The sequence below is a fragment of the Oncorhynchus tshawytscha genome, linkage group LG07 (assembly GCF_018296145.1).
Source record: "Oncorhynchus tshawytscha isolate Ot180627B linkage group LG07, Otsh_v2.0, whole genome shotgun sequence".
Taxonomy (NCBI): domain Eukaryota; kingdom Metazoa; phylum Chordata; class Actinopteri; order Salmoniformes; family Salmonidae; genus Oncorhynchus; species Oncorhynchus tshawytscha.
In genome coordinates, this window is record NC_056435.1 from 49223471 (window position 1) to 49367649 (window position 144179).

A 144179-nucleotide genomic window follows, 5' to 3' on the forward strand; every position below is an offset into this window, starting at 1 on the left:
GGTCCAGAGTAACGCCGAGGTCCTTCACAGTTTTATTTGAGATGACTGTACAACCATTAAGATTAATTGTCAGATTCAACAGAAGATCTCTTTTGTTTCTTGGGACCTAGAACAAGCATCTCTGTTTTGTCCGAATTTAAAAGTAGAAAGTTTGCAGCCATCCACTTCCTTGTCTGAAACACATGCTTCTAGCGAGGGCAATTTTGGGGCTTCACCATGTTTCATTGAAATGTACAGCTGTGTGTCATCCGCATAGCAGTGAAAGTTAACATTATGTTTTCGAATGACATCCCCAAGAGGTAAAATATATAGTGAAAACAATAGTGGTCCTAAAACGGAACCTTGAGGAACACCGAAATTTACAGTTGATTTGTCAGAGGACAAACCATTCACAGAGACAAACTGTTATCTTTCCGACAGATAAGATCTAAACCAGGCCAGAACTTGTCCGTGTAGACCAATTTGGGTTTCCAATCTCTCCAAAAGAATGCGGTGATCGATTGTATCAAAAGCAGCACTAAGGTCTAGGAGCACGAGGACAGATGCAGAGCCTCGGTCCGATGCTATTAAAATGTCATTTACCACCTTCACAAGTGCAGTCTCAGTGCTATGATGGGGTCTAAAACCAGACTGAAGCATTTCGTATACATTGTTTGTCTTCGGGAAGACAGTGAGTTGCTGCGCAACAGCCTTTTCTAACATTTTTGAGAGGAATGGAAGATTCGATATAGGCCGATTAGTTTTTTAAAAATATTTTCTGGGTCAAGGTTTTGCTTTTTCAATAGAGGCTTTATTACTGCCAATTTTAGTGAGTTTGGGACACATCCGGTGGATAGAGAGCCGTTTATTATGTTCAACATAGGAGGGCCAAGCACAGGAAGCAGCTCTTTCAGTAGTTTAGTTGGAATAGGGTCCAGTATGCAGCTTGAAGGTTTAGAGGCCATGATTATTTTCATCATTGTATCAAGAGATATAGTACTAAAACACTTGAGCGTCTCTCTTGATCCTAGGTCCTGGCAGTTGTGCAGACTCAGGAAAACTGGGCTTTGAAGGAATACGCAGATTTAAAGAGGAGTCCGTAATTTGCTTTCTAATAATCATGATCTTTTCCTCAAAGAAGTTCATGAATTTATCACTGCTAAAGTGAAAGCCATCCTCTCTTGGGGAATGCTGCTTTTTAGTTAGCTTTGCGACAGTATCAAAAAGGAATTTCGGGTTGTTCTTATTTTCCTCAATTAAGTTAGAAAAATAGGATGATCGAGCAGCAGTAAGGGCTCTTCGGTACTGCACGGTACTGTCTTTCCAAGCTAGTCGGAAGACTTCTAGTTTGGTGTGGCGCCATTTCCGTTCCAATTTTCTGGGAGCTTGCTTCAGAGCTCGGGTATTTTCTGTGTACCAGGGAGCTAGTTTCTTATGAGAAATGTTTTTAGTTTTTAGGGGCGCAACTGCATCTAGGGTATTGCGCAAGGTTAAATTGAGTTCCTCAGTTAGGTGGTTAACTGATTTTTGTCCTCTGGCGTCCTTGGGTAGACAGAGGGAATCTGGAAGGACATCAAGGAATCTTTGTGTTGTCTGTGAATTTATAGCACGACTTTTGATGTTCCTTGGTTGGGGTCTGAGCAGATTATTTGTTGCAATTGCAAACGTAATAAAATGGTGGTCCGATAGTCCAGGACTATGAGGAAAAACATTAAGATCCACAACATTTATTCCATGGGACAAAACTAGGTCCAGAGTATGACTGTGACAGGGAGTGGGTCCAGAGACATGTTGGACAAAACCCACTGAGTCGATGATGGCTCCGAAAGCCTTTTGGAGTGGGTCTGTGGACTTTTCCATGTGAATATTAAAATCACCAAAGATTAGAATATTATCTGCTATGACTACAAGGTCCGATAGGAATTCAGGGAACTCAATGAGGAACGCTGTATATGGCCCAGGAGGCCTGTAAACAGTAGCTATAAAAAGTGATTGAGTAGGCTGCATAGATTTCATGACTAGAAGCTCAAAAGACGAAAACGTCTTTTTGTTGTTGTAAATTTAAATTTGCTATCGTAAATGTTAGCAACACCTCCGCCTTTGCGGGATGCACGGGGGATATGGTCACTAGTGTAGCCAGGAGGTGAGGCCTCATTTAACACAGTAAATTCATCAGGCTTAACCATGTTTCAGTCAGGCCAATCACATCAAGATTATGATCAGTGATTAGTTCATTGACTATAATTGCCTTTGAAGTAAGGGATCTAACATTAAGTAGCCCTATTTTGAGATGTGAGGTATCATGATCTCTTTCAATAATGACAGGAATGGAGGAGGTCTTTATCCTAGTGAGATTGCTAAGGCGAACACCACCATGTTTAGTTTTGCCCAACCTAGGTCGAGGCACAGACACGGTCTCAATGGTGATAGCTGAGCTGACTACACTGACTGTGCTAGTGGCAGACTCCACTATGCTGGCAGGCTGGCTAACAGCCTGCTGCCTGGCCTGCACCCTATTTCATTGTGGAGCTAGAGGAGTTAGAGCCCTGTCTATGTTGGTAGATTAGATGAGAGCACCCCTCCAGCTAGGATGGAGTCCGTCACTACTCAGCAGGTCAGACTTGGTCCTGTTTGTGGGCGAGTCCCAGAAAGAGGGCCAATTATCTACAAATTCTATCTTTTGGGAGGGGCAGAAAACAGTTTTCAACCAGCGATTGAGTTGTGAGACTCTGCTGTAGAGCTCATCACTCCCCCTAACTGGGAGGTGGCCAGAGACAATTACTCGATGCCGACACATCTTTCTAGCTGATATGCACGCAGAAGCTATGTTGCGCTTGGTGATCTCTGACTGTTTCATCCTAACATCGTTGGTGCCGACGTGGATCACAATATCTCTATACTCTCTACACTCGGCAGTTTTAGCTTTAGCCAGCACCATCTTCAGATTAGCCTTGACGTCGGTAGCCCTGCCCCCTGGGAAACAGTGTATGATCGCTGGATGATTCGTTTTATGTCTAATACTGCGGGTAATGGAGTCGCCAATGACTAGAGTTTTCAATTTGTCAGAGCTAATGGTGGGAAGCTTCGGCGTTTCAGACCCCGTAACGGGAGGAGTAGAGACCAGAGAAGACTCGTAGAGCTGTGGTGTGATGGGCCGGGTCCAGTAGAGCTGTGGTGTGATGGGCCGGGTGTGTGTGTCTCCCTTTCTCTCTGTGAGAGAGACAGACACACTGTGTGTGTAAAGATGTGCAAATGGTTAAAGTACAAAAGGGAAAATAAATAAGCATGAATATGGGTTGTATTTACAATGGTGTTTGTTCTTCACTGGTTGACCTTTTCTTGTGGCAACAGGTCACAAATCTTGCTGCTGTGATGGCACACTGTGGTATTTCACACAGTAGATATGGGAATTTATCAAAATGGGTTTTGTTTTTAAATTCTTTGTGGATCTGTGTAATCTAAGGGAAATATGTATCTCCTCTATGGTCATACATTTGGCAGGAAGTTAGGAAGTGCAGCTCAGTTTCCACCTCATTTTGTGGGCAGTGTGCACGTGGCCTGTCTTCTCTTGAGAGCCAGGTCTGCCTACGGCGGCTTTCCTCATTAGCCAGACTATGCTCACTGAGTCTGTACATAGTCAAAGCTTTCCTTAAGTTTGAGTCAGTAACCAGTTTTTTTTTTTGTGCTCTATGGCAATGGTGTCTAGATAGTATTTGTGATCTTGACGACTGGACCTTTTTTGAAACACCATTATTTTGGTCTTACTGAGATTTACTGTCAGGGCCCAGGTCTGCCAGAATCTGTGCAGAAGATCTAGGCCCTCCTTGGTTGGTGACAGAAGCACCAGATCATCAGCAACCAGTAGACATTTGACTTCAGATTCTAGTAAGGTGAGGCTGGGTGTTGCAGACTGTTCTAATGCCCTTGCCAATTCGTTGATATATATGTTGAGGGCGGGGCATAAGCGGCATCCCTGTCTCACCCCACGGCCCTTTGGGAAGAAATGTGTGTTTTTTGCCAATTTTTACTTGTTTGTGTACATGGATTTTATAATGTCGTATATTCCCCCCCCCCAACACCACTTTCCATCAATTTGTATAGCAGACCCTCATTCAAATTGAGTCGAAGGCTTTTTTTAAATCAACAAAGCATGAGAAGACTTTCCCTTCTTTTTGGTTTGTCAATAAGGGTGTGCAAGGTGAATACGTGGTCTGTCGTACAATAATTTGGTAAAAAGCCAATTTGACATTTGTTCAGTATATTGTTTACACTGAGGAAATGTACGAGTCTGCTGTTAATGATAATGCAGAGGATTTTCCCGAGGTTGCTGATGACGCATATCCCATGGTAGTTATTGGGGTCACATTTGTCTCCACTTTTGTGGATTGGGTTGATCAGTCCTTGGTTCCAAATATTGGGGAAGATGCCAGAACTAATGATGATGTTAAAGAGTTTAAGTATAGCCTATTGGAATTTGTTGTCTGTATCTTTGATCATTTCATTGAGGATACCATCAACACCACAGGCCTTTTTGGGTTGGAGGGTTTTTATTTTGTCCTGTAGTTCATTCAAGGTAATTGGATAATCCAGTGGGTTTTGGTAGTCTTTAATAGTTGATTCTAAGATTTGTATTTGATCATGTATATGTTTTTTCTGTTTGTTCTTTGTTATAGACCCAAAAAGATTGCAGAAGTGGTTTACCCATACATCTCCATTTTGGATAGATAATGTTTGTGTTGTTTGTTTAGTGTTTTCCCAAAAGTTGTTAGACTCTATGGATTCTTCAATTACATTGAGCTGATTTCAGACGTGCTGTTCCTTCTTTTTCCATAGTGTATTTCTCTTGTTTTCGCTCTGTTTTTGGTTGGACAGATTTCTCAATTTATTTCTTAGATTTTTGGATTCTTCATCAAACCATTTGTCATTGTTGTTCATTTTCTTAAGGTTTTCTATTTGAGTTTTTTAGATTTTACTAGGCAAGTCAGTTAAGAACAAATTCTTATTTTCAATGACGGCCTAGGAACAGTGGGTTAACTGCCTGTTCAGGGGCAGAATGACAGATTTGTACCTTGTCAGCTCGGGGGCTTGAACTTGCAACGTTCCGGTTACTAGTCCAACGCTCTAACCACTAGGCTACCCTGCTGCCCCAGGGAAGCGGAGAGGGAAGCGAAGCGGAAATATACTGTTACGGTTTTCTACTGCCAAGTTTACACCTTCGCTATTACAGTGGAACTTTTTACCCAGGAAGTTGTCTAAAAGGGATTGAATTTGTTGTTGACTAATTGTTTTTTGGTAGGTTTCCAAACTACATTCCTTCCATCTATAGCATTTCTTAATATTACTCAGTTCCTTTGGCGCCTCATGATTTGAGTATTGCTCTGTTCAAGTAGACTGTGATTTTGCTGTGGTCTGATAGGGGTGTCAGTGGGCTGATTGTGAACGCTCTGAGAGACTGTGGGTTGAGGTCAGTGATAAAGTAATCTACAGTACTACTGCCAAGAGATGACCTATAGGTGTACCTACCATACGAGTCCCCTCGAAGCTTCTCTCTGTCTGTGTGAAGCTGAGAGGGGCTTTTCCTTTTTTGGTACACACCTGCTATATTATTGCAGTTTATTTTGAAGTGACATATGGCATTCTGATAGCTTTCATACTGTGATCTAATGTAGTATGGTCTTTATCCCCTCATGGAAGATGATGGCATCTGTTAATTGATCTGTTAAAACCCTTTACAGTTGTGGGAATTGGCTTCAATGGATAGGGCTAGCCTAAATTGAAATGTGTCTTACAGAAGCAATATGAAAACAGTGTGCAATAACCATGGTAGCAATTGAAAGGAACCGTTTGGAGAGGATGGGGAAATTATTAGACCAAAGGGTATGAGTACACAACAGTTCACAGTACTTTTGCCACATTTTGTTGATAACGAAATTGGAAAATGTGGGGTAGGTGCAACAGAAGACATAAAAATGACAAGGGTTTGATTGAGGACTAACTGGTGTCTCAAAGTGGCTACACCTCTCCAAAGTGTACAGGGTTCCCTAAACAATTTCAGTGCTCTTTTATGACTCAAAGAAGAGTCTTCAACTACAAGGTACTTTTTTGAACTCGCCTAGCTGTGCCATTGAGGATTACACATTTTTAAAATTTAACTAGGCAAGTCAGTTAAAGAACAATTTGTCATTTGCAATGAAGGACAACGCTGGGCCAACTGTGCGCCGCCCTATGGCCGGATGTGAAACAGACTGGATTTGAACTAGGGACTGTAGGGACGCCTCTTGCACTGAGATGCAGTGTCTTAGACCGCTGTGCCACTCGGGAGCCCACCCGGGAGCTAGAGCAAGCACACTTGTAGTTGTTTCGTTTGGAACACTACACTGCATCCCCACCATCACAGTTACTGTTAAAGCAATTCAGAAACGGTCCATTATAAATCATGATCTTGGTCAGGTGGGCATGGTTTGAAAGCTTGTTCTATTGCCAAGATGACTTGCTAAGTTATATAAAAATAAAAAATCTTAGTGTTATGACTTCACAAGGCAATTCAGAGAAACAGATGGTACTTTTGGTGAGAATGGTGGAGTCATGAGTGCATTCAGGTACATGTGCCATGTTGGAACTGAAGCTAAGGCTGTTCGTAGTATGCAGTCATGTGTAGCGTGCTATTGAAAACATTGTCACCGTTTGGCAGTCAATTTGTTTATCATCTGTTTTGACCTTGACGAAAGGTAATCAATGAACCTGACTTAACCCTTACCTCACCCCTTTGACACATTTGAATCCTCCCTTTTGTGTTTTGTGTCGTCGTCCCTCCAGTTAAGAGGCCTATGCTGTGAGGGGAGGGGTTCATCAGATTTTTGTCAATACCCCCTCGCCCCCTGCTCGAACCCACCGTCCTGGTGGATTGTCCTTGAGAGGCTTTCTCTGGTCAGGGATAATGGCTAGTGACAGGACAGAGAAAGGCCCTGGCAGCCATGGTAATTGTTACAGAGAAGGGGACTGTCATTGTGGTCGGCCGGGCCACCCCTTCAAGGAGAAAATGGACCCCGGAGAGAAGAGCTTGCTCGTCCACCTCAAAGCTATTGTGCCGGAGAGGCAAGGCCAGGCTGGGGAGAGAAGGCCACAACAGTAGCACATGGGGAGCAGGCTCTAGGGGCAGCAGAACACCTCATTGTTCTGTCAGGGCTGAGGTTCAGTAGTTAGTAGAGCAGGGAGAATGAACTGCCTTGCCTTCAGGGCTCCCTCCGTGCTCTATTCTGTGGACTCTTTGTGCTTTATTGAAACAGCTTTGCTGCTACGCTCATCGTCACAGTGGAGAAACTTGTCCATTCTCATCTGCTCAGAATCGATTTTGATGCAATCACCCTATTGGTGTTATTTTCCCTCACGTTCAGTTCAACTTATTATTTTTGATTATTATTGCTGCCTTGTTCTGTCAACGGAACGCTACATTCCTTTCCTCTGAATATGTGCTGTCTCACTCCAATTTAGCTGGTTAAATGTAAAATCCAGTGAATGGAGAAACCTCAATAGGCAAAAATAAACAATTGCAGTGGTCCAGGAGTACAGCTGGGGAGAGCGGAGGGAGAAAAGCTCCCCCTAACATGGTAAGATTCCCATGGCGACTTACGCACTTAGGTCTCTCTCTGTTTAATGGATGATCTCGTAAAGTACTTCAGAAGTAGATTTCTCTCTTCTTTTAACACCGTTTTTATTTGAGGGGTGGGGTTGGAAGTAGGTTCACATACTCACTGACACACACAATTTGTTCCTCACTTGTCCAGCGCTAGCCCTCAGAAAAGCAGTCCATTGTTTGCAAGTGAAAGGGTCTTGTTTCAGCTGTGTAACTAAATCAAGAGCTCTTTCCACACAGAGGCTTGCACAGCCTCACTCCTCCAGATTGTGTCCGTTCGAGTGGCCAGGGTATTAACTGTGTTCCCCCATTGTTAGGAGAGCACCCCCACAACCCTAAACCACTTGCCCCCACGCCCAATTTCTCCTGTGGTCCAAGTTTATGCCCCCGCATCTCTAGGTTTCCAATTCAACCCTTTTAGAAAGAGAGCAGTGAAGAAGCTTGGTCAGTGATCCCATTAGAAAATGAGGCAATTTATGGTTTGAATTTAAAATAAATAAATTAAAATGAGCAATTCCAATCTCCTTTAATTAGATTTGTCAGTCTACTATTTATATAATCATAGAGCCATAGGCTATATCTTTTCTATGTATCAGTAAGCTTATATGAAGGCCTCCCACTCACATTTTTGTAATGTATTGAATTTTAGTTATTTTTTTATTGGTTAAGGCAAACAAGTCCTGGTGCCTTGTTGTAGAAAAGCCTGAGCCCTGTGAGAAGTGCACATGGGATTTACAAGGTTGGGAGGGAGTACCCATGGGTTCCTAACCCTAGGACCTGACCCTCAGGCTGGGTCAGTGGCTTTCACTCTGGCCTGCTGTGAGCAAAACCTTCTGGTGCTTACACAACACACACACACTCTGCTCTCTATCAAACCCTCCCTCTCATTCATTTCTATGTCTTTCCATGTATCCCTCTTCCCAGTACACCCTCTTTGTATGTCATTGTGGTGGTTCTCTGTCAGCTAACCCACTTTGCAGTTACGCAGGGACATGAGGAGCTTTTTCTAACAGGGTTTGTTTTTTATTCTTGTTTCAATTGGGTAACCCTTTTAAGTTTGGTACGGCCTTCATACACCATTACTCAATTGCATCTGCTGTTGGTATTGAATGATCTATTAAATGGTCTCTCTCAGCACCCTTATTGTTTTTACTGTTGTTTACTATGAAAAGGCCCCATCTCTGCCTTGTTACATTACGTTCACTGTTTTACGTCTGTATAACAATTTGTACCAATTTGAAAGTTGGTATTGTCTTTTTAAGCAAAGTAGAAGTCTAATGATAGCCTTCTGGTAATGATGTTCCTGTGATTTAGTATTAACGGATGGTGATTGTAGTGTTAGATCTGTTTGAGGAAACTCATTACTTCAGTAAATAATGAGCAAATCAAATACTTAGAAATGCAAATCCCTGCTCCTGAATGATGAACCAACCCATCACTGCCCTTCTTTCCCTCTCCCCCCGCACGCCACGGTACAGTAGGATGTTCTCCAGCATTATGTAATTGCTCAAAGAAGCCTAGCCACTGAGCTATGCATGGTTAGGGCCAGGGGAGCTTTAGTTACCAGTGATCCCTCACCCCCACTACCTTTTCATATCCAAATCTAATTTCCTTGCGGACTTGTTTACGACAAAAGCCTAAGCCTGGTGTGGAGAGAAGGGGAGCGGCTCTAATGAGGGTGCCCCCGGGGGCAGGGACCCGAGGGCTGGTGACCCTCCCGTGGACCTGGCAGTGTCTGGGGAGGCCTGCATGGACTAACGCAATTGTTTAAATGTCTAATTAGGAAAGCAGCTGGTGTTAGGGAGAGAAGTGAGAAGGTAGAGGTGGATTAGCTGGAGAGAGAAAAGGAACAATTGAAAAGGTAAAGATCTGTGAAGGAACAATGGTTTACTCTTCAATTAGAGGTTTTTATGTCATGGCTTGGCAACTGGAATACCAGTACTGGCAGAATGTTTTATCTGAGGGTGTTTTCATTAATTTGCTCTCTGAGGTTACAACAAATTGTATCAATTTAATTGTTTATGAATTCTTAGTGCTCCACTCTTGTTGCATTCAGACCAGCAGGGTTCGACACTGCTCCGAAAACACTCATTTGGACCTGGCAGTGCAACACACATTTTTAATTGGTTGCAAGGGTGACAGTGATTTAAAAAAATAAAATAAAAACATTTTAAAAATTATTTTAACCTGGTCACGTTAGTTTTGGTTCACAATTTGCATTTTTTAATCATGATTTATTCCAACTAATGTGCAATTGACCTAAAATAAACAAAGGCAACAATGGCAGGGGAGGTTTTGGAAACCCTCCGGGGCTGTCGATCATCCCTGTCAGTGGCCCAATTGGGCCATTGAGAAAATTTGTATAAAAAAAAAAAAATCTAGGCTTTATAATTGATTAAAAAAACCGGATGGATTCCTGAAGCTGTTTTTATGTTGATTAGTTAGCATATAGATAATCTCTCGGGCAGAGGGGAGCGCGCAGCTCTCAAACAACTGGTTGTTGCGTGGAAGAAAGCAGTAGGAAAGATGTAAGTTATATCTACCAGTAAATGCTAAGGAAAGAATGGGTATTCAAACCAGGTATTTAAAGCGTTCAACGTCTTGGTTGAATATTAGCGATGCGGAATACCGTCATCATGGAATAGCCTACCTTGAAAATCAGACATTTCCTCTAGGCTATTTGGTCCTTGACATGTCATTGGTTATGGTAGCCAATTTAGAACTTCTAGTACTCCAATTTAATTATTCTGTTATTTAATTTCGGATAAGTTTCTATGATGGATGTAGTTGCTTTCCCGACGTTTCTAATGAAGGGTGTTGCTATTGAAGGGTGTTGCGCTAGTCTGTTGCGGTAAAACCATGTGCGAGACAACATCGAATGTTGGCTTGAACTTGGTTTCGCATACACAGGGACACTATATTTGGTCGCTTTCTCGATTTTAAAACATAATACAGTAACCCCTCAATAATTCTTCATCTCAAATGGCAAGACTGACGAGCTACCACATGGACAATTCATTAGTGTTTGTTTTGGGAGCATGCTGTCTATTTAGTCAGACATTGCACACATTCTGACAGAGTATTTTAGAATGTAAAAATATTGTGACTGTCAATGCATAATAAATTGCATAATAAATTGGGTAGGCCTATTGCAAAATGCATTATTCTTAGTGGTGATGCATACATTTTGGGGGAAGTTTTCTTTTGATAGGTAATTACAACAATTAAATATAAAATGTAGGTCCATAAATTAGTTTAAGTGCTTGAATTAAGTCCCTGAATTTGACTTGCCAATGCCTGTATGAACCCTGTGTAGTAAACTTGCTCAACCCACAAATTAATGACATTTTGTACACATCATTCTCGTTCCTGTTAGATCTTAATGCGGGCCAGTATTTTCATTCTGGACAGTGGCTTTTAGTTGGTACTGGCCCAGTGTGACACTGGCAAATATACCTGAAGGTCGAGCCAAGCGATGCGCGTAGGGCCTTTGTGTAGCCGTCTCCGGGTAGATTAAAATGAAACTATACTGAACAAAAATATATGCGCAACAACATCAAAGATTTTACTGAGTTACAGTTCGTATAAGGAAATCGGTCAATTGAAATGAAAGAATTAGGCCCTCGTCTATGGATTCACATGACTGAGAATACAGACATGCATCTATTGGTCAAAGCTACCTTAAAAAAAAAATGGGCCTCAGGATCTCGTCACGGTATCCCTGTGTATTCAAATTGCCATCGATAAAATGCAATTGTGTTCGTTTTCCATAGCTTATGCTTGCCCATACCATAACCCCACCACCATGGAGTACACTGTTTACAATGTTGACATTAGCAAACCACTAGCCCACATGACACCATACATTTAGTCTGCGGTTGTGAGGCCGATCGGACGTACTGACAAATTCTCTAAAACAATGTTGGAGGTGGCTTATGGTAGACATGAACATTCCATTTTCTTCCGTCAGCATGCCAATTGCATGCTCCCTCAACTTGAGACATCTGTGGCATTGTGTTGTGTGACAACTGCACATTTTAGTGCAGTTGTCACAATAATAATTGTCCCTAGCACAAGGTGTACCGATCATGCATTTTAATCAGCTTCTTGATATGCCACACCTGTCAGGGGGATGGATTATCTGGGCAAATAAAAAATGCTCACAAACAGTGATGTAAATAAATTTGTGCATAGAACGAGAGAAATACGTTTTTTGTGCATATGGAACATTTCTGGGATCTTTTATTTAATCTCATGAAACATGGTACCAACACTTGACATGTTGCATTTATTTTTATTCGGTGTACAAAGTAGCCTATGCCTACTTGGCAGAATCATGACTATTTGCATCAATCCAGTGGCCATTGTTTTGAAAACTCCATCAGAAGTGCGCTACAGAAACACCACTAGCCAAACAACTGTCTGGCTGGTTGGTGCACAAAAAAATCGGGGATGCAAACTAGTCACCTTCTGGCAAAATTTGCAATTTTGAATCCAAAATCGGTGACCTACGTGATTCGTGTAGATCCGATAAGAGAAGTTTGGGCTGGGTGCTTTGGCTCGCTACTGGCTGTAAGCGAACGAGTGATGCGCGTTTGGAGCAATACTGGCTGTATCCAAGGCTCAGCCAATCGTCCACATAGCAAACAGAATGCAGCGCAGCTCGCGACTGAAGGAAGAAGAGACAATGTGCTAGTTACAGCATCAGCGCGCGCTCTGGAAAGGCAGCTTGCCAGTCAGAGCAGCGCGTCCCCTGAACGGTAAGAAAGAGGTAACGTTAGGTGAGAAGCCTGACCACGGAGACAGGGGTGAGAAGGTGATGAAGGGTACTTCATGACCTGTAACCTAAACGGGCATTTGGATAGTTTGAGGTGAGGGAGAAAGTGTGGTGGAACAAGCATTGTGAAGTATCTTGCTAGCTGGATCAAATTCTTAGCTAGCCAGAGAAAAGTTGAGCAACATTAGTCAACTTAACTGATCAAATAATTGAGTTTATGGTGTGAAAATTAGCTGGCTAATAACGTCAGACAGCTACAACATCAATGAGCTAACGTTAGTAACCTAACCATTCGCTATAGTATCAACTGGCATACGAATCCTTGGCGTTCCTAAAGTTATAACGCGTTAGTTGCTTACTGGACCCTGGCAATTTGTGTGAAATGTTAAGTTAACTAGAGTACCATCTGTGAACTAAGTTAACGAACTAATGTTTTCACTTTACAGTATGTGGTTCATTTTCAGAATGATAGAATTAGGTGAAAATGAGGCGTTGCTTGTTATTAAACAAGTGGATTCAGGGATCAAGTGTAGCTGGAGCTGGGCCTGGCTTAAACTGAATGCCACTATAGAGGTGAAAGGAACACCACACACTTTCCCTCTCTCAATACAGTGGTGGGAAAAGTGGTATGCCAGGTGTACTCTGCCTGAAAGAGAGAGATTATGCCAACAAAGGATATCATGCTTTGCTGGCACATTGTAGAATAGATGTCCACAGGCAGAAGTGTACGATGTAATGTGCAGTGTAGGACAAATATTGTTTTTGTTGTTGAAATTGAGAGTAACACATGAGTGAGGGGGGATTATTACATTTATTTTACTCGGTGAACGTTATTATTGCACACGTAGTATTGTTCTTTTGATCAACGTCTACTATAGTGACCACTATAATAGAGCAAAAATAGAATGCCTGTTTCATTCTATTTCAAGATGTTTTTTTTCACAAGTGCAATATTTAGATGTGTGTGTGGGGGGGGGTCACGAGTTCTATTATAAAGGCTTTCATGGCTAACTGCAATATCAGTGTATTTTTTTCTCTCAAGACTTGTCATTTACAGTAAAGTCTAGGCAACAAATAACATTGGATTGATTTCTTTACATTTTTTAGCTGTGAGTTAGGTTCACATTAACCACTTATTTTACACACAGACTGATCATGTTCTTTGTTGGGCACAAATAATAATAATAATAATAAATAATTTTGCTCTTTATTTAACCATGTTACGTATAAAACCTTGTTTGTTAATTGAAAATTGTGAATAACTCACTACAGGTTAATGAGAAGGGTGTGCTTGAACGGATGCACGTAACTCTGCAATGTTGGGTTGGATTGGAGAGAGAGTGTCTTAAATCATTTCCCACACACAGTCTGTGCCTATATTTAGTTTTCATGCTAGTGAGGGCCGAGAATCTACTCTCACATAGGTACGTGGTTGCAAAGGGCATCAGTGTCTTAACAGCACGATTTGCAGGATACTTTGAGCACAGCCCAATCCAGAAATCTGGCGGTGGCTTCTGATTAAATTACATTTTCACAGGACCACTTGTTGCAATTTCAATGAGGCTCTCTTGTTCAGATATCGGTAAGTGGACTGGAGGCAGGGCATGAAAGGGATAATGAATCCAGTTGTTTGTGTCATCCGTTTCGGGAAAGTACCTGCGTAATTGCGCACCCAACTCACTCCGGTGCTTCGCTATATCACATTTGACGTTGTCCGTAAGCTTGTTCATTTGCACACAAAAATCATACAATGGTGTAAAGACCTGTGTTGTCCTTGTTAATGCAGACTGAGAAGAGCTCCAACTTCTTAATCATAGCCTCAATTTTGTCCTGCACATTGAATATAGTTACGGAGAGTCCCTATATTCAGATTATTCAGGCGAGAAAGAACATCACCCAGATAGGCCAGTCATGTGAGAAACTCGTCATCATGCATGCGGTCAGACAAGTGAAAATTATGGTCAGTAAAGAAAACTTTAAGCTCGTCTCTCAATTAAAAAAACAAAACATGTCAATACTTTGCCTCTTGATAACCAGCGCACTTCTGTATGTTGTGAAAGCGTTACATGGTCGCTGCCCATATCATTGTATAGTGCAGAAAATACACGATAGTTCAGGGGCCTTGCTTTAACAAAGTTAACCATTTACACTGTGGTGTCCAAAACGTCTTTCAAGCTGTCAGACTTTCCCTTGACAGCAAGAGTCTCTCGGTGGATGCTGCAATGTACCCAAGTGACGTTGGGAGCAGCTGCTTGCCCACGCGTTACCACTCCACTATGTCTCCCTGTCATGGCTTTTGTGCCCTCAGTTCAGATACCAACACATCTTGACCACCAAAGTCCATTTGATGTCACAAAGCTGTCCAGTACTTTAGAAATATCCTCTCCTGTTGTCTGGTTTGCAGAAGAGGATATCTTCCTTATCAATTGACCCCCCCCCCCATAAACGTAACGGACATATACCAGAAGCTGTGCCAGGCCCGCCACGTCTGTTGACTCATCCAGCTGTAATGCATAGAATTATTTGGCTTGTATGCGAAGCAGTAATTATTTCAAAACATCTCCTGCCATGTCACTGATGTGTCATGAAACGGTGTTGTTTGATGAAGTCATTGTCTGTATAGTTTTTTTTGGCCTTTTCCCCCAGCATTGTCCCAGCCATATCTGTGGCAGCAGGAAGAATTAAGTCCTCCACAAAAGTATGTGGCTTGCCTGTCCTAGCCACTCGGTAGCTCACCATATAAGATGCTTCTAGCCCTTTCTTATTAATGGTATATGTTGCTTTTATACATGTCTTACTACTTGAAAGTCGTCTTAATTCTCGCAATAAAAACTCCTGTGGCATATTTTTCAAATTGCCATATTTTTGTTTCTAAATGTCTGTGCAAGAGTGAAGGTTTCATTGAGTCAAATAGCCACTTGTTGTTAGCGTGTTCAGCCGAGTAATCCATCTTCATGAGGCGCGAGCACTATGTCCAGACAACAACTCAATTTCCATTACAGGTTGTAGAAACAAGTCAAATGATGTATGGAATCAATCTTTAGGATGTTTTTAACATAAATCATCAATAAGGTTCCAACTGGAGAATTCCATTGTCTGAAGAAAAGCAATGGAACGAGAGCTAACTCTGTCGGGACCGCGCATCACTAGCCTGAGAGACTCTGCCAGACCCATGACTCATTTAGCTCCCATTCCCCCCTCCTTTATAGCAGAAGCCTGAAAAGAGTTTCTAACGACGGTTGACATCAAGTGGAAGCCGAAGGAAGTGCATCTTGACCACATAGACACTGTGTATTTGGTAGGCCAAGCTTTGAAAAACTACAAACCTCAGATTTCCCACTTCCTGGTTGGATTTTTCTCAGGTTTTCACCTGCCATATGAGTTCTGTTATACTCACAGACATAATTCAAACCGTTTTAGAAACTTCAGAGTGTTTTCTATCCAATACTAATAATAATATGCATATATTAGCATCTGGGACAGAGTAGGAGGCAGTTCACTCTGGGCACCCTATTCATCCAAAAGTGAAAATGCACTTTTTTTGCACTTTAATTTGAGTCTCTTTGCTGTTACGTTTAAAAAAAATCCAAATCAATGTACAAACACAAGGGCATGCTGATTTTAAAAGATGGCTAGTCATTATTAGCATGGTTCTGTATGGAATGCAGGCACATTATGGGACACTGGTCATGTCAATAGTAAAAATTAAAATATTGGTGCGACCAAATCGTGCTGGTGCAACCAACTGAAAAAGTTTGTGTATAACCCTGGGCCACTCTGTTGTCGTGAATAGTAATTTACAGACTGATGCTAATGCTAGTACAGGTCTCCAGCTAATGATGGCTAGCTCCCCTGTGGTCACTGCAGAGTACACTCACTAAGCTCATAGTTTAGCAGCAAGATGGTTGAATGCCAAATTGATTAGTTGGTTATTATGTATTTATTTTACCTTTTATTTAACCAGGCAAGTCAGTTAAGAACAAATTCTTATTTTCAATGACGGCCTAGGAACAGTTGAAAATGTGCAAAGAATGAATTTTAGTAAGATTATCTGCCAGGTCAAACATAACACTATTGCACCGTTTTACATTTTCAAAAATATTTCAGTACTCTATAAAAATATGAATATAATGAGATTGCGTATGGGTGACTAATAAGTACACTTTCATGGCCTTAGTTTTATAGAACATGGCAGCACATATTGCCTCAGCCTTTAGCCACCAGACTGTCCCACGCTACTTGAAGTGTTGTTTGACGTTGCTCTGTGGACCTACCCACATCCGGAGTGTTATAGGTCAGTGGGTCAGAGGCTAGGCCCCCTAACACCCGAGGGACACAGAGCACAGGTTAGGGGGAGTGCCATCAGAAAACAAATGTTTTCTCCCAGATTTAGAGATCCACTCCCCTGATAAGAGATGGGGCCTTTTTGGGGAGTGGTCAAGCTGGTTTGTGGCAGGTTTAAGTGTGCGCCTATGTTTTAGGCCGGAGGTGTAACCTAGCTTGGCACGGCATTTGTCTTTGTTGTTTTCCAAGATGGATGTGTGACTGGAGTGGTGTTGGAGGGAGGCGTGTTTGGGTGGGGGGCTGAGGTATGCTGGCGTTTTGATTGAGGTAATTTTGGTCTAACATGACCCAGGCTTTCCCACGAATCATAATGTGCTGCCCGTTATGGGACTGACACCCATGTGAGGGTCCGAGGCTGCTTGGGGTCAAGTGTTCTCTCATAACAATGTTGATTTAGTGAGGCCACAACGCAACAGACCTCTTCCGATGGGGTATTGGGAGCGTTGGGGTGGCGATGGGAGGGACATGAGGCACTGGACAGAGAATGGGGCCTACTGCTCTTCATCGGTAGGGTGATCAGCTGACAGCTTGCAAATCACACCTCCCACACAACCCTGCCCCATTGTTACATTTGCACCCTGTCCCTACCTTTTTTTTTTTATTAGAAATATGGGCAGTGGGGCAAAAATGTATTTAGTCAGCCACCAATTGTGTAAGTTCTCCCACTTAAAAAGGTGAGAGGCCTGTAATTTTCATCATAGCTACACTTCAACTATGACAGACAAAATGAGAAAAAAAATCCAGAAAATCACATTGTAGGATTTTTAATGAATTTATTTGCAAATTATGGTGGAAAATAAGTACTTGGTCAATAACAAAAGTTTCTCAATACTTTGTTATAGACCCTTTATTGGCAATGACAGAGGTCAAACGTTTTCTGTAACTCTTCATACACTGTTGCTGGTATTTTTGGCCCATTCCTCCATGCAGATCTCCTCTAGAGCAGTGATGTTTTGGGGCTGTTTGCTGGGCAACACGGACTTTCAACTCCCTCCAAAGATTTTCTATGGGGTTGAGATCTGGAGACTGGCTAGGCCACTTCAGGACCTTGATATGCTTCTTACGAAGCCACTCCTTCGTTGCCCGGGCGGTGTGTTTGGGATCATTGTCATGCTGCAAGACCCAGCCACGTTTCATCTTCAATGCCCTTGCTGATGGAAGGTTTACACTCAATCTCACGATACATGGCCCCATTCATTCTTTCCTTTACACGGATCAGTCGTCCTGGTCCCTTTGCAGAAAAACATCCCCAAAGCATGATGTTTCCACCCCCATGCTTCACAGTAGGTATGGTGTTCTTTGGATGCAACTCAGCATTCTTTGTCCTCCAAACACGACGAGTTGAGTTTTTACCAAAAGGTTATATTTTTGTTTCATCTGACCATATGACATTCTCCCAATCTTCTTCTGGATCATCCAAATGCTCTCTAGCAAACTTCAGACGGGCCTGGACATGTACTGGCTTAAGCAGGGGGACACGTCTGGCACTGCAGGATTTGAGTCCCTGGCGGCGTAGTGTGTTGCTGATGGTAGGCTTTGTTACTTTGGTCCCAGCTCTCTGCAGGTCATTCACTAGGTCCCCCCGTGTGGTTCTGGGATTTTTGCTCACCGTTCTTGTGATCATTTTGACCCCACAGGGTGAGATCTTGCGTGGAGCCCCAGATCGAGGGAGATTATCAGTGGTCTTGTCTTGTATGTCTTCCATTTCCTAATAATTGCTCCCACAGTTGATTTCTTCAAACCAAGCTGCTTACCTATTGCAGATTCAGTCTTCCCAGCCTGGTGCAGGTCTACAATTTTGTTTCTGGTGTCCTTTGACAGCTCTTTGGTCTTGGCCATAGTGGAGTTTGGAGTGTGACTGTTTGAGGTTGTGGACAGGTGTCTTTTATACTGATAACAAGTTCAAACAGGTGCCATTAATACAGGTAACGAGTGGAGGACAGAGGAGCCTCTTAAAGAAAAAGTTACAGGTCTGTGAGAGCCAGAAATCTTGCTTGTTTGTAGGTGACCAAATACTTATTTTCCACCATAATTTGCAAATAAATTCATTAAAAATCCTACAATGTGATTTTCTGGATTTTTTTTCTCTCTCATTTTGTCTGTCATAGTTGAAGTGTACCTATGATGAAAATTACAGGCCTCATCTTTTTAAGTGGTAGAAATTGCACAATTGGTGGCTGACTAAATACTTTTTTGCCCCACTGTATACTTTTAATATACAAGGTAGCTAGTTTCACAACTGTTTTCCATAATGTGTTATGTTTTGTAGTATTGTTTTTTGTGTGTGCTGGTCTGTTTTTCAGTGACCCCTCCCTCCCTGTCAGAATATCATTGAGCTTTCACCTTTGGTCTTTGGGGTAGGTCTTGTTCTCTGTACTGTCAAGATTAGCTTTGACAATCTGCAGTTGTGCTTTCAGGTCAAGTGAGAACTGTTCTTTGCGACGGAGCTTGTAGAGAGGCCCTGCAAGTTTTAGGAATGGGGGTGAAAAGGGCTGAGCATATTTTCATGTTTGTATGTCTTTGTTTTTTATAGCTCCTCCCCCTGAATGATTTGTGGGTAATGGTGTATCATTCCTATTTTCTCTGCCAAGTCCATCTTACATAGGACATGCTTTTTTTGGTGAACTTTCAGCTGTTAGTGCTTCTCACAATTGTAGGTTAATTAGACTGAACTAAATTGAATAGTTTTAGTTTTTCTTTAGATATCCATGATATTAGATTTACAGATACTCTATATTATACAGCCTTATCTACAGTGAGCTCAAAGTATTTGGACAGTGAGAATTTTTTGCTACTTTTTTTTGGCCCTATTAAATTATAAATGACGGAGGTTAAAGTGCAGACTGTCAAATTTTATTTGATGGTAATTAGAGGACTTTTTGTAAATCGTCCCCCCATTTTAGGGGACCAAATTATTGGGACAAATTCACTTGTGTATTGAAGTAGTAAAATGTAAATAAGAATAGAATGTTTCTAAACACCTACATTAATGTGGATAGTACCATGATTATGGGTAATCCTGAATGAATTGTGAATTATGATGCGTGAGAAAGGTACACTCTCAAATCATACCCCAAAATGCTAACCTCCACTGTTATTGTAATGGTGAGAAGTTAGCATGTCTTGGGGGTATGATGTGTATTTCTGTAACTTTCTCACTCAAATCATTATTCAGAATGATCTGTAATCATGGTAAAATCCATTTCCATCCAAAGTGCTGGAGTACAGTGCAAAAACAAAATGATTGTCACTGTCCCAACACCGAGCTTATGTTGATTAAAGGATAACAATATTGTTTTTATACAGAAGCTTAGAACATTTCCTTCTAAAGATAGCTATGTTCTAGGCATCTTTTCCATTTCTGGTTAACTTGTTCAAAGCATACCTAATTACCTAGGACTATTTAGTTCTCACAATTATCCTCATACTCCTGAATGTGGCTAGTTAAGTTATACAAACCATATCTACCCTTATTTAGAAGCAACTATATTTGTCTAATTCTGACATCATATACACGTTTCAAAATCTCTCTTCTTTGAACTTAAAATCATTAGTGAGCATAAAATCAGAAGTCTGAACTTGAGACTAAGTTTTTTTTATAAACCTCCTGCTTTGGGCTAGAAGTGACCATGTGTAGTTCCTATGCATAATCTATGAGCAGAATTACTGTCATGCCTCAATTAGCCACGAAATCCCTGGTCTGAAAGCAAATGTTTTTCTAGAAGCTGTCCCAATACAGTTTTCCCCGACGTGTGCCAGCCCCCTAGCAATTTGAGTTCTAGCCAATGAGCTTCAGCCCCTTGCCATTTGAGTGACAGCTAGCAAGATGCACGCACACAGCAGAGCAAGGGCAATGATGTGGTGCATGTATCTGCACTTACATTGCCTTCAGAAGGTATTCATACCCCTTGGCTTATTCTACATTTTGTTGTTTCAGCCTGAATTCAAAATGGATTAGAATATATTTATTTTCTCTCCCATCCAAACACAATTACCCAGGGTTCACACAAGGTGCTTGAAGTACTTGAATATGACACTCTGAAATTCAAGTTCTGGAATACCTTAAATCAGGCATTTTCATTTTAATACTTGAATTAAAATAAGGAAATTATTTATTATAACAATTTATTGGTCTTCAAATGAATTTCCAGGCAGACTACTGAGTTTTATTTCCTCTGGTTGCCAGGCGAGCTCGGTCATTCTACCCACACGGGCACTCAGCCAGGCAGCTACAGAACTGACTGATTAGGCGCCACCAAACCTCACATCGATGGCAAAAATGCAGGGAAAATTTAGATTTAATCCTGCCTGGCAGGATATTTATGTTTATGAATGGGTTTTGCCAGACCCAAACAGGGATGTAGTGGAGGGTAAACGCTGTTTACTCACCTTTTTTATTTAGTTAATTATCGTTTACCCACTTATTGCGTTCCCAGTGTTGATCAACGCTCAGAAGGCTTCTTGATCTGAGTTTTAATCGCGTCTACCTCAGCGAACGAGTGGAATCATGAGTGATTTAATGTATGCTCAATGTTCGCCCGCTCCCCAGGATTTGCCTTGTTAGCAGCACATTCATTCACCACTCTGTCCAACGGGAAAATCCGCCCACGACATAGGCCGAGAAGTGAAACAAACTACCTCAGCCCAGACCTACAGTGGCAAGTGGCAGAGACACCGCTGACAGTGGGAATATTGTAAACATCCCTTGACCCCTGCCGTGTCAACAGACCCCCCATAAAAAGTAGTCGCTGATATTTCAGGTGTCCAGCTAGTTGGTAGCTCAAGGGCTCTGGCTAACAGCCAGGTAGCTAGCTTCATCCTTAGCCAGCTAGTTATAGCTAACATTGAACTGAGCCTGACCTAAGCAGGAGCAGTTGACTGAAATTAAGTTAGCTATAATCAAAAGATGGGCATAATAAAATACCTTTTCTTTACAGGCAGTGGTGAGTCAGGCTGCAATAGACAGAGAGAGGAAGCATTGAAGCAAGCAGGGAGAGAGGTTAGTAATACAGTGGTTCCCAAACTTGGGGTCCGGGACCCATGTTGGGTCACCTCAAATGTAAAAAGAGTCCCCTGAGAGAATCTTTAATCGTATCAAACACATTAATAACTTGTTTATCTTCAAATGGGTATAGAATACAATATTTTAGAGTCAACTAAGGTGCTTTTACACTGTCAGAATTCACTTTCATGTTATGTGGGGCCTAACATTTTGTGAAATATAAAGACAATTTAAATATCAAGTACACCGAACAAAAATAAATATTTTACTGAGTTACAGTTCATATAAGGAAATAAGTCAACATCATCAGTACTGACTTACCACTCATGTATGTAGTAAATAAGTAGTGAAACACATATTATTGAGTAGAACTTGTAAGGTAGTGATAAATAGTAAGTTAGGATTTTTCATGCGGATGTGGCGGTATACTGCCTTCTGGTGGCGACTAGAAAGAATTGTGTAATAGGAGCTATTACAAATTGATGGTCCTTGAAAGTAAATATTAGTGCTTTAAAAAGTACTTAAGTCCTTGAATTTTACTTGCCACGATCTGTACGAACCCTGAATATCCCATAATGACGATGTGAAAACAGGTTGCACATTTTTTTAAATGAAATACATACGTCTAATTTACATAAGTATTCACACCCCTTTGCTATGACACTCCAAATTGAGCTAAAGTGCATCCAATTTCCTTTGATCATCCTTGAGATGTAACTACAACTTGATTGGAGTCCACTGGTGGCCAATTCAATTGTTTGGACATGATTTAGAAAATTAACACACCTGTCTATTTAAGGCCCCACAGTTGAGTGCATGTCAGAGCAAAAACCAAGGTATGAGGTTGAAGGAATTGTCCAATGAGTTTTGAGATGGGATTATGTCGAGGCACAAATCTGGGGAAGGGTAGCAAAACATTTCTGCAGCATTGAAGGTCCTCGAGAACACAGTGGCCTTCATCATTCTTAAATGGAAGAAGTTTGGAATCACCAAGATTGTTGCTAGAGCTGGCCTCCCAGCAAAACTGAGCAATCGGAGGAGAAGGGCCTTGGTCAGTGAGGTGACCAAGAACCTGATGGTCACGCTGCAGAGTTCCTCTGTGGAGATGGGTGCCAGATGAAAGCCACTCTTCAGTAAAAGGCACGACAGCCCGCTTGGAGTTTGCCAAAAGGCCCCTAAAGGACATGATTCTCATGGTCTGATGAAACCAAGATTGGCCTGATTGGCCTGAATGTCAAGCGTCACGTCTGGAGGAAACCTGGCACCATCATGGCACCATCTACAGTGAAGCATGGTGGTGGCAGCATCATACTGTAGGGATGCTTTTCAGTGGCAGGGACATTGGAGACTTGTCAGGATCAAGAAAAAGATGAACGCAACAAAGTACAGAGAGATCCTTGATGAAAACCTGCTCCAGAGTGCTAAAGACCTCAGGTTCACCTTCCAACAGGACAACGACCATAAGCGCACAGCCTAGACAACGCAGGAGTGTTTTCGGGACAAGTCTCAATGATCTTGAGTGGCCCAGCCAGAGCCCGGACTTGAACCAGATCTAACATCTCTGGAGAGATCCGAAAATAGCTGTGCAGCGACGCTCCCCATCCAACCTGACCGAGCTTGAGAGGATCTGCAGAGAAGAATGGAAGAAACTCCCCATATACAGGTGTGCCGAAGTTGTAGAGTTATACCCAAAAAGACTCAAGGCTGTAATCACTGCGAAAGGTGCTTCAACAAAGTACTGAGTAAAGGGTTTGAAAACTTATATGTAAATTCAGTTTCTTTTTATGCGTTTGCAAAAAATTCTAAACCTGTTTTTGCTTTGTCAGTATGGGTATTGTGTGTAGATTAAGGGGGGGAAAAAACAATTTAATAAATTTTCTAACAAGGCTATATTGTAATGCAATGTGGAAAAATTCAAGGGGTTTGAATACTTTCCGAATGCACTGTAGCTAGCAGTATGTTTGGAACATCAAATCGCGTTATCGAATCAATGCATATGCGGTGAACAAATATCAACGCAACATGCAACAATTTCAAAGATTTTACTGGGTTAGTTCATATAAGGAAATCAGTCAATTGAAATAAATTAATTCGGCCCTAATCTATGTATTTCACATGACTGGGAATACAGATATGCATGTGTTGGTCATAGATACATACGTTAAGGTAAGGGCGTGGATCAGAAAACCAGTCTGTATCTGGTGACCACCATTTGCATTATGCAGCGGGATCCTTCAGAGTGTTGATTAGGCTGTTGATTGTGGCCTGTGGAATGTTGTACTACTCTTGCTGGATATAGGCGCGAACTGGAACATGCTGTCGTACACATCAACCCAGAGCATCCCAAGCATGCTCAATAGGTGACATGTCTTGTGGGTAGGCAGGCCATGCAAGTACTAGGACCTTTTCATTGTGTACAGATCCTTGCGACATGGGGCCGTGCGTTACCATGCTGAAACATGAGGTGATGGCGGCGGATGAATGGCACGACAATGGGCCTCAGAATCTCATCACGTTATCTCTGTGCATTCAAATTGCCATCGATAAAATGCAATTGTGTTCGCTGTCCGTAGCGTATGCCTGCCCATACCATAACCCCATGGGGCACTATGCTCACTACGTTGACATCAGCAAACCGCTCGCCCACACGACGCCATACCGCTGTCTACCATCTGCCCAGTACAGTTGAAACGGGATCATCCTTGAAGAGCACACTACCCCAGCATGCCTGTGGCCATCGAAGATGAGCATTTGGTTGTACAAACCCAGTTTCATCAACTGTCCGGGTGGCTGGTCTCCGATCTCACAGGTGAAGAAGCCGGATGTGAAGGTCCTGGGCTGGCGTGGTTACACGTGGCCTACAGTTGTGAGGCCGGTTGGATATACTGCCACATTTTTTAAAACAATGCTTATGGTAGAGAAATGTACATTCAATTCTCTAGCAATAGCTTTGGTGGGCATTCCTGCAGTCAGCATGCCAGTTGCACGCTTCATCAACTTGAGACATCTGTGGCTTTGTTGTGTGACAAAACTGCACATTTTAGAGTTGCCGGTTATTGTCCCTAGCACAAGGTGCACCTGTATGATCATGCTGTTTCATCAGCTTCTTGATATGCCACACCTGTCAGGTTGATGAATTATCTTGGCAAAGGAGAAATGCTCACTAACAAGGATGTAAACGAATCATGTAATTTGCAGTATAAATGTTTATGATTGCTTTGTTTCAGCCACAGTTACAAGGATGACATGCTATACCCTGGGTTGACCTGAACAGAATTAAGAAAAATATTGTGAAGAAAACGAGCCGCGTAACACGCACTTGAATGCACCCATGACTCATTCTATGTGCACCAAAATTACAATGTTTGTCTGAAGGGCCTTTTGAAAGCCTAAGATCATATTTATAACTTAGCTTTATAGCCATGTTATCAATAGAATAAGCTGTAAAATTATGCCCACCTGACCCAGATTGTAATGTTTCTGGATTGCGTAAACAACAACAGTAATTGTGTGATGGTGGGGATGCAGGGCTGTGTTCCAAACAAACTGCAAGTGTGCTTGCCTCAAATTCCTCAATGGAAAATCTAGGAGAGCTAAAAAAACACCTCATAGTTGAAGGCTCTTTCCTTGAGTCATAAAAGTGCATTGAAATGACTTAGGAACTGTGCACAGTTTGGAGAGGTGTGGACACTTGGAGACACCAGTTAGACCTCACACAAACCTTTGTAATATTTTTTTCTTATCTTGCACCTACTCCAATGTAAATTAATATTCTTATGTTACTGAATGTATTCAGATTTCGTTATTGACAAATGCTGTGTAAGTACAGTCAATGTAAAATAGACAATCAGCAGTGCAATGTTTGGATTCAGTCTGGTGTCAGTTGAACTGTTGTCCTCACCTTTTGGTATGATCATTTCCCAGTAATCTCAAGTCTTTCATTTGCTACCATGGTCATGCATATGCTTTTTATAGTTCTGTTAGAAACATTTCAATTTTATAGGCTAATTTCCATGAGTGTAAGGGGTTATGGAACTGTTTTCTGCATTACCATATCGTGCATAATTTAATTTGAATTTAAGGTAAGCAAATGAATTTATCGTTCCTGAGAATACATTTGTGAAGAACTGAATCCCCGGCTTTGGCCAGCTCTAGGGAGAGTCTGGGTTGTTCCATTTCCCAATGATGGAAATCACTGTGCTCCTGGAAACTTTGAACTCTAGAAATTGTTTTATACCTTTCCTCAGATATATGCCTCATTACATTTCTATCCTGGAGGTCTATGGACAATTCCTTGGTATAATTTCTGCTCTGATGTGCATTGTCAACTGTGGAACCTTTTTATATAGACAAGTGTTTCTTTTTTAAGTCATGTCCAAACAATTGAATTGGCCAAAGGTGGACGCCAATCAATTTGTAGTGACATCTCAAGGATGATCAAAGGAAATTGGATGCACCTGAGCTCAATTTGTCATAGCAAAGGGGTGTGAATACTTGTGATTTCTGCATTTCTAAACATGTTTTGACTTTGTTGTTATGGGGTATTGTGTGTAGGTGGGTGAGAAAAAACAACTATTTAATCCATTTTGAATTCAGGCTAACACAAAATGTGGAATAAATCAAGGGGTATGAATTATTTCTGAAGGCAATGTAGACGAGGCATTTGTCTACTCATCTGAAGGACCATCATTTACATGGGATTTTTAAGGAGAAGTGGGCTTGGCCAGACTCAGCTCTATGTGCATTTGAATCTGGAATGATAATACCCTTTTCTCCCACATAGTGTATGGAACCACACACACTCAAATGTACGCACACACTTTTGTAAAGAAGTATAGAGGGCCATCTGTCCTCTCTGGCCATACAGATCTGGGAAAACAATCAAGGCTCCTTGACTTGTCACAATTTCATCTCTCTCAGAATTTCAGATGCTATCCCTGTCTTTCACAAAGGGAACTACAGAGATGATCGTCAACTCTGTCAGCCTCTATTAATCAGAAATAGTGATGTCTGAAAACTTTTGTATTTTAGTGTTTCTGTGGTAATGGTTGTTATTGGTGGATAAAGTGACTTTATACTAAAAGAGTATTATACCCGTCTTCTTGCCTCTGACCGATTCCTTTCCCCCCCCACTTCTTTGCATTTAGCTAAACTGTTGTAGCCTCTGAGTTTTTACTCATTAGTCTGAATAATAACTGTCACTAATTCAAGCTGTTCTAGAATGGCTTTGTGAATAGAGAGAGGGAGGATAGAGAGGCCTGGGGGGGGGCACAAAAAAATAACACTGCAGCCAGAGAAATGAACTTGATGATCTCAAGGGGGTGAAGGGGGGGGATCGCCGTTCCCTGCTCCTGACAATCAAAATTAGATTGGCCAGCACTATGTCAACACTGGCCTCTGCTTAAGGCATGACAGGGGCAGGGGGGACAACCCCCCCGCCCCTCACACAGTTTTTTGAGAGTTTGCCATGTGAACTATGGAGACCCCACAGAGCCTTTCACTGACTGCAGGCCTTAAAGAAATGCACAACCCTTTTCATAAGCCAACCCCTTCCCTCTACTCAATATTTTGACAAACTTATCCTCTCAGTCCATGATTGTGTTCTTTAGTAGTATTTTGTGAAAATGTTGTCAAGTAACTGGAAAGGAAAAGTCAATGTGCAAGCAAAGATTCGTTTTTTTATTCTCCAATCTATGGTAAAGACGAAATAAACTAATTTCTATGAATAATTGTGTGTGGCTGTACATCCACAATCCTGATTTTGAGAATTGCATGTGTAATCCCACTATTTTGGACATAACTTGAATGGTAAATCAAGTGGCAACTTAAATTGTCAGTATATTAGGCTCTGTAGAGAAATTTGGCATCTGGGTGCCATACTCTTTAGTCTGGGTTTCGGCACCAAAATGTAGCTTTTATATATTTCTGCTTCTAATCTTTGCCTTGTAATCTTCACTTGAAACCACAGTGCACAGAATTGTAATTGCAATGACATGCAGTTGAATTAAGCAAAGCAGTATATGCAGCCTAAATGTAAACTTCAGAAAATTATGGAACTTTGACCAACTTTTAATTTTCTTATTTCAACAATTCTGGTGGTAGAGCAACCTCCTTCGTATCCGTCTTCAAAAGCAATTATTCACCACCTTTGTTAGTCTTTTAAGCTACGCAGCAAATTCTCCAGTGTTAAATCAACACAGTGTTACATTTAAGGCTGTGGCTGAGGATCAAACTTTTTCCAAACTTTTTTTCTATATATGCGGATCACATTCTGCGCGTTTCTTTACCTCTACATTACGCACACATTTTTGTGGTCTCCTTTCACATTTCTCACTGTCGATTTGTGAATGATAATTCAAGTTTTACTGGTGAAACGTCCGTGCAGCATCTGCATATCAACCATTTGATCTCAATCCGTTTCATGGGGATATGCATTTAGATCTTGAGTTAAACAGTGTTTTGAACTAGTCTACAGTGTTGTTTTGAATGATGTACAGTGAGTGAATTTCAGAGCAGATGACGTTAACATGTATGTATGTATGTATGTATGTGTGTGTGTGTGTGTGTGTGTGTGTGTGTGTGTGTGTGTGTGTGTGTGTGTGTATGTATGTATCATAGCCCTTCTCAAACCCTGGTCCGTGGACCGGCACCAGTCCGTGGAGGAATGCTTGTCAGTGCCCGTAATATTTGTCTTGACTAAATTCTTTCCCTAGGCCTACTTAACTATGCATGCTGCAGTAAACAAATTGTGTTGCCACGACGAAGTATAGCACACCAAACACACACACAAGCTAGCCCTGCTGTGCAGCCTGCACGCTCTTGCTCTCCCTTTTAGTTAACCATGGCCTGCTCTAAACAAAAGCAACTAGATTAGTATTTTAATGTGAAAGAAAGGAGGTTCATTTTTTAGGTCCTCTGAGGCAAAAAAGTATCATCCATTCACTTGATAGTACTCTCCATGCTACATCAAGTTTGGATTTGTTTCAAATAACAGCTGCCTACCAAAACCAGTGTGTGATGTCAGACTTGCCTCCGCAACATGCTATGAAGCCATCAAATGTGCAGACATTTAGAAACAAAGCATCCACATCAAGGTTAAACGAACAAGGTGAGATGACCAACCAATCAAAAATGCTGTACAATATTTTCACAGACAACAAGAGTTTACTGAAGGCTTCATACGTACTCATAACATTTCCAAGTGCCAGGCTTCTTTCACTATAGTTGAAAAGTTGGTCATGCCCTCAGTCGTGGTTGCCTGCCGAGAGATTTTGGGCCCAATTGCTGCTACAAAGATCAGTGAAATACCACTTTTCAATGACGATGTCACGTGTAGAATCCAGGATATGGCAGATGATATTGAATCACAGGTTTTAGACCGAGCACACGCATCAAATTGCTTTGCAATCCGATTAGAATTAGATGAGACAGACATTTCAAATGCAGCCCAAAAAAATAAACGTCCTTTCACGGTAAACTGCGTTTATTTTCAGCAAACTTAATGTGTAAATATTTGTATGAACATAACAAGATTCAACATCTGAGAAATAAAGTTCCACAGACATGTGACTAACAAATGGAATAATGTGTCCCTGAAATGGGATAATGTGTCCCGGGGGGTCAAAATCAAAAGTAACAGTCAGTATCTGGTGTGGCCACCAGCTGTATTGAGTACTGCAGTCCATCTCCTCCTCATGGATTGCAACTCATGCCACCTTGCAGCATGCCTAAGGCACGTTCACGCAGATGAGCAAGGACCCTGAGTATCTTTCTTTTGGTGTTTTTCAGAGTCAGTAGAATGGACTCTTTAGTGTCCTAAGTTTTCATAACTGTGATCTTAGTTGCATACCGTCTGTAAGATGTTAGTGTCTTAACGACCGTTCCACAGGTGCATGTTCATTTAATTGTTTATGGTTCATTGAACAAGCATGGGACAAGCAACAGTGTTTAAACCCTTTACAATGAAGATCTGTGAAGTTATTTTGGATTTTTACGAATTATCTTTGAAAGACAGGGTCCTGAAAAGGGGACTTTTAGTTGCTACTTTCCAGAAAAAGCTGGGCGTCAGGAGAGACCAAGTGTGGATGGAGGCTTTTTCGATATGTTCCCCCCTATTCTCAACTCTGGCTGACGAGGGGGATGTGGACATTGATGGGGTCACATCTGAGCCAAACTCTGATCAAATTTGAGGATTTCTTCCCCTCACAATCTTATCCCCACTCGGGAAAGCGATGGATGAGTAATCCGTTCACCAACACTGAAGAGACTCAGCTTGTCACCGGTTCTTTAGGATAAACTATTGGAGCTGTCCTGTGACCAAGGCATACACGCTCGTTTTAATGAGATACGCCTTTCCACATTCTGGCTGTTCCGCAACTCAGCGAGATGGGAGTGAAGACGTTAATCCCTTTTCATTCCACATACTTATGTGAGACCAGCTTTTCCTCTCTTGCTGCAACAAAATTAAAATATCGCAGCAGACTGGCTGTTAAACACTTTGAGAGTATCCCTCAGGTTTGACAAGTGTCCAAGAGACAGGCACACCCATCTCAAATTGATTAGGTGAGTCAAACATGTTTAACTATTATCTTTTTTAAATAGTGTATATATTGAATGAATGCAAGATTATTTGTTTATAAAAATTGAATTGTGGTTACATTGTGTGTAATTACTAAACTTTTTTTATTTTTGTTTTGTCATTGAGACTGTCAGCCTCTGAAGACAGCCCATACAGAAGGACGGATACAGACAGCCCCTGAAGAAAGCACAGAGAGACTTCCCATGAGTACAAGACAGACCGACAAACCATGAAGGCAGCCAAGTATATACAATGTTCGTTAATTTAGTGTAAAGTAAAAATAAATGCAATAAAATTGGTGTTTATAAACATGCAATTGTCCATTTATTTTTTACCAAAGTGGTAAAAAAGGCCATGTCTTGCTGGTCCTTTGCACAAAAATAGTTTGAGAAAGGCTGACATAGCCTACCTGTGTACTTTGCTGAGTGGTGCATGTTGTTGAGTTTTGGCGAGACAAATGCAGTGGTGTTTTTGTCTTACAGTAATCTAATACTATGCCATTATATTAGATTCTGTTATGTAGAATAATTATGTGTTCTTACAGACATTGATTCAGTTTTGATCCAACTTCATTAAATGAGCAGCATTCGCTAGAGCAGAGTGTGCGTAAAGTACAGAATAAACACATATGCAGAAGGAAAAAAGGTTTGAGAAGTCGGATCTGCCGCCATTGCGTAAATTTAACACTGGTCAAGTGTCTACATTTCACTTTTAAGATAACACATTACTTAGTGTGAAGCCTTATTTGCATATTTCCTATATATATTAAAACATTTTTGTATTATTTAACGCGATACAACAAGTATTTAGGAAGGCCTTAAACTCATGGTTTTCAGGACTACAAGTCACATTATGATGGCTTGCAAGTGATATGTAATTCTTATTGGAATCCAGCCAGGGTGGGGATATCCAACATTTTGAATTTATATTCACCTGCAACCTGCATTCAGAATAACTGCCAGGTTGGGAAGACTAAGATATGAGACTACCTAAACCATCTAACCTGGAACAACCATTTCAATAACAGGTGCGATAAGTACAAGTAAGAGATTGAACTACAGTGCATTCGAAAAGTATTCAGACCCCTTGACTTTTTCCTCATTTTTCATTACAGGCTTATTTTAAAATGGATTCAATATGATTTTATTCATCAATCTATACACAAATACCCCATAAAAGCGAAGCAAAAACCGGTGTTTAGAAATGTTTGCAAATGTATACTTTTTTAACATCACATTTACATACGTATTCAGACCCTTTACTCAGTACTTTGTTGAAGCATCTTTGGCAGCAATTACAGCCTTGAGTCTTCTTGGGTATGCCTTTTGGCAAAGTCCAAGTGGGCTGTCATGTGCATTTTACTGAGGAGTGGCTTTCGTCTGGCTACTCTACCATAAAGGCTTGATTGGTGGAGTGCAGCAGAGATGGTTATCTTTCTGGAAGGTTCTTCCATCTCCACAGAGGCACTCTAGAGCTCTGTCAGAGTGACAATTGGGTTCTTGGTCACCTCCTTGAGCAAGGCCCTTCTCCCCCGATAGCTCAGTTTGGCCTGGGGCCAGCTCTAGGAAGAGTCTTGGTGGTTCCAAACTTCTTCCATTTAAGAATGATGTAGTCCACTGTGTTCTTGGGGACCTTCAATGCTGCAGAAATGTTTTGGTACCCTTCCCCAGATCTGTGCCTCGACACAATCCTGTCTCGGAGCTCTGCGGACAATTCCTTCGACCTCATGGCTTGGTTTTTGTTCTGACATGCACTGTCACCTGTGGGACCAGGTGTGTGTCTTTCCAAATCATGTCCAATCAATTGAGTTTACCACAGGTGGACTCCAATTAAGTTGTAGAAACATCTCAAGGATGATCAATGGAAACAAAATGCACCTGAGCTCAATTTCGAGTCTCAAAGCAAAGGGTCTGAATACTTGGGTAAATACATTTTTTATATATATACATTTGCAAACATTTCTAAAACCCTGTTTTCGCTTTGTCATTATGGAGTATTGTGTGTAGATTGATGGGAAAAAATATTTAATCAATTTTAGAATAAGGCTGTAATGTAACAAAATGTGGAAACAGTCAAGGGGTCTGAATACTTTCCAAATGAACTGTAGTTTAGAAAATGTATGTTTATTTGAGTAACATACAATTAATTAATCAAACAGTGTACATGCAAAAACAGATATTGAAACAAACAATTCAAAACAAAAAATCTACCTGCAATAGAGCATGAGGAAATATGATTTGGTGTGGTTTTAGTTTAATACTGGTTATTTTACACTGAGTGTTAATTTAACAACTGAATCAACACTAGAAATGTTACACTGAAAATCAACACAAGGTAACACTGGCCAATTTGCTGTGTAGTATTGTTGCAGAACAAAGATCATGAACTTCCTTAATTCCGTATATGCAAATTCTTAAATCCATGATAGTGAGTGTGCCAAGTGCACACTTTTGGAGAAGGGTGGAGAATATCTGGATGCAGCCTAAAGCTGGACCATCACTGTTGCAGCTGTATGGGGCATCCCACTCAGCCCCTCCTGCTCCTCACTTTGGTTTCCGGGATGGAGATTGGGATGGAGCCGACCTCGGGGGTTGTGTTTTTGGAGGTTTGACCAGTGACCTGGAATCTGTCAGTTTGTTCTAGTTGGCAATCACTTGCCAGAGCGCAGTGTGTGAGGAAAGCTTGCTGTGTCCTCGCATAACCTTTTAAAATTATTCACCAGTCCACCAGATTTTCAGCCTTTTAATCTTAGACACTGAGAATTTGGGGGTATTTTTCTCCACCCTTATTCAATGTAATGTCATTTGTTTGTTGCTTTTTCGAAACACCATTTGGAAGTCTCCTCATCCTTGACTGTTGTGTTGCAGGTTGAAGTTGACGAGAAACTGAAAAAGAGGAAGGAGAGGTTTGGGATTCTCACCGCTGCTGCTGCAGTTGGGGCTGAAGATAGTGAGGTACAAAAGGTTTTGTTTTCATGTTCCTGGGCTATGACCTGTTGTTGCCAAAAGAGAGCTGGTCGGACCGACTTTCAAGTGATCAAACACTGCTGTGAGAAGCATTCAAAATGAGTGAACGGAATGTTCACATTGTTGTGTGTTGGGGAGGGGGGTATTAGAATGTTTTGTAAGTCGCTATTAGAATGTTCTAGAATAGAAAGAACAAAGAATTACCTAGTTCTGAAGGAACTGTAATTGGGCAATACCTCAATATTTAGCCAGTGCTTCAAGGAGAATCAAAGTCAAACATTTAATAAATATTGTGAAGCTATTTTGAGTCAATAGATGTGAAAATCTGTTAGGTAAATGTATTGTGAGTCATCATTTACAAGCTAGAAACAAAGACTTTCTTCTGAAACTCGTCAGTCTATTCTTGTTCTGAGAAATTTAGGCTATTCCATACGATAAATTGCCAAGAAACTAAAGATCTTGTACAACGCTGTGTACTACGCCCTTCATAGAACAACGCAAGCGGTCTCTAACCAGAATAGAAAGAGTGGGAGGCCCCAGTGCACAACTGAGCAAGAGGACAAGTACATTAGAGTGTTTAGTTTGAGAAACAGACGCCTCACAAGTCCTCAACTGGCAGATTCATTAAATAGTACCCGCAAAACACCCGTCTCAACGTCAAGAGTGAAGAGGCAACTCCCGGATGCTGACCTTCTAGGCAGAGTTCCTCTGTCCAGTGTTTGTGTTATTTTGCCCATCTTAATCTTTTATTTTTATTGGCGAGTCTGAGAAATTGCTTTTTCTTTGCAACTCTGCCTAGAAGACCAGCATCCCGGAGTCGCCTCTTCACTATTGAATCTGCCAGTTGAGGACTTGTGAGGCATCTGTTTCTCAAACTAGACACTCTAATGTACTGGTCCTCTTGCTCAGTTGTGCACCTGGGCCTCCCACTCTTTCTATTCTGGTTAGAGACCGGTTGCGCTGTCCTGTAAAGGGAGTAGTACACAGCATTGTACGAGATCTTCAGTTTCTTGTCAATTTCTCGCATGGAATAGCCTTAATTTCTTAGAACAAGAATAGACTGACGCGTTTCAGAAGAAAGTTATTTGTTCCTAGCCATTTTGAGGCTGCAATCGAACCCAAAAATGCTGGTGCTCCAGATACTCAACTAGTCTAAAGGACAGTTTTATTGCTTCTTTAATCAGGACAACAGTTTTCAGCTGTGCTAACATAATTGCAAAATGGTTTCTAATGATCAATTAGCCTTTTAAAATTATAAACTTGGATTATCTAACACAACATGCCATTGGAACACAGGCGTGATGGTTGCTGATAATGGGCCTATGTAGATATTCCATTAAAAATCAGCCGTTTCCAGCTACACTAGTCATTTACAACATTAACAATGTCTACACTGTGTTTCTGATCAATTTTATGTTATTTTAATGGACAAAAAATATGCTTTTCTTATAAAAACAAGGACATTTGTTTTGACCCCAGACTTTTGAACGTTAGTGTATGTAAGGATGATGCTTGCAGTTCTAATGTTGCAGGTATCAGGCCTGGTAGTCTTCATACTGACTTGATACTCTGATGTAATGTTTGTTTCCTCATCACCACTCATCATTCAAATAATAATTCACCAATTTTAAGTAAGATCTATATATTATCGTTACACATGCATATACCACAAATAGAAGTCCTGATTCTGTGGAGTCACGATTTCTGTATATGCTCTTCTGTATACATTTGGCACACATGACAACATTTATGTAGAATGTTCCTTACCTGTTCGGTTTTTCCCTCCATTTCAGGCAAAGAAGAGGAAACGCGCAGAGCGATTTGGAAATAATTGATTTGACAATTTTTTACTTTTTTTAACATGTCATTGTATTTTTTTAAACTTGTAACTCTTGTTTTACAGTGGTAAAATACCAACCTATGCTGTTTAGTAAGAACAAATATTTACAGTATGTAAAAGTTTAGACATTAAAGATATTTTCCAATTTCCCACAAGTGTCCTAATAACCCTTGAGTAAACTTGTCCTATAGCTGTTGGGGAATAAGGTAATGTAGAGCCTGGATAGACTTTCCTATCAGGGCTTAATCCTTAAGAGTCGTTTGACGCATAATAAACAAACCCCTATCAAACTCAATCTGTTTTAAACTGGAGATATCAGAATTTTTGTTTGGGTTGCGTCTCAATCCACCACATCTGCCTATGTCATCCTTCAGCGTCTGCGGTAGAAAGTGGAAGATCTACAGCACTGTTTGTCAGACCAAGGAGACATCCCAAAAATCGGTCTTCTCGCAAAAATGTCTTAGGAACTCCACCAGGGGAGGGATGGTGTATGCTCTCTGCTCTAGGGGAGAAGCGGCTGACGTGCCCTGGTAGGGATTTGGGTGTGACTCAGCCCCGTTGGATAATGGCTAAGAAACCTTAGATAAACCTGGCAATAGTCCCCTGCGAACCGGGCTCCTGGTTTTTGACATTTCTCACTCAATGGACATGCTGTAACAAGTGTGGAGGCACTAATGTACTGTTCAGTTGGGAATTTTTATATCAAATATCTTCAATAGTTTGCCAGTTTAGATTCCTGGTTGCACACTTATTAAGCTAACTTCATAACAAGAAATACACAAATCATCTTGAATTAACTTAATTGTGCTACACACATTTCAGACACTTTTGGATGATTTAGACATGCATTTCAAACATGCTATTGGCATTGTTTTTTGGACAGAAATGCTAGTTGGCATTTGGTGGCGGGAGCCAGGTAAACAAAATCAAAGCATGGATTGGTCACTGCTTGTCCAAAGATGACTTACAGTATAAACAGTTCATAATTAGACTGTTTATTAATATGTTTTTGGGACTCATTGGACTTCTAACAAAATGTTCTTACTACATTTCACTGTATAATTTAAAATTGAACTCCAACTTAATTGTTTTATTTTTTATTTCATCTTTATTTAACCAGGTAGGCCAGTTAAGAACAAGTTCTCATTTACAACTGCGACCTGGCCAAGATAAAGTAAAGCTGTGCGATAAAAACAACAGAGTTACACATAAATAAACGTACAGTCAATAACACAATAGAAAAGAAAAATATCTATGTACAGTGTGTGCAAATAGGCCATAGAGGCGAAATAATTACAAGTTAGCATTAATACTGGAGTGATAGATGTGCAGATAATGTTCAAGTAGAGATATTGGGGTGCAAAAGAGCAAGAGAGTAAATAATAATATGGGGATGAGGTAGTGTGCTATTTACATATTGGCTGTGTACAGGCACAGTGATCGGTAAGCTGCTCTGACAGCGGATGCTTAAAGTTAGTGAGGGAGATATAAGACTCCAGCTAAAGAGATTTTTGCAATTCGTTCCAGTCATTGGCAGCAGAGAACTGGAAGGAAAGGCGGCCAAAGGAAGTGTTAGCTTTGGGGATGACCAGTGCACTATACATGCTGGAGCGCTTGTTACGGGTGGATGTTGCTATGGTGACCAGTGAGCTGAGATAAGGCAGGGCTTTACCTAGCAAAGACTTCTAGATTACCTGGAGCCAGTGGATTTGGCGACGGATATGTAGTGAGGGCCAGCCAACAAGAGCATACACGTCTCAAAGGTGGGTAGGATATGGAGCTTTGGTGACAAAACGGATGGCACTGTGATAGACAACATCCAGTTTTCTGAGTAGAGTGTTGGGGGCTATTTTACTAGCATTTAAAAGCAGTTGGAGGCCACGGAAGCAGGACTGTTGTATGGCATTGAAGCTCGTTTGGATGGTTGTTAGCACAGTGTCCAAAGAAGGGCCAGATGTATACAGAATGGTGTCGTCTGAGTAGAGGTGGATCAGAGAATCACCAGCAGCAAGAGCAACATCATTCATATATACAGAGAAAAGAGTCAGCCTTGAGAATTTAACCCTGTGGCACCCCCATAGACTGCCAGAGGTCTGGACAACAGGCCCTCAGATTTGACACACTGAACTCTGTCTGAGAAGTAGTTGGTGAAGCAGGCGAGGCAGTCATTTGAGAAGCCAAGGCTATTGAGTCTGCCGATTAAGAATGCGGTGATTGACAGAGTCGAAAGCCTTGGCCAGGTCGATGAAGACGGCTGCACAGTACTGTCTTTTAGCGATGGCGGTTATGATATTGTTTAGGACCTTGAGCGTGGCTGAGGTGCACCCATGACCAGCTTGGAAACCAGATTGCATAGTGGAGAAGGTACGGTGGGTTCGAATTGGTCGGTGATCTGTTTATTAACTTGGCTTTCGAAGATTTTAGAATGACAGGGCAGGATGGATATAGGTCTATAACAGTTTGGGTCTAGAGTGTCTCCCCCTTTGAAGCGGAGGATAACCGCGGCAGCTTTCCAATCTTTGGGGATCTCAGACGATACAAAAGAAAGGTTGAATAGGCTCGTAATAGGGGTTACAACAATTTTGGCAGATAATTGTAGAAAGACAGGGTCCAGATTGTCTAGCCCAGCTGATTTATAGGGATCCAGATTTTGCAGTTCTTTCAGAACATCAACTGTCTGGATTTGGGTGAAGGAGAAGTGGGGGTGGGGGGGGGGGGGGGCAAGTTGCTGCAGGGGGGGGGTTGGGCAAGTTGCTGCAGGGGGTGCTGAGATGTTGGCCAGGGTAGGGCTAGCCAGGTGGAAAACATGGCCAGCCGTCAAAAAATGCTTATTGAAATTATCGATTATCGTAGATTTATCGGTGGTGACAATGTTTTCTATCCTCAGTGCAGGAGGAGGTGCTCTTATTCTCCATGGACTTTACAGTGTTCCAAAGCTTTTTAGAATTAGTGCTACAGGAAGCAAATTTCTGTTTGATAAAGCTAGCCATAGCTTTTCTAACTGACTATACAGTGGGGCAAAAAAGTATTTAGTCAGCCACCAATTGTGCATGTTCTCCCACTTAAAAAGATGAGGCCTGTGATTTTCATCATAGGTACACTTCAACTATGACAGACAAAATGAGGGAAAAAAAATCCAGAAAATCACATTGTAAGATTTTTTATTAATTTATTTGCAAATTATGGTGGAGAATAAGTATTGGTCAATAACAAGTTTATCTCAATACTTTGTCATTGCCAACAAAGGGTATATAACAGAGGTCAAACGTTTTCTGTAAGTCTTCACAAGGTTTTCACACACTGTTGCTGGTATTTTGGCCCATTGCTCCATGCAAATCTATTCTAGAGCAGTGATGTTTTGGGGTTGTTGTTGGGCAACACAGACTTTCAACTCCCTCCAAAGATGTTCTATGGGGTTGAGATCTGGAGACTGGCTAGGCCACTCCAGGACCTTGAAATGCTTATTACGAAGCCACTCCTTCGTTGCCCGGGTGGTGTGTTTGGGATCATTGTCATGCTGAAAGACCCAGCCACGTTTCGTCTTCAATGCCCTTGCTGATGGAAGGAGGTTTTCACTCAAAATCTCACGATACATGGCCCCATTCATTCTTTCCTTTACACGGATCAGGCGTCCTGGTCCCTTTGCAGAAAAACAGCCCCAAAGCATGATGTTTCTACCCCCATTCTTCACAGTAGGTATGGTGTTCTTTGGATGCAACTCAGCATTCTTTGTCCTCCAAACACGACGAGTTGAGTTTTTACCAAAAAGTTATATTTTGGTTTCATCTGACCATATGACATTCTCCCAATCTTCTTCTGGATCATCCAAATGCTCTCTAGCAAACTTCAGACGGGCCTGGACATGTACTGGCTTAAGCAGGGGGACACGTCTGGCACTGCAGGATTTGAGTTCCTGGCGGCGTAGTGTGCTACTGATGGTAGGCTTTGTTACTTTGGTCCCAGCTCTCTGCAGGTCATTCACTAGGTCCCCCCGTGTGGTTCTGGGATTTTTGCTCACCGTTCTTGTGATCATTTTGACCCCACTGGGTGAGATCTTGCGTGGAGCCCCAGATCGAGGGAGATTATCAGTGGTCTTGTATGTCTTCCATTTCCTAATAATTGCTCCCACAGTTGATTTCTTCAAACCAAGCTGCTTACCTATTGCAGATTCAGTCTTCCCAGCCTGGTGCAGGTCTACAATTTTGTTTCTGGTGTCCTTTGACAGCTCTTTGGTCTTGGCCATAGTGGAGTTTGGAGTGTGACTGTGAGGTTGTGGACAGGTGTCTTTTATACTGATAACAAGTTCAAACAGGTGCCATTAATACAGGTAACGAGTGGAGGACAGAGCGGCCTCTTAAAGAAGAAGTTACAGGTCTGTGAGAGCCAGAAATCTTGCTTGTTTGTAGGTGACCAAATACTTATTTTCCACCATAATTTGCAAATAAATTCATTAAAAATCCTACAATTTTTTTTCTCATTTTGTCTGTCATAGTTGAAGTGTACCTATGAGGAAAATTACAGGCCTCATCTTTTTAAGTGGTAGAACTTGCACAATTGGTGGCTGACTAAATACTTTTTTGCCCCACTGTATATATTGGTTCCGGACTTCCCTGAAAAGTTGCATATCGCGGGGGCTATTTGATGCTAATGCAGAATGCCACAGGATGTTTTTGTGCTGGTCAAGGGTAGTCAAGTCTGGGGTGAACCAGGGGCTATATCTGTTCTTAGTTCTACATTTTTTGAATGGGGCATGCTTATTTAAGATGGACAGGAAAGCACTTTTGAAGAGCATCCAGGCATCCTCTACTGACAGGATGAGGTCAATATCCTTCCATGAAACCCGGGCCAGGTCGATTAGAAAGGCCTGCTCGCTGAAGTGTTTTAGGGAGAGTTTGATAGTGATGATGGGTGGTCGTTTGACCACGGACCCATTATGCACGCAGGCAATGAGGCAGTGATCGCTGAGATCTTGGTTGAAGACAGCAGAGGTGTATTTAGAGGGCAAGTTGGTCAGGATGATATCTAAGAGGGTGCCCATGGTTACGGATTTAGGGTTGTACCTGGTAGGTTCCTTGATAATTTATGTGAGATTGAGGGCATCTAGCTTAGATTGTAGGACGGCCAGGGTGTTAAGCATGTCCCAGTTTAGGTCACCTAACAGTACGAAGATAGATGGGGGTCGATCAATTCACATATGGTGTCCATAGCACAGCTGGGAGTTGAAGGGGATCTATAACAACCGGCAATGGTGAGAGACTTGTTTCTGGAAAGGTGGATTTTTAAAAGTAGAAGCTGAAATTGTTTTTGCACAGACCTGGATAGTATGACAGAACTCTGCAGGCTAACTCTGCAGTAGATTGCAACTCCGCCCCCTTCGGCAGTTCTATTTTGTCGGAAAATGTTATAGTTAGGGATGGAAATTTCAGGATTTTTGGTGGCCTTCCTAAGCCAGGATTTAGACACGGCTAGGACATCCGGGTTGGCGGAGTGTGCTAAAGTAGTGAATAAAACAAACTTAGGGAGGAGGCTTCTAATGTTAACATGCATGAAACCAATGCTTTTACGGTACAGAAGTCAACAAATGAGAGCGCCTGGGGAATGGGAATGATGCTGGGGGCTGCAGGGGTTAACCTCTATATCACCAGAGGAACAGAGGAGGAGTAGGATAAGACTACGCTAAACGGAACAGAGAGTAAAAGGAGCAGATTTCTGGGCGCGGAAGAATAGATTCAAGGCATAATGTACAGACAACGGTATGGTAGGATGTGAGTATAGTGGAGGAAGCCTAGGCATTGAGTGATGATGAGAGTTTTTTTCTCTAGAGGCACCATTTAAGCCAGGTGAGGTCACCACATGTGTGGGGGTTGGAACAAAAGGACTAGCTATGGCATATTGAGCAGGGCTGGAGGCTCTACAGTGAAATAAGACAAAAATCACTAACCAAAACGGCAATAGACAAGGCTTTTTGACATTAGGGAGAGGCATGTGTAGCCGAGTGATCATAGAGTCTAGTGAGTAGCTAGGCGAGCTGGAGGCACGGCGATTCAGACAGCTAGCAGGCCGGGGCTAGCAGGCTAGCTCATGGGCCTCGGGGGGACATCGCAACGGGAGAGCCTGTTGAAACCCCCTCGGATGGTTACGTTGGCAAACCAGTTGTAAAGGATCGTCGGGACTCAGCAAAGGGTCCAGCCCAGGTGGCAAAAGAGGTATTGAAGCCCAGGACTTGTCTGATGGATCTCTTCGGCTAGCCGGGAGATGGGCCTAGCTTGAGGCTAGCTGGTGCTTGCTTCGGGACAGAAACCCCCTCGGGCGGTTACGACGGCAGACTAGTCGTGATGGATCGGCGGGGCTCCCATGTCGGCAGCAAAGGTTCCAGGCCAATTGGCAAAAGAGGTAATTGAAGCCCATGAATTGTCTGATGGCTCTCTTGGGCTAGCCGGGAGATGGGCCTAGCTGGAAGCTAGCTCCAGGCTTACTGGTGCTTGCTTCGGGACAGAGACGTTAGCCAGGAGTATCCACTCGGATAGCAGCTAGCTAGCTGCGATGATCCGGAGTAAAGGTTCAGAGCTTGCAGTAGGAATCTGGAGATGTGGTAGAGAAAAAGCAGTCCGATATGCTCTGGGTTGATATCACGCTGTGCAGACTGGCAGGAATTGACGGGGCTGAGGCTGGCAGATGTCCGAGTTAACGGTGATGACTGCTAGCAGTGGCTAACTGGCTAGTAGCTAGTTAGCTGGCTAGCCTCTGGAGGGGGTTCCAGTTCTAAAGTATAAAAAGTAGCAGATCCATACCACATTGGGTGAGGTGGGTTGCAGGAGAGTATGTTCAGTATGGGACAAGACAAACATAACAGACATCCGACTGCTACGCCATCTTGGATTGCTTAACTTCAGCTGAAAGTCTTCTAAACCATATGGTATAACAACAGCATTACCTACTATCACCACTACTACTTATTTTTCATGTTTAAACAATTTAACCAAAACACTTGATTATTGCCTGAGACAGTCATTTGGGAGGGAGGCAATTATCACTTGAAGTTGAAGCTTTCCTGAAATGGGTGAACAAGTGTGATTTTTCCTAAACCAACCTCCCTCTCTGAACACTGGTCTATTATTGAGCTGTACACTAAAGTGTTACTAATTAATGTGTCCAACAATCAGTCCTATTGAATGCTTCCCCCAATTTACCTTCCCTGGACCTTTATTCACTTTATAGCTATTGCTGCAATCATACACTTCCCAAACCCTTTCTTGGGAGTTTTGTAACATTCATAAAAAAATGTATTTTCCCCTCTTACATTTCAACAGGTATTTTATAGTTCAAATCAAATTTTATGTCACATGCCTAGTTAAATAAAGGTAAAATAAAATTAAAAAATGCACTGAATACAACAGATGTAGACCTTACAGTGAAATGCTTACTTACAAGCCATTAACCAACAATGCATTTAAGAAAAATAAGTGTTAAATTATTTACTGAAATGAACTGAAGTAAAACATTTAAAGAAAATGGAAAAATAACATAATTAAAGAGCAACAATAAAATAACACTAACGAGGCTATATACAGGGGATGTGTGAGGGCACAGGTTAGTTGAGGTAATATGTACATAACCAGTGAAAAGCTATTCTACATTGCAGAATAACAGGGAAGACGTCAAAACTATGAAATAACACATATGGAATCATGTAGTAACCAAATGAAAGTGTTAAACAAATCAAAATATATTATAGATTTTAGATTCTTCAAAGTAGCCACCTGTGGCCTTGATGACAGCTTTGCACACTCTTGGCATTCTCTTAACCAGCTTCACCTGGAATTATTTTCCAACAGTCTTGAAAGAGTTCCCACATATGCTGAGCACTAGTTGGCTGCTTTTCCTTCACTCTGCGGTCCAACTCATCGCAAACCATCTCAATTGGGTTGAGGGCGGGTGATTGTGGAGGCCAGGTCATCGGATGCAGCACTGCATCACTCTGCTTCTTGGTCAACTAGCCCTTACGCAGTCTGGAGGTGTGTTGGGTCATTTTCCTGTTGAAAGACAAATGATAGTCCCACTAAGCGCAAACCAGATGGGATGGTGTATCGCTGCAGAATTCTGTGGTAACCATGTTGGTTAAGTATGCCTTGAATAATTAATAAATCCTGACAGTGTCACCAGCAAAGAACCCCCACACCATCAAACCTCATCCTCCATGCTTCACGGTGGAAATCACACATGCGGAGATCATCCATTCACCTATTCTGCGGTTGGAACCACAAATCTCAAATTTGGACTCATCAGACCAAATGACAGATTTCCACCAGTATAATGTCCATTGCTCATGCTTTTTGGCCCAAGCAAGTCTCTTCTTATTATTGGTGTCCTTTAGGAGTGGTTTCTTTGCAGCAATTCGACCATGAAGGCCTGATTCACGCAGTTTCCTCTGAACAGTTAATGTGGAGATGTATCTGTTACTTGAACTCTGAAGCATTTGTTTGGGCTGCAACTTCTGAGGCTGGTAACTAATGAACTTATCCTCTACAGCGGAGATAACTCTGGGTCTTCCTTTCATGTGGCGGTCCTCATGAGAGCCAGTTTCATCATAGGGCTTGATGGTTTTTGCAACTGCACTTGAATAAACTTTCAAAGTTCTTTAAATATTCTGCATTGACTGACCTTCATGTCTTAAAGTAATGGACTGTCGTTTCTCTTTGCTTATTTGAGTTGTTCTTGCCATAATATGGACTTGGTATTTTACCAAATAGGGCTGTCTTCTGTATACCACCCCTACCTTGTCACAACAAAACTGATTGGCTCCAACACATCAAGGAAAGAAATTCCACAAATTAACTTTTAACAAGGCACACCTGTTAATTGAAATGCATTCCAGGTGACTACCTCCATGAAGCTGGTTGAGAGAATGCCAAGAGTGTGCAAAGCTGTCATCAAGGCAAAGGGTGGCTACTTTGAAGAATCTCAAATATAAACTATATTTGGATTTGTTTAACACTCTTTTGGTTACTACATGATTCCATATATGTTATTTCATTGTTTGTCTTCACTATTATTCTACAATGTAGAAAATAGTAAAATAAAAGAGAACCCTTGAATGTGTAGGTGTGTCCAAACTTTTGACTGGTACTGTACATATAGGTAGAGGTAAAGTGACTATGCATGGTAGAAGTTGTTAAGAAGCCTTAATGCTATGACTAGGGTAGCTGGAGTCTTTGGCAATTTTTAGGGCCTTCCTCTGACACTGTCTTGGATGGCAGGTAGCTTGGCCCCAGTGATGTACTGGGCCATACACACTACCCTCTGTAGTGCCTTGCGGTCGGAGGCCGAGCAGTTGTCATACCAGGCGGTGATGCAACCTGTCTGGATGCTCTCGAGGGTGCAGCTGTAGAACTTTTTCAGGATCTGAGGACCCATACCAAATCTATTCAGTCTCCTGAGGGGGAATAGATGTTGGCGTGCCCTCTTCACAATTGTCTTGTTGTGTTTGGACCATGATAGTTCATTTGTGATGTGGACACGAAGGAACTTGAATCTCCCAACCTGCTCCAGTACAGCCCTGTCGATGAGAATAGGGGTGTGCTCGGCCCTCCTTTTCCTGTAGTTCACAATCATCTCCTTTGAAGCCATTATTGGTTTAATATTTTATGCAATAAAGTATAGTGACAAATTTAGCTGTAATGTTTGTGGTACCAATGAAAATGACTAATGATAATAAGGGGTAGATGTGCAAGTTGGACAAAGTGTTAGTGGCTAAACAATTGCCACTTTAACCAGTGCCTGTTACTTGTAGCTTACCTGACATGATCTGATTGTCCTTTAATAGCATGAAGTTGAGCGCTCTCCATCAAATTATCTTTGCACTGCTAGCTTGATGGTTTTTCATGGAACACATCACAGAAAACTGTGGCTTTTAGTGGTCCATCAGTGGAGGCTCCTCAGAGTTAGGGGAAAACCATCCTACTCGTTGAATATTAGGGGGGAAAAAGTGAAACATTTGTTATTTTTTTAGATCAAACTATTCTAAATATTCACGTCACCAAATAACTGATTTAAAAACAGTTTTGCATGGTCTACAGTAGCCTCAACAGCACCCTCTAGGGTAGCCAGAGGACAGCTGTTTTCCGTCCTCCTCTGGGCACATTGACTTCAATACAAAACCTTGGAGGCTCTTGGTTCTCACCACCTTCCATAGACTTACACAGGAATTATGACTTCTGGAAGACATCCTCCAACCTATCAGAGCTCTTGCAGTATGAACTAACATTTTGTCCATATAATAAAAGGATCAGAGAATGAATCTAGTACTGAAAGCATAAGCTACAGCTAGTAGCTAGCACTGCAGTACATAAAGTGTGGTGAGTAGACAATAGTTGAACAGTTTTGAGAAGCAGCAGAGCGAGAGCTAGCTATATTTAATTAATATATTTTTTATTAATTTACCTTTCACCTCCTCAGCTAATGCAACTAATTTAGCCTACTCCACAGCCTGACTCGAGCAGAGATTAATGCCGTTTATGTTAGCTAGCTGGCTAATGCTATCCAACACTGCAACTCTTTCAAGTCAAAGTAAGCTTTCAGTTTTATACATTTATTGGCACCGGGCCTGCCGGTGTAACTGCTAAACTGCTTGCTGTACACTGTACTTCGTGATTGTACACGTGGATTGGATTGTGGGTTTACTAGTTTGTTGACTATAACGTTAACATGGTATGAAGGTTTGGCTTGTAGAGGTTTTTGCGACTGGTCACAGACCGCTGTTGTCTTGTGCACTGAAGTCTACAAGCGAAGGGAAAAGGTGAGAGGAGAACGTGTAGGTGCGAGAAGGAATTATACAACTAGCAAAGTGATTATGCTGTATGTGTCTGCTATGAAAGTGAACTGTGTGTGCGGGTGATCAGGGGTTTATTCATTCCACCAATTCTGTTGCAAAACATTTCTTAAATGGAAGCAAACAGAATGAAACAGGGAGAGATGTACCTGAATTTGTCCAATAGAAACTCAAATTTTAGTTGCAACTGTGGACTACTGATTAGACCCTAGATTGGCTAGATTCAGGCAAGAGTGTGCAAGGCGATATTGAATGTCTGTCTCACCTTGATTATTCCAATTTGTCTCTCGACCTCTGCACCTACATTTTTAACTTTAAATTGTAGGTTAGGTTGTAGCAACCTCGTGATGGGTATTATATAGAGCAAATTCGAGTACCATGTAGTAACCTAAACCTATTGATGTTACATTTAGCTAAGTGAATGGAATATGAATGACAGTCATCTAATATGCTGCAATAGAAATAAGGCCATGCTTATATAAAAAAATACTTCCTCCCTAATCTTGAATGGCATGAGCCGCAGCTGTAGTCCAATAGGCCAGAAATGAGTCTTGAATATGTAGCTACAGTGTGTGTGTGCATAGGTGGACGTTTGTGATTATATCAGTGTGTGTGATTATGGGTAGAGGAGTGTGTGAATGTTTGTTTGGTAAGGTTTCTGTTTGAGCATGTAAGGTTTATGTCATTGGTGGTGTCAGTGTTCTCTTCTCTGTGGTGGGTGGTCTGTGCATTTGCATCAGTAAAGAGCTCAGTCTTCAGTCTTATTTGTCCCTCATTGCTGCCCTAAATTAGGCTGATGAGAGGCCCTCCTATCAGGTGACATATTAATTGGGTCATACTGCATCCCATACGAAATCCAAACAATGGCCTCCCAACACTAAACCTTTCTCTTCGGGCTGGTTGCGCTCCTCCTCTCTCTCTTCCACCAATTAGACTCAGAATTAATCTGTTTCCTGTCCCCCCACCCCACCCCAAGATTCAGGGCACCACCAGGCAGTCACTGACCTCCTAAGCTCATTTTATGTAAGCCAATACAGGCATGTGGATGAGTTAGGAGCTGGATAATGCTTTTTAATTAAGGTGTGGCAGTGGGCTAGGGTAGTGGTAGCCAGAGATAAGGAGAAATTACAACCAATCAGCTCTGAATTTCATAAGCTAAATAAATGATTTATTGTACAAAATAAGACAGAAAATAAAACAATAACAATGGAACAGTTATTCATATGCAAAACCATTAAACTACAACATTGGGTTGAATTTTATCTACATAACGTGAACAAATGAAAGAGAAATAAAAGTGGGCAAAAACATTAGAAGCGGAGAACCTGTCCAAAACATTATAAAATGTTAACATTTGGGTATTTATTTACATAGATTTTTTCCTCTCATATTTAAATATATGAAAACACTTTCTTATACAGAGCCTTCAGAAAGTATTCACACCCCTTGACTTTTTCCACTTTTTGTTACAGCCTGAATTTAAAATTGATCAAATTGAGTGTCATTGGCCTACACGCACTACCTGTTTTTTTTTTGTAGAAATTAATTAAAAATGAAAAGCTTAAATGTCTTCAGTCAATAAGTATTCAACCCCTTTCATGGTATGCCTAAATAAGTTCAGGAGTAAAAAAGTCATAAGTTGCATGGGTTTTACATGATTTTTGAACGACCACCTAATTTCTGTACCCCACATACAATTATCTGTGAAGTACCTCAGTCGAACAGTAAATGTCAGATTCAACCATGAAGACCAGGGAGGTTTTCCAATGCCTTGCAAAGAAGGACACCTATTGGTAGATGGGTAAAAATTAAAAAAGGCAGACATTGAATGTCCATTTCAGCATGGTGAAGTTATTAATTACACCACCCAGTATATCAATATACCCAGTCATTACAAAGATGCAGGCGTCCTTTCTAACTCAGTTGCCGGAGAGGAAGGAACCCGCTCAGGGATTTCACCATGATCAACAACTGTAGTTACTCCACAACACTAACCTAAAGGACAGAGTGAAAAGAAGGGAAGCCTGTACAGATTTTTTTAAACAATCCAAAACATGCATCCTGTTTGCATTAAGGCACTAAAGTAAAACTGCAGAAAATATGGCAAAGAAATTAACTATGTCCTGAATAAAGTGTTATGTTTGCTGAAAACAAAACACAACATTTTCAAGCATTGGCGGTGGCTGCATCGTGTTATGGGTATGCTTGTAATCGGCAAAGACTAGGGAGTTTTTTTCCCCAATAGACACTGGGAGACAAATTCACCTTTCAGCAGGACAATAACCTTAAACACAAGGCCAAATATACACTGGAGTTGCTTACCAAGACAACATTGAATGTTCCTGAGTGGCCTAGTTAGTTTTGACTTAAATCAGCTTGAAAATCTATGGCAAGACTTGAAAATGGATGTCAAGCAATAATCAACAAACTTGACAGAGCTTGAAGAATTTAAAAACAGAATGTGCAAATATTGTGCAATCCAGGTGTGCGAAGCGCTCACTCACAGCTGTAATCGCTGCCAAAGGTGATTCTAACATGTATTGACTCTGGGGTGTGAAATACTATGTAAATTAGATATTTCGGCTTTTCATTTTCAGTAACTGCGCAAACATGTCTAAAAACATTTTTTCACTTTGTCATTATGGTGAGGAAAAATAGATTTGATATATTTTGAATTCAGGGTCTAACAATGAAATGTGGTATAAGTCAAGCGGTGTGAATACTTTCTGAAGGCACTGTACATACCAGTATACATAAACAAAGTCAAGATGCAACTTTATCCACTGTATTAACCAGAGTTAACCAATGGTCCTGGGCACAGATATTTATTATTCATTTGTCAGCACAAATTACCTTCAGTTATTTGCTTCAGTCACTCTTTTGAACTCCACTGTAAATTTCTCAATCTGGATCTGAGATCAAGGTGACCCTGTGGCTTTAGTCTATGTTTTGGGGTTTACTATTCTGGTTACATGTTTGTACATACTAACTCATAACAAAACCTAACTGTCAAATTTTTTAAGCAAGGTTTCACAATGCTAAAGTGAGGTAGACATACTTTGAAATTCATTGATTTGATCTGAATAAATATACACTTGACCAGTTGAATTGTTTCCAACCACTGCCCATACCACATTTTATTCTCCCTTTGAAATTGTTTAGCATATTCCTGCAGTTACAAAAGTTACAGCACACAACATGTCATCCTCTACTTTGGCTAACGATCCCTGGATACCTTTTCCCATTCTAATATGGGCACTCTCACTCAACACACACAAAGGCAAAACTTGTCTGTGTTAGACAGTCAACACAAAAAGTAGCTCAAATTCAAAAGGACAAAAGTCTGTCAAAGTTGATAACAAATTGATTGAAGTTGATGGAGGGGCATTTCCAGTTTAAAGCGTTCTATGTTCATCAGTCCAGACACTTGTTACACACATGACTTATCACCCCAGGAGGGCGATGAGGCCTTTTGGCCGCTGGTCAGTCCAGGTTTCTGGGTGTAGGAAGAGCGTGAGAATATGGACAGGCCTCCGCTTCAGACAAAAAGGAAGTCAGGAAAGCGTGATGGTAACAAAAGAAGTGAGAGGCTGACTAGTTTATCCACACGGTGTATTGCCAGAAGCTTGGACAGTTCTTTTTTCAATTGTAAACGCTCGTGCTTGATTAGGTAAAATACAAACACAAACAACAACATGACTCCTCACGCTATGAACGTCCCATAGTGCAAAATTTATTGTTGGTAAGGTAGTGCCCAGAAAGGATTTTTTGTATCCCTTTTAATTATATACATATATTATTTATGTCAGAAGGCTCTTCCTTTTCCCAACAGCGTAGTGCTTTCGTTTACAACAAAGGGATATATTCACATCCAGGAAACAAGACAGACTTCAAGCTTCTTATCTACAGTCTTTCAAGCACGTCCAATATTTACTGCATATTACAGGTGGGGATAGGGGCTCTGGGATATTCAATCAAAATATGTTCTCTAAACTAGAAATGGCATTTCAGCTGTATTATCTGAATCAGTGTTTTCCTTATCTTTATGATGCACAACCTAGCTCTTCTTCCCTTAGTAACACAAAGGCCTATATCAATCAAGCAGTTTAGTTTCTTTCCAACACAAGGTTGTCTTCTTTACCATCACCATCATAGCATTCCCACCATAGCAACTTGGCAGAATACATTTGGTCCTCTACTCATTGGGTTTGTTTCTGTAAATTAATGTGAGAGGATAGTAGTGGGAATGGTAATTGCACAGTGTGCAGAGTGAAATGACAAAAGTATATAAGTAGGCTATATTCATGTGGACCACATTTGTCAAGAAACTTGTGGGGTTCCCTTTCACTCTGAATTTACTCCATACAAAATAATCTGACAATTACAGTAGTGTAAACTGGCACCCTTGCATGATTCCCATATTGTTGATTTTAAAATGCTCTTGGATTTAGTCTATTACATATAAAAGATGATCTATACAAAGATCTAACAAGCCAAAACCTGATTTTTTTTGTGTGTTCTTAATCTAGACCACACACAGTTTTAAGAGTTACTTTGACACGTCTTAGTTCATCTAAACTTTGTGCACAGGTTGATATTGGAGGTAATCTAAACTGTTATGTGAGCTTCTGCAGTAAAACATAGGGAGAAAGTGTATAACAAACCCTTTCCTGTTCCCTTTAAGGTAGTGAAAACTATTTTCTTATGTTAATGTTTTACAAGATTACAGGTAAAATAAGATCAAAGTAACTGTGAAAGGGTTCTTGGATTCTCAAGAATGTCACACTGGGGTGGTAGTTACATCTACAGAGGGCACAGAGTTTGGTTTTGGATCTCAACACTAAATCTCTAGAACATTACTATTTTCTTAAACAACATTTTGGATCATTTCATGAACTTTTAGTCTAAAAGTAGACAAGGGATTTTGTTGTTGTAATGATGCTAAAAGTGAAAGTTGTGGGAAAATGATAATATACTGTAACTGCTTAGAAATGTCTCCCTCCATCAGCCTGGATCCACTATCCAGGACATCTCAATAAAAGACACCACCTTTTCAAAGAAAAAAAGAAAAACTAACAAAAACATAGTTGTCTTATTTACCATCAATTTCTTAAGCTGCTCCACAGATAGAAATATATATATGAAGGGGGTCTACCACTCAGCCTCACTCCTATCTTCATTTCATATGACCTTATTACATGTTTGACTAAAATGAATAACTAAGAGAATGGAGGTCCAGTGGGATGTTTTGTGGCGGAGTGAGAGTCTGGGGAGAGAGGGGAGTGGAGTGAGTCTGGAGAGAGGGGAGTGGAGTGAGAGTCTGGAGAGAGGGGGAGAGGGGAGTGGAGTGAGAGTCTGGAGAGAGGGGAGAGAGGAGTGGAGTGAGAGTCTGGAGAGAGGGGAGTGGAGTGAGAGTCTGGGGAGAGGGGAGGGAGTGGAGTGAGAGTCTGGGGAGGGGAGAGAGGAGTGGAGTGAGAGTCTGGAGAGAGGGGAGTGGAGTGAGAGTCTGGGGAGAGGGGAGAGAGGGGAGTGGAGTGAGAGTCTGGAGAGAGGGGGAGAGGAGTGAGAGTCTGGAGGGGAGAGAGGGAGAGGGGGGAGTGAGAGTCTGGAGAGAGGGAGAGGAGTGAGAGTCTGGGGAGGGGAGAGGGGAGTGGAGTCTGAGAGTCTGGAGAGAGGGGAGTGGGTGAGAGTCTGGGGGAGAGGGGGAGTGGGAGGGAGTGAGAGTCTGGAGAGAGGGGAGTGGAGTCTGGGGAGAGTCTGGGTGGAGTCTGAGAGTCTGGAGAGAGTGGAGTGGAGTGAGAGTCTGGGGAGAGGGGGAGTGGAGGAGAGTCTGGAGAGAGGGAGGGAGTGGAGTGAGAGTCTGGGGAGAGGGGAGAGAGGGAGTGGAGTGAGAGTCTGGAGAGAGGGGAGTGGAGTGAGAGTCTGGAGAGAGGAGAGGGGAGTGGAGTGAGAGTCTGGAGAGAGGGGGGAGTGGAGTGAGAGTCTGGAGAGAGGGGAGTCTGGAGTGAGAGTCTGGAGAGAGGGGAGTGGAGTGAGAGTCTGGAGAGAGGGGAGTGGAGTGAGAGTCTGGAGAGAGGGGGAGAGGGGAGTGAGAGTCTGGAGAGGGGAGTGGAGTGAGAGTCTGAGAGGGGAGTGGAGGGAGTCTGGAGTGAGAGTCTGGAGAGGGGAGTGGAGGGAGTCTGGAGAGAGGGGAGTGAGAGTCTGAGAGGGGAGAGGGGGGGAGTCTGGGAGAGGGGGAGGAGGAGGTCTGGAGAGAGTGGAGTGAGAGTCTGGAGAGGGAGTGGGGAGAGTCTGGGGAGAGGGGAGGAGTGAGAGTCTGGGGAGAGGGGAGTGGAGTGAGAGTCTGGGGAGAGGGGAGGAGGGAGTCTGGAGAGAGGGGTGGTGAGAGTCTGGAGAGGGGAGTGGAGGAGAGTCTGGGGAGGGGAGAGGGAGAGTCTGGAGAGAGGGGAGTGGAGTGAGAGTCTGGGGAGAGAGGGAGAGGGGAGGGGAGTCTGGGGGAGGGGAGAGAGTGGAGTGGAGTGAGAGTCTGGGGAGGGGAGGGGGAGAGAGAGGGGAGGGAGTGAGAGGAGAGTCTGGAGAGAGGGGAGAGAGGGGGAGTGGAGTGAGAGTCTGGGGAGAGTCTGGGAGGGAGTGGGTGAGAGAGAGGGGAGTGGGAGAGGGGAGTGGAGAGTCTGGGGAGTGGAGGGGAGAGAGGGGAGGGAGAGAGTCTGAGGGGAGTGGAGAGTCTGGAGAGAGTGGGGGAGTCTGGAGTGGAGAGAGTCTGGGGAGAGGGGAGAGAGGGGAGTGGAGTGAGAGTCTGGGGAGAGGGGAGTGGAGTGAGAGTCTGGAGGGTCTGGGGGAGTGGAGTGAGAGTCTGGAGAGAGGGGAGAGAGTCTGGGGAGGGGAGGTGAGAGTCTGGAGAGAGGGGAGTGGAGAGAGTCTGGGGAGAGAGGGGAGTGGAGTGAGAGTCTGGGGGAGAGAGGGGAGTGGAGTGAGTGAGAGGGGAGGGGAGGAGTGACAGTCTGGAGAGAGGGGAGTGGAGGAGAGTCTGGAGAGAGGGGAGTGAGTGAGAGGGGAGTGGAGTGAGAGTCTGGGGAGAGGGGAGAGAGGGGAGGGGAGTGGAGTGAGAGTCTGGGAAGAGGGGAGAGGAGTGAGAGGAGAGGGGAGGGGAGTAAGAGGGGAGTGGAATGAGAGTCTGCTGCCAGAGGAGGTCTCAGTCAGGGTTCTGGGTGAAAATAATGCAGAGTTGGGTGTACATGAGTATGCATGACTTCCGTTGGGCCTAAGAGCAGCCACACCTGTCTACCACCATACCAGGGATCTTGCCGTGGATGATCTGCTGCTTGTCATTGAAATAGAGCATGTTGATGGGTGACATCTTGGTGGGGGTGCAGCAGGGCCCTGCTGAGCCTCTGGGGTTGGCGTGTTGTACCAGGTGGGTGTGTGGGTACTTCTGCATGAACATGTATTCACACTGGCCCGAGCAGTAGTTGGCCTTATAGCGCTTAGGAGCAATGATCCAGTCCCAGCCGAAGGCCTCAAAGTCCACCGTCAGCGGGTAGCGGCAGCAGCGGGACTCGGTGGAGTGCTCGTCACAGTCCAGTCCCAGGTTACGTCGGGAACGTTTGGTCGTCTCGAGAACCTTAACCTCCAGGAACGGCTGCTGGAGTCAGGGGAGGGGGGAGAGGGGGGAACAGGAGGAGAATGGAGGTGATTAAAAGAGAAATCAAAACAGTGAGGCGAGTAGCGCTTCTAAAAAAAATCTTGGGATACTGGGACCAATTAACATCACTGGGGAAAAAAAAGATGCACTCTAAATACCCCTTACTAACTTTGGTTTCAAAGACAGAGTACTGAGAGGAAGATGTGAGTAGTATCGGTTGATGCAAAGCTGACCTTTTAACATCAATGGAAATGCCAACATTCTATATGGTTAGCTTGATCTATGACCTCTGAGGTGATCCGCAAGTTACCATAACCTTGACCCTTATGCACTGCAAGAGCAGTGAATATTTTACTCCAGCATTGTAACGTGTATGCTGGGAGCTGGGAAGCAAGTTCAGGGAGTGACTTTAATAATAAATAAAACAAGGAACAAAACTAGAAACACGCGTACAGACATGAAACAGAACAGAAACAATAAATCCTAGGGAAAGAACCAAAAGGGAGTGACATATGTAGGGAAGGTTTACCATCAATTTCTTAAGCTACTCCACAGATACACCCCCTTCATAATCATCTATATACACACACACACACATATATTTCTACCACTCAGCCTCACTCCTATCTTCATTTCATATTACCGTTTTACATGTTTGACTAAAATGAATAACTAAGAATGGAGGTCCAGTGGGATGTTTTGTTGCAGAGTGAGAGGGGAGGGGAGTGAGAGTCTGGAGAGAGGGGAGGGGAGTGAGAGTTTGGGGAGAGAGGGGAGGGGAGTGAGAGTTTGGGGAGAGAGGGAGGGGAAGGGAGTGAGAGTTTGGGGAGAGAGGGAGGGGAGTGAGTCTGGGGAGAGAGGGAGGGGAGTGAGTCTGGGGAGAGAGGGGAGGGGAGTGAGTCTGGGGAGAGAGTGAGTCTGGGGAGAGAGTGAGTCTGGGGAGAGAGGAGTGAGAGTCTGGGGAGAGAGGAGTGAGAGTCTGGGGAGAGAGGAGTGAGAGTCTGGGGAGAGAGGAGTGAGAGTCTGGGGAGAGAGGAGTGAGAGTCTGGGGAGAGGGGAGTGAGAGTCTGGGGAGAGGGGAGTGAGAGGGGAGGAGAGTCTGGGGAGAGGGGAGTGAGAGTCTGGGGAGAGGGGAGTGAGAGTCTGCTGCCAGAGGAGGTCTCAGTCAGGGTTCTGGGTGGAAATAATGCAGAGTTGGGTGTGCATGAGAATGCATGGACTTCCTTTGGGCCTAAGAGCAGCCACACCTGTCTACCACCATACCAGGGATCTTGCCGTGGATGATCATCTTCCTCCATTCAGCCAGGTGATTGAGTCCAGGTGAGTCTGATGAGGCGCTGATGCACATAACGATGGTGACAGGTGTGCGTAATAATGAGCAGCCTGATGACCTTGAGCATCGGGAGGGGGAGTATATGTGACAGTACCCCCTCCCTGACGCATGGCTCCAGCTGCAGGACACCAACCAGAGAGTTGATCCCGGGGACCTGGCGAGCCAACCGAGTCTTGGGATGCCTGTCGCGCCAGCCAAGGCATGGGAGCCTGACCAGCTAGCTGAGGCATCCTCAGTAAACACGGCAACAGACACTTGACAGGGCAACCGAGGCTTGTAAATCTGATGAACTAGCTGAGGCATGGAAGCCAGCTGAGGCATCCCTGGTTGCGGCACCCGGACCCAACATCACCTACAGTCACAGAAAAAAAACTCCCTGATGCTCCCCTTTGGTGAGGCGTTATTCTGTAATGTGTACGCTGGGAGCCGGGAAGCAAGTTCAGGGAGTGACTTTAATAATAAATAAAACAAGAAACACGAGTAGCGTACAGACATGAAACAACGGACCAGAAACAATAACACCTTGGGAAAGAACCAAAGGGAGTGACATATATAAGGAAGGTAATCAGGCAGGTGATTGAGTCCAGGTGAGTCTGATGAGGTGCTGAGGCGCGTAATGATGGTGACTCGCGGGCGTAATAATGAGCAGCCTGATGACCTCGAGAGTTGGAGAGGGAGTATACGTGACAAGCATGTTTATTTTACAAAATCCTCATCTCTCCACAGAAAACCCAGCTGGACTTGAGCACAGTTTTTTGTGACGCTTTCAACAGAAGAAATAAGCTTAGAGGCCAGAAGGGTCAACCCACGTCAGCTTAGGGCTTTCTTTAGGGGGCAAAGGATCGGGGGGTTAACCTTGTTCTTAGATTTGTGTTTTGTTTTATTTTTGTACACGGGCCTCTGTATCTCTGATCTTTTCTTTCTTTTCCTGAAGGAAAACAGAGCTTGCTGCTGTGCAAGGATTCATTGGCCGACAGGCCAGAGTCAACCCCTGGGCCGTGCTGTGAAGAACTGACCCAAATGAAATGACCAGTGGGATACCATTTCGTAATGCTTAATGGGAACAATCATGTGGCCTATATAGTGCTGTCATACACATGACACTTCATATGCATTCATGACAGTGTTACGTTCCACAGCAAGGAAACCAAAAATTGTCGCTCAAACTGAAGGGGGAACTAACAAAGAGTCACTGACAACAACCAAAATGAAATAGGTCGGGTTTTAGAAAGGTTTCTGATTGACACTCGGGGGTGTCCACTGAAAGTTGACTAGCAACAACAACTGGGATCTACGACACCCACCATGAGTGTCTTTCAGAAACCTTTCTAAAACCCCACCTATTTCATTTTGGTTGTTGTCAGTGACTCTTTGTTAGTTCCCCCTTTGCCCAAGAAGATGCAAACTAAATAAAAACCCACACCAAATGTAAAGACAGGAAGCAAACCAAAAGGTGGAGCAAAACAAAACAGGGAAGATCAGATAAAGGATTATTTATCTAGAAATCAACTAAGGGAGAGCCAACTAAAAGCGTTAACCCTCCGCATCTCTCAAGCCAACTGGAGCCCTGGGCCAGCCACTCTTAAATATCACCTGGGACAGCACAGGTGAAACAGCTTCCGAATAACAAGGTTCCGAATAACAAGGTGATACCCACGTGCTAATGTCCAACCTCGAAATATAAATGAAAAAACGAAAGCCTGTTATTTTTTGTTGGACAATTTAAATACAAGACAAAACAGCCACTTATTTTATATATACATTTTATTTTTACAATCTTACTGCCTAAAACTCTAAAGTTGAGAAACATAGGTAAAATCACATACATTTTTATAACTCTCATCCCCTTGGAGCAAGCCCAACCAAAATGGCAAAGCGTGCAGTCAAAATAAATTATGAGCCAGGGCTACACACTGGCTGAATACAAAACGTAATGACTGCCCACCCTCGAAAGACAATCAGCAATGAAGTTGTCCTTACCACAGACATGTCTGATTTCAAGGGGAAACTCCTGCAATATCCATAGTAACCTTCCCCTCGTGATTTTTCTCAGTGGATTGGCCTCAGGAAAATGATTGGCAGCACACATGATGGTTAAGAGAAACTGGTTACCACTCTTGGCTTTGGGCGAAGGACCAACGCAGACCACCAGAACCCTGCGGAAAGGATTGTCAAAAGCAGGAATAGGCTGCAAAGGTGCAACCAGTGCAGTTTGGTTCAGTTTACACATCCGCTGGTAAACGTGACAGGACTTACAGTAAGACACAACATCATGTTTTAGACCAGGCCAGAAGAAGTTACGCAAGATACGGTTATACATCTTTTTGACCCCAAGATGACCTGCCATACTACCATTGTGAGCCAACCTCAGTATCTCAGCATAACTGGAACAACAATTTGAGGTACACTGGGCCAATCGTCTTGCCCAGAAGTGGTGCGAGAACACCATTTCCTCATTAGAACACCATCTCTGTCAAAGTAACCCCCACAAATTTAATCAAACTCCTCCTCTTGATGCATCTCAGCAAAAAGAGAGGAGAGGGAAACTGCGTTTCTCTGTTCAGCAATCAGCTGCTTCCTAGACGCAAGTGTCAACTGTACAAACTCACTCACCTTTGGGGTTTTCAAAGGAGAGGTCAACTCAGTAGATTTACCGAAATCGGGATCACACATAAATGACTCAGAGAGATCAACCATGGTGGGATCGTTGACAACCTCCTCAATACTAAACTTGCTCCCAACAACTTTCTTAGACATGATGAGTGTAACGGCACACGCTGGGAACATGCTAGGGTACTTTCCTGATAACCCATTAGGTTCCTCTACTCTGTGTAGGCTTTGGCACGACCTTCCCTCCAGCCAAATTATTTCTCAAAATGAATGAGACCCCTTCACCGGTAGGCTAGACCTCACTCCAACGGAACCAGAAATAAGATCAGACTTGAGTTCCACATTATACAAAGGACCTTCCATGCAACCAATCTCCACGCCTTGTCCTAACACACTGTAACCAGTTGCTGAAGTATCAGACAAAGGCAAAACACCCTCCAAAATGAAGGACTGGGCTGTCACAGTATCTTCACTGGCTGCTTAACAGCATTGCCACTCGACAGAGACAGGAACACATCTGAAACAAAGGGTTTCACATCTGATCCAAAATCTTGTTAAGGAGATACACCAGTCCCAACCAGAGACTTAATGGGTTGGAGTGGGGCAGTCCTTCATTTTGGAGGGTGTTTTGTCTTTGTCTGATACTTCAGCAACTGGTTACAGTGTGTTAGGACAAGGTGTGGAGATTGGTTGCATGGAAGGTCCTTTGTATAATGTGGAACTCGAATCTGATCTTATTTCTGGTTCCGTTGGAGTCAGCAAGTCACCGGGGTCTGACAACTTGGATGGAAAATTACTGAGGATAATAGCGGACGATATTGCAACTCCTACTTTCCATATCTTCAATTTAAGTCTACTAGAAAGTGTGTGCCCTCAGGCCTGGAAGGAAGCAAAAGTCATTCTGCTACCTAAGAATAGTAAAGCCCCTTGGCAGCAGCTAATGGAGATCCATAATAAATACAAAAAAAAATGTATTTTTCTCACTCATTTAGGACAATGTGTCCTTTCTCACGGAAATAATGACAAACTGGCGGATATACGAAAAACCAGTTGTTTTCTGCCGATCATTGTGCACTGTAAAAAAGGATTGATACCTTGCGGTAGGTGACTCCTCTGGATTTTGCGTAGGTATAACTACTGGGTGCTTTGTTTGTCAAGGTAGTTTTATGTGCCAACACAACTCATCTGCAAGGACTGCAGCTTTCTCAAGAGCGAGATCCTTGTGCTCAAATGTAGGTAGCAACCCTTTCGTGAAGGCAATTCTTGAACTGCTCGAGAAGTATGAGTGTCTTTAAATCATCAAGGTTTTAACAGTATCAAAATCTGAACTTGGTCAAGGGAAAGTGGCGTACACTTTCTTTTCCAACAAGAACACGTTGGAGGAGCAGTGACTAAATGTCTCGCGGACATTTTAGGGAAGTGGCAATCCGCTCAGAGTAAAATATACGTCCACCTCCTTTTCATTGAAAGGCGGTACAAGTCGGCTGTTCCGACCAAGATCAAACTCTGGCCTGCCTGGATTCTAAATGCTTCCAGATCTATCTCTTAGTCGAAAGTCATGCTCACATTCCTGTTCCCTTTCCTTGTGCTGAAACTCATATTTCTGTTGCTCCAATCTCTTCACAGTCGCTTTCATTTTCCTTATGCTCAAGCTCTCAAGCCCCCATTTTGCTTTTAGTTCTACCTCTCGCAGGTGCACATCTATGGGGTGTACTCTACCATCTTTAGGACATATTTCATCATCCCCCCTCTCCGGACAGATTTCCTCCTCCACCAAAGCAGAATGTGCAACTTTTATGTCATAATGCTTTGCAATGACGAGCTGATTCGCCTTCGAACATTTATCTAGCATCTCCCATGTAGAGTTTTCCACAAACACTTCCAACTTAAAGTCCATGGCTATTTTTTTATAATCTTGTGTGTTTATGCAACTTTCAAAATTATTCCACCAATCTTAACCCTTCAGGGTTACCCCTCAGTGACACTTAAATATCTGGACACAGCAGAGCTTCAGAGTAGGTGATTAGAGAGACTACCATACTCATGGGAAACAATATCCTGGACGAGCCCACATTTTGTTACTTTCCCCAGCAAGGAAATCAAAAATTGTCACTCAAACTGAAAGGGGAGCTAACAGAGTCACTAACAACCAAAACAAAACAGGTGGGGTTTTAGGAGGGGTTCAGAAAGACACTCATGGGGGTGTCCACAAAAGTTGACTAGCAACAACAACTGGGATCTAAGACATGCACCATGAGTGCCCACAAAGAAGAGGCAAACAAAATAAAAACCTACACAACTTAGTCAGGAAGCAAAACGAACACAGGGAAGATCAGATAAAGGATTGTTTTTCTAGAAATCAAATAGGGAGCTCCAACTAATTGTGTTAACCCTCCACATCTCTCAAGCCAACTGGAGCACTGGGCCTTACATATCACCTGGGACAGCGCAAGTGAAACAGCTTCCGACTAATGATATGGACAAACCAGCACAGGTGTAACGCATACTGACTAACAAGGTGACACCAATCTGTGCGCCCCACGTGCTAATGTCCAACCTCTAAAAAAATAAATGGATAAACCAAAGCCTGTAACAGACAGTTCATGTGTTTGTATTACTAGCATAAAGTTTACATACTGTATGCAGTAATTTGGGTTTGAGATTGGCTATCAAATAAAATTGTATTGGTCGTGTAAGCATATTTTTAACATGGAATCGCAGGTGAAGCAAAATTAAAGAATGAGCAATGTCCAGAATATATACATTGAAAAAAATATATAAAACACAACATGTAAAGTGTTGGTCCCATGTTTCATGAGCTGAAATAAACGTGTATTTCTCAATTTTTGTGCACAAATTTGTTTACATCCCTGTTAGTGAGCAGTTCTCCTTTGCCAAGATAATCCATGTCACCCTTGACAGGTGTGGCATAACAAGAAGATGACTAAACAGCATGATCGTTACACAGGTGCAGCAGGGTAGCCTAGTGGTTAGAGCGTTGGGCAAGTAACCGGAAGGTTGCAAGTTTAAATCCCCGAGCTGACAAGGTACAAATCTGTCGTTCTGCCCCTGAACAGGCAGTTAACCCACTGTTACTAGGCCGTCATTGAAAATAAGAATTTGTTCTTAACTGACTTGCCTAGTTAAATAAATAAAAAGGTGCAGCTTGTGCTGTGGACACTAAAATGTGCAGTTTTGTCACACAACACAATTCCACAGATAAGTTTTGAAGGAGCATGCAATTGGCATGCTGACTGCAGGAATGTCCACCAGAGCTGTTGCCAGAGAATTTAATGTTAATTTCTCTACCATAAGCCGCCTCCAACGTTGTTTTAGAGAATTTGGCAGTACGTCCAACCAGCGTCACAACTGCAGACCATGTGTATGGCGTCATGTGGGCGAGCGGGTTGCTGATGTCAACGTTGTGAACAGAGGTGGGGTTATGGTATGAGCAGGCATAAGCTACGGACAACCAACTCAATTGCATTTTGTCGATGGCAATTTGAACACACAAAAGTACCGTGACGAGATCCTGAGGCCCATTGTGAGCCCCATTTCAAGGTTTCTGTGACCAACAGATACGTATCTGTATTCCCAGTCATGTGAAATCCATAGATTAGTGGCTAATGAATTAATTTAAATTGACTGATTTCCTCATATGAACTATAACTCAGTAAAATCAATGAAATTGTTGCGTTTATATTTTTGTTCTGTGCATTCGGAAAGTATTCAGACCCCTTGACTTTTTCCACTTTGTTACATTACAGCCTTATTCTAAAATAGATTCAATAAATAAAAATCCTGAGCAACCTACACACAATACCCCATAATGACAAAGTGAAAACAGGTTTAGAAATGTTAATTTATTACAAATAAAAAATAAATAATACCTTATTTACACAAGTATTCAGACCCTTTGCTGTAAGACTCGAAATTGATCTCAGGTGCATCCTGTTTCCATTGATTATCCTTGAGATGTTTATACAACTTGGAGTCCACCTGTGGTAAATTCAATTGATTGGGACATGATTTAGAAAGGCACTTTTCTAAACTCAGCAAAAAAAGAAACGTCCTCTCACTGTCAACTGCTTTTATTTTCAGCAAACTTAACATGTGTAAATATTTGTATGAACATACGATTCAACAACTGAGACAAACTGAACAAGTTCCACAGACATGTGTCTAACAGAAATGTATCCAAAGCCATCGGCTGTAGCAATCACAATATAGTAGCCATATCAAAGTTCCAAAGGCTGAGCCTAATATTGTCAGATCCTGATCTGTTTCACCAGTCTTTGTGATTGTCTCCACCCCCCTCCAGGTGTCACCCATCTTCCCCATTATCCCCTGTGTGTTTATACCTGTGTTTTCTGTCTGTCTGTGCCAATTTGTCTTGTTTGTTCAAGTCAACCAGCAGTTTGTGTTTCAGCGCCTGCTTTTTTCCCCAGTCTCTTCTCTTGCCCTCCCGGTTTTGGCCCGAGCCTGCCTGCCTGACTACTCTGCCTGCCTGCCTGCCTGCCTGCCTGCCTGACCACTCTGCCTGCCTGCCTGACCACTCTGCCTGCCTGCCTGACCACTCTGCCTGCCTGCCTGACCACTCTGCCTGCCTGCCTGCCTGCCTGCCACTCTGCCTGCCTGCCTGCCTGACCACTCTGCCTGCCTGCCTGCCTGCCTGCCTGACCACTCTGCCTGCCTGCCTGCCTGACCACTCTGCCTGCCTGCCTGCCTGACCTGCCTCTGCCTGCCTGCCTGCCTGACCACTGCCTGCCTGCCTGCCTGCCTGCCTGACCACTCTGCCTGCCTGCCTGACCACTCTGCCTGCCTGCCTGCCTGCCTGCCTGCCGACCACTCTGCCTGCCTGACCACTGCCTGCCTGCCGACAGGTACCTCTGCCCCCCTCTGGATTACCGATCTCTGCCTTACCCTAAGCCTGCCTGCTGTCCCACCTCTGGTTTTCTGACCCCTGCCTGCCTTGACCTGTCTATTGCATGCCCCTGTTTGGAACATTAAACTATTGTTGATCTGGGTCTTCCCTTCATACCTGATAAATATAGTGTATAAGAGAGAATTCAATACATTTTGTAGTGATTCCTATGTTAATGTAAATAATATTTTCTGCTCTGTGATGTCATGAGGTGCAACCAGATGCTGCACTTGACACTTATGAAATTGCTTATTCCAGTTACTAATATGCATGCACCCATTTAAGAAAATTACTGCAAACCGTTAAATCCCCTTGGATTTATGAGGAATTGAGAAATTGTATGGTTGAAAGGGAAGAGGCAAAAGGAATGGCAAATAAGTCTGGCTGCACAACCGATTGGGAAAACACTGCAAATTGAGAAATCGTGTGACTAAACTGACTAAAAAAAATTATACTATGAAGAAAATGATAGTATAAAGCTTTGGAGCACCTTCAATTACATTTTGGGCAAACTCAGCTGCATCATTCATTGAATTAGATGGCTCATCCATCACACAACCCACTGATATTGCCAACTACTTTAAAAAAAAATATTGGCAAGATTAGCAAACTTCCACTCCTGAGTGGGGCAGCGCATCAGTGCTGCGGTGTCACTACAGCCTCTGGTTCCAGGAGACCCATGAAGTGGTGCACAATTGGCCCAGCATCGTCCGGGTTAGGGGAGGGTTTGGCCGACCGGGATTTCCATGTCTCATCGTACTCTAGCAACTCCTTGTGGCGGGCCAGGCACCTGCAAGCTAAACTCTGTCGTCAGTTGGATAGTGTATCCTCCGACACATTGGTGTGGCTGGCTTCCGTGTCAGCTTATGTCAAAAGTAGCGTGGCATCGCAGGGTCGTGTTTCGGAGGATGCATGGCTCTCGACCTTCACCTCTCCCAAGTCCCTAAGGGGAGTTGCAGCGATGAGAGACTAACTATCAATTGGATACCACGAAATTGAGAAAAGGGGTAAAAGTAATAAACAAATATTTGCAAACTTAGGCATGACATGCCAGCAACAAACGCACACACTATACATCCAAGTATAACTGACCATATTATGAAACACAAGCATCGTAATTTTGAATTCTGTGTGGAAGAGGTGAAGAAATTGTCTATCAACAATGACAAGCCACCGGGGTCTGACAACTTGGATGGAATATTACTGCGCATAATAGCAGACGATATTGCAACTCATACTTGTCATATCTTCAATTTAAGCCTACTAGAAAGTGTGCCCTCAGGCTTGGAGGGAAGCAAAAGTAATTATGCTACCTAAGAATAGTAAAGCCCCTTTACTGGCTTAAATAGCCATCCAATCAACCAGTTACCAACCCGTAGTAAACTTTTGGGAAGGACATTCAACAAGCACAACACTTACACTGATTGGCTGAGACAAATTGATGAAAAGATTTAGACTTCAGGGCGGCTTTTGACATCAGTCTGCTGCTGGAAAAACGTATGTTATGGCTTTACACCCATCCACTATATTGTGGATAAAGAGTTACCTGTCTAACAGAACACAGGGGGTGTTATTTAACGGAAGCCTCTCCAACAAAATCCAGGTCGAATCAGGAATTTCCCAGGGCAGCTGTTTAGGCCCCTTTTTTCAATCTTTAATGACATGCCACTCGCTTTGAGGAATTTTAAGTATTTGGGACAAAATATTTCCCTAAACCTCAACTAAATCTTGTAATGAATAATGTGGAAATTTAGCAAGTTGAGGTGACTAAACTGCTTGGAGTAACCCTGGATTGTAAACTGTCATGGTCAAAACATGTTAATACAACAGTAGCTAAAATGTTTGTTCACCACAGAGGGATGGTGAATTGGCTTACACTTGGCACAGAATAGGGTAGCACGGCTGGCCCTTAAATGTAAACAGGGAGCTAACATTAAGACTTGCATGTCAATCTCTCATGGCTCAAAGTGGAGAGATTGATTTCATCTCTACTTGTTTTGTAAGAAGTGTTGACAAGCTGAATGCACAGAGCTTTCTGTTTAAACTAATAGCACACAGCTCAGACACCTATGTGTACCCCACAAGACATGCCAGACATGATTCTTCACAATCCCCAAGTCCAGAACAGACTATGGGAGGTGCACAGTACTACATAGAGCCATGACTACATGGAACTCTATTCCACATCAGGTAAAAACAAATAAAAATGACACACACACACACACACACACACACACACACACACAGGTACAAACACACGCATACATAAGCTAGCACACACGTACATTGAAATATTGTATGGTGGTATTATACACTTTATGTAGTGGTGTAATAATGTTATATGATGTACTGTTATCTTTTGTTTTATGTGTGATGTAAGTGCCTTAATGTTTTTGGATCCCAGCAAGAGTATCAGCTAATGGGGATCCCTAATAAACACAAACGTCAATAACTACAGTTGAAGTCGGAAGTTTAAATACACTTAGGTTGGAGTCATTAAAACTCGTTTTTTCAACCACTCCACAAATTTCTTGTTAACAAACCATAGTTTTGGCAAATCGGTTAGGACATAAAGTAATATTTCCAACAATTGTTTACAGGCAGATTATTTCACTGTATCACAATTCCAGTGGGTCAGAAGTTGACATACACTAAGTTGACTGTGCCTTTGAACAGCTTGGAAAATTCCAGAAAATGTTGTCATGGCTTTAGAAGCTTCTGATAGGCTAATTGGAGGTGTACCTGTGGATGTATTTCAAGGCCTACCTTCAAACTCAGTGCCTCTTTGCTTGACATCATGGGAAAATCAAAAGAAATCAGCCAAGACTTCAGAAAAAAACATTGTAGACCTCCACAAGTCTGGTTCATCCATAGGAGCAATTTCCAAACGCCTGAAGGTACCACGTTCATCTGTACAAACAATAGTACGGAACTATAAACACCATGGGACCACGCGGCCGTCATACCACTCAGGAAGGAGACGCGTTCTGTCTCCTAGAGATAAACATACTTTGGTGGGAAAAGTGCAAATCAATCCCCGAACAACAGTAAAGGACCCTGTGAAGATGCTGGAGGAAACAGGTACAAATGTATCTAGATCCACAGTAAAACGAGTTCTATAATTGACATACCGCTCAGCAAGGAAGAAGCCACTGCTCCAAAACCACCATAAAAAAGCCAGACTACGGTTTGCAACTGCACATGGGGACAAAGATTGTACTTTTTGGAGAAATGTCCTCTGGTCTGATGAAACACAAAGAGAACTGTTTGGCCATAATGACCATTGTTATGTTTGGAGGAAAAAGGGGGAGGCTTGCAAGCCGGATAACACTTTCCCAACCGTGAAGCACGGGAGTGGCAGCATCATGTTGTAGGGGGGCTTTGCTGCAGGAGGGACTGGTGCACTTCACAAAATAGATGGCATCATGAGGAAAGGAAAATTATGTGGATATATTGAAGCAACATCTCAAGACATCAGTCAGAAAATTAAAGCTTGGTCGCAAATGGGTCTTCCAAATGGACAATGACCCCAAGCCTACTTCCAAAGTTGTGGCAATATGGCTTAACGACAACAGGGTCAAGGTATTGGAGTGGCCATCACAAAGCCCTGACATCAATCCCATAGAAAATTTGTGGGCAGAACTGAAAAAGCGTGTGCGAGCAAGGAGGCCTACAAACCTGACTCAGTTACACCAGCTCTGTCAGGAGGAATGGGCCAAAATTCACCCAACTTATTGTAGGAAGCTTGTGGAAGGCTACCCAAAACATTTGACCCAAGTTAAACAATTCATAGGCAATGCTACCAAATAATAATTATGTGTATGTAAACTTCTGACCCACTGGGAATGTGATAATGAAATAAAAAATTCTCTACTATTATTCTGACATTTCACATTCTAAAAATAAAGTGGTGATCCTAACTGACCTAAGACAGGGAATCTTTACTATGATGAAATGTCAGGAATTGTGAAAAACTGAGTTTAAATGTATTTGGCTAAGGTGTATGTAAACTTCAACTGTATCACAAGTGGTCTTTCCTCAATTCCTTGCATCCTATCTCCCTGCATAATTCTCAACCGTATTGGAAGAGTAGGTCCAAGGTCAGTCCCTTTGGACCTACTTCTCCAATGCATTTTGAATAGGAGGTGTGGAGAGAGGATGCCAGGAATCGAGGACAGATTAGTTGACAAAGTGTCAGTGTGTAAGGCTGCGACAGGTCTGAGGGTCCTTACCAGCCCTTCCTCCCCTGGTCTCAGCGAGGTCACTGCCAGGTCGTTGCCGCTCTCGTCGAAGGCATTGATGTCGATTCCCCAGTTGGTGTGCGGCTGCTTGAACCAGTTCTGCAGCACGTGCTTGAAGTCGATACTCTGCCAGTGGCCCACACGTGAATTGAGCTCGATCTTCAATGAGCGGATGCGGATGTGGCGGCTGCCCTGCTCCGTGACAGGCTTCAGCCTGAGGATCTGCAGGTAGACGGTGGAAGTCTGCTGCAGCGGCCGAAGGTACACCCACAGCTGAGCCTTCAGCACCTTGGTGAACATGAGTTTGGGGCTGAACTTAAAGAAGCAGCAGCTGGGCTTGCCGTCCACCTGCACCAAGGGCTCCGCTGTGGGATAGAAAAAGACAGACAGGGTTTCTACATTAATAAAGGTTAAAACCTCTACAGGATCAGTGTCCCCCACGGGACGGATGTGCTAACGTAGGCTAATATGATTAGCATGAGGTTGTAAGCAACAAGAACATTTCCCAGGACATAGACATATCTGATATGGACAGAAAGCTTAAATTCTTGTTAATCTAACTACAAAAAGCATTGTCCAATTTACAGTAGCTATTACAGTGAAATAATACCATGCTATTGTTTGAGGAGAGTGCACAGTTATGAACTTGAAAATGTATCAATAAACCAATTAGGCACATTTGGGCAGACTTGATACAACATTTTAAACAGAAATGAAATGGTTCATTGGATCAGTCTAAAACTTTGCACATACACTGCTGCCATCTAGTGGCCAAAACCAACATTGCCTAACCTGGAATAATACATTGTGACCTTTCTCTTGCATTTTTTTCCAAATTGTATCAAGACTATGCATATCCTTACTTCATGTCCTGAGCTACAGGCAGTTCGATTTGGATATGTAATTTAGGTGAAAAATGAAAAAGTTATCTGATCCTTAATATCTGTAGAAATATAGCTCTACATAAGAGATCAAACAAGGTGTCAATACAAAGGATGATCAATGGGGCAGCAGGTAGCCTAGTTGTTAGAGCGCTGGACTAGTAACCGAAAGGTTGCAACTTCATATCCCCGAGCTGACAAGGTGAAAATCTGTCATTCTGCCCCTGAACAGGCAGTTAACCCACTGTTTCTAGGCCATCATTGAAAATAAGAAATTGTTCTTAACTGACGTGCCTAGTTAAATAAAGGTAAAACATGTTTTTTCAAATGACACTGGACTGGAGCACAGCTTTACAAATATCATTATAGCATTGTATGCTTCACTTGTAAATTACCTCAATAAGAAACAATATTGTTGCTTTGATCGCATCAGAAGACATCCGTCTCGTAATTTCCAAAATACAACAACTTTGTTTGGATGTGGTAAAGGACCATTCACCGAAACTGAAGAGATATAGCTAGCTAACTAACTCCTTTTGCATGTGGAAAAAAACAGTGGACAGAGACTTGCTAGCATGGTATCTGCCTCCAGAAAAAAGCTTCTCCCAAGTGGGTGTGACACCTACTCCCGTTGCCTGCTGCACTACTGCTTGGATTCCACCTGGCGATCTGATCACCGCCTGCCTTGGCTTGTCTGGTACAGATACCCCCGCCACACTCCCCCCCCCTTTCCCACCTACTGATCAGAATTTTAGGTAGGCTAATTAACTTGAAGTTTATTATGTGAGCTTACTCAGAAATGCTTGAATTAACTAGTATAGGCCTACTATTTATTTTATCGCATACTTTTATAGCCTACTGGACTCAGAGAGCTACTCTCTCAAGTTATCTTGTTGGGGCGAGTGACTCTTTGAACTTACAATGGCTAGCCCCAAGTCGTTATATTTTTTCTTGTTTTATGCTATTTGCCTCATGACTCCTGCGTGCCTTGTTGACTATGAACGTGCTTGTTTACCCAACCGTGGGACAGACTGTTTGGTCCCATCCTCGGGACTCTTGACTCTATTGGTTACACAGACTCTTGCCCTCCCATCCCATTCTAACCACCTCCTGCCGGCTTTGTATTCATGTTACCTGATGAAAATTTTGTACAATATTATCTTGTTTCCATCTAATGCACATTCAAATGTCATTAAAAAACACTGCAGTGCTCTCCTTGTCCTCTGCCGTGGCCTGATTGCATTACTGCTGATGATATCTTCAAATGTGCATATACACTCTTGCCCCAATTCTGACTTATCCTCTGATATCGGTTTCACAGATTTCTGCTCTCGTAAAAGCCTGAGTTTTCTGCACGTTAACACAAGAAGCTTATTACCTAAAATGTATCAATTGAAAGTGTGGGTCCACAGCTCCAATCCAGATGTGTTGGTAATTAATGAGACGTGGTGAAGGAAGAGTGTTTTGAACACTGATGTTAACCTTTCTGGTTATAACCTTTTTCGGCGAGAGCGATCATCCAAAAGTGGTGGAGTGGCAAACTTTACCAAGGAACACTTTCAGTGCTCGGTTGTCTCTGCCAATTTGATTTGCTGGTTTTAAGCACTAAACTTTCAAATAGCTTTTTTTTGGCTGGGTGTTATCATCCACCATCATCACTGGCCTGTACCCTAAATTCTCTCCTGGCCCCTTACACTAAGTCTGAATTTGTCCCGCTAGGTGACCTAAACTGGGACATGCTTAAACCCCCTGACCAAGTCCTAAAGCAATGGGACTCCCTAAAATTCTCAGATCATTACCAATCCCACAAGGTACGACTCCAAACACCCAGAAAAGGATACTCTCCTTGACGTTATCCTCACAAATAATCCTGATAGGTATCAGTCTGATGTTTTCTGTAATGACCTTCGTGATCACTGTTTTACAGCCTGTGTTCGTAATGGCTGCTCAGTGAAATGACCTGTACTGATTTGTCATAGGCGCTTGTTAAAAAACTTTAATGAGCAAGCCTTCCTTCATGACAAATTTAGAATTGGTATAGAAAATTGGTATAGAAGCTTGATCCCCTCTGTCGAAGACGCTTGGACCTTCTTTTTTGCTATTTTCAGTGGTATTGTTAACAAACACGCCCCCATAAAGAAAATGAGAATTAAAAACAGGTTCAGCCCCTGGTTCGACTGTGATTTGGCAGTTACTCCACCTCAAGAATTCTATTTGGCGAAAGGCTCAGCACACGCATACTCAGGCTGACTGGCTCTCATTCAGGCAAATGAGAAATAAGTGCACTCAGGCTATCCGGAAGGCCAAAGTTAGTTACTTAAAGACATGGAGAATAAATCCTCTTCCTCACAGCTGCCCATGTCCCTTAAATGTTGATGATGTGGTTGTTACTAACAAGGAGCACATGGCTGAGCTCTTTAATCACCACGTCATTAAGTCAGGATTCCTATTTGACTCAGCCATGCCTCATTGCCCATCCAACATTTCCTCATCTCCCACCCCTTCTAATGCGACTGACTACCTCTTTTTCCCCTGCCCCGCTACAAAGCTTCTCTCTGCAGGCATTCACTTAGTCTGAGGTGCTAAATGAGCTCCTTAAACTTAACCCCCAAAAAACATCTGGGTCAGATGGTTTAGATCCTTTCTTCTTTAAGTTTGCTGCCCCTATCATCACCAAGCCTGTCTCTCCTCTCTGAGGAGGTTCCCACTGCTTGGAAGGCAGCCTCAGTGTGTCCTTTGTCAATAATCAACTGACTGGCTTTCTTGATGTCTATACTATTCTCTCTGGTATGCAATCTGGTTTTCGCTCAGGTTATGAATGTGTCACTGAAACCTTAAAGCTCCTAAATTATGTCACCATTGCTTTTGATTCTAAGCAGTGTTGTGCTCTATTTTTATTGATTTGGCCAAAGCTTTTTATATGGAAGACCATTCCATTCTTGTGGGCTGGCTAAGGACTATTGGTGTCTCTGAGGGGTGCAATGTATAAAGTCAGAACATCTGCTGTCTCAGCCACTGCCTGTCATCAAGGGAGTACACCAAGGCTCGATCCTAGGACCCACACTTCTCAATTTACATCAACAACATAGCTCAGTCAGTAGGAAACTCTCTCATCCATTTATATTCAGATGATACAGTCTTATACTCACCTGGCTCCTCCCCGGATTTTGTGTTAAACACTCTACAACAAAGCTTTCTTTGTGTCCAACAAGCTCTCTGCCCTTAACCTTGTTCTGAACACCTCCAAAACAAAAGTAATGTGGTTTGGTAAGAAGAATGCCCCTCTCACCACCGGTGTGGTTACTACCTCTGAGGGTTTAGAGCTTGAGGTGGTCACCTCATAGAAGTACTTGGGATTATGACTAGACGGTACACTGTCCTTCTCTCAGCACATATCAAAGCTGCAGGCTAAGGTTAAATTTAGACTTAGTTTCATGTATTGTAATTGCTTCTCTACAACCCCAGATGCCAAACTAACCCTGATTCAGATGACTATCCTACCCATTCTTGATTACGTTTACGTAATTTATACGTCTGCAGGTATGGGTTCTCTCGATGCTCTTTACCATTTGGCCATTCGATTTGCCACCAATGCTCCTTATAGGACACTTCACTTCACTCTATACCGTTGCAAGACCCACTGGTTGATGCTTATTTATAAAAGCCTCTTAGTTAGGCCTCACTCCCCCCTATCTGAGATACTTACTGCAGCCCTCGTCCTCCACATACAACACCCATTCTGTTAAAGGTTAAAGGTCCCCATAGTACACACATCCCTGGGTCACTCCTCTTTTCAGTTTGCTGCAGCTAGCGACTGGAACTAGCTGCAAAAAACACTCGAACTGGACAGTTTTATCTCTGGACAGTTCTCTCTTCATTCAAAGACTCAATCGTGTTCACTTACTGACAGCTGTGGCTGCTTCGCTTGATGTCTCTACCTTTGTGCTGTTGTCTATGCCCAATAATGTTTGCACCATGTTTTGCGCTGCTACCATGTTGTGCTGTTAGCATGGCAGCAACACATGACATGTTGTTGTCTTAGGTCTCTCTTTATGTAGTGTCTCTTGTCGTGATGTGTGTTATGTCCTATTCGTTTTTATTTTTAATCCCAGGCCCAGTCCCTGTAGGAGGCTTTTTACCTTTTGGTAGGCCATCATTGCCAATAAGAATTTGTTCTTAACTGACTTGCCTAGTTAAATAAGGGTTAAACCTTTTTTTGTCTATGTTGTCAATATCTTTCATACTTTAAGATGAAAAAAAAGTATTGCCTTTGAAAAAACAGCTTCAAAGAAACATTTGAGAGACTACAAAATGTAGTAAATGTTACAGCTAACTAAGAGGACTGGTCAAACGAAACCTCTAAATCTAATGAGTGGATTTGCCAGATGTCATAATGAAGATATCAGATATCATTGTGGAGCACAGGAGATATTATCGCATTGCTTTATACCTATCCAATCCTTTCAGTTCTACACGGTGCCTAGGGAGAAGTGGCTAGGGTCGATTTAATATTTTGCAACTGACTTATATCAGCGAATGATATAAGCTCTCCACTCTCCAAATCCAAGAGCTGCCATTGGTTTACATCAGTAAATGTCTGATGCAGCATGGAGATCCCGCCTAATGTGGGGTTCACAGGTCAAAACCGATCTCTGCACAGCTGCCACCAAAATCACAGGCAGGAGGAGTGAGGGGGAGTTAGCTGTTTTCCTGCCTCTTCTGACTCTCATCTAAGCAGCACTAACCATAAAATGGTTACCCTGAGCAAACTCAGGCGTATTAGCCGTATTGGAGCCACTACCAGTCTAGATTAACTAACATTTGTGGAGATTTTAATGGGCTCTGTAGAGCTCAGCTGTATGATAAAGTAATTTGGGGACATTACATACTCTCTGTAACACCCAAATGACAAGTTATGGTTACTGTTGCAGTCTCAGAAGCAAAAAAAAAAACTAAATTTGAAAGAAGAGAGAAGCTTTTAAACCATTGGACATCCATTGACTATTCATATCTTAGTACTTGGCCTTCATTCAGAGTATTTCACTGATGTAGGCTACCACTTATGTGACTGGCTGTGGCTGTGTACAACATATGTCATTCGCATTCTGACTCATTTGCATAGACTGCCCATCAAGAATAATGACATGCACCCAATGCCTATTTCAATGTAAAGCATTCTGTCTATCATGAATTAGGTGAAAATGTATGCTGTCAAGCTTTATTAGCAGATGTTGATGTTTTTAACAACACCGGGATGGCAGGGTAGCCTAGTGGTTAGAGCATTGGGGCGGCAGGGTAGCCTAGTGGTTAGAGCGTTGGGGCGGCAGGGTAGCCTAGTGGTTAGAGCGTTGGACTAGTAACCGAAAGGTTGCAACTTCATATCCCCGAGCTGACAAGGTACAAATCTGTTGTTCTGACCCTGAAGAAGGCAGTTAGCCTAGGAACAGTGGGTTGTCATTGAAAATAAGAATTTGTTCTTAACTGACTTGCCTAGTTAAATAAAAGATAAAATACCAGATAACGTATTTTTTATTTAATCTTTATTTAACTAGGCAGGTCAGTTAAGAACAAATTACTATTTTCAATGGTGGCCTAGGAACAGTGGGTTAACTGCCTTCTTCAGGGTCAGAACAACAGATTTGTACCTTGTCAGCTCGGGAAAATCGATCTTGCAACCTTTCGGTTACTAGTCCAGCGCTCTAACCACTAGGGTACCTGCCGTCCATAAATGGAAGCACGTTGTTTTTAAAGGAGGCATGCATATCTTAAAAAATGCATTTATTCTGTTGACATATTTATTTCAATGCATTGAAGGGCCCCTTCCTAAATCCAGTACTTACATTTAAATGGAGCCAAATATTATCAATGAGGTACTATACATTCAACATTGACAGCAACTTTCCACTGAATTCACCAGTTGGTAGACTGCCGATAGTTTGGTTTTGAAGCAGACAGCCGAGAGTGTTAATGATCTAGACTGAGCTGAATGGAGGCTTGTGTTCCTGCTCATTGTTCTCTGCTGAGAAGTGTGTTGCTGCCTCATTTTAAACAGAAAGCGCAGGGACCTGTCAATCATTGTTAAATCGGAGGTTGCTCAGGCAACCTGCAAAGGCTTCCTGGGTCAAAAGGTCATTTTGGCACCTCGGCCTAGTTAAGAAATGGGATCAGGGGTCAAAACCGTCAGCCTTTTACATCCCGGGGTGCTGGGGAGGGGCAGTCCTAATAGCCAAATTGAGTTTGAAGGTCAAGGTCGACCCTATGGCGATGGTAATATATGTTTTTCTCCACAACAGTCCTTTCACCTATTCACACCCATTTGATATTTCAAAGATATACAACTCAGCTTACTCAGCCGCAATTTGTTTTTGTTGTGTTTGGGGCAGGGTTTTAGCAGCCAATGGTGATTTGTTTACCAAAGTGTTGTAATTGATTTAGCCAGCATGCATAGAGGGATATGAATTCAATGAGGTAAAGATAAAACCATATCCATTAGAAGAGTCCAGAGGAACATTGAATGAGTGCCAAGGTCCTTCAGCCTGTATTATGAGGGCCAGTCATTAGTGAGTGTAAATTAAACAGTGTCTCACGCTGGACAAACAATATGTCAATGTTCCTTTTGGTAGGTTGCTGGGGTCACAGCAATTAACGTGTTGTTGTGTTTGCTCATCAGCACCAAACCGGAAATTAATGATTCTGCAGTTTTCCCCGGGTTTACTTGAGATTACTATTTGTTGTTGTTTTTCTGATGCATAGTGAATGATGAAACTATGACAATGCCTTTCCGCACTTTCTTTTATCCACATGAACAACAGCTGAATTGAAAGACTCACTTGAAGCAACCAGTTTGAGATGCTTTGGCAAATCACTTTCTCTAATATGTTGCCTGCAATAAGACCTACAGTTTCCTACGTAATCTGAGATGCAGGTTTCTGCTGGTCATGCTAAATTTAGTGCCATATAACAGGAAGTTGTTAAACACACATGCACAACATATGAGCTACATCATGTTAAACAATGAGAGCATCGATGGGTAATATCAATTTGTGCCTTCCTGAATAGGAGGGGAACTCAGTGAAACGTGCATACCTGCAGCCTAATTATGCCATATATCTTGGCAGAACTTTCCACCCATATTAAATGAGGGAGGCTTGTAAAGATCACTCAAAACCAAGGGGATTTTAAGCCCTGACCTGAAATAGCTCAATCCCCGTTGCCAGGAAATATTACTGATGAAAAGAGTTTAGTATTTTCCTGCCCGTGGGGTGTAGTAACATTTATGTGTCTTCATTTCCTGTACCCATTTCTTTATAACAGAAGACCCCTCCCCAATCCCCCAGTACCTTTACCACTTTATCCAAACCTGGGGGCACAAGCACAGGTTTTGCATACAGCACCACCTACTGGTGCAATGACAACCCCTCTCTCATCAGGTCCCTCCTACCTACCTCCTCTCAGAAACAGAATTCAATTGCTGACTGAGATATCAACCTTCACCTACTTCTGGTTACAAAGAACCAAGAAGGGTGCATACATGTGAGTGTGAGCAGTGTTTTTCCTATCGGACATGTGCCCGTTTTGTTCTTCTCTCCTGTTTCCACTACTGCAGTGTGGAGTGCTGCTCTGCTTCATTACTGTCGCAGCTTATTTCCCTACGGTGTGATGGGAGCATATGTAGCACATGAGTTTTAACTGCCAAGGCACAGCAGGTCTGCAGGTGGGACTACTGAACATCTGGCCCACTCCCTGGGTACATGTTTTCCAATGCTAGCTCGAGGCGCCCTATGTGTTCATGTAAGGGAACACTTATTAAGTGTAAGGGTTTATTCACCATTGTCATCTGTTCATTCAAATACCTCTGAGGCCATTTGAAAGCATGCCATGTTTTAATGGTTGGCAGTAACACTACCAGGTGGTGCTGCGTGAATATGGCAAGAGAAGAATGTGATGACCACACACAGTATATATGTTTTACACAGAGTGAAGAGTGTAGGCTATATTATTCACACCATATGCTGTGTTGCAAAACACAACACATCAGAACATTTCACCATATGAGCTGACCTCAGAGAGAGTGTCCACAAACCAGAAACAAAACAACTAGGCTGACATTAGATTGAAAGATGGCAAACAGACAATCCCATTGCTTTGTTATGCACAGTTCACAATGGAGCCTTCTGCTTGGTCTGATAGGAGGCACATTGAGAATGTAAATTAAGTTGATGGAATATTTGATGGAGACACCACATCCAACCTCTCCAGTCCTATTTGTATGAAGGCACTCTGGGCTGTGTGAGAGTGTGTCCATGTCCACACGTGCAGTAAAAAAGGAACAGCATGCCAATCAGGTTCAATAGATAGACTGCCAAAAAAATTGTGAAAAAATAAAGAAAAACGGTCATCCATTGTGAATGTCCGAAACGATAGACCATAATGGCATAAACCAAGATGGGGATTGCATTTGCATATATATATATCTGTATTTTCTTTTCTTAATGGGAAATGCAAATGTGCCATTTTGTGGAGAGTGTGTGTTTGGGAGCCCTGGCGTTAGATAAATGTGACTCTAGGGTATCCCTGCGCACCTCAGCAAATTAATCATTGTGACACGTTCACGACCCTTCTAATAAGACAGAGGCCACAGTGCACCCCCTCAACCATCCCAGCCTCACTCCCTCTTTGTCTCTCAGCCTGTCCCAAAGGGGGAGGAGAGTGTGGGGGGGGGGGTGAAGTTGGACCCCTCATTCAGACCCCCTCCCCTGGGACAACGGCAGGCACAAGACTCCTATTAGGACTGAGCACAGGAGCCCCCAGGAGCAACAAAAGACACCTCCTAATACTCCCTGTTCCAACCCAGTGAGGGCACACACACACACACACACACACACACACACACACACAGAGGCCCCAAACAGACTCTCCCCTCAAGACAGCGATAGGAGTCTTACAATAATAATATAACCCTTACACAGAAAATAACTGAACCATAGAAATGCATGTAGAACTGCATGAGGGAGAAAGAGAGAGAGAAAGCAGTGAGCTGAAATAAGCCGGACAGCTGGACAGCAGGAAACAACCAGGGTTGTGTGTGCGTGCGTGCGCATGTGTGTTCTGATATATTCTGACTGAGAAGGGAAATTATGATCAATTCTGCAAAGCAACTGATTACAAAGAAAAATAGCTTGGGTTTTTACTGCCAAATCCTTTAACACCACAATGTCCATTCATTTCAGCTACATTCTGTCTCCTGACAGAAGCGTGGTGTCCTGAATGACATCTTTTTAATCTCTCCTACATTATACCCTGCATTATGTCCTCTTGGCGTCCTCTATGGTGTTAGTAAGATTAGCTGTTGAATGTAACCCATAAACTCCTGCATGGGAGATTCTCACCTAAGTGAATCACACCAGTAGTGTCACTAATGAAATTAACGCTTTGAGCCCACAGGCAATCTGCGTTATATACAGCATCATACTTAGAATTAGAAAGTATTCTGCACCAAAATCCCTAATTCATTCAATTTTGTTCATTTAGCAGACGCTCTTATCCAGAGTGACTTACAGGAGCAATTAGGGTTAAGTGCCTTGCTCAAGGGCACGTCGACAGATTTTTCACCTAGTCAGCTCTGGTAGTTGAACCAGCAACCTTTTGATAACTGACCCAATGCTCTTAAACTAGACTACCTGCCACCCTACTGCATGAGATGATATATCAGTTAAAGTCCCTTAGTGAGTGCATGAGGTGAGCTAAGTCAGTGTACAACACAGAGAAGGACTGATGACATAGACAAAGCATTGCTTTAGTGTGTGTCCTTTGACCCCTTTGCTCTCTCCCCATATCAATCCCTCTCCCAGTCCCTCTCTCCTGCACCCAAATGGGCTGAGGGGCTGCAGAGGCCAGAGGGACCCACAAAGGGCAAGATGTTTTGATGCACTCCCTCCTTGCCCCGTCTTTGGGTGATGATGTGAGTTTGGCCTCTCTGTTTACCTCCCTGAAGCACACTCAAAGCCCAAAGCCTCGGCCAAGGATTTTCACTGTGGACAAAGTCAGTGTGACCAGGCCTTGTCAGCCAGAGTGACGTTCCCCCCCTCCTTTGAATCCCTTTTCTGTCCATACTATTCACTCGACAATGTCTGTACAATGAGGGAGTATCTGTTATCCCATTTGAAATCTGTCACAGCTCTTTTTTTTTCTCTACCAGCACTGTACATTAATAGAATCAAACTTGGCTCCAGGCCTAAAGAACATTTTGACGTTTGGACAATGTGCTGCTTAAATATAATGAACTTCCTGAGTTGATCTCGGCTCTTTGCATACTGAAATGATGTGCAGGCAGCCATAGGCGATGGATGAATACAGTAACTCTCAGGGCCACTTAGAAGGGCTCTAATTAACATTTAATTTAAATATTCATCAGCTGTTGCGCCGGCGATCCACTCAATGCGTACCCGTCCAAACCTCTTTCAGGCACATCGGAATCCTGGTGGGATCCGACGTTGTGTCCACGCTGTATTTCCTCTGATCAGAGACTCCTTCATTTAGGATTAATGGGCTCCTCCATAAACGTCTCCGCAGCACAGCCCGACTCGCCAGTCAGTAATTTCCCCTCAATGCTCTCCATTTTATATTTTCTCTCCTCCTCTCCTTTCTTCCCTCGTGTCCCTCCTGTACACAGTGCTTAATTACTGGTGGGAAGTAATTATTTCCTTTATTAGTGAGACATAACATCTGTTTCAGGTCTTTTTAAGTGTACCTATAAAAGCCCCTCCGTGATTTTGTCCCTTAAGAATAAGACTAGGCTGCTTGTTGCTCCCTGTGGACCCCCTCCCCATCACTCCTCCATCACTGCATACCCACGCACTATGGGGCACATACAGCGCAGCAAGCTGGATGCTAGCTCCCTGAATCCCTTTTAACAGGCACTCAGCAGCATTCCAGCTCACTACACACACACGGCAGGAGGAATTTATGCATTTATTGGTCCATAATTGTGACAATGATCCAGGATCTCATAAAAATGTCCCTTTTTATACTGCTATGCACATCAAACTCTTAATGTATAGTTGATATTGGTGCAATGTACAATGTACATGTTATCTGCTGAGGTAAGGAAGGTGTATTATAAATTTGATTCCTGAATGTATTGTGTGTGTGTGTGTGTGTGTACATGTGTGCATGCATGCACATGTGCGTGTGTGTGTGTGTGTGTGTGTGTGTGTGTGTGCGCAAGGGACCCACGTTTTAAGATAAGTCTCCCAGAGAAAGGGTGGGCACTAGTTGGTGTGGTGGGGACATGGGAGCGTGGGAATACGGAATGAAAGGTGGAGGGAGTGAGATTCCTGAAAGTGCTGGTGAAATTTCGCCCCTCGTATTAAGACTTTGGCCCTTTGTAATTTTATTAGCCATATAATTGACAGCGTGTTGTGCTATTTCAACAGGCCTAGAAGTTTGTATTTTCTTCTTAAACAAACCAGTAATGACCAGGCGTCCCAACAAGTCATCACCAAAGTTTATCTTTCCCTCCTGTGGCTCCCTCGGTGGCACGCCTTTCCCTCCTGTGGCTCCCTCGGTGGCACGCCTTTCCCTCCTGTGGCTCCCTCGGTGGCACGCCTTTCCCTCCTGTGGCTCCCTCGGTGGCACGCCTTTCCCTCCTGTGGCTCCCTCGGTGGCACGCCTTTCCCTCCTGTGGCTCCCTCGGTGGCACGCCTTTCCCTCCTGTGGCTCCCTCGGTGGCACGCCTTTCCCTCCTGTGGCTCCCTCGGTGGCACGCCTTTCCCTCCTGTGGCTCCCTCGGTGGTACGCCTTTCCCTTCGGTGGCTCCCTCAGTGGTATGCCTTTCCCTTCTGTGGCTCCCTCAGTGGACGGGAACAGGTGTCACCATCAAATATAGCCTTCCATGGAATGGATAAAAACCTCACATACTCATCGACTTCCCGCAATCACTGGCCAGTAGGCTGAAGGCAGTCCAGCTTCTGCTGGCCTGTTCTTTTAGCGCTCTCCCTCTTAATGTTTATGGTTCCTGCACCTTCAGGAAATGACCCTTTTATAGGGTCAACACTATAAAAGACTTGGGTTTTTGGTGGGAGTGGTTGTTGTGTGTGTGTGTGCATGGGGGTGGGGGTAAATGCTGTGTAAGCTACTACCAGGTTCCTTTGCTGCCAAAGAAAGAGGCCCGGTGAGGTTAATTGGCTTCTCGTCCAATATATCACATAGCTGTGAACTCTGATCCTTTTTGTCAAAAGGGAGACAGTTGTCCAGTGTGTGTGTGTGGGGGGGCATACGTTTACCTGCATGTGCCCACACGTGTGTAGACCAGATTACCTATTTTCTTATGTTGTTTCTCCATTGTTAATACTCACTGAATAAAAGTATAAAACAACAATTTCTAAGATTTTACTGAGTTACAGTTCATATTAATGTTCATATTAATTTATTGAACCTTTATTTAACTAGGCAAGTCAGTTAAGAACAAATTCTTATTTACATTAACAGCCTTCCCCGGCCAAACCAGGACGATGCTGGGCCAAATGTGCACCGCTCTATGGGACTCCCAATCAGAGCCTGATGTGATGCAGCCTGGATGCAGTGTTTTAGATCGCTGTGCTACTCGGGAGCCCATATAAAGAAATCAGTTAATTTAAATAAATTCATTAGACCCTAATCTATGGATTTCACATGACTGGGAATACAGATATGCATTTGCTGGTCACAGATACCTTTAAAAAAAAGGTAGGGGCATGGATCAGAAAACCAACCAGTATCTGGTGTGACCACCATTTGCCTCATGCAGCGTGGCACGTCTCCTTCACATAGAGTTGATCAGGTCGTTTATTGTGACCTGTGGAATGTTGTCCCACTCCTTCTCAATGGCTGTGTGAAGTTGCTGGAAGTTCGTGGGAACTGGAACATGCTATCCTACATGTTGATCCAGAGCATCCCAAACGGGCTCAATGATCATGCTGAAACATGAGGAGAAGGTGGATGAATGGTACGACAATGGGCCTCAGGAGCTTGTCACGGTATCTCTGCGCATTCAAATTGCCACCCATAAAATGCAATTGTGTTCATTGTCCATAGCTTATGCCTGCACATACCCCATGGGGCACTCTGTTCACAATGTTGACATCAGTAAACTCGCACATACAAGCTGTACAGTTGAAACCAGGATTCCATCGTGAAGAGCACACTTCTCCAGCATGCCAGTGGCCATCGAAGATGAGCATTTGCCCACTGAAGTCGGTTATGATGCTGAACTGGTCAAGACCCAGGCGAGGACGACGAGCACGCAGATGACCTTCCCTGAGATTGTTTATGCAGAAATTCTTCGGTTGTGCAAACCAACAGTTTCAGCAGCTGTCGGGTGGCTGGTCTCAGATGATCCTGCAGGTGAAGAAGCCGAATGTGGCGGTCCTGGGCTGGCGTGGTTACACGTGGTCTGCGGTTGTGAGGCTGGTTGGACGTACTTCCAAATTCTCTAAAATGACATTGGATGTGGCTTATGATAGAACAATTAGCATGAAATTCTCTGGCAACAGCTCTGGTGGACATTCCTGCAGTCAGCATGCCAATTGCACGCTCCCTCAAAACTTGGGACATCTGTGGCATTGTGTTGTGTGACAAAATTGCACATTTTAGAGTGGCCTTTTATTGTCCACAGCACAAGGTGCACCTCTGTAATGATCATGCTGTTTAATCAGCTTCTTGATATGCCACACCTGTCAGGTGGATGTATCATCTTGGCAAAGGAGAAATGCTCACTAACAGGGATGTAAACAAATTTGTGCAATCTTCTGTTTCAGCTCATGAAACATGGGACCAACACTTTACATGTTGCGTTTATATTTTTGTTCAGTATACAAAAATAGAAAGAACTTAACATTACTAATACGCCAACTGAAAATGCAAGTGTCAAATGAGAGAGAGCGAGAAAAGTTCTGCACTCTGCTGGATCCCCTGTCAAAAAGCTCTGATGAAACTTGTGTCATGGCACTGAGGATGACTGAAAGCAATAACTCCATTCAAATAACTCCATTCAAATAACTCCATTCAAATGTTTGATGCACAGATGCTAATGAAAAGAATGAAGAGGATTGTTCATCATATCCACACATATACATACTCTCTACACACGCACACTCTCTCTCTTTCCATAACAGACTGACCAGGTGAAAGCTATGATCCCTTATTGATGTCACCTGTTAAATCAACTTCAGTCAGTGTAGATGAATGGGAGGAGACAAGTTAAATAAGGATTTTTAAGCCATGAGACATGGGTTGTGTAGACCGAGTGTACAAAACATTAGGAACACCTTCCTAATATTGAGTTGGACCTCCTTTTGCCCTCAGAAGTGCCTCAATTCATCAGAGCCTGGACTCTACAAGATGTCGAAAGCAATCCACAGGGATGCTGCCCCATGTTGACTTCAATGCTTCCCACAATTGGCTGAATGTCCTTTGGGTGGTGAACCATTCTTGATACACACAGGAAAGTGTTGAGCGTGAAAAACCCAGAAGCATTGCAGTTCTTGACACCTGAGCCTGGCACCTACTACCATACCCCGTTCAAAGGCACTTAATAAATAAAACTTTGATTTGATTGTTCTCGAGTCAAAGGAGAGAACCTGTTTAAAACTCAAACGGTTTGCTCTGTGGTTGTGAACCCTGCTTAAGACTAGCGCTAGAATCGCAACTTAAACAGATGTTGGACTTAAGTGTTCAAATTGCAATAAGAAGGAATGACAAATTTTCAACAAACATTTTCCAAATGTACACAGTTTTAGACAGAGAGAGAGATCTGGTCTCAATGCCATGGACAGGCAACAAATGAGGGCCTATTGGGGTCAAACCTTACCCCTCCTTGGCCCAGGCAGACCATGCACCAACACACACACACACACACACACAGCCTGTTTTTACAGGCCTCAGCTCAAGTACAAAATCAGACAGCTTTCTGTGCATCAAACAAACATATACAAACAGTTTCAAATCCTTTGCACTGTGATTCGCAATGTTGTGATACAAATGAACCACATAGGACCAATGCAGCTTCTATGTGTGCAGCTTCGCTCCACGTACATGGGTAGTGCACTGCATCGATATTCTTTCCAACACACGGTATGCGGAGGGAATGCTACAGTACGTTACAGTGCCGCACTGGGATATAAATAGCTTTTCCATTAAATTTCATAGTGTAATTAGCGACCAGAAAGCATGGACCCTCTCAACCCCCACTGCGGCACCCACGTACCTTGAGAGAATACTAAGAAGCAACTCTGGCACCGGTCCAGTTCAGCATGTACTGTGTGAACCTACACGGCCCATCAAAGGCAGTGTGCACGCCCATGTGAGGGTGATTGGGTTCGAGGTGCGCAGGGAATAGCGTTTGAAGTCCTCCCTGGCTTTATCTGAGACGGAAAAGGGGCTTTTCATCTTGTGGGATTGCTGAAGCGCCACAGGCAAGAGAGATGCAGTCCTTCTCCTCTCAATGTGCACACCAGAGGAGAGTGATGATGGAGGGAGTTCAGAGGGAGAGGTAAAGAGATGAGGAATAAAGAGAGAAGAGAGCGAAGTGAGAAATGAGAAAGGATAAAATGCAGAGTGGGAGGAAGAGGAGAAAACCGAGGAGAAAAAAAGAGGGGGAAAGATGCTAATGTAGCCCCATGGCATCCTGCTAACTGTGCAGAGCAGAGCAGCACAGTACATGTTTCTTGCACCAGTGTCAGTGAGTGCACTCCCATTCAGTCAAAACAAAGCAGCAGCTCCCACGCCTGACATTTTAATAGAGATATCTTATGGACCTATCAATAACCATGGCCCACAACTGTCTAAAAAACAAGCCATTGAGAAACAGAAACATGGGGTTTACATCCATCCCGCTCAAAGCCCATTCCCCAGCAAAACAAAAGCCTCTGCTAAATGCCCAGTCCCATCATATCATATCTCTCCTCTAACGGACAGGAGCAGCTGTGTCATGTCATGTCCGGCCCGAGGAAGAGTGCAGAGACAGGTTCAAAACGTCCATACACAAAAAAAGAGAACAACCCTGGATAGAAAATACTGGAAGGGAGCTATCTAACCCTCAAACACAAGATACAATGTTACGCACGTTCGGTCATGAGAAGAAGGGGAAAAAACCTTGGCGGTTTGTCTCACTAACAACATACATGCAGAGTGATGGGGAAAACAGCTATGTTGTCAACTGGTTGAGACAGCTGGACATACTAATCCCGGAGGAGAGCCTACATTGACCATTCTACATCACATTATTGACCTCAAAAACCTGAGCCATGACAATCACATAAGTCATATAATTATATTGATAAATGCTTCTATCCTACAACTTTGATGCTCTGCATGAGGATCAGTCTATGTAAATGGTAATACATAGGATTTGATAAAGGCTTCAAAATGTGATTACCGCTCTGCAATTGTGCATGTTTCCTCCACATCTCCATTCTAACATAAACTATAGGCACTACTTGTTAAAAAAAACATTGCCCTTGATCATAGGAATCATTTTCCACAATGGTGAGCTGCCTGCCAGCATGCAACAGCAGTCAAGATCTCATGCCTGGCAAGAACATCTATGCATCCCTCAGAGGACCAAACCAAAGGCTGAACTTGCTTAGAGGGTTGTCAATAGCAACTGACACTGAGATATTCATTACCATGGGCCACAGTTGTTTTGGTAGCAGATATTCAAGAATAGGTCATTCATCACAAAGTAGGCATATGTGCATAACGAGGATTATTCATGAACGATCAGCTACCATAACAAGGAGTTTTGATGAGTAAAATTGGCGATTAATTGGAGGGGACAGTCTTAACCCTAACGGATAAGGGCGATTAAAAGTAATTTCTTGACGTTTAAACCACTGCTTATTTGAAGAACGAACATCTGACAATAATAGGCCACAGAAAAATCATCTCACGTGCGTTTGGCGCTCACCAAGCAGCAGTTAAACTGGTGAAGTTCATTACGAAAAGAAAAGGCACGACGTGGGCTGTATGACAATTGACGGAGAGGTTAGTTAAGGCAACACAAACATATCTTTGGCTGCGTCGACACAGGCAGCCCAATTCTGATATTTTTCCACTAATTGGTATTTTGACCAATCACATCAGATAGTTCACATCAGCTCTTGTTCAGAGCTGATCTGATTGGTAAAAAGGCCAATTAGTGAAAAAAATAGCAGAATTGGGCTGCCTGTGTAAACGCATCCTTTGTTCCCAACTGGAAAAAAAACGGATTATTTGCACGGCTTTTCGTCCGCCTTGTGCGGAATACATTACGTGTGTAAATGTTGTTGAACCCTAGCAATTCGCAGCGAAAAGGTCACACACTCCCCTCGACCCCAACTGTTTCTCTGGCTTTGTGTTCTCACAGGGAAAAACGAGCTGTGCCTATAAACCTCGCATTTAAAAAAGGCAAGTGCGGTCTAGGGGGATTGCTGCATGCGGGACACAATGGCAGCTTTTTGGACACACTTTTTCTCACTGCGATGAACAGCAGGGAATCCGATGGAGCCCTCATATAAAGGACCGATAGAGAACAGCTGCTGTGGCTCTATAATTTTAGGGAATGTTGTTAGGGTTTGTTCAGTAGGCTAGAGGCCTACCTTCCTGTCCACATTGAACGTGATATTTAATACTTATTTAATAGGGCATATTAGGCCATAACGGTCCCTCTGCTATGTAAACCATATAGGCCTATTAGGATTGCCTATACTTTGGCCATACAAATGCAGGATATGTAAAGGGATCATGTGCATAGGCTCGGTGCAATGAATCTGCCTACCAAATGTTACATTATCATGATTGATTTATGTACTCCAAACGCTTAATAAGTCAAATCACAAAACATGACTGAAATTTCAAATAGAAGTCACCGAATTGTCAGAAAACCTAAACGACGATTTTAAAATAGTTATTTATACGAACATGATACAGAGTTACTTAAAAGTATACCACAAGAAGTATGGCCCTGAAATAATACGAAAAGTAAGAACATATGCTATCATTTCGGGTAGGCTATACTTCCGCGGTCTATGTTCATAGGCACACCGTAGGCTAAATCCGCGTACGAGCTGTCAGTGCAGGCTATCACAGCTGTAGCCTAGAAGTCCATCCTCCAACAAATCACCCTCTTCATGCACATAGGACTAGATAAAATGAGCAAGAGAGTTGCATTCATGCATCATATTAATTATAATAATAATAATGGCTTGACTTACTCAAAGTGAATTACTCTGGTTCTGTCATATAGTGACGAGGCCCTTTATTGACTTGAGTGATTTATCAAATTCACACTTAATCCATTGGGATATTTTGACAGCCGTAACAAACAGCTGACACTGCATCGTTTGTCCTATTTAAACGGTTCTGTGGGTGGATTGTCATATTTTACTTGAGTAAAAAGATGGTCATAAAATCATCAGCAGTATGTTCAGAAGTCCAAAGTGTCGATGTTACCAGGATATCCTCTGTCCAAGCATGTCAATAACCATAACAATCACCACACATTTGACAGCGACTTGCTGCTCACTCTCAGTATTGGTTTACAAACTAATTAATCATTTTCAGCAGCTATGGGGCAAAGTTGCATTACTCACGCTCCGAGGCCATAGTGATGACGGACTCTGTAGTGGCGTGATATTCGTCCTCCTCCATAAACTCATCCTGGGAGGACGCGTCTCCCTGGAAGTCGTGATGGTCCAGAAGCTGCTGGAGTGGGGGCGCCTTTGGGAGCAGCTGGTTCACCACCTCCCGACTAATGTTAGGAGCCTGCTTGAGCCGCAGCTTGCTCAGGATCTGAGATTTGATGGTTTCCAGCCTCAGGACTTTACTTTGCTCTCTCCAAACGCATGCTGAACATTCGTGAGCGCCTGCCTCCTCATCAAGGAGCGACAGCCCGGCGTCCGTGGGCATCTCGCTCGTTGGTGGCAGAAAAAGGTTAGGTTCGTCACTCCCAGACAGTCCCAGACAAACATAAACCATCAAACACAGAAAAAAGTTATACCTCGGCATGATGATGACTGGTGAGGCTATAGAACTTTCTGCTCGCGTTATCCCCTCCCCTGAAATGTTGCTTGTGTTGCCTGTGTTTCCTTACCTTGCAAAGGTACCAATGATATGCAACTACTCAAATAGTCGCCTCTTAAAACGGTTGTATTGTAGGACAGCAGTAAACGTAGGAAGGTGCGTCCGTCCTAGTGGGTTTTCTCAGTATTTTACTTTAGCCTATCTATCGATTTTAAGCATAACCCGTTTTTATGCTATGGTTGTTGTTTTGGTTGCCATATCTGATAACAATTAAGTCCATAGGTGCGAATGAGAAGATGTGTCATTGAAGTGTGTGCAAGTACGTCCTAAAAGAGCTCTTTATATATCTCTGCTCCTCCGTGTCGTAATCTATCTCCATTGGCTAAGATTGCAACAAAAGGCTTTTAGGTCTGTCACCAAGTCAAGAGAGAGAGGGAGCAAGAGGGAGGGCACAAGGGAGAATGCAGAATGGACTGGAGTGTAGTTTGTCCAGTTTGAATTTTATTACTATATTCAGACAAGGTTTCGACCTGCAAGAGGCCACTTCAAGTCATTACATATCATTAGTGATATGGAGCTTACATTTTATTTTTTATTTTGATGGTGTTGTTGATAAGCAGTGAATGGACATTTCCACAAGGAATTATCCTCCCCTTTCTCTTCTCTCACTTCTAATATGCCCCTATTTTATATTATGCGTAAAAGGAGTCAGATGTATGCATAAAAGGATCAATGGAATCTGTCCTGCACCCATAGAATTGTGAAACCTTCAAAATTGACTGATAAGTGACAGGTTATCCTAAATGACATTGGCAGGGGTGGACATTTCGGGCAAATGCCACATGTTTAACCCAGTGTTCCTGTGTAACTAGTGTATTTCGCACAAAATTATAATTATCTGGCAAAAAATGGGGTCCTAAAGAAAAAAAAATGTTCCGGTGTGGGGGCCTTGAGGGGAAAAAATGGGCTAGTGTGGGGGCCTGGGCCAGTGTGGGCTGGTGTGTTAGAAATGCCAGGGCCAATTTCTGGTCCCAGTCCGCCCCTGGGCATTGGGGTCCGTCTTTGGAATTTAAGAAGCATTCATTTGACAATAGTGACACTCATTTTGTGTTAGAATCCCTGGACTTTTAAAGCAATGATTTTCACATCCAGGTGTACAAATGTAGCAGCAACAACATGCAAGGCAATGCATAATTTATCATTTAGACTGTCAAACATACAGGCACTTATGATAAAACAGTGGAATATTTCAACAAAAGAAAACAATGGAGCAAATGCATCCCATAACATTTTCAAATGCACCTAAAAAGTTGACATTATGGGAGTAATATGCCATTAGTGCTTTTGTTTTTGAGATAACTGGAAATATCTGTGGTTTTAACAAAATGGTCAAGTAATGTGGGTCTGGCTATTAGTGATCTATCACTGACTTTTGTTGTAGCCTAAAAATGATGATTTGCTGTCAAGCCTTACCATATCCAATAAGACAATCTATGATTACTTGAACCATTATGTGCATGGTCAGTACAATAGGAACAACTGTTAGATTTAAATACAGGATCTCAATTTGAGTGAAAAATGCCTGTTGTCAATGTTTTGGTCTTTCTAAAGAATATTCCAAACTAGCAATGGCGCTAATAAACCAAACCACATCAATCAATAAGTCAATCAATCAATATACTTTATGCATCATTGTTTTTAAATGAATCCCTTTCATTATTTCTAAAGTCCTAATTTTCTCAATAAACATTAAAGTTATATTGTTACTCAATCCTGGAATACACAACTGATAGGTATCACTTTAGTGAGGGCTCTATGTGAAGCCACACAATTGAACGTCTACAGCAGGCTAACTTCAATTCACTTGTAAATGAAGTGCATTACCTCTGCCTGCCATAAAGAACCCCCAGCTATTATATGCTAAATTCTCTGAATCAATGTAACGACTCTTAATTAAGTTTGTAATTATCTCTGGCTAATTCCTAATGGTAAGTATTGCACCACTTATGGTAATGGTAATGACTTGTTCATCAGTTGAGTCGTCAAGCATGTAGTGTAGTGCAGAACTAGCTTACTACTGTCACCTACTGGTTGAATATACAGTTGCAGTTGAAGGTTCAGTTGAACAAGGTATATTCACAATTTAGTAAGATTCCATATGCAAACGTATCCTTGGTAGAGCATATTCACCATAAGTCTTCTGTAGAATTTTGGATTTCTGACACTTTAAAGAATTCTACACAATAGGTAGAAGTCTACATATAATGGGGCCTAGTGGCACTTGTTTTAATGAATCCTAAATTAACCAACAAGTAATTGATAGATTAATACGGTAATTTTACCATGTACATTCTTATTTTTTTTTAAATGGGGCCATTTCAATATCATGACATAAAGTGCTATCCAATTATTTTCCTCAAAACGGTCTCTGGTAATGTGAATGTATTTATTGGTTTGCATGTGAAAGTAGTAAAGGAGTCTGTGGGCCACTGTATTTCAGACGTCCACAAAAATTGTCACAGGTGAACTACACTGAGTGTACAAAATGTAAAAAACGCCTGCTCTTTCCATGACATAGACTGGCACCTACTACCATACCTTGTTCAAAGGCACTTAAATAATTTGTCTTGCCCATTCACCCTCTGAATGGCACACATACACAATCTATGTCTTGAGGCTTGAATCCACTTCAATCAGTGTAGATGAAAGGGAGGAGATAGGTTATTGAAGGATTTTTAAGCATAGAGACAGTTGAGACATGAATTGTGTATGTGTGTCATTCAGAGGGTGAATGGGCAAGACAAAATATTTTAAGTGCCTTTGAACAAGGTATGGTAGTAGGTGCCAGGTGCACCAGCTTGTGTCAAGAACTTCAATGCTGCTGGGTTTGCTCAACAGTTTCCTGTGTGTATCAAGAATGGTCCACCACCCAGACAACTTGACACAACTGTGGGAAGCATTGGAGTCAACATGGGCCAGCATCCCTGTAGAATGCTTTCGACACCTTGTAGAGTCCATTCTCTGGCAAATTGAGGCTGTTCTGAGGGCAAAGGGGGGGTGCAACTCAATATTAGGAAGGTGTTCCTAATGTTTGATATACTCAGTGTATAGTGGTGATTGAAAGTATCCACCTGCTCATTTAATCGCCTACATGATCAAACTAGTAACTACACCAGTGCTGCTCAAGCAGATACTGCTGCTGCGCAATTCCATGGTAACCGAATGATGCAGAGACTCAGATTTCTCACTTTAAAATGTCAAACAAAAGAAGCACTACTTTTAACAATTTCCACAGAAAATGTTACATAAACACATTTACTTAAAGAAACAGTGCAGAGTTAAAGTTTGGTACGGGCATTTCCATCAAAAAGGATCCATGAGCACCAACATGTGAAGTTCATAGGAGTACATAAAATTGGGTGTCAAATGAAAGTGAACAGTCTATATTTTTGGGAAATGAAGGCATAGATACATTTTTCAACCATTTTCCATCTTAAAAAGTAGGCCTAACTAAAGGCTTTGATTTCTGGATAAACAGATTGAAAAGGGGTCTTAGATAACATCTACCATAAAAACTCTTAAAAAGGTATCAGAAATGCATCAAAACACAATAATGTTGACGTAAAGACCCCTACCAACTCATCTCAACACTAATATTTAGTTTTGGAGAAATTGTTTACCTTCTGTAAGTTTAAGAAATATTGCTTTTTAGTTAGTGATTTTACTGATATCAAATTGATTTATGAATTATTAAGTGATTAAGGCTCGTAATTATGTTACCAAATTGGTAACGGAATTACCAAAATATCTGTAACGGAATTACTGCAAGTGAATTGGCTTTAAAGGGACATCATAATAGTCACAGACTACAGTTGGGTCACCTGCTATGACAATCCAGAGAATGCCAGACTAATCAAAGTTTAATGACAAAATTTCCCCATGAAGGACCTCTGCACCACCTTCCTGTTCAAGTGAGCACAAAAATATATTGTATGCTTCTGTATAAATTATGTAATATGCCAGGGAGACATGTATACTGTAGCTAAGAAAGTAATACTAAGTGTATACTGTGTATTAAGCTGTTAGTAGTCTATGTGCCAACCCTAATCATTTGGTCCCGTTTCCCCTCCTAATTTTGCGTACTGTTTTGCTGCCAGACAAGGCTCCGCTGATAGCCAGGTGTAGCAGTCGTAAGGTGTTGGGATTGCTGTTGGGACTCTGCTGTTGGGACAGCATTATGTAGGCCCTAACAGTGTGCGGGCACCGTTTGTCACCGTTATAGTGCAATTAATGTATTGTTTAGTGTTGTGTAGTGGGTTTGCTGGCATGCATCTAAACATTTTTTTTTTTTTTGCCTCACCAAGATTTACATGCTTAAGTCGCCACTGATCGATGCACGTTTAGATGCAGTATTCGGCTGTTTTGGCTCCTTCTTCTTCTTTGGTATTATGGAGGTCCGCAAACAAATGTTATAGGTGCATGCCGCCACATACTGTATTGTGAAAAAATTACCCAACAACTAACACTACACCCATTAAAACCTCATCACTATTCCGCTACTTTGGCCCTGTCTGATCCTGCACCAGGCCTGCAGCCTGGGAGGACGGGACACTATCGTTCAAAACACCTTCTCTGCAGCTGTCACCACAACATCTATCCTCTGTGATTTACATTCCATTCCTGCGGTACAGTTGAGATCCATGGCCATAAATGCCAAAAGACAAACCCTATTCCTGTTATTCCAATCACTCTCTATTGACCATGGCCTACTCACAGGGATCTTCTTAGAATCCCTCACCCTGGACCCATCTTCTTCTACTACTCTATTCACTGCTCTGATTCTGGCAACCTCAATCTGCCTTACTCTCACTGGACACTGATCCTCAGCATCATGGGTACCCCTTCAGTTTACACACCACTTTTTCTACCGATACTACACATTCCTTTTTCTCATGTCCTCCTGCACACTTCTCACATCTACGAATCTCCCTCCTACACACTGCTGCCACATGACCATAAACTTGACACCTAAAACACTGTAATATGTTCGGTTAAAAAGGTTTCACGGGATAACTGACACATCTTAACTTGACTTTATCTGGTAAAAACTCTGCATCAAAACTCGACCGTATCTTCTCTGTTTCACCACGCTCTCCACCGGGTCTGCACCGCACCAAACGGCGGGCGTCGCAGACACCGGGAATCTTCAACTTCAGTTGACCCTCCTCAACACTTAACGCCACTCCAGTTATCACTCCTTTCAACAGGGCCCTGCTCCAGAGAGGAAAGCAAGTCACAGTTCTTGTCCCCAGTCGCATGGTGCGGAGTGGACACTCCCTCTGGATGACAGAAACACAAAAAAACAACACGATTCCACCTCAAGTCACTTTCACCTACCCAATATTTCCCAACCTCTTCTCCACCCAACCTGACACCACATATGGATCAGCCAGAATGCAAGCATCCATTCTCTCCAAAAAATCTCACTCCCACTGGGCAAAGAACATCTTTGTCACCATCAGGACAAGGCTCAAACTCTGCATTCTTCACCACACCTGCCACCGCAGTGAATTCATCCTCACTCTCGTCTTGTTCAATTTCCTTATGCAGCACTCCATATTTACTCTTAACATGTTCCACCTCCGTCTTGGCACTCCCCCACCATTGTAAAACCTTGGGCTCCCGAGTGGTGCAGCGGTCTAAGGCAGTGCTAGAGGTGTCACTACAGACCCTGGTTCAATTCCAGGCTGTATCACAACCGGCTGTGGGAGTGCCATAGGGCGGTGCACAATTGTCCCAGTGTTGTTAGGGTCTGGCCAGGGTAGGTTGTCATTGTAAATAAGAATTTGTTCTTAACTGACTTGCCTGGTTAAATAAAACATTTGGAAGCTATAGAAATTAATTTACTAATATCTACATTTGTTTTTGCCATGTTTATTATATTACAGACACCTTAATGCATACTTATAAATTATATTATGTGAGCTAAACATTAAACAAATATGAAACATTTTCCTTCAAGTATAATTTTACTGTCTCCACTACAACAACAAAAATACTTGCATACATGTAATTTTGTCCTTGAAACATTAAAATGAAATACTGTAGAATTCCATTCATTTCTATGGAAGACTGCTTTTCCGAAGAGTGCCAATACAGCCGACCATTGGTTTCATAGCCTCAATGTCCTAAACATGCGGTGGGGAATAGCAATCCAAGGTTTATGTACGTCATTGGGAGGCAACCCAGAGAAGAAGAAAAACATTCCGCTCACATTACAGTTAGTCCTCCGCCCACAACCTGGGCGTCAATTCATTCTGTCGCGATCCCTTCATCCGCACAAAACATAACATTACTCGTTGACGACAGTACTCATGTCATCTAGTTCTAATAAAAGGATTTATATTTTTTGTGTATCGTAGGTTACTATAAAAATGCATTCCGGGACTTTGGAAAGAATCGGGTCGCCGATAAAAAGGACGCTTTCTCGGGGAGTGAGTGAGGACGAGTCACTTCGCAACATTATCAAAGAGGTGAGCGTCGAGCAATCACGTCGTTATTGTATATTGCGACATTTACAAGAGTCATGCAGTCTATTATCTGCAGGCTATTATCTACTTTTATAGAGTCTAATTTGACATTACTAGGCTACAGTCGAGAAGATTCATCCTCGAGCGTTACAGTAAGCCACTACATATGTTTTATATTTTTAAGATGTTTACTTTGTTTTTACTGTTGTGTAGCCTACTCATTTTCATTTAGACCTCACCCCAATGTTACTGTAGCATGCGGTTTTACATTGTTTCAAGTTCACTGACGGAAAACGTTAACATTGTTACAATGACTTCCTTTCGAGCAGTGTTACATTGTAGCCAGCCTACCCACAACTGAATTGCCTTCAAATGACTTTACGTTTAACTAGTTACTTAAAACACCAGAGAAAAATGGCTTCTAATCTCTGACTAACCTTAGTGTCTCCCGTTAGGGCACAAGTAAAACAGAATGGCTACTTCGTTACAGTGTGCATAGAATATGGATGACACATTGACATTGCATGACTAATGTAGTTTAGAATTCAGTCATCAGTGGTTCATCATAAGTTAATTTAAAAAAATCATTGGTAGAGTACAGTAAACTTACAGTCCATGAGAACTGGACCTAGAGGTTTGCCCAATTGTGTTTATATGTAGCCTAAGGGTAGGCCTAAATCCATTTTTAATTCAATTTAAACAAAACTTTCCATGTCTGTCCATGGAAGTGGTTAGAAAGTCCCTTTTTGGACCTGAATGTCAAAACATTCACGAAATAAATGTGCTCAAAGTTTACCCCTTTTGCATACCCCTCCATACCATAGTCATCCATGTCTTCATCACTGGAAAAGATAAATGGTTGAGTTTGATATGTTTTCAAACGGTTTTATTTGTTTTAAAATTCATTTTTTAAATCTTTAATGTCAATTAACTAAACTGATTTCTGATTGTTTTCATATTCACATATGTTGTAGCTTAGACCCTATTTCACATCATTTGAGTTTGTTGTGCCGTCCATTGGTTGAGACACAAGCTCTTGAATACAGGGTTGGTGACATTTCAATCATAGAAATATAATTTATAGAATGGGCCTATCCCTTCAGACCACTGCAATTTAGCTAGTACACAATTGAAATTCAATTAAGATTGTAACTTTTAATTATTACCACAAAGATGACCGCCAGTCCAGCTTCTGTTGAATGTTAACTTAAATGGTAATGTCTATTCTATTATTTATATTTCTATGATTGCATTAGGTTTCCTATGGAGGATTGCCAGTATGATTGAAAACAAATATTCCCATTAAAGTCAACATTCTCATTTTTGCGGTACCATTTGAAATTTTACATTTAAATTGTATTTATTATGAATCCCCATTAGCTGCTGCCAAAGCTGCAGCTGCTCTTCCTGGGGTCCAGCAAAATTAAGGCAGTTTATACTATTTTAAAAACATTACAATACATTCACAGATTTCACAACACACTGTGTGCCCTCAGGCCCCTACTCCACCACTACCACATATCTACAGTACTAAATCCATGTCTATGTATGTTATCGTGTCTGTGCCTATGTTTGTGTTGCTTCACAGTCCCTGCTGTTCCATAAGGTGTTTCTTGTATCTGTTTTTTTTAAACTAATTTTACTGCTTGCATCAGTTACATGATGTGGAATAGAGTTCCATGTAGTCATGGTTCTGACCACACGACCGAACAGTCGTCAAGGTGCGATCAGCCTGACTAACCTGTGTCGGTATGTAGCCTCGCTACTTTTATAGCCTCGTTACTGTATATAGCCTGTCTTTTTACTGTTTTATAACTTTACCTACCTATTGCTCACCTAATCTCTTTTTATGCGGTATTGTATTCAGCACACGTGGCAACTTGGATTTGAATTATATGACAAAAATAAGACTTTACACGTTTTTTTGATCATTTAGTTTAAGGATAAAAAAAAAGTCAATTTTCAGCCGTTTATCTTTTCCAGTGATGAAGACATGGATGTCTCATAGTATGGTGGGGTATGCAAAATGGGTCAACTTTAAGCATCTTTATCTCTTGAATGTTTGGCATTCAGGTCCAAAAAGTCCTTTTCTGAGCACTTCTACAATGGGCAAATATGTATGGAACTCTTCGTTCAACTCAAAAGGGGTGCTGTCAACCTGATTTTAATTCAAATGGATTTACCCATAGGCTATTATGCAATAACCCACTCATTTGATTGTGCTTCATTCATGAATCCATCTGTAAAACAATCCTCCGGCATCATTATCAAGCCTTTCTCCCCGAAATGCTAATATTCAGTAACAGTGGGTAGGCCACTCATTAGATTGACCTTCACGGAAGACTTCATACCTTAGCAAGTGATAATTCCACATCAATCAGTGTAGATGAAGGGGAGGAGACAGGTTAAAGGATTTTTAAGCCTTGAGACAGATTGTGTACAGTATGTGTGCCATTGAGGTTGAATGGATAAGACAAAATATTTAAGTGCCTTTGAACAGGGTATGGCAGTAGGTGCCAGGAGCACCGGTTTGTGTCAATCACTGCAACGCTGCTGGGTTTTTCATGCTCAAGATTTCCATGTTATTCAATAAGGGTCCACCAACCAAAGGACATCCAGCCAACTTGTCACAACTGTGGGAAGCATTAGAGTCCACATGGGCTAGCATCAAGGTTTCCGTTAGGAAAATACGGCACCGGGCAACGTGACTGGACAGATTTTAATTTGACAGACATTTGAGAAATTTGCCAGATACCCATATGCATAACGCATTAGGGCGTCCACCCACTGTGCTTAAAATCACATTTAGATTATTGTAATTCATTTTAACAGAATATAATTTAGTCTGTGAAAGTTGAACGTTCTTGTACCAAAATGAAAAGTCTTCTTGAAAACGTTACCCGTTGCGTCGTCATCCCTGCTATAAATGATATATTTGTATAATAATTGCCCGGCCTGGCCTGTCCCACTCCCCCTTCCCCCTTGCGATTCAGCACCAAAGTAGTGGAAAGAGGACACTCTTTGATGGCTACAAAAATTAAGAAATTATAGAACTGATGTTGGACAATCAAATTCGATATGTAAATTAACTAAATTCAGCTGGTTCATTGAGAGCTTATTTTACAATGCTCCTGTGAAACGAGGCCCGCGCAGTGCATTTATGAACGCACGTGCCTCGTGTGATGTACATAACTTATTGATAACAACTCTGTCCTACTATAGGCAGTTGGCTGCCTAGTGATTGGTAACTGTCCGATGTAAATAGTTGGCAATGCAGTTTCCAAGTGCTACTGAAGAAGCTCAACTGAAATACACATCATTACTCTACTCTAGTCTATCAATCCATTCCATATCTAGATACTATACATGACACATGGGCGGCATTTTGGTGAGCTTGCCTAGGGCTGTAGCATAGCTGCTTGGACCATGCAAGATGAACACAATTTGCCTCTAATTTACTTGCATCTGCGGCGGACCTTGGTCTGCTCAAAGTGAGCTGTCAGGAATTCAAAACTGTCCAACTCCTTGGAGCAGCTTGTTTATGCGCATCAGCCTTGTCACTTTGTCCTCGAGGCCGTCTTTACTCTGTTTTGGAGAAAGAATCCCCTCTTGGCAGGCACACTGGAAACTGGGATAATCAACACAATCTTTGCCAATTTTCCCCACTTAGCTGTAGTCCCTTACATGCTAACCAGACCGGACATGTCGCAAAATAAATTTAGAAATCCACCCACACTGCTTGCGTGCGCCAACGACCGTTTGTTGCCAAGGGCTAAAATAGAAGTCATTCCTATTTCTGACGCAGATTGCGCTGCAAGTCCTGCCTCTCCCATCTCCTCATTGATTTATAGAAGCAGGTACCCACATGCCATCTCCTTATTGGTTATACCCACGTAGGTGAATGAAAGATGAAATGTTGTCGTGGTAAAAGTGAAGATGCCAATCACCATATAAGTTCAAAGATGAAAAAGCCTGGAAGGAGAGATAACTAGAAACTATTTGGTTGGCCGTTTTATGTGTGGATTAATTGTCAGAGTAGAAGACCTTGTGCATTCCATGTAAAATAACAACTCAATGTTTGTCCCAGGACAAATTAGCTAGCAACAGCAAGCTAGCTAAATAGGACAAATTAGCTAGCAAGTGCAAGCTAACTAGCTAAATTGCCATATGTTTAATGCTTTTTGACCTGTCCCCAAATTGTCATAGGTTCAGAGTTTGTTTTGATATTTTAACCTGCGTATCGTGTTTGGTGTAGGGGGACAAAATAAATGTATGCACAATGGCGCACGCGCGCAGCTGGTTTGGGTTCCGTGTTATGAGGACCTTGTGTCTTTTGCGTGAGTAAAAATAAACACACACCGACACTAATTTTCAAGCAGCTTGATAATTTACTATACCTATGAGGTATATTTGCCTTTGAAGTTGGAGCACATTGACTTGTATTTCCAGCAATGAATAAAAACATGATTTTGCCAATTGGCCGGAAATAGTTTTATTTATTGGCTATTCATTTTTTATCGGCCAAAAGCCATCGTTTTTCGACACCTTGTAGAGTCAATGCCCTGATGAATTGAGGCTGTTCTGAGGGCAAAAGGGGGTGCAACTCAATATTAGGAAACTTTTCCTAATGTTTGGTACACTCTGTGTGTACCAGCTGACTATGGGATGTGGGAACAATGTAAAAGGTATGCAAACAGTTATTCCCACATGCTTTGTAGACATTATTATGGCTCTGTCTGATGTCTTTTATTTTGTTAGACGGAGAGTTCGGCCAGGCGTCTGACACGCAGTGAGAGCAGAGGGGGGACCCTCAAGAGGAGAAGTGGGAGTCAGGTATAATAAGAGCAATGGATGAAGCTACTGGTATATTTAGAATGTGTCCCAAATGGCACCATATTCCCCACAGGGCAGCCCTACACTACTGATCTGACATTTAAACATTATTACCTCTGATTCTATCTGTGCTATGAACCATACTAAGAGTATGCTAGAACTTCTTATTATATTACTTGCTTGAGTGTTGTTGACCTTTCTCTTTGTCTTGTTCCCGCCAGCAGTCTGAGGATCAGGAACTAATGATGGAACTCCCTGAGATGGTGATTATCTGCGCAAGCTTTTTTTTTTTTCTTTTTCAGAATAGCTTTTCTCATATTTGAACAGTATAACCAGTTGTTCTACTGGATGTCAACCTTCTCACTGCCTGTGCTGCATATTCAGAGGGTGCATACTCTTTATGAAACTCACACAAAATAACCCAGGAAGAAAGAATTTAGCTCCAGTGCAATTATGGGTTGTCATGCCAGCAACTTGTTGCTTTATAAAGAGAACCTGGTATGACTCAAATGAGGACCATAGACAAGCAATAGCTATCAAAAAAATTACATCTCCATGAAGCAATATCCAACAGTTGAATATCAAATTACATGTTAATTAAACCAGTATTTTTTTGTGTGACTAGATGAAGCTGCCCACTGCCATGCCTGTGTTTGTTGGGAGCGTGATGACTAATTGGATCTTCCCACGGATATGCCTGTGTTTGTCAGATTGATCTGCAGGCGAGCTACGACGATGTGTTGCGAGAGCTCCGTGGGCTGGAGCTGCAGCGGGAGACTGTGTTGTTCCAGGTGGACGTTCTGCACGACGCCCTGGAGGGGGCCGAGGAGATGCTGGCCGAGGCTCAGAGAGAGGCCAGCCATGCCACCATGGTACATCCAGTCATACACACTTGCAATGACTGAGATATGTGGTTGTATGACCTACCTTAGTGAAATGCACTGACTGTAAGTCACTCTGGATAAGAGTGTCTACTAAATAAACAAAATCTAATGAACATGTGAAAAGATCCTGGAGGAGCAAAACAATGTTTATAGTAGGAATGTATTATTTCCTGTGACCCAATTGTGGTTCTCCTACTGTTGAAGAATCACTGCTCTAAAACAATTCACAACCCTCAGCTGCATTGAATCATAAATGGATGTGTCTTTCTGTATTTGTAGGAGTTGGAGCAAGAGAGAGAAGCCAATAGGAAGTTGGAGGACATGGTCAGCTCTCTGATGCAGGAGGTGGAGAGGCTAAAAGAGGTAATGAAGTATGAGGAGGAGGGGCTTACATAATCATACAGCGAGAGGCACAAGTACAGCAGGATTCCTGGTTTTGGACATATCCACGGCAGGTAGCCTAGCAGTTAAGAATTGGCTCAATAACCTAAATGTCGCTGGATCTAATCCCTGAGCTGACTCTGTGAAAAAATATTATGTCCTCTTGCGCAACCCTAATTGCTCCTGTAAATTGCTCTGGATAAGAGTGTGATAAATTACTAAAATGTAAAAATAAAGAGTGACTAATAGCTTGTAGCTTCATGCCAGCTCTGGTTTATTACGTATCTCTTTCCTTTGTCAGGGGAGTTTTCTCTCGGCTCTGTGCTTTGCTGAACTTGACAGAATGAAGTGTTTCCACTGCTGGGAAATTTCAGCCTGGGGGACAACCTCTCACCATACATGTTATTCTCAGTGTGTTTTGTGTACATTACCTTTCCTAAAATAGGGCATGTAAATGATTGATAGATATTTGTTCTGTCCCAAAGGATATGTTTGATAAAGGTGTTATGCTTGCTACATGTTGACTAATGTCATGTGGAGTACATTTTGTGTTCTAATGAGAACAGCACATTTCACTCGGTTACATTTTAACATTTACATTTTAGTAATTTAGCAGACGCTCTTATCCAGAGCGACTTAGTTCGTGCATTCATCTTAAAACAGCTAAGTGGGACAACCACATCACAGGCATAGTAAATACACTTTTCCTCCGAATAGCTATCAGCAAAGTCAGCGCTATCTGCTACTGAGGCTTGTGGCAGGTTAGAAGGGAGTCGTCTGTTTGCAATTAAATGGGATAATCCACCTCAAACCTACGAAAGTCCAGAGGGCATATGGAAGAAAAATGTATTCCCTTGTTATGTCAAGCACAATTTATTTATCTCATGGTCACTACATAACAAAAGTTGTTTTGTTGACCATGAGATGATTGTCTCATGGTCATGACATTTAGGGCTCCCAAGTGGCGCAGCGGTCTAAGGCACTGCATCGGTGTCACTGGTTCGATTCCAGGCTGTATCATAGGGTGGTGCACAATTGGCCCAGCATCGTTAGGGTTTGGCCAGGGTAGGCCTTCATTGTAAATAAGAATTTGTTCTTAACTGACTTGCCTAGGTAAATAAAGGTTAAAATAAAACAAAGTTGTTTTTGTCTAGGTCAACTATACAAATAGGAATGTACTTACTAAAGAGATTGACAGTATGGTTGAGGCGGCAGAGCTCACGGTGGATCAGCTCATACGTTTTTATTGATTGCCACACTGATGGATGGTACATTTCATGCTTTCATTTATGTTTGAAGCTCATTATCAGTTTATAAATTAGAATGTTAGCCAGCTAAATGTCCATTACCTAGCGCTAAGAGTTTGTGGGGGATTTAAGCCCTGAATGATGCCTGACAAACTTGATCTCTCAGGCTGTATGCCACCCCCAGGACTACAGCCAATCACATGCAAGCAACAACGCAGCTAACTTGGCTGGCTAGGTAGGTACTCTTGCTTGCTAGCTAGCTAGCTAGCTAGCTAGCTAGCTAGCTAGCTAGCTAGCTAGCTGTCTTTGCTGGTTGTTAGTTTGCATAACTGATATGTGTATAATTGCAAGGGACACTTCATGTTTTATGGATAATATAAAAATGTACAGAGTTCCTGACAGGCTGATCAGATTCAATAGCAGCCTCTGAGGTTGATATGTTAGGATTCTGCCTTGTAGGCTGTTTCATAAGCAAAGCTCCTTGCAGGCAGATTAGCAGTCAGTGCATCATGTAGATGATCATGAGTGGGTGCGCTCTATTCCTGACAGGCTGCTCAGATTCAATAGCAGCATCAGAGGCTGATGTCAGAATGCTCTATATATTGATAAACGTCACATTGTATTTACCCCTCCCAAAAAGGAAATGCTAATTAGCGGCTTATGTGGCTATCATACAGAACTACAAATGCCCTTCTCAAGCTTCACGTCATTTACCATGGCCATGATGATCTGGACGAGACTGATGAATCGGGGCAAAAGTAAGTTTATCCTGAGATTCTATCCAATGTTAGCTAAATATGGTAATTTGTTTAAATGAAGAAGTCTGAACTGTATTGGGCAAGTAAAAAATGAACACCTGATAAATGCATGAAGTTCATAACTAGTTAAGCTTTCATAAACCAACAGTTTAGCTTGCTACTGAACTAGCTAGCTAACTTAGTTTCACCATATAACATTCTAGCTCATGTTTGTGTCTGTGGGTAATACTTGACTTGCAGCTATCCTAGGCTAGCAGTATTATTTTGGTCTGGCTTTTTAGAGGTTTCAGAGATGGACTGATTAGCATCCTAATCATTAGCAAGTGTATGTACTTTACTGTGAGGAAACATTGACCTGTTTCCCCTCTAGACAGCATATCATTAGTATAGCTAGTAGGGAAGGTTATGTAACTTTATTTAGTCCTACCAACTATGGTGGGTTTTAAATGACTCGTTTTTTTTCAAGTGTGTGTGTGTATATACTTTTTTACCCCTTTTTCTCCCCAATTTCGTAATATCCAATTGGTAGTTAAAGTCTTGTCCCATCGCTGCAACTCCCGTACGGACTCGGGAGAGGCGAAGGTTGAGAGCCATGCATCCTCGAAACACGATCCCGCTAAACTGCACTACTTCTTGACACACTACCCGCGTAACTTGGAAGCCAGCCGCACCAATGTGTCTGAAACACCGTACAGCTGGCAACCAAAGTCAGCGTGCACTGCTCCCGGCCGCCACAAGGAGTCGCTAGAGCAAGATGGAACAAGGACATCCCAACCGGCCAAACCATCTTCTAACCCGGACGATGCTGGGCCAATTGTGCGCTGCCTCATCGGTCTCCCTGTCACAGCCGGCTGCGACACAGCTCGGGATCGAACATGGATCTGTAGTGATGCCTCTAGCACTGTTAGACCGCTGCTCCACTCTGGAGGCCCCTAAGTATAATTATTAACCTTATTTGCACCTTCTGTATTCCAGACTCAATAGGTCTTATCACCTCTCAACTAGGCAAGCTGTTTCGACCTGCTTTGGTCTGTTTCAGTCATTGCAGCAAGTCCTGAAGAGCAGGAGTGTGTGTGAAGGTTTTTGTTCCAGCCCAGCCCTAACACCTGACTTAAATGATCAACATGACGAATCACAGCGATAGGCTATGATTTGTAATCAGGCATGAGCTGGGCTGGAACAAAAACTTATACACCCACTTAAGTCATTATTCAGTACGGGTACAATCGGGGAGGGGGGTTCAATTTCCCGGTATTTATATATATATCAATGATGTTGCTCTTGCTGCGGGCGATTCCCTGATCCACCTCTACGCAGACGACACCATTCTATATACTTTCGGCCCGTCATTGGACACTGTGCTATCTAACCTCCAAACAAGCTTCAATGCCATACAACACTCCTTCCGTGGCCTCCAACTGCTCTTAAACGCTAGTAAAACCAAATGCATGCTTTTCAACCGATCGCTGCCTGCACTGCCTGTTCCGACCTTGAATATGTGGACATCTATAAGTACCTAGGTGTCTGGCTAGACTGCAAACTCTCCTTCCAGACTCATATCAAACATCTCCAATCGAAAATCAAATCAAGAGTCTGCTTTCTATTCCGCAACAAAGCCTCCTTCACTCACGCCGCCAAGCTTACCCTAGTAAAACTGACTATCCTACCGATCCTCGACTTCGGCGATGTCATCCTACAAAATGGCTTCCAACACTCTACTCAGCAAACTGGATGCAGTCTATCACAGTGCCATCCGTTTTGTCACTAAAGCACCTTATACCACCCACCACTGCGACCTGTATGCTCTAGTCGGCTGGCCCTCGTTACATATTCGTCGCCAGACCCACTGGCTCCAGGTCATCTACAAGTCCATGCTAGGTAAAGCTCTGCCTTATCTCAGTTCACTGGTCACGATGGCAACACCCATCCGTAGCACGCGCTCCAGCAGGTGTATCTCACTGATCATCCCTAAAGCCAACACCTCATTTGGCCGCCTTTCGTTCCAGTACTCTGCTGCCTGTGACTGGAACGAATTGCAAAAATCACTGAAGTTGGAGACTTATCTCCCTCACCAACTTCAAACATCTGCTATCTGAGCAGCTAACCGATCGCTGCTGCTGTACATAGTCTATTGGTAAATAGCCCACCCATTTTCACCTACCTCATCCCCATACTGTTTTTATTTACTTTTCTGCTCTTTTGCACACCAATATCTCTACCTGTACATGACCATCTGATCATCTATCACTCCAGTGTTAATCTGCAAAATTGTAATTATTCGCCTACCTCCTCATGCCTTTTGCACACATTGTATATAGACTCCCCCCTTTGTTTTCTACTGTGTTATTGACTTGTTAATTGTTTATTCCATGTGTAACTCTGTCTGCTCACACTGCTATGCTTTATCTTGGCCAGGTCGCAGTTGCAAATGAGAACTTGTTCTCAACTAGCCTACCTGGTTAAATAAAGGTGAAATAAAAAAATAAAATATAACGCATACTCCACTCTCAAGTCAACTTGTTGACTAATGCCAACGCGGCGGCTGCTAAGAAGAAGGTAGCAGCTGTGGACCAGAAGACTACAGTCAAGGCAGCACTGGTCCACACCTGCCCTGTCTATTGGGAAAGTAGTATTGTTTGGTACTGTATGTGCCTTTACGTTCCTCTCCATGTGTAGGCTGTTGTACTGTCCTGTGGTACAGTCTTTCATCTGTGTATTAGTGTGGCATCACATTGCTTAGTTTATCATTTGTGTCTACTTTGAATTCAATCTAAACCACAGATTAACTTCCTCCATTTTGTCTTTCACGTTTTTATAGACGCAGACCTGAAGACATTCAAGCAGCACTTTGAGAACAAGCATCCCAAGTCTCCAAAGGTCCCAGTACTGGTTGATGTGCAGGCCTAAGTGACCACACACTCAAATGGACCTACAGCTGGGATAAGATTCTTCCATCATTCACACACAGTAGACATAGTATAAACCATGTTGTCAACAGTGTTGTCCTCAATGCTTAAATTGTATTGTGTATGGCTCAATTGGTGGAAATGCTGTGATCACTCATTGTCTTTAATTGTGATTCACAGACACAAATTGACCACGATTTGAAATCTGCAACTGAGACAGAATGATGTCGAGGGACCCGCTGAGACCCCATGTGTAACTGGACCTGGCTGGATATTTGTGACGACAACCTATAAGGGATGCAGAAGCACACCAGCACCCAATTTTATGTTTATTCCATGGCCAACCATCCCTCTAGCAACCCCTTATTCCACACTGCCTTTTATGCCCCATGGTCCCTCAACTTTGGACACTTTGGAACTCTCCATCTCATCTACCTTCATCCATTTTCCCTATGCTGCTTCCTTCACTCCTCCTGATTTGATAACCTCTAGACTGTGACACGTTTAAAAGTGTTGTTGTGTACTGTTTTTGCCAGCTTTTTTTTTTACTCTGGTGATGCTGTCTTCCTGCTTATTCCGAGGTTCAGATTGAATACAGTGGTAAATGTGCTGCTCACAATTGATAGCAGCAACATTGACTTGTTAAATTGACAAGAAAGCTGTTGATATAGTTGCGTTTCGGCATGTCTTCCTTGTTTTGAGTGTGTTTCTCATTCTGCTGGAGTTGACCTAGTATTTATATTAAACCTGCCTTATGCATTCAGTTGGTTCTCCGTTTGTAACTCACCCACCAAAAATCACTGCTGTTTTACATTTTTTATTTTTGCTGCTCTAATTTCTAAAATAGAAAAGCAGAAGAATCTGTGTGCTCTCTGGTAGAAGAGCACCATATGAACGGTTTACTATGTCCCAGGTTTGTGGCATTGATTAATATAATTACATTAACTCAGCTGTTTATATGTTTACAAGGCATTGTTTGCTATTTTGATTTCTTTAAAACAATGTGATGGCTGGAGTTCGGGTGATTGGAGGACTAGGTGCATTCTTGTCAAATAAATATGCTTATTCATTCATGATTGTGGATATATTCTGCAATTAGTTAATCCGGCTTTGAATCTGCAACAGAAGATGTCAACAAGTTCTGAATTGCTTTAATACAGCAGTGCATTCTGACATCATACATTTAAATAGGTTTTACCACATTCATCTAGTTGGCAGAAATTATAAGGTATTAAATATATCCGTTCACTGTCTGTAGGAGAAGAGCATCTGGTAAAGTAAGGGCATGTTGCTAATATCAACTAGCCTGGTATTCATGGCACATCGTAAATATCTGACTGCTACTAGGATAGTATTTTGTACAAGACACCACCAGATGCATAAATAAGCCACAAATATTAGTTAAAATATGGAAATGAAATGTTAAATATCTTGTTTTGGATCAAGGTAGCTATAGCTAGCTAGCTAGCTAGCTGACAGCAAAGGTGTCAGCTAGAGATGAAATTAGGAGCTTTAAAAAAAATGAATTTCACCTTTTATTTAACCAGGTAAGCTAGTTGAACAAGTTCTCATTTACAACTGCGACCTGGCCAAGATAAAGCAAAGCAGTGTTACACATGGAATAAACAAGCATACAGTCAATAACACAATAGAAAAAGTCTATATACAGTGTGTGTGTGTGTGTAAATGGTGTGAAGAGGTAAGGCAATAAATAGGCCATAGTAGGGAAGTAATTACAGTTTAGCAAATTAACACTGGCGTGATAGATGAGCAGATGATGATGTGCAAGTAGAAATACTGGTGTGCAAAAGAGCAGAAAAGTAAAAAACAATATGGGGATGAGGTAGGTAGCTGGGTGGGCTATTTACAGATAGGCTAAGTACAGCTGCAGCGATCGTTTAGCTGCTCAGATAGCTGATGTTTAAAGTTAGTGAGGGAAATATAAGTCACCAGCTTCAGTGATTTTTGCAATTCGTTTCCGGTCATTGGCAGCAGAGAACTGGAAGGAAAGGCGGCCAAAGCAGGTGTTGACTTTGGGGACGACCAGTGAGCTGGAGCTCGTGCTACGGGTGGGTGTTGTTATCGTGACCGGTGAGCTGAGATAAGGCGGAGCTTTACCTAGCATAGACTTATAGATGCCCTGGAGCCAGTGGGTCTGGCGACTGGAGCATACAGGTCGCAGTGATTGGTGGTATAAGGGGCTTTGGTGACAAAACGGATGGCACTGTGATAGACTGCATTCAGTTTGCTGAGTAGAGTATTGGAAGCTATTTTGTAAATGACATCGTCAAGTATCTGTAGGATAGTCAGTTTTACGAGGGTATGTTTGGCGGCGTGAGTGAAGGAGTCATTGTTGGGAAATAGGAAGCCGATTCTAGATTTAATTTTGGATTGGAGATGTTTAAAATGAGTATGGAAGGAGAGTTTACAGTCTAGCCAGACACCTAGATATTTGTAGTTGGCCACATATTCTAAGTCAGAACCGTCCAGAGTAGTGACACTAGTCGGGCGGGCAGGTGCGGGCAGCGAACGGTTGAAAAGCATGCATTTGGTTTTACTAGCATTTAAGATCAGTTGGAGGCCACGGAAGGAGAGTTGTATGGCTTTGAAGCTCGTTTGGAGGTTAGTTAACACAGTGTCCAAAGAAGGGCCAGATGTATATATGGAATGGTGTTGTCTGTGTAGCAAGAGTGACATCGTTGATATATAAAGAGAAAAGAGTCGGCCCTAGAATTGAACCCTGTGTTACCCCCATAGAGACTGCCAGAGGTCCGGACAACAGGCCCTCCGATTTGACACACTGAACTCTGAGAAGTAGTTGGTGAACCAGGCGAGGCAGTCATTTGAGAAACCAAGGCTGTTGAGTCTGCCTATAAGGATATGGTGATTGACAGAGTCGAAAGCCTTGGCAAGGTCGATGGCGGTTATGATATCGTTTAGTACCTTGAGCATGGCTGAGGTGCACCCGTAATCAGCTCAGAAACCGGATTGTACAGCGGAGAAGGTACAGTGGGATTCGAAATGGTCAGTGATCTGTTTATTAACTTGGCTTTCAAAGATTTTAAAAAGACCGGGCAAAGGGGCTGCACTGCAGTGCTAGCTGTGCCACCAGAGACTCTGGGTTCGCGCCCAGGCTCTGTCGCAACCGGACGTGACCGGGAGGTCCGTGAGGCGATGCACAATTGGCCTAGCATCGTCCGGGTTATGGAGGGTTTGGCCGATAGGGATATCCTTGTCTCATCGCGCACCAGCGACTCCTGTGACGGGCCGGGCGCAGTGCACGCTAACCAAGGTCGCCAGGTGCACGGTGTTTCCTCTGACATATTGGTGCGGCTGGCTTCCTGGTTGGATGTGCGCTGTGTTAAGAAGCAGTGCGGCTTGGTTGGGTTGTGTTTTGGAGGACGCATGACTTTCGACCTTCGTCTCTCCCAAGCCCGTACGGGAGTTGTAGCGATGAGACAAGATAGTAGCTACTAACAATTGGATACCACGAAAAAGGGGGTAAAAAAGAAAGGCAGGATGGATATAGGTCTCTGACAGTTTGGGTCTAGAGTGTCTGACCACGGCAGCTTTCCAATCTTTAGGGATCTCAGATGATACGAGAGGTTGAACAGACTGGTAATAGGGGTTGCAACAATGGCAGCGGATAATTTTAGAAAGAGAGGGCCCAGATTGTCTAGCCCAGCTGATTTGTACTGGTCCAGGTTTTGCAGCTCTTTCAGAACATCAGCTGTCTGGATTTGGGTGAAGGAGAAGCGAGGAGGCTTGGGCAAGTAGCTGCGGGGGTGTGGGGCTGTTGGTTGGGGTAGCCAGGAGGGAAGCATGGCCAGCTGTAGAGAGATGCTTATTGAAATTCTCGATTATCGTGGATTTATCAGTGGTGACAGTGTTACCTAGCCTCAGTGCATTGGGCAGCTGGGAGGAGGTGTTCTTATTCTCTATGGACTTTACAGTGTCCCAAAACTTTTTGGAGTTAGAGCTACAGGATGCACATTTCTGTTTGAAAAAGCTAGCCTTTGCTTTCCTGACTGACTGCGTGTATTGGTTCTTGATTTCCCTGAAAAGTTGCATTTCGCGGGGACTATTCGATGCTAGTGCAGTCTGCCACAGGATGTTTTTTGTGCTGGTCGAGGGCAGTCAGGTCTGGAGTGAACCCAAGGGCTATATCTGTTCTTTGTTCTACATTTTTTGAAAGGGGCTTGCTTATTTAAGATGGTGAGGAAATTCCTTTTAAAGAACGTGCCAACAACACATTTTTTCAGATACCTCCAAATCAGGAATTTTGTAAGGACACATATCCCACAGTATGGAATGAAGCCAAATAGTCCTACATTAGCTTGATCCTTGTCAAACCCCATTCAAAAGGGTTGGTCTCTAGACTATGATGTGCTACAGGCCCACATAGAGGTATCCACAGACACCATTAAAAGGGTTTGTGAACAAGAACTTGGGTCAGAAATCTCAGATGAGGACTGGGTAGAAGCTCTCAGAAATATAAACCACAGTTCAGTGAATGCCAGACACAACCCTGTACAGTTTAAGGTGATACACAGGTTACATTACTCAAAAGTTAAACTACATAAAATATTCCCGGACACCTCACCACTGTGTGAGGTGCAAGCAGGATGAGGGGACGTTGACCCACATATTCTGGACATGTCCTAAGTTACATGCTTACTGGGCTCTCATTTTTGATTACTTATCTAGAGCCTTTGATAGATTTCTAGCCCCAGACCCATTGATCGCTCTGTTTGGTACAGTTGATGGGAATAACCACGAAGGGAAAGCTGTCTCTCTTTGTACTCTATTAGCCAAAAGGCTCATATAGCAATTTTGGAAACTGGAGACTATACCTACCTTTTGAAATGTGGTTACGGGATTTAGGAAATGTAATACATATGGAAAAGATTCGATACAATACCTCCAATAGAAGTTCAATGTTTTACAAAATATGGCAGCCGATACTGGATAAATGGTCTAGTCCCGCTTCATAACTTGGTTGTTGATCTGCTGCTCCTCTGTGCTGCACTCCACTCCACTCAATATTTATTTTTGGCTTAACTACACTGCTTGTAATGACTATATGCTGTCTTCTTATACATGTACCATCTAATAGGATTTTGTTTTATTTTGTGTATTTGTGAGTTAAGTTTTGTTTGTCCTCTAAATTGGCCATCCCATTCAACAGTACAATGAATGTCATTGTTAGTATTGCTGTCTTTTTTATTTGATTTTTTTTATTGTAAAATAATAAACATATTCTTTTTTTTTTTTTAAAGAACGACCAGGCATCCTCGACTGACAAGATGAGGTCAATATCCTTCCAGGATTCCCGGCCCAGGTTGATTAGAAAGGCCTGTTTTAGGGAGCGTTTGACAGTGATGAGGGGTGGTCGTTTGACCACGGACCCATAGCAGATGCAGGCAATGAGGCAGTGATCGCTGAGATCCTGATTGAAAACAGCAGAGGGCAAGTTGGTCAGGATAATATCTATGAGGGTGCCCATGTTTACGGATTTAGGGTTGTACCTGGTGGGTTCCTTGATAATTTGTGTGAGATTGAGGGCATCTAGCTTAGATTGTAGGGCTTCCGGGATGTTAAGCATATCCCAGTTTAGGTCACCTAGCAGAACGAACTCTGAAGATAGATGGGGTGCTTGCAAGGATTTGTAGTCTTGCATGATGTCTACTTTGATAATTACCATTTTCTAATCTGCGTTAATAGAGATGAATATATTTATAAAGGTTACGTTGTTCGATAAGTGTAAATCTCTATGAAAACATCATGGCAGGGAAAGCCTACATGAAACACAGACCTTGTTTGAAGTGGTTCTGAAATCCCCTATGGAAAAAACGATTGGAACCATTCCTGTGTTTCACCGCTATGTTTTATGGGTATTATGACACATCCACTGTGGAGCTCCATAGAGCTAACCCCCTGCATCAGGTATGCATCTGCCTATAAAGCACTTTGACAGCTAATCTGCCTGCAAGGAGCCTTGCCTATAAAATGGCCTGCAAGGCAGCATCCTGATTTATCAGAAATTGAATCTGATAAGCCTGTCAGGAATGGAGGTCACTCACTTCAAATTGTTATATCCACAAAACATGAAGTGTCCCTTAATTATACACATATCAGTTATGCAACGCAGCTAACAACCAGCATTGATAACGAGATCGCTTGCTTGCCAGCTAGCTAACAAGACTACTTAGCTCACGAGACTAGCCCAGTTAGCTGCATTGATTCTTGCGTGAGATTGGCAGTAGTCTTGCGGGAGGCACACAGCCTGGGAGACCGCACTGCCTGTCAGGCATTGTTTAGGGATTAAATGCCCCACAAGCGCATTTGTGATCAACGCAGCCACAGGGTCTCTTAAACAAATTAATGGATGATCCGTGGTGCTTAGATTTTCTTGAAATCTTGACAAAACTTTTATGTAGTGATCATGAGATAAATAAATTGTAATCTCGACATAACAGATTTCCATATAAACCACATTGTTATGATTAATAATGTTAAACAGTGTTAAATAACCATAAGAAACTGTCAACTGCGTATATTTTCAGCAAACTTAACATGTGTAAATGTTTGTATGAACATAGGATTCAACAACTGAGACATAAACTGAACAAGTTCCACAGACATGTAACTAACAGAAATGGAATAATGTGTCCCTGAACAAAGGGGGGTCCAAATCAAAAGGGGTATCTGGTGTGGCCACCAGCTGGGGGCATCTCCTCCTCATGGACTGCACCAGATTTGCCAGTTCTTGCTGTGAGATGTTACCCCACTCTTCCACCAAGGCACCTGCAAGTTCTGACATTTCTAGGGGGAATGGCCCTAGCTCTCACCCTCCGATCCAACAGGTCCCAGACGTGCTCAATGGGATTGAGATCCGGGCTCTTCGCTGGCCAATGCAGAACACTGACATTCCTGTCCTGCAGGAAATCACGCCCAGAACGAGCAGTATGGCTGGTGGCATTGTCAGGATGAGCCTGCAGGAAGGATACCACATGAGGGAGGAGGATGTCTTCCCTGTAACACACAGCGTTGAGATTGCCTGCAATGACAACAAGCTTAGTTCGATGATGCTGTGACACACTGCCCCAGACCATGACGGACCCTCCAACTCCAAATCGATCCTGCTCCAGAGTACAGGCCTCAGTGTAATGCTCATTCCTTCAACAATAAACGCGAATCCGAACATCACCCCTGGTGAGACAAAACCGCGACTCGTCAGCGAGAGCACTTTTTGCCAGTCCTGTCTGGTCCAGCGACGGTGGGTTTGTGCCCATAGGCGACGTCGTTGCCGGTGATGTCTGGTGGGGACCTCCCTTACAACAGGCCTACAAGCACTCAGTCCAGCCTATTGCAGATAATCTGAGCACTGATGGAGGGATTGTGCGTTGCTGGTGTAACTCGGGCAGTTGTTGCCATCCTGTACCTGTCCCGCAGGTGTGATGTTCGGCTGTACCGATCCTGTGCAGGTGTTGTTACACATGGTCTGCCACTGCGAGGACGATCAGCTGTCCATCCTGTCTCCCTGTAGCGCTGTCTTAGGCGTCTCACAGAACGGACATTGCAATTTATTGCCCTGGCCACATCCGCAGTCCTCATGCCTCCTTGCAGCATGCCTAAGGCACGTTCACGCAGATGAGCAGGGATCCTGGGCATCTTTCTTTTTGTGTTTTTCCGAGTCAGTACAAAGGCCTCTTTTAGTGTCCTAAGTTTTCATAACTGTGACCTTAATTGCCTACCGTCTGTAAGCTGTTAGTGTCTTGTTTCAAGGACAAATGTACATGTATTTTTGTTGTTGTAGTGGTGACAGTAACATTAGAACTGTGGGCATTTTATTGTACTTTAAGGAATTTATACTTTAAGGAAAAAATATACTTTGTTTAGCTCACATAATACAATTTAAAAGTATGCATTAAGTTGTCTGTAATAGAAAAAATGTGGCAAAAAACAAATATTTCTTACTATGGTGGTGGGGGGGAGGTCAAAATGGAGGCACGCTGGCTTTAGAAAAGCGCCCCCTCTCTGTCATCTAGTTTGTATATAAATCATTGGTAGCAACATGTGAAAATTATTGTGGAAATCTGTTGCAGCTCAAGTCAACTACAAAACCCACAATAATTAGGTAGTTAGCTAGCAAATGTATCTACACACAATAATACCAAAGTCAATATTAGCATGTGAATTAGCTGGCTAACTGCACTATCAATTTAGGAATCTTATCTCACCGAGTCAAGCTTGCAGTTCCTCTCTGCCCAGAGCGAGTGCAGAGTATGTTGCTTTTCGGCTACTGTCCCAACGATCTTACCGCTAGGCTATCTGCCGCCCTTATAGAACTTTTCTTCATGATTTCCTGATTTCATAGATGGAAGTAAAATTTTACCCACTGATAGAACACAGGTTTTCACCAAATTGACAGGACTTTCATGATTTTTATTTCTGGGGGTGGATTATCCCTTTAAAGCCCTAAGAAGTGCTAAACAATGTAATCTAGCTGGCAGTCTATATCCTCCTCACTTTAAGACATCTCAGTAGATTTTCAAACGAATAAATATTTGCAGTGACTCAGAGACTGTGGTCGTAATAATTTGGTCATCTGATCATCAGCATGGTCTTGTGGTTGGGCAAGTCCAATGTGTGTGTGTGTCTTGTCAAATGGCATTGGCCTTGTAGCCAGAACGCACTCTGCTCTGCAGTAGGATGGCTTGCCCACAGCCCACTTACTGACAGATATGCAGATGCTGTCTGTTTCCTTTTGTAATCGGGAAACGGTAATGTGACAATTGGCCTGGCTACTTTCCCAGCCCATGCCTCAAATCTACGTTGAAGAAATACAGGTGAAGACAACAGGATTCTAATATCCCATAACTTTGCAACAATGGGACTAACTATGCTAGTTAACAACAGCGCTAGTAGTTAGCAACTGCTCTGGTCCAAGATTAATGACGACGTTGTCTTAACCTGTATATTTTCGACTTAGCCTCAAACCATGCAAATAGACCTATGAATATATTGATAGTATAGCACAAAATGTACTACAGGCTATAAAATGTATTTGACAGAGATTTGGACTCATTCGTAATAGTAACAGCCCAGACTGTGTAAGTCATTATAATATGACTGTTCTTGTTGAATTTGGTTTTCATATCACCCACTTCTAGCCTGGAGTGTCCTGTTGACATTTGCATCTAGTTTTACAGTATGAAAATCTTAGGTCTGTGAGCTTCAAGATGTAACACCTGCCTGTTTCCCTGCTGTAATGAGGTCTGTTCAAGGTTTGCGTCCCTAATGGCGACCTATATAGTGCACTATGTGAAAATGGTTAATATAGATGTTATATCATCCTGTTCCACAGGAGAGGAAGACCATTCCAGCAGTACCAGTGTACACACTCGTCAAGGAGCAGGAGATGGAGGAGGAGATTGCTAGACAACAAGCACAAGAGATGAAAATAAAAAAAGAAGCACAGGAACAAGTCAGTGATACACCAGGGGATGAGGACAATTCTACCAAAGATGCGCCTCTCTCTATTATCCGATTGGACAGTGAGAGCCCCGGGCCCAACAACGGACTAACATTGGAGACCAGAGCTGGAGGGCTGCTCGCCGCCTCCTTCAAAAAGGAGAGGGAGGAGCCGTCCTCTGACAGTCCAAACCGGCCCCTTCCTCTCCACGTCGCCCGGCTGTGGTCCTCTGTGGACTCTGAGGACATAGAAGAAGGGGCAGAGGACAGCTTCACCAAGTTCACTAAGATGGTCAACAAGACCTTGGGACCGTTGATGCTGGGTAGCCAGACCCCAGGGAACAGTCAGGAGGAGAACAGGCGTGACATCTTTCCAGATAGGAACAACGACACCGACAGCATCAGCACCTACGAGGATGCCTGCGCTGACACGCCCGAGCTGGATGAGGGAGACGGGCCAAGGCTGCCCCATGATGAAGGATCCCCGGTGGATGATGATGAGGCAGAGCCGTCGAATGGCAACGATCCCAAGAACCCCAAAAACCCCAATGATTCTTGCATTCTGTCGTAAGAGCTGCAGAACTGTTGTGGTACGAAAGGTCAAATGTACTCTCACTCTGTCTGCCCTCTTGATAATATAATATATGCAATTTAGCTTTTATTCAAAGCAACTTAGTCATGCGTGCATACCTTTTTTTACATCTTGAAAAAGGGTTAAAAAAAATATGTTCTTGGATCAGTGCGCTCATTGACACCTATTTAAAAAAAAATATATATATTTTTTTTTAAATGTACCTTTATTTATACAGGTTTTTCTCATTGAGATAACATCCCTTTCCCAAGAGAGACCTGGTCCAATAGCAGCAAGGTGGAACAACGTTTCAGACAAAACAACTTACTAACACAACATTCAACAAAACTGTAAACACACATACAGTACAACAAAAAAAAACATTTTACATTAAAAACACGAAGGTCTTGACTAAAAACAGCTGGCCTAAAGACAATTACACTCTTCTATGATATATACATCAATGAAGTGTTTAAAAAAGGGTAATGTCAACATTGGGAGTTGTTTTAGCGCAATCCGGCACGGTGGAATTCCAGTAATGTCTACAGATGTCTCTTTAGTCAATCTTTCTCCCTCTGCATGACTTGCAAGGTCGCACTTAAGTGTTTAGTTTTCCTGCCGTTTGGCACAAAAGGTAAATTACCTCCCTCTGTTTATTAGTGACTGATGATCACTTAAGACTGTTTGCGTACACTGAACTATCAGATATGTTTCAGGACACACCACAGACCTCTAGCATTCTAAACAGTCAAATTATGTGATGTATAGATCACATACTGATAGTGCTGAGCGATTAACAAAAATGTTTAATTCTGTTTTTTTTTCTATGAGCTCAATGCGCAGTTTCTCTAGAGATAAATCTGATCAAGCTGAACTGTGCGATGTAGTAGGGAGTTGTAGTTTCCAACAGGTCAATATACTACTTAGTTTTGCGCAGAACGTGTGATTGAGAGTTATAAAGCAGTTGTTTCGTGAGGTATCCCTATCTGAAAATACATGATCTAAGCGATTGATAGTTTGTATTCAGCAGTCATAAAAATATGCCTTATTTACTTTGAAGAACTACTAAAATAGTGATTTTGTCACACGGCATATACAGCCGTGTGACAGCTATCATTATAGAGATGAGATGATGACATGGAATTAAATAATAATAATCTTGTAAAATACACAAATGAAATATTTTATGAAAGTCATGTGAATAAATGATGGTTAATAAGTGATAAGCAGTAATGGGCAGTCACTACCATCATGGGACTTTATTCATATTTTTTTTTCTGTGTTGCAGAATTCAACACACACAGTGCATTTAATGTCTAAAGAAATGATCTAAACCAAAATCGAAAACCGTGATTATTTTTAAAATAATTTAACCAAAACCAAACCGACCTCAAAAAGCACTAATTGCTCAGCTCTACATACTTTAGAGTTGTAAGACGATTATAGCTGATTTTGTGCTCTTATAAGATCAGATGCAGGCAATATTGTAATCACAATAGCAGGCAGCCAAGGAGCTAGCTACTATACTACAGGGAATGTTTTTAGGGAATTTATGGGTGGTCGACAGTTATTTTATCTATGAAGTACTTTGTGCCTTTCCTTCCTCACCTTAAGGCATTTTATAAATATGAAAGCTGAACTTGAAAGATTGAATATGAATTTACTGAATCTAATCTAGCTTTAGTTATCAGACATCCATCATTTGAAGTTAGTATGATACTAGCATGATTGACAAAGGGAACAATCCATTTAATTGTAAAACTTTAATGATTCCTGATAATATTTTCTACTGACACATACAGTAACAGTACTGTATGCTACTCAGTGCTTTTAAGGTCATGCTTGCATGGTTGCAGTGAAACTACTGAATTGGGAGAAACTTATCTTTTTGTATCTGACATTGCTGGACAATATATCCATTGTTTTTCTAATTTTTCTACCCCTAACCATTAACACAAGACCTGATGATAATCTTTTGACTTGGAGTTGCTACCTATACATTTTCTTGTGACCCAAAATGAATCCCAAATGGCACCCTCTTCTCTTTGTAGTGTCTTATAAAGGGAATATGGTGCCATTTGGGACGCATTCTTTATCAACATTTCTGTCCATATTTGAAGCTAGCGAGGTCAAATGGAATTGATCTGTTTTCCAATCCTCACCTTTTGAAATTGGCTAAGTTTCCATGGCTACCTAGAAGTCTTTTTTACTGCGTGTGTAATATGAATGTGAACTTGGGTGCAAATCTTACACTGCTTTCAACACTAGGTTTTGTGTATTGTTGGGGCTTTGTGTGTATCTCAAGTCAGAATGTAGCTCTTAGTGGAAGGGATGTGAAGTTAGGAATAAGATTTAATTATGTTACTTTCTAACTTTGATACTTGTGATTTACATGTTTACTACTTCTATTCTGTTTCTGTTGCCTGAATTTCTGTTTCTGCTGGAGATATACTGAACAAAAATATAATTGCAACATGCAACAATTTCAAAGATTTTCCTGAGTTACAGTTCATATAAGGAAATCATTCAATTGAAATACATTCATTAAGCCCTAATTTATGGATTTCACATGACTGTGCAAGGGTGCAGCCATGGGTGGGCATAGGCTAACCTATTTGGCAGCCAGGCCCACCCACTGGGGAGCCAGGCCCAGCCAATCAGAATGAGTTTTTCCCCATAAAAGGGCTTTATTACAGACCGAAATACTCCGTAGCTGATGTGGAGGTCCTGGTCCTAGTGTGGTTACATGTGGTATGCGGTTGTGAGGCCTGTTGGATGTACTGCCAAATTCTCTAAAACAACATTAGAGGCAGCTTATGGTAGAGAAATGTAAATGATATTCTCTGGCAACAGCTCTGGTGGACACTGATGCAGTCAGCATGCCAATTGCACTCTCCCTCAAAACGAGACATATATGGCATTGTGTTGTGTGATAGAACTGCACATTTTAGAGTTGCCTTTTATTGTCCCCAGCACAAGATGCACCTGTGTGTAATGATCATGCTGTTTAATCAGCGTATTGATATGCCACACCTGTCAAGTGGATGGATTATCTTGGCAAAGGAGAAATGCTCACTAACTGGGATATAAAGACATTTGTGAGAAATAAGCCTTTGTCCGTATGGAACATTTCTGTGATTTTTTTAAACATTTCATCTCATGAAACATGGAACCAACACTGTGTTTATATTATTGTTCAATATTGTTCAATATGTACTTACGGTTTCTAAACAACCAATACAGTACCTGTTATGTTGATGAATGGTTGTGTCTTATAACTCTATTGCAACTTGATGTCACAATTTATCTTGAGGAACATTTAAGTTTTTTCTGAAAAACTACTGATGTACAGTTGAAGTCGGAAGTTTACATAGACCTTAGCCAAATACGTTTAAACTCCGTTTTTCACAATTCCTGAGATTTAATCCTCGTAAAAATTCTGTGTCTTAGGTCAGTTAGGACCACCACTTTATTTTTAGAATGTGAAATGCCAGAATAATAGTAGAGAATGATTTATTTCAGCTTTTAATTCTTTCATCATATTCCCAGTGGGTCAAAAGTTTACATACACTCAATTAGTATTTGGTAGCATTGCCTATAAATTGTTTAACTTGGTTCAAACGTTTCGGGTAGCCTTCCACAACCTTCCTACAATAAGTTGGGTGAATTTTGCCCCATTCCTCTTGACAGAGCTGGTGTAACTGAGTCAGGTTTCTAGGCCTCCTTGCTCCCACACACTTTTTCAGTTCTGCCCACAGAATTTCTATAGGATTGAGGTCAGGACTTTGTGATCGCCACTCCAATACCTTGACTTTGTTGTCTTTAAGCCATTTTGCCACAACTTTGGAAGTATGCTTGGGGTCACTGTCCATTTGGAAGACCCATTTGCGACCAAGCTTTCACTTCCTGACTGTTGTCTCGAGATGTTGCTTCAATATATCCACATGATTTTCCTGCCTCATGATGCCATCTATTTTGTGAAGTGCACCAGTCCCTCCTGCAGCAAAGCACCCTCACAACATGATTCTGCCACCCCCGTGCGGTTGGAATGGTGTTCTGCAAGCCTCCGCCTTTTTCCTCCAAACATAACGATGGTCATTATGGCCAAACAGTTCTGTTTTTGTTTCATCAGACCAGAGGACATCTCTCCAAAAAGTGCAATCTTTGTCCCCATGTGCAGTTGCAAACCGTAGTCTGGCTTTTTTATGGCAGTTTTGGAGTAGTGGCTTCTTCCTTGCTGAGCGGCCTTTCAGGTTATGTCGATATAGGACTCGTTTTACTGTGGATATAGATACTTTTGTACCGGTTTCCTCCAGCATATTCACGAGGTCCTTTGCTGTTGTTCTGGGATTGATTTGCACATTTCGCACCAAAGTACGTTCATCTCAAGGAGACAGAACGCGTCTCCTTCCTGAGCAGTGTGACGGCTGCGTGGTCCCATGGTGTTTATACTTGCGTACTATTGTTTGTACAGATGAATGTGGTACCTTCAGGCATTTGGAAATTGCTCCCAAGGATGAACCAGACTTGTGAAGGTCTATAATTTTTTTTCTGAGGTTTTGGCTGATTTCTTTTGATTTTCCCATGATGTCAAGCAAAGAGGCACTGAGTTTGAAGGTAGGCCTTGAAATACATCCACAGGTACACGTCCAATTGACTCAAATGATGTCAATTAGCCAGAAGCTAATTATCAGAAGCTTCTAAAGCCATGACATAATTTTCTGGCATTTTTAAGCTGTTTAAAGGCACAGTCAACTTAGAGTATGTAAACTTCTGACCCACTGGAATTGAGATACAGTGAAGTATAAGTGAAATAATCTGTCTGTAAACAATTGCTGGAAAAATGACTTGTCATGCACAAAGTAATGTTCTAACCGACTTGCCAAAACTATAGAAATTTGTGGAGTGGTTGAAAAACGAGTTTTAATGACTCCAACCTAAGTGTATGTAAACTTCCGACTTCAACTGTATCTTTTTAAAAAAAAAATTAAATTAATTTTTACCCCCCGTTTTTCTCCCCAATTTCGTAGTATCCAATTGTTAGTAGTTACTGTCTTGTCTCATCGCTACAACTCCCGTACGGGCTCGGGAGAGACATGTGTGCTCCGAAACACAACCCAACCAAGCCGTACTGCTTCTTACACAGCGCGCCTCCAACCCGGAAGCCAGCTGCACCAATGTGTCGGAGGAAACACAGTGCACCTAGCGACCTGTTCAGCGTGCACTGCGCCCGGCCCACCACAGGAGTCGCTAGTGCGCGATGAGACAAGGGTATCCCTACCGGCCAAACCCTCCCTAACCCGGATGACGCTAGGCCAATTGTGCGTCGCCCCATGGAGCTCCCGGTTGCGGCTGGCTGCGACGGAGCCTGGGCTCGAACCCAGAGTCTGGGTGAGAGGCTCAGAAAAGATACAGTTGAAGACCTCCCGGGTGGCACAGTGGTCTAAGGCACTGCATCGCAGTGCTAGCTGTATCTTTAATACAAAATAATTTCTATACTTGGCACAAATTGTGTGATACATTAGCAGAAGCATGCTGCAGTAAGTTTGCACAACTAGTCTTGTGGTTTGCACTTGCAAACAGGATTTACTGCTAACCACTAGGTAGCCGAGATCGAATCCTGAAGCTGACAAGGTAAAAATCTGTTAAATTAAGAATTTGTTCTTAACTGACTTGCCTAGTTAAATAAAGGTTAAATAAAAATAAATAATCATATGACATGCTCTAAAATGGCACAAATAAACGTTTCACAAAAAAATGCTATATTCCTTCCTGAGAGGTAATGCTTGTGCTTTATCATCATGTTTTCACCAAATAGTTATCTAATAAGAAATTGTATGTATTTTTAGAATGAATTTGATTATTTTAAAGAAGAAATAGAGAAATGTACAGGTGTATCAAATATTCCATCTTACAACATGTTATCTTATCACATCAATTATGTATTATCAAACTGCACATGAATAGACCAACAAACAATTAAAGATTAAAAAAGAAAGGCACTTATTTGTAAACATTTTAAAACAAGACATTGAGACTGCGATATAGGATATGCATACATGGGCAATGCACATTGTTATAAAAAGCTTGATAATACAAGACTTGAAATGAGATCCAGTGGGCATATAGTGCCTTTTATGATGCTATATTGGAACACCATTAGACAAATATATACTTTGTGTTTATAAAACAATACACAGCCAGGGAAATCTATGAAACTATAACACAGTAATATTTGCAGTGAGCAATGCGTCTGTGGTAATTAAAACAGGACAGAAACAAAAGAGACAAATCGGATAAAGGACATTGATTTTGTCAAACCACAAGAAATGATCTTCTCATTGTCTTAGTTCCACTGTTTTTATCACCATCTCTATGCAATTGGCCAATAATTTTGTTCAACCATCACCGGTGAACAGTCTGTAACATTAGGGTTACCTGTACTGTACATGGTTCTATACATTCTATTTCTAACTACAACATAGAAAACATTCCTATAGTACAGGCCAGCTGAGTACACCTTAGTATTGCACATTTATTAGTAAAGGAGATGTGGTAAAAAAAGTTTTTTTTTACATTTGATGTCACTTCCTCTTTTAGGGACTACATAGTACTGGTGAGAGGCTCAGAAACTGTATAGCAGAGCTGATAATATAAATGTCCAACTAAGATTGAGAGGCAAATGAACATGGATAAAAGCAATTTGATATGCAGTCATAGGAGGGACTGCTGGGAGCTTTGACCATGTTCATTTGACCATGTGTTCTCTTTGACCATGTTAATTTGACCATGTGTTCTCTTTGACCATGTGTTCTCAGAAATGATCTGTGCTTTGTGCAAACAGACATTTGGCCTCCGCCTCTGTTTTAATCGCTTTGGCCTAGTGTGACCGCACAGCCTGAAAGACCAATGTGATGTCACTTCCTGTTTGTGTCCTCAGATTGGCAGCATTTGCCAAGAACTTCATAACCCCACACCACGTGTTCAATTGGCCTTAGTTTCTAGCCTACTGGGATAACTGCTGAGTGTAAACACCGAGGTGGGACAACGCAGTCTGTATATCAACATCATATAATTTATTTTCATAATATCAAATAAACCCACGAAAATGTGAAAGGTACAGACCATACAGTAAGTGTATTTTATCTGGCTGTCCAGTAGTGCCGAGTTGACAAAAACATGTTGGGAAGTGATAACTTTAATAGAAGTTAATCTTATTGTAGTGTGTGTTTTTCTCCCATTGATCTACATACACTGAGTATACAAAACATTAAGAACACCTGCTCTTTCCATGACATAGCTTGACCAGTTGGGTGGGTGCAACTCAATATTAAGAAGGAGTTCCTAATGTTTTGTACACTCAGTGTATTTGTCCCTTACCATTCCTTTAACTCATTTGCATGCTACACTTCTCTCTTTTACGCTCCTTTCTTTTCTCTGGAAAATCTCTTTAAACTTTCCTCCTCCCTCAGATGTGAGCTTGCTTCTCTTCTCCCCCATCCTTCCTCAGTTTCCACAGCACTGGGCAGGGCTGGTCTGGGTAGGCTGTCTGAGGTCCACTGGAGGTCCTCCTCGAACCCCAGCACTGCCAGCTACTCCACCCAGTGGCTCACTCTTGGGCAGTTTCTTGGCTAGAAAAAAGAGACAACAAATCATGGTACTGTATACCACTTAGAACAATTATAGTATGTGTTGCTTATAGTTGAGATGGCAATGGTATACACAAGGAGACCGCTGCTCATATTTGGGTGTACAGCGAGGTTTTATCACCCTCTTGTGGATACAGAGGGACATTATCCCTTAGATGTGTCAAGGTAAGGAGTAAACTATCCATAGCAAAAACAAATGCTCTGTTAGGAATTGTGTTATGATTCGTTTTGACTGATAACGAGTACATAACATTAAATATGGAAGCCCTCGAGAAAGAAAGTCAGTGACATCTCCAACAGCCCATTTCAACACTATGAATTTGGATGATGGCGTGTCAGATGTGACTCACCTATGGCCAGGAAGAGGTTGTTGACATTCATGGCTGTCTTGGCAGAGGTCTCCATGAAGAGAAGACTGTTGTCAGCAGCATAACCCTGACCATCCTGAAAAAACACAACAGACATACAGACCTGCTACACACACATCACTGCACAAGCATTTGGCCATTATCTCACTATCTTGGGTGTGAGGTATACACACAGGAGCCTACCGTATACTCCACCGCTCTGTTAGCAGACCAATCGGCTTTGTTGCCCGCTAAGGCTATCACCATGTTTGTACTGGCCTGTTTCTGGAGCTCGCTCACCCAGGCCTTGGCTCGTACAAAGGTCTCCTATCCAGAGCAGAAAATAAAGATCAGATATGGCCAGAAGGAACAGGGAAGATATACTAGCCTGAAATGCATGTCCTTCTCAAACATCTGGCTCAAACCTGTGCCCAAGTGGTATAGTGTAAATGTAGGATATTGCGAAATTTCTGGCGATAATAATTAACTGACGCTAATTACAAGCATTGTTGGTGGAAGACTTCACTACATATGAGTGGAAAAAGTGAGAGGACGAGATAGGAGTCATTGTGCAGGAAGGAGAAGGGATGAGAGTGAGAGCGAGATAAAGGGGGAGATGGAGCATTTGATAAAGGAGAGGGATATGTTATCATCTAAGATGTACATACTGTGTTGGTAATGTCATAGACCACTATGGCTGCCTGAGCTCCTCTGTAGTACATAGGTGCCAGGCTGTGGTAGCGTTCCTGACCAGCCGTGTCCCAGATCTCAAACTTCACCATGGCACTGTCCACACTCACCATCTGAGTCAAAAAGGCCGCTGAGAGAAGAGAACATGGGAGATGCTTTAGCCTACAAAATAGTAGTGAGAGGAGTTAACGGATACGTAGATTGAGGAAAAAGAAAACCTTGTGGGTCAGATAGAAAAGAACGATAGAGGAAAAGTGTGCAAAATGTGAACAAGTCTCTGTGGAAAATGTTATCATATGGACAAACAGAAAGGAGGAGGTCAGGTGACCAGATGTAAAAGTCTGAAAAAAATGACCTGAAGAAGAAGTCATATTGGTCTACAGAGGAGAGTATTCTGGTGTATGGTTGGTACTCTACCCCCAATGGTACTCTCCCCGAAGTCCTGGTACTGGCCTTTGACAAACTGCAGCAGCAGGCTGGACTTCCCCACTGATGTCTCCCCCAGTAGAACCAATTTAAACTGGCTCACCTTACTGGACTGGGGCTGGCCACTGGGTCGGGATGGGCGCCCTGCCATCGGGGCTGTGTATCCGTGAGGGGGTTGTTGGGGAAATTGAGGGTGGGGGTGTTGAGAGTGGGGGACAGAAGGAAAAGGAGGTTCAAGTGACAGCTGGAGAGAGGAGCAGTGTGCCGCGAGGGGGGGGGATACCGCTCTCAAGGACAATGGAACACGTCTGCCAGATGAAAAATAGAAATCTACAAGACAAAAAATACAAAAAAAACAACAGATGTATCCCAGAATCTGGACTTTTATCATAATGGCAACCTGTCACACAATCACCTGTGAAACACATATTAAATCAAAATATATCTACACTCTAGTTTGCATGCTGCTGTAATCAGTTTTAATCTAGGGAATAGCCACTAGTACTTAGGAAGCATTAAAAGTCTGGGCTACTTACTAAAACCTGATTTATAAAACCATCTCTTATTTGTTAGCCTACAACTGAACAATGAGTGAAAATAAAATAATGAAATAGCATCAATAATTACGTGGCTAATGTGGCAGACAATAACCTTCAAAACAGACTTTCTCTTCTCATCTTTTTCTGCAACACTGAGTTAACCATTAGGCTTATAGGTACCCCCGCCTGCCCTCGCCTCAAATACTAATCTACGTTGACTATAGGCCCCACGTCGGCCGCGGAGTCCAGGTTGGCTACCCCGCAACAATGTAACATGTTACTTACTATTCCATACTAGGAATAGGCCTACAGATGGTTGATTGACATAAAGCCTATATGCTATACATATTTAATAACCATTTAATAAGTTATCAACCCCTCCCCCACTTCTTCAGTCCACTCATTAGTGATAAACCCCATTCCTGTCCCTAGGTCATATACCGCAAGTCAACACGACCCCGTCCGTAAGGAATCTGTCGACAGCGCCCCAAAGTGGTCACATCAGAGCGTCGTTCCACACAAAATAACTTCAGATTTTGTTTGTTTTAAATTGCATTGCGACTATACCTGGCAAATGTTGCTGTTTTTCCTTTGTCTTTTTAGTTGAGATACAGTCTGCGTTGTCCCATCTCGTAATTCCGGTGTTTTGGGGCGGTAACAGATTGACAGCTTTTTACCCAATTGTCTACTGGTAAAAGTCTATCCTTCCTCCACAGAAACTTTCGGGGAAGAGATGTAAACTATTGAGTGCAAAGTAGTCTCGTCCTCCAGAGTAGTGTTCTGAAATGAAACCCCCAGTACAAAACTCCTATGGTCGAGGTAGTGAAGGTTTTGTTGGGCAAAAATGATAAAATGCTCTACAATAGAATAGATCTGAGCAGAATATAATAAAATATCTATCAACTCTTATTCGCATCATAAACGTTTGTCCTTTGAAACAGTTCTCAAAATGCCATCACTTAATAGTGAACGAAAATGCTAGAACAGAATAGGACTACGTCTGAGCATAATAAAATAGAAGAGCTACGCAAAATAGAGCTGAGCAAAGAATAGAATAGGCTAGATATGAGCAGAATAGAGCTGAAGAGAAAAAATATATAATATAATTGCTTCTTTTTTTCTTTTGACATCAGTTGAAACTAAAAATATAAGTCCTTAATTTGTTTGTTATGATGTGGTAAGACAGTTGTAATAAACTCATAAAGGCATTAAAAGGGCAATATGCGTCTAACAAATTACAAAGTGGACACCCCACCACTGTTCTGGTAAACAGCTGCCAGCTGGGACTGGAGAAATGTAACCACTCTCAAATCATGGGCAGAGCTATGGATAAAAGGGCAGAATTCAAAACAAATCACAGACAGTGTCAGGAGCAAGCACCGCCACACGATAACATCTCCTCCTCCATGCTTTACAGTGGGAAATACAGATGCAGAGATCATCCGTTCACCCACACCGTGTCTCACAAAGACACCAAAAATCTCAAATTTGGACTCCATACCAAAGGACAAATTTCCACCGATCTAATGTCCATTGCTCGTGTTTCTTGGCCCAAGCAAGTCTCTTCTTCTTATTGGTGTCCTTTACTAGTGTTTTCTTGCAGCAATTTGACCATGAAGGCCTGATTCAGACAGTCTCCTCTGAACAGTTGATGTTGAGATGTCTGTTACTTGAACTCTGTGAAGCATTTATTTGGGATGCAATTTCTGAGGCTGGTAACTCTAATGAACTTATCCTCTGCAGCAGAAATAACTCTGGGTCTTCCATTCCTGTGGCGGTCCTCATGAGAGCCAGTGTCATTATCGCGCTTGATGGTTTTTACGACTGCACTTGAAGAAACTTGAAATGTTCCATATTGACTGACCTTCATGTCTTAAAGTAATGATGTACTGTTGTTTCTCTTTGCTTATTTCAGCTGTTCTTGCCATAATATGGACTTGGTCTTTTACCAAATACGGCTATCTTCTGTAAACAAAACCATTCTTTGGTTTTGTTTAACTGGCCACTGTCATTTAACTTTGGTATTTAACTTCAGATGCCTATCTAGCATATTTGTAAATTAACATTTACAATGATGTCAGGACAGTGTAATGCAGCACAATGTCCTAATTTCCTGAAGTCAGGTATTTTTAGGCCTCAGACAGGGGTAAGTATTGACCCTGTCGCTCTGAGAGGAAGCCAGAATACAGTGTATCTGTTTCCTGTTTACGGAACCTTGGGACATCTGTCCTACTTATGGAAATCACCATTATAAACATCAACCACTACTCACATTGGATACTGTGAAAGACTGCTACTGTGTCCATCACAGCCTTACTGTGTTGCAAACCTTGGTACTGATAATATTTGAAATAATAACAAATATTTTAGCTGTGCTTCATTTGATCTTGCCTGTTGCAATGGAACAATAGAAAAGTCTTAAAGGTAAAAACCCTGCTCACCTGGCACTCCAGGCAGGCTCAAAGCTTTTCAAAGATTTCAAATAATATTTGAACTGAGGTCTGCTGTGATGTTGGTGTGTCGGAGACTGTTCTCTTTTACGTCACATGAGGTCGCCTTAACAAAAACGTCTCAGGACTGTACCATTTAGACTCAGGACATATTGCATGCATGCTGGACCTGTTGTAAACAGTTGTTGTGAAAGTAAGCGGTATCTGGGAAGTTGATGTACTTCCCTTGTTTTTATTCCCTTGAGGTTGATTAGACACATATGCTGGGTAGTGTTTATTAGTGGTTATTCTGGAGATGAAAGGATGCAGGATGGGAATAAGTCTGTCCTGTTATTGTATGGGGAAAATGCCATTAGGGACTAACCAGCCCAGTGGAGGCTGCTGAGGGGAGGACGGCTCATAATAATGGCTGGAATGGAGTCAATGGAGTGATATCAACCACATGGAAACTACGTCTTTGATGTGTTTGATGCCATTCCATTGTCTCCATTCCAGACATTATTATGAGCCATCCTCCCCTCAGCAGCCTCCACTGGACTAGCCATAATAAAAACCTTATCCTACCTCTTATATCTCCTCCATTTCTAACTCTCTCAAAAGCAGTCAAGGGATGTAGCAAAAACTCCCTTGAGGCTTGAGTAGGTTCATAATGTACATGATATACAATTGTGCATCTACATCAAATCAAGTTTTATTTGTCGCATGCGCCGAATACAACAGGTGTAGGTAGACCTTACAGTGAAATGCTTACTTACGAGCCCCTAACCAACAACGAGGTTTAAAAAAATACGGAGAAGAATAAGAAATAAAAGTAACAAGTAATTTAGAGCAGCAGTAAAATAACAATAGCGAGACTATATACAAGAGGGTACCGATACAGAGTCAATGTGCAGGGGCACCGGTTAGTTGAGGTAATATGTACATGTAGGTAGAGTTATTAAAGTGACTATGCATAGATAATAACAGAGTAGCAGCGGTGTAAAAGAGGGGGAGGGGCAATGCAAATAGTCTGGGTAGCCAATTGATTAGATGTTCAGGAGTCTTATGGCTTGGGGGTAGAAGCTGTTTCGAAGCCTCTTGGACCTAGACTTGGTGCTTCGACACCACTTGCCGTGCGGAAGCAGAGAGAACAGTCTATGACGAGGGTGGCTGGAGTCTTTGACTATTTTTGGGGCCTTCCTCTGACACCGCCTGGTATAGAGGTCCTGGATGGCAGGAAGCTTGGCCCCAGTGATGTACTGGGCTGTTCACACTACCTTCTGTAGTGCCTTGCAGTCAAAGGCCAAGCACTTGCCATTCCATACCTTGATGGTGCAGCTTTAGAACCTTTTGAGGATCTGAGGACCCATGCCAAATCTTTTCAGTCTCCTGAGGAGGAATAGGTTTTGTTGTGCCCTCTTCACGACTGTCTTGGTGTGCTTGGACCATGTTAGTTTGTTGGTGATGTGGACACCAAGGAACATGAAGCTCTCAACCGATAGCCCCGTCGATGAGAATAGGGGTGTGCTCGGTCCTCATTTTCCTGTAGTCCACAATTATCTCCTTTGTCTTGATCACGTTGAGGGAGAGGTTGTTGTCCTGGTACCACATGACCAGGTCTCTGACCTCCTCCCTATAGGCTGTCTCATCGTTGTCGGTGATCAGACCTACCACTGTTGTGTCATCGGCAAATTTAATGATGGTGTTGGAGTCGTACAGTCATGAGTGAACAGGGAGTACAGGAGAGAATTGAGCACGCACCCATGAGGGTGTTGAGGATCAGCGTAGCAGATGTGTTGTTACCTACCCTTACGCAGCCCATCAGGAAGTCCAGAATCCAGTTGCAGAGGGAGGTGTTTAGTCCAAGGTTCCTTAGCTTAGTGATCAGCTTTGAGGGCACTATGGTGTTGAATGCTGAGCTGTAGTCAATAAACAGTATTCTCACATAGGTGTTCCTTTTGTCCAGGTGGGAAAGGGCAGTATGGAGTGCAATAGAGATTGCATCATCTGTGGATCTGTTGGGGCGGTATGCAAATTGGAGTGGGTCTAGGGTTTCTGGGATAATGGTGTTGATGTGAGCCATGACCAGTCTTTAAAAGCAGTTCATGGCTACAGACGTGAGTGCTACAGGTTGGTAGTCATTTAGGCAGGTTACCTTAATGTTCTTGGGCACAGGCACTATGGTGGTCTGCTTAAAACATGTTTGTATTACAGACTCAGACAGGGAGAGGTTGAAAATGTCAGTGAAGACAGTTGGTCAGCGCATGCTCGCAGTACCTGTCCTGGTAATCCGTCTGGCCCTGCGGCCTTGTGAATGTTGACCTGTATAAAGGTCTTACTCACATCGGATGCGGAGATCATGATCACACAGTTCCCTGGAACAGCTGGTGCTCCCATGCATGTTTCAGTTTTATTTGCCTCGAAGCGAGCATAGAAGTAGTTTAGCTCATCTGGTAGGCTTGTGTCACTAGGCAGCTCGTGGCTGTGCTTCCCTTTGTAGTCTCTAATGGTTTGCAAGCCCTGCCACATCCGACGTACGTCAGAGCCAGTGTAGTACGATTCGATTTTTGTCCTATATTGACGCTTTTCCAGTTTGATGATTCGTTGGAGGGCATAGCGGCATTTCTTATAAGCTTCCGGGTTAGAGTCCTGCTCCTTGAAAGCGGTAGCTCTAGCCTTTAGCTCAGTGCGGATGCTGCCTGTAATCTATGGCTTCTGGTTAGGGTTTGTACATACTGTCACTGTGGGGACGACGTCATCGATGCACTTATTGATGAAGCCAATGACTGATGTGGTGTACTCCTTAATGCCATCAGAGGAATTCCGGAACATATTCCAGTCTGTGCTAGCAAAACAGTTCTGTAGCTTAGCATCTGCTTCATCTGACCACTTGTTTATTGATCTAGTCACTGGTGCTCCTGCTTTGATTTTTGCTTGTAAGCAGGAATCAGGAGGATAGAATTATGGTCAGATTTGCCAAATGGAGGGCGAGGGAGAGCTTTGTATGCGTCTCTGTGTGGAGTAAAGGTGGTCCAGAATTTTTTCTCTGTTTGCACATTTAACATGCTGATAGAAATTTGGTAAAATGGATTTAAGTTTCCCTGCATTAAAGTCCCCGGCTACTAGGAGTGCCACCTCTGGGTGAGCATTTTCTTGTTTGATTATGGTGGAATACAGCTCATTCAGTGCTGCCTTAGTGCCAGGCTCTGACTGTGGTGGTATGTAGGTATGTAAACAGCTACGAAAAATACAGATGAAAACTCTCTAGGTAGGTAGTGTGGTCTACAGCTTGTCATGAGACACTCTACCTCAGGCGTGCAATAGCTTGAGACTTCCTTAAATATCGTGCACCCGCTGTTATTTACGAAAATACATAGTCCGCCACCCCTTGTCTTAATAGATGCTGCTGTTCTATCCTGCCGGTACAGCGTATAACCATCCAGCTGTATGATAATAGTGTCCTCGTTCAGCCACAACTCTGTGATTCATAAGATATTACAGTTTTTAATGTCCCGTTGGTAGTTTAATCTTCCGCGTAGGTCATCGGTATTATTCTCCAAAGATTGCGGGTTTGGTAGCAGAATGGAAGGAAGTGGGGGTTTATTCGATTGACTATGAATTCGTAGAAGGCAGCCCGCACTTCGGCCCCTTTATCGCTGCCTCCCCTTCGCGCAAATCATGGGGATCTGGGCCTGTTCCCGAGAAAGCAGTATATCCTTCGCGTCATGCTCGTCAGACTCGTGAAAGGAAAAAAAGGATTCTGCCAGTCCGTGGTTAGTAATCGCAGTCCTGATGTCTAGAAGTTATTTCCGGTTATAAGAGTTGGAAGCAGCAACATTATGTACAAAATAAGTAAAAAAATAAGTTACAAACAACGCAAATAAACAAACAAAAAAAACACAATCGGTTGGGGACACGTAAAACGTCTGCCTTCCTCTCCAGTGCCATTTTAGTTCTATATGTGCACAGGGTCAAATGATCAAACCACAGACTTCTAGTTGTCAAAAGTACACCAACGTTCAAAAATTTGGGGTCACTCAGAAATGTCCTTGTTTTTGAAAGAAAAGCACATTTTCTGTTTATTAAAATAAATTGATCAAAAATACAGTGTAGCTATTGTTAATGTTGTAAATGACAATTGTTGCTGGAAACGGCTGATTTTTTATGGAGCATCTACATAGGCGTGCAGAGGCCCATTACCAGAAACCATCACTCCTGTGTTCCAATGGCACATTGTGTTAGCTAATCCAAGTTTATCATTTTAAAACGGCTAATTGATCATTAAAAACCCTTTTGGAATTATGTTAGCATAGCTAGTAGTACCCGCAAAACACCAGTCTCAACGTCAACAGTGAAGAGGTGACTCCGGGATGCTGGCCTTCTAGGCAGAGTACCTCTGTCCAGTGTCTGTTCTTTCGCCCATCTTAATCTTTTCTTTTTATTGGCCAGTCTGAGATATGGCTTTTTCTTTGCAACTCTGCCTAGAAGGCCAGCATCCCGGAGTTGGTTTTCTAATGATCAATTAGCCTTTTAAAATGATAAACTTGGATTAGCTAACACAACATGCCATTGGAACACAGGTGTGATGGTTGCTGATAATGGGCCTCTGTATGCCTATGTAGATATTCCATTTAAAAAAGAAAAAATCTGTTGTTTCCAGCTACAATAGTCATTTACAAAAGTAACAATGTCTGCACTGTATTTCTGATCAATTTGCTGTCATTTTAATGGACTTAAAAAATTAAAAAAAATAAATGAGAACATTTCTGAGTGTGACCCAAAACTTTTGAACGGTAGTGTATGTCTGAAGGTTGACACAGGAAATTACCTGGTAAAACAGATAATTACATAGTGAGAAATAAATCACAATGACTGGAGCACAGGACTTTCTTAGCATTTACCCCACTTGGATATCATCTCAAAGGGGACAAAATAGTATAGTATAGGCTAGTATGCTTTATAGTAGGCTGTAATAGAGTGTACATATAGTATAGGATAGTAGTCATGAATTTAGTATAACAACATAATATTGCCACGGGATGTACTGTAAAACATGTTTTTTTAAATGGACTAAGATGGTTAGTTTTGGTTAGTTTTCAAAATAAGATAAGGACCACACGGACATTGGCTGCCCCAATGAGAGCGCGGGGACTCGGAGGCGAGAGCAATATAAAGCCATGACATCACATTTCCTGACTACGGTTTCCAAATGTGAAAAGATCTCGGAGAGTGACTTTTTTCAAGCTTGCTCCGTCCGAGGAAAATAATGAATGCAGCTTCTTTTTTAAGCAATACGGATTCTCTCTGGACTTAAATATGTATTTTAAGACGTGCCCTATTTAACGTTGGTGCTGCATTAGTGTCCGTGTCTCTCCCTATGCACCATTTTTCTAGGTAAGTGAATTATTTTCACCACCGTGTACCGATGTGCTGTTTAGAAAAATACTTGCGAGTACGGTCGTGGGACAAACCTTAGACTGGGTATTTAATGTAATGAACGCTGCAAACAATGGTGTGCAAACAGGTTTGTAATAAGCTACCGATACTCCCATGTACTTGGCGGTGCCTGTCGTACGCGGTGGCTATATGTAAACACAATGAACTGTTAACTGTTAATATGTGACGTTCATGTCGCTGCATTAATTTAAACGTGACCATGAAACCGGTTAGTCAGCGAACACGAATTATCGCGCCCAGACGGTCATCACGATATTATCCCAAATTAAAATCTTGCTATGCATTGGACATCACCTAAGATTTGTTTCTATAACAAAAGGCCTATTAAATACCTAAACATGTAGCATTTGCTATAGCCTAAATGCATGTAAGTGCCAGTATTGATAGGATACTGGCTGTCATTAGTAATAAGTCGTTTGCTGTTTTTTTTCTTTCTTTTTGGGACATGATACAAACGTGATCATTTTCTGAGGCTACATAACATGAAGGACTACATGGTGGCTGTTAGCCTAGTTGTTAGAGTGTTGGGCCAGTAACAGAGAGGTTGCTAGAAATCGAATCCGGAGCTGACAAGGTAAACATCTGTCGTTCTGCCCCTGAACAAGGCAGTAAAGCCACTGTTCCTAGGCTGTCATTGTAAATTAGAATTTGTTCTTAACTGACTTGCCTAGTTAAATTAAAAATATATATATAGGGCACAACATCTGCTCAAACTACCAGCCTTGATGCCCTCTACAGTTGGTACTCTAAGGCATGCCACATTTTATAAGTGTATCTGCCTTTACTTACACAGCTACATTCTTAACACTGAACAAAAATATCAATGTGAAGTGTTGGTCCCGTGTTTCATCAGCTGAAATAAAAGATCCCAGAAATGTTCCATACTGCTGCCTACCACCGCTCAGCCAGATTGCTCTATCAAATCATAGACTTAATTATAATAACACACAGAAATACGAGCCTTTGGTCATTAATAAGGTCAAATCCAAAAACTATCATTTTGAAAACAAAACATTTTATTCTTTCAGTGAAATACGGAACTGTTCCATATTTTATCTAACGGGTGGCATCCCTAAGTCTAAACATTGCACAACCTTCAATGTTTTGTCATAATTATGTATAATTCTGGCAGATTAATTACGTTCTTTGTTGGGAAGAAATGGTCTTCACACAGTTCGCAATGAGCCAGGAGGCCCAAACTGCTCCATATTCCCTGACTCTGCTTGCACAGAACGCAAGAGAAGTGACACAATTACCCTAGTTAAAATAAATTAATGTTAACAGGCAATATTAACTAAATATGCAGGTTTAAAAATATATACTTGTGTATTGATTTTAAGAAAGGCATTGATGTTTATGGTTAGGTACATATTGGTGCAACGCCAGTGCTTTTTTTTTTGCAAATCACCCGTTTGGCGAAGTAGGCTGTGATTCAATGATAAATTAACAGACACCGCATCGATTATATGCGAAGCAGGACAAGCTAGAAAAACTAGTAATATCCTCAACCATGTGTAGTTAACTAGTGATTATGTTAAGACAAGTTTAATGCTAGCTAGCACCTTACCATGGCACCTTGCTGCACTTGCATAACAGGCCTGCCACGCAGTCTCCTCGTAGAGTGCAATGTAATCGGCCATAATTGGTGTCCAAAAATGCAGAATACCGATTTTTATGAAAACTTGAAATCTGCCCTAATTAATCGGCCATGCCGATTAAATCTGTCGACCTCTATTCTATGGCCACTGGCAGGCTGGAGAAGTGTGCTCTTGACGGATGAAGGCCGGTTTCAACTGCACCAGGCAGACGGCGTAGTGTGAGCGAGCGATTTTCTGATGTCAACATTGTGAACAGAGTGCCCATGGTAGGGGTATGGGCAGGCATAAGCTATGGTCAATGAACACAATTTCATTTTATCAATGGCAATTTGAATGCACAGATGCTGTGATGAGATCCTGAAGCCCATTATTGTGCCATTCATCCGCCACCGTTCCCTCATGTTTCAGGTAAAGCACGGCCCCATGTCGCAAGGATCTGTACACTATTCCTGAAAGCTGAAAATGGCCCAGTTCTTCCAAGGCCTGCATACTCACCGGAAATGTCACCCATTGAGCATGATTAGGAACCTCTTGATCAACGTGTACGAAAGCATGTTCCAGTTCTCGCCAATATCCAGCAACTTCGTGCAGACATTGAGTGGGACAACATTCCACAGGCCACAATCAACAGTCTGATCAACTCTATGCGATGTGTTACGCTGTATGAGGCAAATGGTGGTCACACCAGATACTGGCTGGTTTTCTGATCCACACCCCTAACTTTAAAAAAAAGATGTGCATCTGTTGGTCACAGATATCTGTATTCCCAGTCATGTGAAATCCATAGATTAATTCAGTAAAATCTTTGGAATTGTTGCGTTTATATTTTTGTTCCGTATAGAAAAAGGTTCTATCTAGAACCAAAAAGGGTTCTTTGGTTGTCCCCATAGGAGAACCCTTTGAATAACCCCTTTTGGTTCCAGGTAGATCCTTTTGGGTTACACCTGACAGGTGTGGCATATCAAGAACCTGATTAAAACCTGTTGTGACTAGGGGGCAGTATTTTCATTTTTGGAAAAATAACGTTTCCAAAGTAAATGGGATATTTTGTCAGGACAAGATGCTAGAATATGCATATAATTGACAGCTTAGGATATAAAACACTCTAAAGTTTCCAAAACTGTAAAAATATTTTCTGTGAGTATAACAGAACTGATATTGCAGGCGAAAGCCTGAGAAATCCAATCCGGAAGTGACTCATGTTTTGAAAGCTCTGTGTTCCGATGCGTCCTTATTGAGCAGTGAATGGGCTATCAGCCAGATTACCTTTTCTACGTATTCCCCAAGGTGTCTACAGCATTTATGCCTTTATGTTGAAGAATACCCGTAAGTGGCTACATTGTAAGTGGTCACCTGATGGCTCTGAGTGATTCTCGCGTAAAATACAGAGGTAGCCATTTTTCCTTTCGCTCCTACTGAAAAACCAATTGTCCCAGTGGATATATTAGCAAATAGATATTTGAAAAACACCTTGAGGATTGATTATAAACAACGTTTGCCATGTTTCTGTCGATATTATGGAGCTAATTTCGGCGTTGTCGTGACCACAATTTCCGGTCGATTTCTCAGCCAAACGTGAAGAACAAATGGAGCTATTTCGCCTACAAAAATAATATTTTTGGAAAAAAGGAACATTTGCTATCTAACTGGGAGTCTCGTGAGTGAAAACATCCAAAGCTCATCAAAGGTAAACGATTTAAATTGATTGCTTTTCTGATTTTCGTGACCAAGTTAGCTGCTGCTAGCTGGACATAATGCTATGCTAGGCTATCAATAAACTTACACAAATGCTTGTCTTGCTTTGGCTGTAAAGCATATTTTGAAAATCTGAGATGACAGGGTGATTAACAAAAGGCTAAGCTGTGTTTCAATATATTTCACTTGTGATTTTAATGAATAGGAATATTTTCTAGTAATATTTATGTCCGTTGTGTTATGCTAATTAGTGTCAGTCGATGATTACGCTCCCGGATCCGGGATGGGTAGTATCAAGAGGTTTTAAATGTGATCATTACACAGGTGCACCTTGTGCTGGGGACAATAAAAGGTCACTCTAAAATGTGCAGTTTTGTCTCATTTATACAGAGGGAATCCAAAAGAGTTCTACCTGGAACCAAAAAGGGTTCATTGCGACAGCTGCAGAACCTTTTTTTCTAAGAGGGTCATTTCCCTGTAAAAGGACACATGATCATACATATGTATAATCTTAATTTGAACTAGTTTGCTACATCAGGAAAATAATTCTGCAGCAACAGGAAATGGCAATTATGTACATTAGGGATGTACGATACCGGTAAGCATATCAGAATCAACCGATATTTGCTAAAAATAAAAATGCCAACATCGGCCCAATGTCTAGTTTTACACCAATGTGCAAAACCGATGTCAAAGCTGACGTGCATACCTATATGACGTAATGTCACAAAAACATTGTGCTACATGTGCAACACAGCATTCTTAACCTAGCCCACAATGTCTGCTGTGTGGATCGAGCAGTCAACAAGTCGAGCAGTCATTTGAAAGAGTAAGAACATTTCAGCGAGACAACTGAAAGGCGAAATCCTTTAACGCCAAGATAATGGAATTCATTGCCCTTGACAATCACCTGTTCTTTGTCGTGGATGATGATTTTCGCCGACTGGTCAAGCACCTCGAGCCCCGGTACACACTACCAAGTAGGTGTGCTATTTTTCAGATGCTGCCCTACTGGAGTTACACAGTATTGTTGAAATGCACCTCCATGAGCTACTTGCTATGGGCGTCACTGCTATTAGCTTCACAACTGACATTTGGACCAGCGATATCAGCCCTATGAGCATGCTGAGTCTGACAGCACTGAGTCTGACAGTGGGTCAATGAGGATTTCATACTGAGGAAAACCGTATTGCATGCTCAAGAATGTGCTGGTTTTCATACCGCTGCTGCCATTTCAATGGCATTTAAGAACATGTTTGAAACATGAACACGCTCCATTCAAACAACTGACTCGAGAAATAAGCTCATCAACTGCGCCCGCAGCAGACGTGATACCCTCTGTCATGGCATTGAAACACCTGCTCAACAAAACTGGCGACACCGACCGTTGGGTTTACTATTCCAAGTTCTCTACTAGAAACTGTGAACAAGGAATTCGGTAGCATTTTCTCTGAGCCTCTTTACTGTGTCGCCACCATGCTCGCCTCTAGGTACATCGACCACTACTTTCGATACAAACAGGGTTTTCGTGAAATGTTAGACACAACTGGACATGATGGAAACGGACACAGCGACAGTGCGCACTGAGGAAGAGCGGCCATGGACCGCCAGAGCTGAAACTTCACTGTATGATGAAATCCTGGTTGAGAATGAAGTGACTGAACAACGAAACAGCGCAGCAAGTAAGTGGAAAAATAGGGTTTGATTATGTCTTACTGGTAATGGGGACATGCGTAAATGTCAACGTTTTTGGTGTGTTTCAACTATTTAACTGTACTAGAATGCTTAATTCCTAATTTGAAATTTTGTTTTTTGGTATCGATAGCATTTATTCATTTCTAGGCGCAAATGCCAAGTAATTTTGGTGCATCCCTAATGTATACTGAACAAAAATCTAACAACGCCACAGATGTCTCAAGTTGACCCCAAGGAGCGTTGGCATGCTGGCATGCTGACTGCAGGAATGTCCACAACAGCTGTTGCCAGATAATTTAATGTTAATTTCTCTCCCATAAGCCGCCTCCAACGTCGTTTAAGACAATTTGGCAGTACTTCCAACCGGCCTCATAACTGCAGACCAAGTGGATGGAGTCTTGTGGGCGAGTAGTTTGATGTCAACATTGTGAACAGAGTACCCCATGGTGGCGGTGGGATTATGGTATGGGCAGGTATAATCTACGGACAACAACACAATCGCATTTTATTGACGGCAACGTTTTTTTCAATTAGTCTTACACAAAGAATATACTGTTGGACCTGGGTCAGGCCCAAATCCCTGTCATTCGCACGAAGAAAAGACAGTGATACAGGGGGAGCAGAGCCGGGTGCCTGGTGAGAATTCGTTGTTGAGTGGGTAACCCGCCTCTACCATTCGTTCTATTGGCCAACGTGCAATCACTGGAGAATTAACTGGATGAGCTCCGTTTAAGACTATCCTACTAACGGGACATTATAACCATAATATGGTAAACTAAAGCAGAAAGTGTCAGTGACTCACTCAATAGGGAAGTGGTCAGACGACGTGGATGCTACACTACCGGACTGTTTGGCTAGTACAGACTGGAATATGTTCCGGGATTCATCCAATGGTATTGAGAAGTAAACCAAATCAAATGTATTTATATAGCCCTTCGTACATCAGCTGATATCTCAAAGTGCTGTACAGAAACCCAGCCTAAAACCCCAAACAGCAAGCAATGCAGGTGTAGAAGCACGGTGGCTAGGAAAAACTCCATAGAAAGGCCAAAACCTAGGAAGAAACCTAGAGAGGAACCAGGCTATGTGGGATGGCCAGTCCTCTTCTGGCTGTGCCGGGTGGAGATTATAGCAGAACATGGCCAAGATGTTCAAATGTTCATAAATTACCAGCATGGTCGAATAATAATAATCACAGGCAGAACACTTGAAACTGGAGCAGCAGCACGGCCAGGTGGACTGGAGTCATGTCAAATAGGAGTCATGTCAGGTAGTCCTGAGGTATGGTCCTAGGGCTCAGGTCCTCTGAGAGAAAGAGAATTAGAGAGAGCATACTTAAATTCACACAGGACACCGGATAGGACAGGAGAAGTACTCCAGATATAACAAACTGACCCTAGCCCCCCGACACAAACTACTGCAGCATAAATACTGGAGGATGAGACAGGAGGGGTCAGGAGACACTGTGGCCCTATCCGATGACATCAAACCACCTCAGTCACTGGCGTCATCAATAAGTACATCGGCAACGTCGTCCCCAGAGTGACCGTACGTACATATCCCAACCAGAATCCATGGATTACAGGCAACATCTGCACCGAGCTAAAAGCTAGTGCTGCCGCTTTCAAAGAGCAGGACTCTAATCTGGATGCTCATAAGAAATCCTGCTATATGCCCTCTGACAAACCATCAAACAGGCAAAGCGTCAACACAAGACTAAGATGAAATCCTACTACACCGGTTCTGATGCTCATCGGATGTGGCAGGGCTTGCAAACTATTAGACTACAAAGGGAGACCCAGCCATGTGCTGCCCAGAGACACAAGCCTACCAGATGGGCTAAATGCCTTTTTTTTCGAGCAACACTGAAGCATGCATGAGAGCGGCAGCTGTTCCAGACTGTGATCACGCTCTCTGTAGCCGATATGAGCAAGACCTTTTTAAATAGGTCAACATTCACAAGGCCGTGGGGCCAGACGGATTACCAGGACGTGTACTCCAAGCATGCTTGGACCAACTGGCAAGTGTCTTCACTGACATTTTAAAAATCTCCCTGACCGTCTGTAATACATGTTTCAAGCAGACACCCATAGTCCCTGTGCCCAAGAACACAAAGATAACCTTCCTAAATGACTACCGCCCCGTAGCACTCGAAGTGCTTTGAAACGCTGGTCATGGTTCACATCAACACCATTACCCGGAAACCCTAGACCCACTCCAATTCGCATTCCCGCCCCAACAGAATGCTGGTAATTGACTACAGCTCAGCGTTCAACACCATTGTGCCCACCAAGCTCATCACTAAACTAAGGGCCCTGGGACTAAACACCTCCCTCTGCAACTGGATCCTGGACTTCCTGACAGGCCACCCTCCAGGTGGTAAGTGTAGGCAACACATCTGCCACACTGATCCTCAACACGGGGGCCCCTCGGGGTGCGTGCTTAGTCCCCTCCTGTACTTCCTGTTAACCCATGACTGCGTGGCCAAGCACGACTCCAACACATCATTAAGTTTGCTGATCACACAATGGTGGTAGGTCTGATCACTGACAATGATGAGACCGCTTATAGGGAGGAGGTCAGAGACCTGGCAGTGTGGTGCCAGGACCGCAACCTGTCCCTCAACGTGAGCAGGACAGAGGAGCTGATCATGGACTACAGGAAAAGGAGGGCCGAATACCCCCCCCCCCTCCCATTCTCATCGACAGGGCTGTAGTGGAGTGGGTCGAGAGCTTCAAGTTCCTTGGTGTCCACGTCACCAACAAACTATCATGGTACAAACACACCAAGGCAGTCGTGAAGAGGGCACGACAATGCCTATTCCCCCTCTGGAGACTGAAAAGATTTGGCATGGGTCCCCAGATCCTCAAAAAGAGGGTAGTGCGTGCGGCCCAGGACATCACTGGGGCCAAGCTTCCTGCCACCCAGGACCTCTACTAGGTGGTGTCGGAGGAAAGACAAAAAAATTGTCAGACCCAAGTCCATAGACTGTTCTCTCTGCTACCGTATAGCAAGCTGTACTGGCGTACCAAGTCCAAAGTCTCCTTAACAGTTTCTACCCCCAAGCCATAAGACTGCTGAACAATTAACAAATGGCCACCCGGACTATTTGTGTTGACTATGCATAGTCACTTTACCCCTACCTACATGTATCGATTACCTCGTAAACTGTACCCCTGCACATTGGCTCGGTACTGGTACCCCCTGTATATACAGTGCATTTGGGAAGTATTCATACCCCTTCACTTTTTCGCTACAGCTTTATTCTAAAAAATTTTTTTTTAATTCTCTATATGGGGTATTCTGTGTAATGAGAAAGTGAAAACAGAATTTGTAGAAAGTTTTGCAAATGTATTAAAATAAAAAAACTGTCACATATATTTTAGTTAAGTATTCAGACCCTTTGCTATGAGACTCAATTGAGTTCAGGTGCATCCTGTTTCCATTGTTTCTCCAACTTGATTTGAGTCCACCAAGACACACACCTGTCTATATAAGGTCCCACAGTTGGCAGTGCATGTCACAGCAATTGTCCGTAGAGCTCTGAGACAGGATTGTGTAGAGGCACAGATCTGGAGAAGGATACCAAACAATTTCTGCAGCATAGGTCCCCAAGAACACAGTGGCCTATCATTCTTAAATGGAAGAAGTTTGGAATCACCAATACTGTTGCTAGAGCTGGCCACCCGGCCAAACTGAGCAATCGGGAGAGAAGGGCCTTGGTCATTGAGGTGACCAAGAACCTGATGGTCAGTCTGCAGAGCTCCTCTGTGGAGATGGGAGAACCTTCCATAAGGACAACTATCTCTGCAGCACTCCACCAATGAGGCCTTTATGGTAGTGGCCAGACTGAAGCCACTCTTCAGTAAAAGGCACATGACCGCCATCTTGGAGTTTGCCAAAAGGCACCTAAAGAATCTCAGACCATGAGCAACAAGATTCTCTGGTCTGATGAAACCAAGACTGAACGCTTTGGCCTGAATGCCAAGCGTCACGTCAGGATGAAATCTGGCACCATACCTACAGTGAAGCGTGGTGGCGGCATTATGCTGTGGGGATGTTTTTCAGCGACGGGGATTGGGAGACTAGTCAGGATCGAGGGAAAGATGAACGGCGCAAAGTACACAGATCCTTGATGAAAACCTGCTCCATAGTGCTCAGGACCTCAGACTGGGGTGAAGGTTCACCTTCCAACAGGACAACGACCCACAGCCAAGACAACGCAGGAGTGGCTTCGGGACAAGTCTCTGTCCTTGAGTGGCCCAGCCAAAGCCCAGACTTTAACCCAATCGAACATCTCTGGAGAGACCTGAAAATAGCTGTGCAGTGATGCTTCCCATCCAACCTGACAGCGCTTCAGGGGATCTGCAGAGAAAATTGGGAGGAATTCCCCAAATACAGGTGTACCAAGCTTGCAGCGTCATACCCAAGAAGACTTCAGGAGGCAATCGCTGCCAAAGGTGCTTCAACAAAGTACTGAGTAAAGGGTCTGAGTACTTGTGTAAATTTGATATTTCAGATTCCTATGACGCATGTGCACAAGCTTGGCAAGTATACAGCATGCACGTGAGAGATCAGCTACCAGCTTCTTGACAAGTTGGATTAAAAAAAATTCCTGTGGATATTGTTGTACTTGGTACAGTAAGTACAAATGTAATTTTATTCAACATTCCAGCTTGTAGAAGACTATTTCCACTTTACATTTAATTGGATTGGTGTAGTCCTTTCTCTATTTGATCAAAAGCGGAGTAACTCAATTGGTGATTTTGTGCTTGCATACATTATACCTATATTGATATAAGAAGTTCATAAATGTATTTATGTAATAACTAAGTTATACTTTTTTTTCTGAGTTGGCGTGCAACTACATTTCATAGACACTTAGATTCGCTAAGAGTGATTTATGTCTTGGTTTCATTAGTTCAACGAGAGGGCGTAGAGATGGACATCTGTAATTCCTCTCTAAAGCCAGAAGTAATCCTTCTAGTCATGTAGTTACAGTAACTCAACCAGGGTTTCCGTTAGCTGGTAATAGCTGGCTTTTGTCAGATTAAAATAGAAAAGTCGATTTAAAATAAAATTTGGTGCCAGCCAATTGTCCCAGGAGAAGAAAAAAATCCCATTGCAAAATAATGCCTTTTAGCCTATTAATTGATGGGAATACCAGTCGATGGAAATACTTTGTCATGTAGTGTATGTGGACACCTGCTCGTCGAACATCTCATTCCAAAATCATGACCATTAATATGGAGTTGGTCCGTCCTTTGCTGCTATAACAGGCCTCCACTCTTCTGGGAAGGTTTTCCACTAGATGTTGGAACATTGCTGTGGGGACTGACTTCCATTTAGCAACAAGCATTTGTTAGGTCAAGCACTGATGTTGGGTGATTAGGCCTGGCTTGCAGTCTGCGTTCCAATTCTTCCCAAAGGTGTTCGACGGGGTTGAGGTCAGGGCTCTGTGTAGGCAAGTCAAGTTCTTCCACACCGATCTCGTCAAACCATTTTTGTATGGACCTCGCTTTGTGCACAGGGGCATTGTCATGTTGAAACGGGAAAGAGCCTTCCCCAAACTGTTGCCACAAAGTTGGAAGCACATAATTGATTAGAATGTAATTGTATGCTGTAGCGTTAAGATTTCCCTTCACTGGAACTAAAGTGCCTGAACCATGAAACAGCCTCAGACCATTATTCCTCCTCCACCAAACTTTAGTTGGCACTATGCATTGGGGCAGGTAGCATTTTCCTGGCATCTGCCAAAGCCAGATTCGTCCGTCGGACTGCCAGATGGTGAAGCGTGATTCATCACTCCAGAGAACTCATTTCCCCTGCTCCAGTCTAATGGCAGCGAGCTTTACACCACTCCAGCCAACGCTTTCATAATTCTCCTAACGAACAGTTCTTGTGCTGACATTGCTTCTAGAGGCAGTTTGGAACTCGGTAGTGAGTTGCAACCGAGGGCAGATTATTTTTACCCCCTACGCACTTCAGCGGTCCTGTTCTGAGCTTGTGTGGTGTACCACTTCGCAGCTGAGCCGTTGTTGCTCCGACGTTTCTACTTCACAATAACACTTGCAGTTGACCGGTGCAGCTCTAGCAGGGCAGACATTTGATGAACTGACTTGTTGGAAAGGTGGTATCTTATGACTGCCACATTGAAAGTCACTGAGCTCTTCAGTAAAGCTGTTCTCTGCCAATGTTTGTCTATGGAGATTGCATGGCTGTGTACTCAATTTTATACACCCATCAGCAACAGGTGTGACAAATAGCTGATTCCACATACTTTTGTGTGTGTGTGTATATATATACACTGCTCAAAAAAATAAAGGGAACACTTAAACAACACAATGTAACTCCAAGTCAATCACACTTCTGAAATCAAACTGTCCACTTAGGAAGCAACACTGATCGACAATAAATTTCACATTCTGTTGTGCAAATGGAATAGACAACAGATGGAAATTATAGGCAATTCGCAAGACACCCCCAATAAAGGAGTGGTTCTGCAGGTGGGGACCACAGACCACTTCTCAGTTCCTATGCTTCCTGGCTGTTTTGGTCACTTTTGAATGCTGGCGGTGCTTTCACTCTACTGGTAGCATGAGACTGAGTCTACAACCCACACAAGTGGCTCAGGTAGTGCAGCTCATCCAGGTTGGCACATCAATGCGAGCTGTGGCAAGGTTTGCTGTGTCTGTCAGCGTAGTGTCCAGAGAGCATGGAGGCGCTACCAGGAGACAGGCCAGTAAATCAGGAGACATTGAGGAGGCCGTAGGAGGGTAACAACCCAGCAGCAGGACCGCTACCTCCGCCTTTGTGCAAGGAGGAGCACTGCCAGAGCTCTGCAAAATGACCTCCAGCAGGCCACAAATGTGCATGTGTCTGCTCAAACGGTCAGAAACGGACTCCATGAGGCTGGTATGAGGGCGTCCACAGGAGGGGGTTGTGCTTACAGCCCAACACCGTGCAGGACGTTTTTCATTTGCCAGAGAACACCAAGATTGGCAAATTCGCCACTGGTGCCCTGTGCTCTTCACAGATGAAAGCAGGTTCACACTGAGCACATGTGACAGACGAGACAGTCTGGAGACGCCGTGGAGAACATTCTGCTACCTGCATGGTCAAAGTATTTTGTGTTTATCTTTATGTATTTGGTCAGGCCAGGGTGTGGCATGGGGGTTTTTGTAATTGTGGTGTGTTTGTCTTGGGGTTTTGGTGGTGGTATTGGGATTGTAGCTTAGTGGGTTGTCTAGCAAGGTCTATGGCTGTCTGGAGTGGTTCTCAATCAGAGGCAGGTGCTTATCGTTGTCTCTGATTGGGAACCATATTTAGGCAGCCATATTCTTTGAGTTTGTCGTGGGTGATTGTCCTTAGTGTCTTACTTGTACTCTCTGTTAGTTTGCACTAGATAGGCTGTTTTCGGTTTTCATTACGTTTATTGTTTTGTAGTGTTT

The 144179-nt window shown here is 42.6% G+C and overlaps 5 protein-coding genes and 1 long non-coding RNA gene across 14 annotated transcripts in view; 4 read left to right on the forward strand and 2 right to left on the reverse strand.

The window, feature by feature from the left end:
* LOC112255504 (SAP domain containing ribonucleoprotein) overlaps window positions 1–35269 on the forward strand; it is a 67667-nt gene extending 32398 nt beyond the window's left edge. For 2 of the 3 annotated variants that reach the window (XM_042324565.1, XM_042324566.1), the window contains exons 10-11: window positions 33181–33267; window positions 35073–35269. In XM_042324565.1, coding sequence (XP_042180499.1) covers window positions 33181–33267; window positions 35073–35114 — 129 coding nt within the window. In that variant the 3' untranslated portion in view covers window positions 35115–35269. Of the gene's footprint in view, window positions 1–21670; window positions 21733–33180; window positions 33268–35072 lie in introns of those variants that run through there. The other variant, XM_042324567.1, reaches the window with a different exon arrangement.
* A 17793-nt stretch (window positions 35270–53062) lies between these two features.
* Window positions 53063–86994, reverse strand: LOC112235311 (growth/differentiation factor 11-like). Of its 2 annotated transcripts, none has more exons than XM_024403735.2 (3): window positions 86187–86994; window positions 66689–67062; window positions 53063–53586 (listed from the first exon to the last, which is right to left on the reverse strand). In XM_024403735.2, the coding sequence occupies exons 1-3, from the start codon at window positions 86599–86601 to the stop codon at window positions 53209–53211; spliced, it is 1167 nt and encodes a 388-aa protein (XP_024259503.1). In that variant the 5' UTR covers window positions 86602–86994; the 3' UTR covers window positions 53063–53208. The 2 variants fall into 2 exon arrangements, with proteins under 2 accessions (XP_024259503.1, XP_024259502.1); XM_024403734.2 differs by having other exon boundaries at window positions 53063–53589.
* A 5909-nt stretch (window positions 86995–92903) lies between these two features.
* LOC112235309 (unconventional myosin-XVIIIa) lies at window positions 92904–114300 on the forward strand. Of its 4 annotated transcripts, none has more exons than XM_024403730.2 (6): window positions 92904–93149; window positions 97905–97979; window positions 98201–98242; window positions 98690–98851; window positions 99143–99226; window positions 113526–114300. In XM_024403730.2, exons 1-6 carry the CDS (start codon window positions 93051–93053, stop codon window positions 114201–114203), a joined length of 1140 nt encoding a protein of 379 aa, XP_024259498.1. In that variant the 5' UTR covers window positions 92904–93050; the 3' UTR covers window positions 114204–114300. The 4 variants fall into 4 exon arrangements, with proteins under 4 accessions (XP_024259498.1, XP_024259500.1, XP_024259499.1 ...); XM_024403732.2 differs by having other exon boundaries at window positions 98204–98242; XM_024403731.2 differs by lacking the exon at window positions 92904–93149 and adding an exon at window positions 93156–93298.
* On the forward strand, window positions 100733–105226 carry LOC112235310. Its single transcript, XR_002951044.1, has 2 exons — window positions 100733–101249; window positions 104068–105226. It is a non-coding gene; the product is annotated as an uncharacterized LOC112235310 (long non-coding RNA).
* Window positions 114301–120124: 5824 nt separating the features above from the next.
* LOC112235308 (ras-related protein Rab-5B) lies at window positions 120125–124560 on the reverse strand. 2 transcript variants are annotated; one of them, XM_024403729.2, is made up of 6 exons: window positions 124422–124560; window positions 123307–123471; window positions 122868–123019; window positions 122404–122526; window positions 122203–122296; window positions 120125–121834 (listed from the first exon to the last, which is right to left on the reverse strand). In XM_024403729.2, exons 2-6 carry the CDS (start codon window positions 123464–123466, stop codon window positions 121710–121712), a joined length of 654 nt encoding a protein of 217 aa, XP_024259497.1. In that variant the 5' UTR covers window positions 123467–123471; window positions 124422–124560; the 3' UTR covers window positions 120125–121709. The 2 variants fall into 2 exon arrangements, with proteins under 2 accessions (XP_024259497.1, XP_024259496.1); XM_024403728.2 differs by having other exon boundaries at window positions 123307–123645; window positions 124422–124553.
* A 6922-nt stretch (window positions 124561–131482) lies between these two features.
* The window catches only part of LOC112254724 (nck-associated protein 5-like), a 252820-nt gene continuing 240123 nt past the window's right edge, over window positions 131483–144179 (forward strand). For both annotated transcript variants that reach the window (XM_042324568.1, XM_042324569.1), the window contains exon 1: window positions 131483–131677. The gene's annotated coding sequence lies outside the window, so the exon portion shown is untranslated. The remainder of the gene's footprint in view (window positions 131678–144179) is intronic.

What these genes read in the sequence shown, in the direction of transcription:
- LOC112235311 (XM_024403734.2), bottom strand. Translation starts at nt 86,601, where the DNA reads ATGCCGAGGTATAACTTTTTTCTGTGTTTGATGGTTTATGTTTGTCTG. An exon ending in CATCACTATGGCCTCGGAGC is followed by an intron (nt 67,063 to 86,186) that starts GTGAGTAATGCA and finishes TCTATCCCACAG; the next exon opens with CGGAGCCCTTGGTGCAGGTG. An exon ending in GACCAGGGGAGGAAGGGCTG is followed by an intron (nt 53,590 to 66,688) that starts GTAAGGACCCTC and finishes CCCTGACTCCAG; the next exon opens with CAGCCGTTCCTGGAGGTTAA.
- LOC112235309 (XM_024403730.2), top strand. Translation starts at nt 93,051, where the DNA reads ATGCATTCCGGGACTTTGGAAAGAATCGGGTCGCCGATAAAAAGGACG. An exon ending in AGAGGAGAAGTGGGAGTCAG is followed by an intron (nt 97,980 to 98,200) that starts GTATAATAAGAG and finishes TGTTCCCGCCAG; the next exon opens with CAGTCTGAGGATCAGGAACT. An exon ending in TGATGGAACTCCCTGAGATG is followed by an intron (nt 98,243 to 98,689) that starts GTGATTATCTGC and finishes TGTGTTTGTCAG; the next exon opens with ATTGATCTGCAGGCGAGCTA.
- LOC112235308 (XM_024403729.2), bottom strand. Translation starts at nt 123,466, where the DNA reads ATGGCAGGGCGCCCATCCCGACCCAGTGGCCAGCCCCAGTCCAGTAAG. An exon ending in TCTATGACATTACCAACACA is followed by an intron (nt 122,527 to 122,867) that starts GTATGTACATCT and finishes TGCTCTGGATAG; the next exon opens with GAGACCTTTGTACGAGCCAA. An exon ending in CAACCTCTTCCTGGCCATAG is followed by an intron (nt 121,835 to 122,202) that starts GTGAGTCACATC and finishes TCTTTTTTCTAG; the next exon opens with CCAAGAAACTGCCCAAGAGT.